This window comes from Pristiophorus japonicus, chromosome 9, assembly GCF_044704955.1.
Source record: "Pristiophorus japonicus isolate sPriJap1 chromosome 9, sPriJap1.hap1, whole genome shotgun sequence".
Classification (NCBI taxonomy): domain Eukaryota; kingdom Metazoa; phylum Chordata; class Chondrichthyes; family Pristiophoridae; genus Pristiophorus; species Pristiophorus japonicus.
This window is the reverse complement of record NC_091985.1, coordinates 210,756,253-210,900,431: the sequence shown is the minus strand read 5'-3', so window position 1 is coordinate 210,900,431 and position 144,179 is coordinate 210,756,253. Positions and strand designations below refer to the sequence as shown.

The 144,179-nt window shown below is 46.0% G+C and overlaps 3 protein-coding genes, 1 long non-coding RNA gene and 1 pseudogene across 10 annotated transcripts in view; 3 read left to right on the top strand and 2 right to left on the bottom strand.

Moving 5' to 3' along the window:
- LOC139273608 (zinc finger protein 850-like) overlaps positions 1-33,900 on the top strand; it is a 560,896-nt gene extending 526,996 nt beyond the window's left edge. For 3 of the 5 annotated variants that reach the window (XR_011595237.1, XR_011595235.1, XR_011595238.1), the window contains 2 exons: positions 11,153-11,208; positions 16,600-16,684. Coding sequence is in view for 1 of the 5 variants with exons in the window: in XM_070890567.1 (XP_070746668.1) it covers positions 16,600-17,804; positions 32,702-33,467 (1,971 nt within the window). In the remaining 4 variants the exon portion in view is untranslated. Of the gene's footprint in view, positions 1-11,152; positions 11,209-15,606; positions 15,663-16,599; positions 17,805-32,701 lie in introns of those variants that run through there. The other 2 variants (XR_011595236.1, XM_070890567.1) reach the window with 2 other exon arrangements.
- Positions 33,901-38,946: 5,046 nt separating this feature from the next.
- Positions 38,947-110,879, bottom strand: LOC139274107 (zinc finger protein 271-like; annotated as a pseudogene).
- On the top strand, positions 65,663-65,974 carry LOC139273601 (histone H4). The gene has a single exon (XM_070890560.1). The coding sequence runs from the start codon at positions 65,663-65,665 to the stop codon at positions 65,972-65,974; it is 312 nt and encodes a 103-aa protein (XP_070746661.1).
- A 10,987-nt stretch (positions 110,880-121,866) lies between the features above and the next one.
- On the bottom strand, positions 121,867-130,370 carry LOC139273611 (uncharacterized). 3 transcript variants are annotated; one of them, XR_011595248.1, is made up of 3 exons: positions 130,282-130,370; positions 129,368-129,533; positions 121,867-122,746 (listed from the first exon to the last, which is right to left on the bottom strand). It is a non-coding gene; the product is annotated as an uncharacterized lncRNA (long non-coding RNA). The 3 variants fall into 3 exon arrangements; XR_011595249.1 differs by lacking the exon at positions 130,282-130,370 and adding an exon at positions 129,687-129,842 and having other exon boundaries at positions 121,867-123,040; XR_011595247.1 differs by lacking the exon at positions 130,282-130,370 and adding an exon at positions 129,687-129,831.
- A 326-nt stretch (positions 130,371-130,696) lies between these two features.
- LOC139273588 (zinc finger protein 239-like) overlaps positions 130,697-144,179 on the top strand; it is a 17,650-nt gene continuing 4,167 nt past the window's right edge. The window contains exon 1 of the mRNA XM_070890542.1: positions 130,697-130,875. The gene's annotated coding sequence lies outside the window, so the exon portion shown is untranslated. The remainder of the gene's footprint in view (positions 130,876-144,179) is intronic.

Below are 144,179 nucleotides of genomic sequence, written 5' to 3'. Positions count from 1 at the left end.
CTGAGAGCCCACATGGGCTTGATGGGCCGAATGGTCTTTTGTGTTGTAACCATTCTATGATTCTAAGTTCTTTCTCTGCTGGTCACTGGGATCCTGAAGCCCAGGAGATGTTGGGACAGATGACCAAAAGATTGGGCAAGGAAACATAAGAAATAGGGGCAGGAAGGCCATTCGGTCCCTCGAGCCTGCTCTGCCATTCAATGAGATCATGGCTGATCTTCTACTTCAACTCCAATTTCACATCCAATCCCCATATCCCTTGATTCCCTTATTATCTGAAAATCTATCCATCTCTGTCTTGAATATACTCAAAGATTGAGCCTCCACAGCCCTCTGGGGTAGAGAATTCCAAAGAATCACCACCCTCTGAGTAAAGAAATTTTGCCTCTTCTCAGTCCTAAATGGCCAACCCCTTATTCTGAGACTGTGACCCCTGGTTCTAGATGCCACAGCCAGGGGGAACATGCTCTCTGCATCTACCCTGTCAAGCCCTATGAGAATTTTACACGTTTCAAGGAGATCACCTCTCATTTTCTAAACTCTTGAGTGTGTAGGACAATCCACCCCCATCCCAGGAATCCATCTGGTGAACCTTTGTTGCACTTCCTCTATGGCAAGTATATCCTTCCTTAGGTAAGGAAACCAAAACATAGAAAATAGGTGCAGGAGTAGGCCATTTGAGCCTGCACCGCCATTCAATGAGTTCATGGCTGAACATGCAGCTTCAGTACCCCATTCCTGCTTTCTCGCCATACCCCTTGATCCCCCTAGTAGTAAGGACTTCATCTAACTCCTTTTTGAATATATTTAGTGAATTGGCCTCAACAACTTTCTGTGGTAGAGAATTCCACAGGTTCACCACTCTCTGGGTGAAGAGGTTTCTCCTCATCTCGGTCCTAAATGGCTTATCCCTTATCCTTGGACTGTGACCCCTGGTTCTGGACTTCCCCAACATTGGGAACATTCTTCCTGCATCTAACCTGTCTAAACCCGTCAGAATTTTAAACGTTTCTATGAGATCCCCTCTCATTCTTCTGAACTCCAGTGAATACAAGCCCAGTTTATCCAGTCTTTCTTGATATGTCAGTCCTGCCATCCCGGGAATCAGTCTGGTGAACCTTCGCTGCACTCCCTCAATAGCAAGAATGTCCTTCCTCAAGTTAGGAGATCAAAACTGTACACAATACTCCAGGTGTGGCCTCACCAAGGCCCTGTACAACTGTAGTAACAAGCTCGGGATCTTTTACATCCACCTGAGAGAGCAGACACGACCTCTCAGTTTAACGTCTCATCTAAAAGACGACACCTCTAACAGAATGGCATTCCCTCAGCACTGCGCTGGAGTGTCAGCCTAGATTTTGTAAAGCTCCCTCTACACTGTTCCATCAAACACTCCCAGGGTAGATACAGCACAGGTTAGATTCAGAGTAAAGTTCCATCAAACATGTAGAAAGTGAGTTTGAAGGACAGAGGAAACAAGCAGGAAAAAGGGTAAAAAAAACAAATTTAAAAGCTCTTTGTCTAAATTCACGTAGCATTCGTAACAAAATAGATGAGTTGACGGCACAAATAGATACAAATGGGTATGATCTGATCGCCATTACAGAGACGTGGTTGCAAGGTGACCAGGACTGGGAACACAATATTCAGGGGTATTTGACAATTCGGAAGGACAGACAGAAAGGAAAAGGAGGTGGAGTAGCATTGTTAATAAAGGATGGGATCAGTGCGTTCGTGAGAAACGATATTGGCTCAGAGTATCAAGAGGTTGAATTAGTTTGGGTAGTGATAAGGAATAATAAAGGGAAAAAGTTGCTGGTGGGCGTAGTCTGTAGGCCCCCTAATAGTAGCTACATGATTGGATGGAGCATAAATCAAGAAATAATGGAGACTTGTAAAAAAGGAATGACAATAATCATGGGTGATTTTAACCTTCACATGTTTTGGTCTCTGTAACTAAGGAAGGAAATACTTGCATTGGAGGCTGTTCAGAGAAGGTTCACTAGGTTGATTCTGGAGATGAGGGAGTTGACTCATGAGAATAGGTTGAGTAGGTTGGGCCTATACACGTTGGAGTTCAGAAGAATGAGAGGTGATCTTATTGAAACTTATAAGATAATGAGGGAACTCGACAAGGTGGATGCCGAGAGATTATTTCCACTCATGGGGGGGGAAACTAAAACTCGGGGACATAGTCTGAAAATAAGGGGCCGCTCATTTAAAACTGAGATGAGGAGAAATTTCTTCTCTGAGGGTTGTAAATCTGTGGAATTCTCTGCCCCAGAGACTAACCTCTGCTGTACATGCCCTGGAAGTGTTTGATGGGACAGTGTAGAGGGAGCTTAAATCTGTATCTATCCCAGGCTGCATCTGCCCCCGGGAGTCTTGGAAGCGACAATGTAGAGGGAGCTTAAATCTGTATCTAATCTGTACTGTACCTGCACTGGGAGTGTTTGATGGGACAGTGTACGGCGAAACAAAGAGATCAAACAGTTTCCTCTACAATGTGTCTTGCTTTCTCTCCCTGTCTCGCTCCCTCTCCCAGTGTATCTCCATCTGTCTCTTTTCTTTGATTTTGATCTCACTGTCTCCCTCATTCTCCCTCTCTCTCTCTGTCTCCCTCTCTCTCTGTCTCGCTTACTTCAACTGTATCGCTCCCAGTCTCTGCCCCACTCTCTGCCAGTCATTTGAACATAAAAGCATAAGACCCCCTGGGGTAGAGCATTCCAAAGAGCCACAATCCTTTGAGTGAAGAAATTTCTCCTCATCTCAGTCCTAAATGGCTGACCCCTTATTCTGAGACTGAGTCCTAGTTCTAGACTCCCCAGACAGTCTGTCCACAATACTCCAGGTGTGGTCTCACCAGGGCCCTATATAATTGCAGTAGGACATCTTTATTCTTGTACTCAAATCCTCTTGTAGTAAAGGCCAATATACCATTTGCTTTCCTAATTGCTTGCTGTACCTGCATGTTAACTTTGTGATTCTTGTACAAGGACACCCAGGTCCCTCTGAACACCAACATTTCCCAATCTCTCTCCATTTAAAAAATACTCTGCTTTTCTATTTTGCTGACCAAAGTGGGTAACTTCACATTTCTCCACATTACATTCCATCTGCCATGTTCTTGGCCACTACTTTAACCTGTCTGTGTCCCTTTGCAGCCTCTTTGCATTAACCTCACACATTACTTTCCCACCGAGCTTTGTATCATCAGTCAACTTGGATACAGCACACTCGGCCCCCTCATCTAAGTTATTGATACAGATTGTGAATAGCTGAGGCCCAAGCATCCATCCTTGCGGTACCCCACTGGTTACAGCCTGACAACCTGAAAATGACCGTCAATCCGTGTAATATATTGCCCCCAATCCTATGGGTCCCAACTTAGTGTCTCGCTGTGTCCCCGCCCCCACCCTCTCTGTCTGTCTCTCTGTCTGTCTGCCTCTCTCGGTCAGTCACTCTCTCTCTCTCCCAGTGTATCTCCATCTGTCTCTTTTCCTCTATTTTGATCTCACTGTCTCCCTTGGTCGAGCTCCCCCTCTCCCTCGCTGTCTCTCACACTATCTCTCTCCTACATCTATCTCTCTGTCTCTCTCGTCTCCCGCTGTCTCTCTCCTTCTGTCTCCCTACATCTATCTCTCTGTCTGTCTCTAGTCTCCCACTGTCGCTCTCTCTCTCTCTCTGTCACTCACTCCATCTGTCTTGCTGTCTCTGTCTCTATGTCTGTCTCCCTCTGTCTTTCCCTCTGTCCATATCTCTCTCCCTCTCTAGCATAACTAAAACCACCTCCGTAACATCGCCCGGCTTTTGGTGTTTCGGACAGGGGGGTAATACCCCTTTGGAATTTTGTATTCCTTACTGTTACTTTTAATTAGCTCACGCTTTTCGAAGTTTACTACTCAGCCATTCTTGCCCTTGTCCATTGGCTTGTCCTTTAGATTTTTGGTGTTATGGACAGAGGGGTAATGTCCCCTTGGAGTTTTGTATTCCTTACTGTCCCCTGTAAATTGGTTTAGCTGTTTTTTTAGAAATTATGCTACTCGATCTTTCTTGTTCTTAGTCTTATCACTTCCTTTATTTGGGTTATCTCTTGTTCCTTATGTTCTGGTGTTCTATGTTATAATCCCTGTGCCTCTGTGTCGTTCTGGACCCTGGGGCATGTTGTTCCTTTGGAATTGTTTGTGTGTCGGTGGGGGGGAGGGCGGTTTATTCTTGGATTTTTTAGGGATTGGTGTTTTGTCTCTCATTTCTAAGTTAAGATTTTTTATTTTATTATTCCTACCTTGCTGTGCATATGTGTTTCGTTCTAGACACTGATGCAATTTAGTATCTTTAGGTTTTAGGTCTGTGTTGGGTTTGGTCTTGGGCTCTGACGGCTTAGGTTTTGTGGTGTTTGGGTCTTGACTAATCCTTGTGGGGTTATGTTTTAGATTAGGGTTGGTTGGCTGTTTGGTTCTGGGTTAGGGTTTGGTATTGGGGCTCCGATTTGGTTAATATGTTTCCGGGTAGGGATCTGTTTTAGAAACATAGAAACATAGAAAAATAGGTGCAGGAGTAGGCCATTCGGCCCTTCGAGCCTGCACCGACATTCAATAAGATTATGGCTGATCATTCCTTCAGTACCCCTTTCCTGCTTTCTCCCTATACCCCTTGATCCCCTGAACCGTAAGAGCCATATCTAACTCCCTCTTGAATATATCCAGTGAACTGGCATCAACAACTCTCTGCGGCAGGGAATTCCACAGGTTAACAACTCTCTGAGTGAAGAAGTTTCTCCTCATCTCAGTCCTAAATGGCCTACCCCTTATCCTAAGACTATGTCCCCTGGTTCTGGACTTCCCCAACATCGGGAACATTCTTCCTGCATCTAACCTGTCCAGTCCTGTCAGAATCTTATATGTTTCTATGAGATCCCCTCTCATCATTCTAAACTCCAGTGAATAAAGGCCCAGTTGATCCAGTCTCTCCTCATCCCTGGAATCAGTCTGGTGAACCTTCGCTGCACTCCCTCAGTAGCAAAAACGTCCTTCCTCAGACTAGGAGACAAAAACTGAACACAATATTCCAGGTGAGGCCTCACTAAGGCCCTGTACAACTGCAGCAAGACCTTCTTGCTTCTATATTCAAATCCCCTAGCTATGAAGGCCAACATACCATTTGCCTTCTTTACCGCCTGCTGTACCTGCGTGCCCACTTCCAGTGACTGATGAACCATGACACCCAGGTCTCGTTGCACCTCCCCTTTTTCTAGTCTGCCGCCATTCAGATAATATGCTGCCTTTGTGTTTTTGCCCCCAAAATGGATAATTACACATTTATCCACATTATACTGCATCTGTCATGCATTTGCCCACTCACCTAACCTGTCCAAGTCACCCTGCAGCCTCTTAGTGTCCTTCTCACAGCTTACACCGCCACCCAGTTTAGTGTCATCTGCAAACTTGGAGATATTACACTCTATTCCTTCATCCAAATCGTTAATGTATATTGTAAAGAGCTGGGGTCCCAGCTCTCCACTAGTCACTGCCTGCCATTCTGAAAAAGATCCGTTTATCCCGACTCTCTGCTTCCTGTCTGCCAACCAGTTCCTTATCCATGTCAGTATATTACCCCCAATACCATGTGCTTTGATTTTGCACAACAATCTCTTGTGCGGGACCTTGTCAAAAGCCTTCTGAAAATTCCAAATACACCACATCCACTGGTTCTCCCTTGTCCACTCTGCTAGTTATATCCTCAAAAAATTCCAGAAGATTCGTCAAGCATGATTTCCCTTTCATAAATCCATGCTGACTTGATCCGATCCTGTCCTTAATGATCGATTCCAACATTTTCCCCACTACTGATGTCAGGCTAACTGGTCTATAATTACCCGTTTTCTCTCTCCATCCTTTTTTAAAAAGTGGTGTTACATTAGCTACCCTCCAGTCCATGGGAACTGATCCAGAGTCAATAGACTGTTGGAAAATGATCACCAATGCATCCACTATTTCTAGGGCCACTTCCTTGAGCACCCTGGGATGCAGACTATCAGGCCCCGGGGATTTATCGGCCTTCAATCCCATCAATTTCCCTAACACAATTTCCCGCCTAATAAGGATATCCTTCAGTTCCTCCTTCTCATTAGACCCACTGACCCCTACTACCTTCGGAAGGTTATTTGTATCTTCCTTAGTGAAGACAGAACCGAAGTATTGGTTTAATTGTTCTGCCATTTCTTTGTTCCCCATTATAATTTCACCTGAATCCGACTGGAAGGGACCTACATTTGTCTTTACTAATCTTTTTCTCTTCACATATTTATCGAAGCTTTTGCAATCAGTTTTTATGTTCCCTGCAAGCTTCCTCTCGTACTCTATTTTCCCCCTCTTAATTAAACCCTTAGTCCTCCTCTATTGAATTCTAAATTTCTCCCAATCCTCAGGTTTGTTACTTTTTCTAGCCAATTTATATGTCTCTTCCTTGGCTTTAACACCACCCTTAATTTCCTTTGTTAGCCATGGTTGAGCCACCTTCCCAGTTTTATTTTTACTCCAGACAGGGTTGTACATTTGCTGACGTTTATCCATGTAATCTTTAAATGTTTGCCATTGCTTATTCACCGTCAACCCTTTAAGTATCGTTTGCCAGTCTATTCTAGCCACGTCACACCTCATACCGTTGAAGTTACATTTCCTTAAGTTCAGGACCCTAGTTTCCGAATTAACTTTGTCACTCTCCATCTTAATAAGGAATTCCACCATATTATGGTCACTTTTTCCCAAGGGGCCTCGCACAACAAGATTGCTAATTAGTCCCTTCTCATTACACAATACCCAGTCTAGGATGGCCAGCTCCCTGGTTGGTCCTCGACATATTGGTCTAGAAAACCATCCCTAATACACTCCAGGAAATCCTCCTCCACCTCATTGCTACCAGTTAGGTTAGCCCAATCAATGTGTAGATTAAAGTCGCCCATGATTACTGCTGTACCTTTATTGCACACCTCCCTTATTTCTTGTTTGATGCTGTCCCCAACCTCACTACTACTATTTGGTGGTCTGTACACAACTCCCACTAGCGTTTTCTGCCCTTTGGAATTCCGCAGCTCCACCCATACCGTTTCCACATCATCCAGGCTAATGTCCTTCCTTACAATTGCATTGATTTCATCTTTAACCAGCAACGCCATCCCGCCTCCTTTTCCTTTCTGTCTATCCTTCCTCAATGCTGAATACCCTTGGATGTTGAGTTCCCAGCCTTGGTCCACCTGCCTCGGGCCATGTCTCCATGATGCCAATCACATCGTATCCGTTAACTGCTATCTGTGCAGTTAATTCATCCACCTTATTCCGAAACTCCTCGCATTGAGGCACAGAGCCTTCAGGCTTGTTTTTTTAACACACTTTGCCCCTTTAGAATTTTGCTGTAATGTAGCCCTTTTTGTTTTTTGCCTTGGGTTTCTCTGCCCTCCACTTTTACTTTTCTCCTTTCTATATTTTGCTTCTGCCTCCTTTTTATTTCCCTCTGTCTCCCTGCATAGGTTCCCATCCCCCTGCCATATTAGTTTAACTCCTCCCCAACAGCACTACCAAACACTCCCCCTAGGATATTGGTTCCGGTCCTGCCCAGGTGCAGATCGTCCGGTTTGTACTGGTCTCACCACCCCCAGAGGTGGGACCAGTACAAAGTTCAGTTCAGGGTTGGGTTTTAGGGCTTGGTTTTCATTCATCGGTTGTTTGGGTTGTGCTTAAGTTTTTAGGGGTGGGTGTTACCGTGTTTTGGGCAGTGGCGGAGGTGGGGGGGGTGTTGTTACCATGTTTTCGGCAGTGAGGGGTGGGGTTACCGTGTTTTGGGCAGTGGGGGTGTAAATGTGGATTCTTTTCCCTCAATCTGGTACAGCGAAATCACTGAGTCAAATACCGATTCTGCTTTAAACAAAGCGAGCATTTATTTCAAAAGCAAATCCCGATCGGGGACTTTATCAGACAGAAGGAATGCAACTCTGATAGATCGCACTCACTTCCTACGGACAAAGTGATGTTACATTGTAAAGGCACGACGGTTATACATTTTCGGAAAAAGATAACAAGATACAATATGAGTGACATCCTAGTTCAGCCTATCCTCTTTGATCCCTCTTTCCCTTTGTCCACTCATAAGCCGATCTAAGAATGGTCTGATTTTACACAGGCCCATTATTCTCTTACTGTTAATGTTTCAGGTTAGCAATGTGAGTTAGTACGACCTTGAGGTTTGTTTTGCAAGCTGTGGGTTTTGTTTCAAAATGTGTTAGTGTTGTAACATTTTGCAGTCTCGAGTCTGAGATGTCATGGCTATTCCTCCATGAATTCTTTGTTAGCTTACACTGTCCCTATACAATTCCCACGTTCTCAACTTAAATGTCTCTATACATTTTTAAATATTCACAGGGGGGTGGTGTTACCATGTTTTGAGAGTGGAGGGGGGATGTTACCGTGTTTTGGGCAGTGGTGGGGGAGCGTTGGTGGCTGGGGTTAATTGTTGTGATTGGTGGGATGGTGTCTTGGGTCAATCGGTGGTTTGTGTGTTTGGGCCTAGTGCTGATGATCAGCCTCGGCTGGATTTCTGTGTGGCTCGGGAGGGAGGCGGGTTGGAGCAGAGGTCCTGTTGTTCCCGGGGAAGGGATCAGTCTCTGGGTTTTTTAGGGGGTTGATTTTAAGTCGTTGTTACGTTCTTTGTGGAGATTTAGTTTTGTACTTTGGTGGACTGATTTTTATTTTTGGATTTTTAATTTAATTATTTAATAATAAAAAAAATTACATTGTTGTAACTATTTTTAGGTGAGGGTTCTTTTTATGAATGATTGGGCTGTAGGGTGGGGAAGGGGATTATGGGCCTTAAATTGTGAATGGTTTTGGTGGGTTGATCAGGATCCGTGCCGTGTTGACTGACCACGTGGGGAGGTGGGGGGGGGGGGGGGGGGGGAATTTAGGAAGCATTTTTTTTCTTGTTTTTCAATTTATTTTCGTATGTGTACACTACGGTTCGACGGCAATAATTATCGGTTGGTGGTGGGTGAGGTCAGGGGGACAACAAGGGGGAACAGAGAAATCACGGTACCACAGCAGACAATTATCTTATTTAGTTCTAGTTAGTAGTACAATTAGAGCTGGTACAGGAAAGATTTTTTTAGAAGCAGAGAAAAATGAGAGAGGTTTTTTTAAAGACAGCACCGTGGATCTGAAATCTGGATAGAGTGAGAGAGAAATCCACCAGGGAGGGGGGAGAAAAAGGTCAGGGGGATTTTTTGGGGGAGGATTTATAAAACTCACTTCACGATCCGTCGTCTAGGTGGCTGATTGTAGTCTATAGACCTAACGTTTCACATTTACTGGGGCTTCATCTGAGGCCAGGAAAAGCAAACGGGTGCGGGGGTGGGGGGGGTTAGTGTGGTGGGGGTTCAAGAGTCACGCGAGTTTTCGATCGAAAAACGTACAGTGAGAGGTTATGGAGAATTTAGAGCTCCTTACCTTCCACTAGGTCAGTCAAAACGAGAAGGGCTGTGAGGAGGGAAAAGAACTATTTAAACCTTTGTTTCTCTCAATGATCAGGTATCAATTGTTTGCTTTGTCTGGTCTTCTGGTTCTTCTTTCTCCTTCTGATGTGTTCTCTCTGTGTGGTCTGTTGTCCTACCTGTTTGTTAGGTGAAAATGTAGAGTCCGCCTTCTCTTTGTTAGTATGTAGTATGTGATGCCTCACCTAGTTGAATGTCCATGGTTTGGAGTGGGGATTTTTTGTTAGGCGGGGTCTAATGTTTTAATTTCTTAGTGGTTTGTTTGTTTCCTTTCTGCCGTATATCTCATTTTCCCTTACTTTTCATAAATATTTGTTTTTTTGATTTAAATAATTTTTAAAAATGTATAAAAAAAATTTTTGTTATTGTTTAGGGGTTGGTTCTGTTTATTTTTATTACTGTCTTAGTTTTGCTATCTGTTTTTATATTTCGAGCTAGTTTACTTTCATAGTCTATCTTCCCTTTCTTAATAATTTTTTTAGTCATTCTTTGCTGGTTTTTAAAAGCTTCCCAATCTTCTGTCCTCCCATTAGTTTTGGCCACGTTGCATGCCCTTGTTTTTAATTGGATACCATCCTTTATTTCTTTAGTTAGCCACGGATGGCTATTTTTCCTTTTAACCCTTTCCTCCTCACTGGAATATATTTTTCTTGAGAGTTATGAAATAGCTCCTTAAATGTACACCACTGTTCATCAACCGTCCGACACTTTAATCTATTTTCCCAGTCCACTTTAGGCAACTCTGCCCTCATACCTTTGTAGTCTCCTTTATTTAAGCTTCCTACGCTGGTTTGAGATCCAACTTTCTCACCCTCCATCTGAATTTGAAATTCAACCATGCTATGGTCACTCATTCCAAGGGGATCCTTTACTAGGAGATTGTTTATTAATCCTGTCTCATTACACAGGACTAGATCTAAGATAGCCTGCCCCCTGGTTGGTTCTGTTACATACTGCTCAAGGAACCTGTCCCTTATGCACTCTATGAACTCTTCCTTAAGGCTACCCTGACCAATTTGATTTGTCCAATCAATACGGAGGTTATAATCACCCATGGTTATTGCTGTTCCCTTTTTACAAGCACACACTATTGGTTTATACTCCGACCAACAGAGTTGCTACTGTTAGGGGGCCTATAGACTACGGCCACCAGTGACTTTTTTCCCCTTATTATTCCTTATCTCCACCCAAACTGTTTCAACATCCTGATCATTTGAGCCAATGTTGTCTCTCACTATTGCAGTGATTCCATCCTTTATCAACACAGCTATTTTGTTTCCCTGGAGTTCCTATTATGAATTTCAGAAACTTCGGTGCCAAGTGGACCAGGTGTTTAAAGGTCATTCATTTCCCTCTTTCCATGTTGCTGTTAGTTAAAGGTACAGAGATTGATTTCCCCCTCATTATGCATCTTTAGTAGTTAAACAAAAATCCTTCCTATTCGTAGTGAGTCACTCTGCACTGGGAGAGATGGCTGGTGACTTCAGCCTTTAAAATACTCCTCTTGTTCAAATCCCTGTGTAAAGAATGTAAAGCCCTTACTCTACAGCATGAAACCATACGAGGCACATTCTGGGACAAGGTCACTCTGTGATCTGCTCTCTTTATTTACAGGACTCCAAAGACGATGACCCTGTGTAGGACCTCCCTTTTTATACCTGTGTGATCAGGTAAGGAGTGTCTCTCACAAGTTCACCCCATGTGGTCAAGATGTGCATCTAGGTTTAATGTATACAGTAATACAGTGGTGTTACATTGTGGTTACATACATGACATCACCTCCGCCCCCCCCCCCCCCCCCCCCAAAGTCATATCGGGATCATAGGTCTAGTCTTTCAGGTGGTCTACGCTCCCTCGTGGAGCGCTGCAGTTGGGGCTCTGGTTGTTGGACACTCACGTGAGTGTCTGTCACCTGTGGTGATTCTGGCCTGTCCGGGCTGACCGCAGGGACTGTGCATTCTTCTGATTGCTCTTGTTGCTCGTTCACTGGCGGTGTTGTGAAATCCATCTCATGGTCTTCAGGTTCCTCCGTGTCGGTGCTGAACATTTTTTTTTACTTGGTCCAGATGCTTACGGCATATCTGACCATTGTTGAGTTTTACCACGATGACCATATTCCTCTCTTTGTCAATTACAGTGCCCTCAAGCCATTTGGGCCCCATGGCGTGATTGAGGACGAATACAGGATCATTTATTTCTATACACCTCCCCCCTCGAATTACAGTCATGGTACTCATTTTGAGACTTGCGCTTGCCCTCAACTATGTCGGTCAGGACTGGGTGAATGAGGGACAGCCGAGTTTTGTGTCCGTTTCATTAGTAGCTCTGCGGACGGGACCCCCGTGAGCGAGTGCGGACGGGATCTATAGGCCAGCAGGAGGCGCGACAGTCGGCATTGTAGGGAGGGTCCTTGAATCCTGAGCAACCCTTGCTTAATGATTTGGACCGCACGTTCCGCCTAGCCATTGGAGGCCGGCTTGAACGGCGCAGTCCTGACGTGGTTGATGCCATTGCCCGACATAAACTCTCGGAATTCGTAGCTTGTGAAACATGGTCCGTTATCACTAACCAGGATGTCTGGCAAGCCATGGGTTGCAAAGATCGCATATAGGCTTTCCACAGTGGTGGATGACATGCATGAATTCAGAATGATGCACTCGAACCATTTCAAATACGCATCTACCACAATAAGGAACATCTTACCCATGAATGGGCCCGCATAGTCAACATGAATGCTTGACCATGGCCTGGTGGGCCAAGGCCACGGGCTGGGCGGGGCCTCCCTGGGGGCATTGCCCGGCTGGGCACACGTGTGCCTGCGAACACAATGTTCCAGGCCACCAAACGTGTGACCGGCAATAGCCTTCATCAGCACAATGCCTGGGTGCTCGCTGTGGAGTTCCCTGATGAATGCCTCCCTGCCCTTCTGGGGCATAACTACCCGGCTGCCCCATAGTCGGCTTGGATGGAGAGCTCATCCATCCGTCTGTGGAACGGTCTGACCTCCTCAGGGCATGCTCCGTGTGCGGGCGCCCAATCCCCAGTCAGGACACATTTCTTAATCAGGGATAGGAGGGGATCTCTGTTCGTCCAGATTTTGATCTGGCAGGCTGTGATGGGGGAGCCTGCGCTGTCAAAGGCATCGACAGCCATGACCATCTCGGCACTTTGCTCCGCTGTTCCCTCAGTGGTGGCCAGTGGAAGCCTGCTGAGCGCGTCAGTGCAATTTTCAGTGCTGGGCCAGTGCCGGATGGAGTAGTCATAGGCAGCCAGCGTGAGAGCCCATCGCTGTATGCGAGCTGATGTGTTGGCATTGGTGGCCTTGCTGTCTGACAATAGGGATGTTAATGGCTTGTGGTCCGTCTCTAATTCAAACTTCCTACCAAAGAGGTACTGATGCATTTTTTTTACACCATAGATACACGCAAGCGCTTCCTTCTCGACCATCCCATATCCCCGTTCTGCTTGAGAGAGTGACCTGGAGGCATAAGCCACAGGTTGTAGTTGACCCTCAGCATTGCCCTGCTGCAACACGCACCCAACCCCATAGGACGATGCATCACATGTCAGAACCAATTTTTTTACAGGGGTCGTACAGGGTCAACAACTTGTTTGAACAAAGTAGGTTTCGCGCCTGATCAAAAGCCCGTTCCTGACAGTCCCCCCAAAACCAATCGCAACCTTTATGCAGGAGCACGTGTAGCGGCTCCAACAACATGCTCAAGTTCGACAGAAAGTTCCCGAAATAGTTCGAGTCCCAGGAATGAACGCAACTCCGATGTGTTGCAGGGCCTGGGTGCTCGTCGAATCGCCTCTGTTTTGGATTCGGTGGGCCGAATCCCATCTGCAGCAACCCTCGTGCCCAGAAACTCAACCTCAGGAGCTAAGAACAGACATTTAGACTTCTTGAGTCGCAGGCCTACCCGGTCCAGTCGGCATAGCACCTCCTCCAGGTTGTGGAGATGTTCCTCGGTGTCTCGATCCGTGATGAGGATGTCGTCCTGGAATACGATCATTCCAGGAATGGATTTAAGCAGGCTTTCCATGAATCATTGAAAAATTGCGGCCGTTGATCTAATGCCAAACGGGCACCTGTTATAAACGAACAGTCCCTTGTGCGTGGTGATGGTGGTCAGTAGTTTAGATTCGTCGGCCAGTTCCTTGGTCATATAGGCTGAAGTGAGGTCAAACTTGGTGAACAGCTTGCAGCCTGCCAGCGTGGCGAAGAGGTCCTCTGCTGTCGGGAGCGGGTATTGATCTTGTAGGGACACCAGATTGATGGTGGCCTTGTAGTCTCCACAGATCCTGACAGAGCCATCCTCTTTTAGGACGGGCATGAAGGGGCTCGTCCAGTCGCTGAATTCAACAGGCGAGATGATGCCCTCTCTCAACAACCGGTCCAATTCGCTCTCGATCTTTTCCCGCATCACATATGGCACCGCTCTGGCTTTGTGGTGCACTGGCCTGGCGTCTGGGGTGATGTGTATCACTACCTTAGTGCCTTTGAAAGTCCCGACGCCCGGTTGGAATAGTGAATCGAATTGTTGTAGGACTTGTGAGCACGAACTTCGCTCCACAGACGACATTGCGTGAACATCCCCCCATTTCCAGTTCATCTCGGCTAACCAGCTCCTCCCCAACAGTGCTGGACCATTGCCCGGGACAATCCAGAGTGGCAGCCGATTCACTATCCCATTGGGTGTGACAGCCAACATTGCACTGCCTAGTACCGGAATGATTTCTTTGGTGTAAGTCCGTAATTGTGTCTATATGTGCTAATTTGGGTCTGTTGGCTTTAAGTGGCCATAGCTTCTCAAATTGCTGAACGCCCATGAGTGACAGGCTGGCCCCAGTGTCCAGCTCCATGCGTACAGGGATGCCGTTTAATAAAACGCTCATCATCATTGATGGCGTTCTGGTGTATGAGCTGTGAATATTCGCCACATGGACCCGCTAAGCTTCGGCATCCATCGATTCGCCCCAAAAGTCATCCTGCCTCAAAGAACCCTCTCCTGGTCCATCCGCCTCATATATTAGTCTGGTTGCAGGCTTCCTGCACATTTGAGCTAAATGGCCACTGAGATTACAGTTCCTGCAGACAAACTGTTGAAATCTGCAAGATCTAGCTGAGTGTTTTCCCCCACACCTCCAGCATGAGTTAAAGTTTCTATTGTTGGGAACAAAGGGACTATGGCCAGGCATTCCTCGCTGACTGTCCCTTTGACTGCTCTTAAGTACCCTATTAGTGGGTGTCAATGGCCCCGTCCCGAGCCACATTGTCCACTGTGATGGCGTGAATGTCCGTTCAGCCTGCCATTGTCTGTTACAGTCCTACTCTGGGGTCTATTGCTGCCTGGGGAATGTTGGACTGCCCCTGCCTGTCTGAGTCACATTGATGATGTTGACTCCCTGATCCATCACCGCGTTAGAGGCAGAGTTGCGCGCGTATATTATTTTCGTGTCTTCCTCCCCCGCCATGAAAGTTTGAGCCATCAACGCCGCCGCTTCTAAGGTCAAATCCTTGGTCTCAATTAATTTGTGGAAATTCCCGCATGACCGATGCCCTCGATAAAGAAATCCCTTAGCAAATCCCCGTGCAGGCGTCTGTGAACTTAGAGGCTGGCCAAACGCCAGAGGTCCGCTACGAAGTCCGGTATGCTCTGTCCTTCATGACGTCAGTGGGTGTAGAATCTGTGTCAGGCTATATGTATGCTACTCGCCGGTTTGAGGTGCTCCCCGATCAATTCAGTAAGTTCTTCAAAGGTTTTGTCCGCCGGCTTTTCGGGTGCTAGTAAGTCCTTCATGAGCATGAAAGTCTTTGGTCCGCAGCCGATCAAAAGATGAGCCCTTCGCTTGTCAGCCGCTGCATCATCTAGCCATTCTTTCGTAATGAAGCTTTGCTGAAGCCTCTCGACAGAATCGTCCCAGTCTTCCCCAGCACAGTACCGTTCCTCTGTGCTACCGGTGGCCATTCTCGTGAAGTCCCGTTTCTTGTCGCCAGCATGAAACCACACGAGGCACATTCTGGGGACAAGGTCACTCTTGTGACCTGCTCTCTTTATTTGCAGGACTCCAAAGATGATGACCCTGTGTGGGACCTCTCTTTTTACACCTGTGTGATCAGGTAAGGAGTGTCTCCCACAAGTTCACCCCTTGTCAAGGTGTGCATCTAGGTTGAGTGTATACAGTAATACAGTGGTGTTACATTGTGGTTACATACATGACACCCTCCAAGGCCTTGCCCCTCCCTATCTCTGTAATCTCCTCCAGCCCGCCAACCCTCTTAATAAGGAGAAATAATTTTCAGTGTCAGAAGGGTCGGTAACCAGAGTGGAGTTGAGGTAGAAGATCAGCCATGATATTACTGAATGGTGGAGCAGGCTCGAGGGGCCAATGGGCCTAATCCTGCTCCAATTTCTTGTGTTCTTAAAGGGTAATGGAAATGCAGAACTCGATGTTTCCCATATAACTGAGGCTGGGGGCCAATTGATCAGGCTCAAGGGGCCGAATGGCCTATTCCTGTTTCTATGTTCCTACTTACAGTGACGACTTTTGTAAACAGCTTTTACAGGGGTTTAGAAGGAGAGGATACGCCGAGGGGATTAAACCTGGGCCCCTCCTGTTAATGTGACTCAGTCACACTGGTCGGTGCCTTTACCCACTGAGCCATTGGGAGGAGGCTCCAGTGACCCTGCTGGAAAATGCACCTGTGAGGCCTCAGGTGAGGACAGGGGAATAGCTTGTCGACACTCACTGTCGAGGTTCACACGTGGACATTGGGCACATGGGTCACATATTGGAGAGAAACTGGTGAGTGTAGAACTGAACCCAGCCAGAGTCAGCACCTTCAGGGGAGGAGAACCAGTGAGTGTAGAACTGAACCCAGCCAGAATCAGACATTAGTGAACCAGTTGGGTTTTTACGACAATTCGGTCGCTTTCATGGTCACTTTGTTCTAGTGCCAGCCCCACAAATTAGCAGGCTCATTAAGTTCAAATTACTAATCTGCCTCTGTTTTCTCTCTCACACTCCCTTTTTCCTGTTTTAAATTAATTTTACAGGGTATTAGAAGGGGAGGATTTGCAGACGGGAAACTCAAATCGCAGACCGCATCAAGATCTGACAGCGTCACTCGATTCATCGGGACCCGAATATCATCGGCCTCTCAATATGACAGTGGGGAGAAAGTGTACACGTGTTCTGTGTGTGGACAAGGCTTCAGCCAAATCTCTGGCCTATTGAGACACAAGCGCAGTCACACCGGGGAGAGGCCGTTCACCTGCTCCGAGTGTGGGAAGGGATTCGCTCGTTCATCCCACCTTCTGATACACCAGCGAGTTCACACTGACGAGAGACTTTTTAAGTGCCCGGACTGTGGGAAGAGCTATAAACATTCCGGGGAACTGACGTACCATCAACGTGTTCACACCGGGGAGAGCCCATTCAGGTGCTCTCACTGCGGGACTGGGTTCAGTCGATCATCTAAACTCGCTATACACCAGCGCACTCACACTGGGGAGAGGCCGTTCACCTGCTCTGTGTGTGGGAAAGGATTCAGTCGGTCAGGTAGCCTGCTGAGACACCAGCGAGTTCACACTGGGGAGAGGCCGTTCACCTGCTCTGAGTGTGGGAAGGGATTCACTGATTCATGCAACCTGCTGAGACACCAACGAGTTCACACTGGGGAGAGACCGTTCACCTGCTCGGAGTGTGGGAAGGGATTCACTCGGTCATCTGACCTGCTGAAACACCGAGTGCACACCATGGAGAGGCCCTTCACCTGCTCTGATTGTGGGATGGGATTCACTCAGTCATCCAACCTTCTGAGACACCAGCGTATTCACACTGACGAGAGACCTTTTAAATGCCCGGACTGCAGGAAGTGCTATAAAAATTCAGCGGAACTGAGCTGCCATCAACGTGTTCACACTGGGGAGAGACCGTTCAGGTGCTCCGTGTGTGGGAAGGGATTCATTCGGTCATCCGACCTTCTGAGACATCAGCGAGTTCACACTGCAGAGAGGCTGTTCACCTGCTCCGAGTGTGGGAAGGGATTCGTTCAGTCATCCGACCTTCTGAGACACCAGCGCACTCACACTGGGGAGAGACTGTTCACCTGCTCAGAGTGTGGGAAGGGATTCACTCGGTCATCCTTCCTCACTGAACACCAGCGCATTCACACTGGGGAGAGGCCGTTCACCTGCTCAGAGTGTGGGAAGGGATTCACTCAGTCTTCGATCCTGCTGAAACACCAGCGAGTTCACAAGTGACTGCAGAGGTGGGATTCTGCTGTTCTTGCTACTGTTAATCACATCCCGGACTGAACCATGTTAATTCTGACAGTTGGTTTATTTTTCTGCTGATGACTCCTATAACTGGGCTGGAGTTTAATATTCTGGATGAATGGGAAATAAATCAGCTTTGCTTTTCACACATTGCTGTGGATTTTTGTCTTTCCCACCTGAGTGTTTAGCATCACCTGGCGAACTCAGAGAGGACAATCTGGGGGGAGGATTGTACGGTGGGAACAGAACTTCAGCCTGGACACAGTCCTTCAGGGCCACACTGAGGGGGCCAAACGGCACTTTGGTCTTTCTCGTCTATCATCACCGACAACAAAGTCGCCATGCGGGTTAATCTTGAGCTGTGTCAGAAATGTATCCCAGCCGCTCTCTTCCATGGTTTGGCAATGCTAAATAGTATATACTTCAATGCAAGGAAGATGATACAAAAGTTGACTGTGTGGTTGATAGTGAAAAAGAAAGCTATAGACTGCAGGAAGATATCAATGGACTGGTCAGGTGGACAGAACAGTGGCAAATGGAACTCAATCCGGAAAAGTGTGAGGTAATGCATTTGTGGAGGGCTAACAAGGCAAGGGAATACACAATAAATCGTAGGACAATGAGGTGTAAAAGAACAAAGGGACCTTAGAGGGCATGTCCACAGATTTCTGAAGGTCGCAGGAAGTAGATAAGGTGGTTAAGAAGGCATGCAGAATACTTGCCTTTATTAGCCGCGGCACAGAATACAAGAGTAGGGAGGTTATGCTTGAACTGTATAAAACACTTACTTGGGTCACAGCGAGAGTACTGTGTGCAGTTCTGGTCACCACATTATAAGAAAGATGTCATTGCACTAGAGAGGGTACAGAGGAGATTTAGGAGGATGTTACCTGGACTGGAGAATTTAGCTATGAGGAAAGATGGGATAGGCTGGGGTTTTTTTATGGAATAGAGGAGGCTGAGGGGAGACCTAATTGAGGTGTATAAAATTATGAGGGGCCTAGATAGAGTGGATAGGAAGGACCTATTTCCCTCAGCAGAGGGTCAACAACCAGGGGGGCGTAGATTATAAAGTGGTAGGAGGTTTAGAGGGGAGATCTCTTCACCCAGAGGTGGTAGGTGTCTGGAGACCACTGCCTGAAAGGGTGGTAGAGGCAGAAACCCTTGTAGCATTTAAAACGAACTTGGATGTGCATTTGAAGTGTCGTGATCTACAAGGCCACGGACCAAGAGCTGAAAAGTGGGATTTGGCTGGATAGTTCTTTGTCGGCCAGCACGGACACGATGGGCTGAATGGCCTCTCAGTGCTGTAAACTTCTGTGATTCTATGATCCTGTACTTAGTGATGAAGTTTGTAAATTATGAGAAATATAGAAGATTAAGGGGTGATGTAATTGAGGTGTTTAAGATGATTAAAGGAGTTGATGGGGTGGATGGAGAGAAACTATTTCCTCTGGTGAGGGAGTCCACAACAAGGGGACACAACCTTAAAATCAGAGCTCGGCCATTCAGGACTAATGTCAGGAAGCACTTCCTCACACAAATGCTGATTGGCTGTTCCTCTTGTCTGGAGAGTCTAGAACTAGGGGTCATAGTCTCAGGATAACGGACGGCCATTTAGGACTGAGATGTGGAGAAATGTCTTCACTCAAAGGGTTGTGAATCTTTGGAATTCTCTGCCCCAAAGAGCTGTGGATGCTCAGTCATTGAGTGTATTCAGGGCCGAGATCGATAGATGTTTGGACACTGAAGGAATCCAGGGATACGGGGAAAGTGGAGTTGAAGTACAAGATCAACCTTGATCTTATTGAATGGCGCGGCAGGCGAGAGGGGCCGTACGATCTACTCTTGCTCCTATTTCTTATGCTCTTACAGCGTAGTGGAAATCCGGAACTCTGTTCCCCATAAAATTGAGGCTGGAGCTAATTGAAAATTCCAAAACTGAGATTGATAAATTATTCTTCGGCAAGGGTATTAAGGGCGATGGAACCAAGGCAGGTAGATGGAGTTAAAATACTGATCAGCCACGATCTAACTGAATGGCACAACAGGCTCAAGGGGCTGAATGGCCTTTTTCTGTTCCTCTGTTCCTACACAGTGATGACTTTTGTAAACAGCTGTTACAGGGGATTAGAAGGGGAGGATATGCAGACAGGATTAAACCTGGGCCCCTCCTGTTCCTATGATTCAGTCACACTGGGTGTTACCTTTACCCATTGGGAGGAGGCTCCAGTGACCCTGCTGGAAAATGCACATGTGAGGCTTCAGGTGAGGACATAGAAACATAGAAACTAGGTGCAGGAGTAGGCCATTCGGTCTTTCGAACATTCAATAAGATCATAGCTGATCATTCACCTCAGTACCCCTTTCCTGCTTTCTCTCCATACCCTTGATCACTTTAGCCGTAAGGGCCATATCTAACTCCCTCTTGAATATATCCAATGAACTGGCATTAACAATTCTCTGCGGTAGGGAATTCCACAGATTAACAACTCTCTGAGTGAAGAAGTTTCTCTTCATCTCAGTCCTAAATGGCTTACCCTTATCCTTAGACTGTGTCTCCTGGTTCTGGACTTTCCCAACATCGGGAACATTCTTCCTGCATCTAACCTGTCCAGTCCCGTCAGAATTTTAGATGTTTCTATGAGATCCCCTCTCATCCTTCTAAACTCCAGTGAATACAGGCCCAGTCAATCCAGTCTCTCCTCATATGTCAGTCCTGCCATCCTCGGAATCAGCCAGGTGAACATAGAAACATAGAAAATAGGTGCAGGAGTAGGCCATTCGGCCCTTCTAGCCTGCACCGCCATTCAATGAGTTCATGGCTGAACATGCAACTTCAGTACCCCATTCCTGCTTTCTCACCATACCCCTTGATTCCCCTAGTAGTAAGGACTTCATCTAACTCCTTTTTGAATATATTTAGTGAATTGGCCTCAACAATAGAACCTTCGCAGCACTCAATAGCAAAAATGTCCTTCCTCAGATTAGGAGACCAAAACTGAACACAATATTCCAGGTGAGGCCTCACCTGTACAACGGCAGTAAGACCTCCCTGCTCCTATACTCAAATCTCCTAGCTGTGAAGGTCAAAATACCATTTGCCGCCTTCACTGCCCTGCTGTACCTGCATGCCTACTTTCAATGACTGATGTATGTACCATGACACCCAGGTCTCGTTGCACCTCCCCTTTTCCTAATCTGCCGCCATTCAGATAATATTCTGCCTTCGTGATTTTGCCCCCAAAGTGGATAACCTCACATTTATCCACATTATACTGCATCTGCCATGCATTTCCCCACTCACCTAACCTGTCCAAGTCAACCTGCAGCCTCTTAGTATCCTCCTCACAGCTCATACTGCCACCCAGCTTAGTGTCATCTGCAAACTTGGAGATATTACACTCAATTCCTTCATATAAATCATTAATGTATATTGTAAGTAGCTGGGGTCCCAGCACCGAGCTCTGCGGCATTCCTCTAGTCACTGCCTGCCATTCTGAAAAGGACCCATTCATCCCGACTCTCTGCTTCCTGTCTGCCAACAAGTTTTCTATCCACGTCAGCACATTACCCCCAATACCATGTGCTTTAATTTTGCACACCAATCACTGTCGAGGTTCACACATGGAGATTGGGCACATGGGTCACATAGTGGAAAGAAACTGGTGAGTGTAGAACTGAACCCAGCCAGAGTCAGCACCTTCAGGGGAGTAAAGGGAGGGGAACCAGTGACTGTAGAACTGAACCCAGCCAGAATTGGTAGTGAAAACTGGGAGTGGAGGAGAAACAGTCTAGGAGATGTGCGATGTGCTTGGATTTCAGCACAGCAGGAGGGACAATGTGTGGGACAGGGATTTACAGCTTTATGGGAACAAGAAAAGAAAGAATCTTCCATGGAAAGTACATATGCCTATTCTGAATTTCTGTCCTGTACTTTCAATGATGAGTTTTGAAATCTCCTTTCACAGTGTATTAGAAGGTGAGATTTGCAGACAGGAAACTCAAATGAAATATCACGTCAAGATCTGATGTAGTTATTCGATTTCTCAGGACTTGAATATCATCAGCCTTTGAATGTGGAAGGAGAAATGTTTCTCTGTTCTGTCTGTGGGCACAGATTTCAAACATCAGTGTGACTGGAAAAGCACCGAGACACACACACCCGTGTGAGAGTGTTCCAGTGCACTGCCTGTGGAAAGAGCTTTAACCAGTTACACAGCCTGAAAAAAACATCGCACCATTCACAGCAGGGAAAAACCATACATGTGTTCTGTGTGTGGACGAGGCTTCAACTGATCATTCTACCGGTTTCCAGCTTTGCTGCTCGCTGGCTTGTGGTTTTAATTTTCTCTGCCGCTTCTCTGGACTCTGGGGAGGTACCAGCGGATTGGAAAGCAGCTAATGTAACGCCTCTGTTTAAAAAAAAAGGGGGCAGACAAAAGGCAGGTAACTATAGGCCGGTTAGTTTAACATCTGTAGTGGGGAAAATGCTTGAAACTATCATGAAGGAAGAAATAGCAGGACATCTAGATAGGAATAGTGCAATCAAGCAGACGCAGCATGGATTCATGAAGGGGAAATCATGTTTAACTAATTTACTAGAATTCTTTGAGGATATAACGAGCATGGTGGATAGAGGTGTACCGATGGATGTGGTGTATTTAGATTTCCAAAAGACATTCGATAAGGTGCCACACAAAAGGTTACTGCAGAAGATAGAGGTACGCGGAGTCAGAGGAAATGTATTAGCATGGATAGAGAATTGGCTGGCGAACAGAAAGCAGAGAGTCGGGATAAATGGGTCCTTTTCGGGTTGGAAATCGGTGGTTAGTGGTGTGCCACAGGGATCGGTGCTGGGACCACAACTGTTTGCAATATACATAGATGACCTGGAAGAGGGGACAGAGTGTAGTGTAACAAAATTTGTAGATGACACAAAGATTAGTGGGAAAGCGACTTGTGTAGAGGACACAGAGAGGCTGCAAAGAGATTTGGATAGGTTAAGCGAATGGGCGAAGGTTTGGCAGATGGAATACAATGTCGGAAAGTGTGAAGTCATCCACCTTGGGGAAAAAAAAAAAGGGAATATTATTTGAATGGGGAGAAATTACAATATGCTGAGGTGCAGAGGGACCTGGGGGTCCTTGTGCATGAATCCCAAAAAGTTAGTTTGCAGGTGCAGCAGGTAATCAGGAAGGTGAATAGAATGTTAGCCTTCATTGTGAGAGGAATGGAGTACAAAAGCAGGGAGGTCCTGCTGCAACTATACAGGGTATTGGTGAGGCCGCACCTGGAGTACTGCGTGCAGTTTTGGTCACCTTACTTAAGGAAGGATATACTAGCTTTGGAGGGGGTATAGAGACGATTCACTAGGCTGATTCCGGAGATGAGGGGGTTACCTTATGATGATAGATTGAGTAGACTGGGTCTTTACTCCTTGGAGTTCAGAAGGATGAGGGGTGATCTTATAGAAATGTTTAAAATAATGAAAGGGATAGACAAGATAGAGGCAGAGAGGTTGTTTCCACTGGTAGGGGAGACGAGAACTAGGGGGCACAGCCTTAAAATACGGGGGAGCCAATTTAAAACCGAGTTGAGAAGGAATTTCCCAGAGGATTGTGAATCTGGAATTCTCTGCCCAAGGAAGCAGTCGAGGCTAGCTCATTGAATGTTTTCAAGTCACAGATAGATCGATTTTTAACCAATAAGGGAATTAAGGGTTATGGGGAGAGGGCGGGTAAGTGGAGCTGAGTCCACAGCCAGATCAGCCATTATCTTATTGAATGGCGGAGCAGGCTCAAGGGTTTAGATGGCCTACTCCTGTTCCTAATTCTTATATTCTTATTGACCTACGGTGACCTCCAACTTGCATCTGTTTCGCCATCAGCTTCCTTTCCCGCCACCGACTCTGATTCCTATGGCAACAACCTCCCTCCTCGAACTCTCTGCCCCTCAAATAGCCTCTGGACTTCACTCGCCTGCTCCACCTGTCTCTGAATTTGGACAGCGGTTCGTCGATGCTCCGTGTCGGCCCCATCCTGCTGACACCGGCTTTGTCCCTCCATAGGACCTCGGACTTTGACCCTGGTTCTAGCCTCTAGCCCGTTTTAAGTAGGGCCTGTCCCAATGGAACAGCTCCGTCTTTCCCTAGTACTGGTGCCAGTATCCATGAAGCAAAACCCTTGCCTCCCACACCACTCTTTGAGTCACACTTTTAACTTTCCAATCTGCTTATCCCTGTACCAATTGCCGCGTGGCTCACGTAACAATCCAGAGATGATTCCCTTTGAGGTTCTGCTTTTTAATTTGGACCCCGACTCCTTCAGCAGAACCTCATTTCTAGTTCTACCTATGTTGTTGGTTCCTACATGGACCACGACAACTGGATCCCCCCCTTCTCACTCCAAGTTCTTCTCCAGCTGTGAGGAGATTCTTTAGCCCTGGCACCGGGCAGGCAACACAACCTTCGAAACTTCCGGTCGCGTCTGCAGAGAACAGTATCTATCTCTCTGACTATACTGTCCCCCAACACAACTACATTCCCTTTCAAAGTGTCCAGATAACTCCCCCCTCCCTGATGCCCCACAATGTCTGCACCTCAGACTCCAGCTCAACAACTCTGAGCTGAAGCTCCTCAGGATGCATGCACTTACTGCAAAGGTGTTTGTCCGGGATCACAATGCTCCCCACAAACTCCCACATGCTGCATTTGTGACACACCACCTGCACTGCCAGCCCTATATCACCATGTTCTATTTAATTAAATGTTATTACATTTGTATTTAAGTAACTTATTTTACAGTTTAGTTCTTTGACTTCTTACTTGATCTGCATTGAGTAATGGATAATGACATTAAATATCTACCTGTAACACAAAGCATTACAAACAGTGTGGGCAAAAAGCTGCAACTCCTTCCCCCTCTTCTCCCAATTCCCACTCTTTCCAAGTTCCCAAATAAACCATTCTGTTTAAGTACACTCCGTTTAAGACCGCACTGTGCAGACCACTCAAGGAGTGGTGAGGGAGTCCACAACAAGGGGAAATAACCTTCAAGTCAGAGCTAGGCCATTCAGGGGTGATGTCAGGAAGCACTTCCTCACACAAATGCTGAGAGGCTGTTTCTCTTGGCTCGAGAGTCTAGAAATAGGGGTCACAGTCTTGGGATAAGGGGTCGGCTATTTAGGACTGAGATGAGAAATGTCTTCACTCAGGGATGTGAATCTTTGGAATTCTCTAATCCAGAGGACTGTGGATGCTCAGTCATTGAGTATATTCAGGGCTGAGATCGATAGATTTTTGGGCACTAAAGGAATCAAGGGATACGGGGATAGTGAGGGAAAGTGGAGTTGAGGGAGAAGATCAGCCATGATCTTATTGAATGGCGGAGCAGGCTCGAGGGACCGCATGGCCCACTCCTCCGATTTCTTATCCTCATATGTTCTTCAAGGGTAGTGGAAATCCAGAACTCTGTTCCCAATAAAACTGAGGATGGGGGATAATTGAAAATTACAAAACTGAGGTTGATAGATTCTTCTTCGGCAAAGGTATTAAGGGCGATGGAACCAAGGCAGGTAGACGGAGTTAAAATACTGATCAGCCATGATTTAATTGAATGGCGGAACAGGCTCAAGGGGCCGAATGGTCTTTTCCTGTTCCTATGTTCCTGATGATATTTGTAAACAGCTTTTACAGGGGATTAGAAGGAGAGGATATGCAGACAGGATTAAACCTGGGTCCCTCCCGTTCCTATGATTCAGTCACACTGGGCGTTACCTTTACCCACTGAGCCATTGGGAGGAGGGTCCAGTGACCCTGCTGGAAAATACACGTGTGAGGACAGTGGAATAGCCTGTTGACACTCGCTGTCGAGGTTCATACAGGGAAATTGGGCACATGGGTCATGTATTGGTGAGTGCAGAATGGAACCCAGCCAGAGTCAGCACCTTTTAGGGGTGGAGAGGGAGAGGAACCAGTGAGTGTAGTACTGAACCCAGCCAGAGTCAGCACCATCAGGGGTGGAGAGGAAGAGAAGGGTAAAATAGTAGCAATTTGTGCAATATGCCTTGTTCTCTCCCTGGATCTTAAACTACTGAACTCACTCTTCCTCTAAAACTTCAGCTTGGTGTCCCTCAGTCCCTACTCCTTGATTTACCACACCTTCTCTCTCTTTCCCCCTGGATGTGTTCCACACTCTGGACCTTGGGCCTTCCCCAGGGATTCTCAGTATGAAGAGGGGGAATGTGTGTTGAGACAGGATGTCCCAGCTCTCCACCTTTAAAGGGACACGGAGAGGACCAGCTGGGCTGAATGGCCTGCTTTATGACATCACTGCAGTGCCTCGCAACCAACCTCACTGAGCCCTGCTCATTGTGGACTGGCAGTGTTTGATGGGACAGTGTAGAAGGAGCTTTACTCTGTATCTAACCCGTGCTGTACCTGCTCTGGGAGTGGCTGATGGGACAGTGTAGAGGGAGCTTTACTCTGTATCTAACCCGTGCTGTACCTGCCCTGGGAGTGGCTGATGGGACAGTGTAGAGGGAGCTTTACTCTGTATCTAACCCATGCTGTAGCTGACTGCAGAGTGCTTCAGGCAGACAATATGATCTCAGAATACCCCATTCCCCAGCACTGACATCCATCACCTCGATGAGAACATCATTTAACCCAAAGATAAGAGAAACCCATCACCTGGACACAGATGCAGAGGGACAGTGAGTGTCCCGAACATTGTTGTGCAGTGTGCTCGATAGTTCCTCCCTGGGTCTGAGCCTTTTGGTGATGATTTGAATTTGATGTCCTCGAGTTACTGACTCACCGACTGGTGGAAATAGTTTTTCCTCATTTACCTGATCACATTCTGACCACCTCCCTCAGATCTCCAATTCTCCTTTGTTTTAATGAAAAGAGCCCCAGTTTCTCCAATCTCCCCTGATAACTAAAGGCTCTTGTCCCTGGTATCGTCTCAGTGAATCTCTCTGCACCCTCTCCATGGCCTCGACATCCTTCCTGGTGTAAGATCCCCAAAACCTAACACAATATTCGAACTGCAGTCGAACCAATGATTAGTACAGGTTTACATGACCTCTGCCCTTTTGTACTCCACACCCCTATTTATAAAACTTAGGATCACATGTGCTTTTTAACCACTTCATCAACTTGTCCTCCCACTTTTAAAGGTTTGCGTATCTGAAGCCCTTCTAGGTTTTAGAGATATTAACATAACATGGCTAAAATACATCTCATGGGATTAAGGGTAATATATTAGCATGGATTGAGGATTGGTTAATGGACAGAAAACAGAGTAGGAATGAACGGGACTTTTTCATAGAATCAAAAAAATGTACAGTATGGAAGGAGGCCATTTCGGCCCATCGTGTCTGCACCTGCCGACCAAGACCTTTGCTTAAAAAGGGAGAAAGGGATAGACCGAGTTATTACAGGCCAGTACGCTAACCTCAGTGGTGGGAAAAGTATTGCAAAAAATCCTGACGGAAAGAATAAATCTTCATTTGGAAAGACATGGATTAATCAAGGACAGTCAGCATGGATTTGTTAAGGGAAGGTCATGCCTGACTAACTTGATTGAATTTTTCAAGGAGGTAACCAGGAGGGTCGATAAGATCAGTGCGTATATTGTAGTGCAAATTAATCTTAGCAAATCTTTTGATAAGGTCCCACATGGCAGATTGGTTATGAAAGTAAAAGCCCATGGGATCCAAGGTAAAGGGGCAAGTTGGATCCAAAATTGGCTCAGAGGAAGGAAGCAAAGGGTAATGGTTGATGGGTGTTTTGTGACTGGAAGTCTGTATCCAGTGGGGTTCTGCAGGGCTCAGTGCAGGGTCCCTTGCTTTTTATGGTATGTATCAATGACTTGCACCTAAATGTTGGGGGTATGATTAAGAAGTTTGCAGATGACACTAAAATAGGCTGTGTAGTTATAATGAAGAAAGCTGAAGAACAGTGACAAATGGAATTCAATCCGGAGAAGTGTGAGGTAATGCATTTGGGGAGGTCTAATAAGACAAAGGAATACACATTAACTGGTACGGCATTGAAAGGTGTAGAGGCACAAATGGACCTTTGAGTGTAGGTTCACAGATCCCTGAAGGTAGCAGGCCAGGTAGATAAGGTGATTAAGAAGGCATGTGGAATACTTGCCTTTATTAGTCGAGGCATGGAATATAAGAGCCAAGGACATTATGCTTGAACTGCATAAAACACTGGTTAGGCCGCAGCTGGAGTACTGTGTGCAGTTCTGGTCACCATATTACAGGAAAGATGTGATTGCACTGGAAAGGGTGTAGAGGAGATTTACAAGAATGTTGCCTGGTCTGTAGAACTTTGGCTATGAGGAAAGATTGGATAGTCTAGGTCTGTTTTCTTTAGAACAGAGGAGGCTGAGGGGAGACCTGATTGAAGTGTATAAGATTATGAGGGGCCTGGATAGAGTAGATAGGAAAGACCTGTTTCCCTTGGCAGAGGGGTCAACAACCAGAGGGTCTAGATTTAAAGTAATTGGATGGAGGTATAGAGGAGACATGAGGGGAAATGTATTTATCCAAAGGGTGGTGGGAGTCTGGAACTCACTGCCTGAAAAGGTGGTAGAGGCACAAACCCTCACCACATTTAAAAATACTTGGATGTGCACTTGAAGTGCTGTAACCTGCAGGGCTACGGACCTAGAGCTGGAAGATGGGATTAGGCTGGATAGCTCTTGGTCGGCCGGTATGGACACGATGGGCCGAAATGGCCTCCCTCCGTGCTGTAAATTTCTATGGATTCTATGACATAAACTGGCTGATATAATGTGTATAGCGTGAAAGAGAAGTTTAGTCTGAGTTAGAAACTCGACAATCGATTCGGTGCAGACAGGTTGCCATGGCAACACTGATAAGACATTCCATTCACTGAATCCACTGTTGGAATCTGTAATCAGATCAGGGGAATGAACAGGGTTTGTCTGTCAGTAACCACAATGCAAGCTGAAACCAGAGTGAGTGTCACAATAGATTAGATTTATAATGTGTGATGTTTATCCCTATAATTGTGAAACTATAAGAAATAACAACTATCAGCTGGCAGGGTAGTTTAGAGATAATGAGAAAATTACTGAAGAAAAGTAACTGCTGGGAACCAGGGAAAGTGTCCTTGTAAATCACAGATTAGAGAAGTTCCAGCTGTCTTTTCCCAGCTTCCTGCCCAAACCCAGCAGAGAAGACACAGAAGAGTCAGGTGCCAGAGGTGGATCACTGCAGTGTATAAAAGTGAGGGGAGACTGATGTAAGGGGACAGTCAGGACTGGAGACACCGGAGATCAAGCTCAGGGCGCCCGATGTTCCATCCAGCGGGCTGACCTTGTGTCAGTTACTGTGGGCACGCGGGACTTGCATGTTTACTCTGATTGATGGGTCAATATAAGTTACGGTGGAGGACAGAGAATCTGCTCATCTTACATTTATTTGCTAAGGTAATAGTTTCTGACACTGGACTTGCTAATTAACAGGACAAGGCATTAGCTAGAATCTAACACCTCTTTCCTATTCTGCTTCTCTACTGCTTTTACATTTTTACCATTTAATGTACTTTTCTTAAAATTTCCTTGTCCCAAAATGTATCACCTCACATTTCTCTCTGTTACATTTCAGCTGACATCTACCTGCCCCATTTACTAACCTGTGTATTCACACTGAAACTATGTACAGTCCTTTCAGTTGGCCATGGGCCCTTTTTTGGTCTCCTCTGGAGATTTTGATCGTGTGCCCCATATACCCAAGCCCAAATCATTTCTCTATATTGAGCAGAGCAATGGTCCCAACACTGACCATGGGGACACCACTGTTTACATTTCTCGGATCTGAAGAGCATCCATTAACCACTATTCTCTGTTTTCTGTCCTATACCCAACTTCCTCTCCACGCTGCCCCACTCCCTTTAATAACATGAGCCTTAATTTGATCAACAAGCCTCCTGTCCGGCACCTTATCAAACACCTTTTGACAATCCATCTACACAACATCCACTGCATTTCCTTTCTCACTGCACTGTGTTATTTCCTCAAATAATCCCTGCTGTCTGTCCTGAACTAATCCATTTCACTACCAAACATTGCAATGTTTGCCCCACCCAACAGGGTTTCTTCTGTTGAAAACCACAACAGAAAGATCCACAAAGCGGCGACTCGTCAGGGAGCGTCTGCAAATGAAGCAGAAACATGGAGTGGTCAGGGGGTGCCTGTAAATGAAGGAGAAATGGTGACAGGCCAGGGAGGGTCTGTAAATGAAGGAGAATTGGTGATTGGTCAGGGAGGGTCTGTAAATGAAGGAGAATTAGTGATTGGTCAGGGAGTGTCTGTCAGTGAGGGAGAAATGGCGAATGGTCAGAGAGGGTCTGTAAATGAAAGAGAATTGGTGATTGGTCAGGGAGCGTCGTAAATGAAGGAGAATTGGTGACAGACCAGGGAGGGTCTGTAAATGAAGGAGAAATAGAGACTGGTTTCCCTCTCTCTCTTGTCCCCTGTCATATGCAATATATGTGGAGGATTTTTATGAAAACTGATCAAAAAAGAATTTTACAGAAAATAACTGATTTCACATCTTATGTAATATAGTTATAAATTGGGATGGTTCAAAGGAACTTCTTTGTCCATATTTGTAAAACAACAAAGAGTGGGCGGGAGAGAAAATCATTGACTCATTGATTTTGTTCTCACTCTGCACACAGGGGCTTTCTCAGCATCTCTTCTGAAGGTGCTGGTAATTGCTGGGGAGACGGTTTACAGCCCATAGAATTGTAACAGGTGGGCCCAGATTTAGATCACCCTGTTCTCTGAACTGCTCAAGTCCCACTCCAGAGACTTGAGCACAAAAGTCCAGGCTGGCACTCCAGTGCAGCACTGAGGGAGCACTGCACTGTCAGATGTCGTCTCTTGTGATGTGACGTTAAACCGAGAACCCGGCTGCAACTCGAGTGGATTTAAAAGATCCCATGGAACTATATCGAAGAAGAGCAGGGGAGTTACCTCGGCGTCCTGGCCAATATATATCCCTCAATCAACATCACGAAAATACGTTATCTGTTCATTGCTGTTTGTGGGAGCTTTCTGTGCACAAATTAACTGCCACATTTCCTACATTAAAATAGGAAATACAACACCTGCCCTTTCACCTCCTCCCTTCCCACCATCCAGGGCCACAGACACTCCTTCCAGGTGAAACAACGATTTATTGTACTACTTTGAATTTAGTATACTGTATTCGCTGCTCACGATGCAGTGTCCTCTACATTGGAGAGACCAAATGCAGATTGGATGATCGCATCGCGGAACACCTTCGTTCAGTCGCAAGTGTGACTCTGAGTTTCTGATCGCTTGTTATTGAAATTCTCCGGACCTCTCTCTCCTCGGCCTCCTCCACTGTTCTAATAACGCTCGAGGCACAGAATTTCACCTTCTGGACTCGACATTGAGTTCCACAATTTCACCATAACCACCGCTCCCATTGTTTAGTACAGCAGCTGTTGGTAATGATCTCCATTTACACCTCCTCCAGACCCATCTTTTGTTTCTTGTCCCATCACCATCTCCTTTTGCCTTGCTGCATCATCCCTTTTGTCATTTAATCACTCCTGTCTTTCCTCCCCTCTTTCCCTGCCTCTGCACTTACTTAAAACTTATATTCAAGACTGAGATAGATAGATTTTTGGAGTCTAGGGGAATCAAGAGATAGGGAGATGGGGCGGGAAAGTGGAATTGAGGTTGATGATCAGCCATGATCTTATTGAATGGCGGAGCAGGCTCGAGGAGCCGGAGGGCCGACCCCTGCTCCTATTTTCCAGTTCTGATGAAAGGAAAGTGACCTGATACGCTAACTCTATTTCTATCTCTACAGATGTTGCCTGAGTATTTCCATTATTTTCTTTTATATTTCAGGTGACCAGTGAGTGTAGAACTGAAACCTGCCAGAGTCAGCACCTTCAGGGGAGGAGAGGGAGGGGAACCAGTGAGTGTAGAACTGAACCCAGCCAGAATCAGCACCTTCAGGGGAGGAGAGGGAGAGGAACCAGTGAGTGTAGAACTGAACCCAGCCAGAATCAGCACCTTCAGGGGAGGAGAACCAGTGAGTGTAGAACTGAACCCAGCCAGAGTCAGCACCTTCAGGGGAGGGGAACCAGTGAGTGTAGAACTGAACCCAGCCAGAGTCAGCGCCTTCAGGGAAGGAGAGGGAGGGGAACCAGTGAGTGTAGAACTGCACCCAGCCAGAGTTGGTGGTGAAAACTGGGAGCGGAGGACAAACTGTCTTGAGACGTGCGATGTGTTTGGCTTTCAGCACAGGGAGGAGGAAGAGAGTCGGATGGGGATTTACAGCTTTGGGGGAACAAGAGAGGAAAGAATGTTCCATAGAATCTAGAATTGTCTGTTCTATACTTAGTGATGAGTTCTGTAATCTCCTTTTACAGGATATTAGAAGGGGAGATTTTCAGACTGGAAACAGAAACCAAACATCACGTCAAGATCTGACAGTTACTTGATTCCTCAGGCCTTTGAATGTGGCAGGAGAATTATTTGCTTGTTCTGTCTTTCAGAAAATATTTCACAAATCGGCATGACTGGAAAAGCACTGAGACACACACATCCGCGTGAGTGTTCCAGTGCACTGACTGGAAGGAGCTTTAACCAGTTACACAACCTGAAAAAACATTGCACCATTCACAGCATGGAGAAACCATTACACGTGTTGTGTGTGTGGACGAGGCTTCAACTGATCATCCAAACATGGAGAGTCACAAGGACACCTGCACCATGGAGAAACCGTGGAAATGTGGGGACTGTGGAAAGGGATTCAGTTACCCGTCTGAGCTGGAAACTCATCGATGCAGTCATACCGGGGAGAGGCCATTCACCTGCCCCATGTGTGGGAAGGGATTCACTCGGTCATCCCATCTGCTGAGGCACCAGCGAGTTCACACTGGGGAGAGGCCGTTCATCTGCTCTGACTGTGGGAAGCATTTCACTCAGTCATCCAACCTGCTGACACACCAGCAAGTTCACACTGGGGAGAGGCCGTTCATCTGCTCTGACTGTGGGAAGCATTTCACTCAGTCATCCAACCTTCTGACACACCAACAAGTTCACACTGGGGCGAGCCCATTCACTTGCTCCATGTGTGGGAAGGGATTCACTCAGTCATCCAACCTGCTGACACACCAGCAAGTTCACACTGGGGAGAGACCGTTGATCTGCTCTGAGTGTGGGAAGGGATCCACTAGTTCATTTAACCTTCTAACACACCAGCAAGTTCACACCAGGGAGAGCCTATTCACCTGTTTGGAGTGTGGGAAGCGATTCACTCAGTCATCCAGACTTCTTACTCACCAGCAAATTCACACTGGGGAGAGGCCGTTCACCTGCTCTGACTGTGGGAAGCATTTCACTCAGTCATCCAACCTTCTGACACACCAACAAGTTCACACTGGGGCGAGCCCATTCACTTGCTCCATGTGTGGAAAGGGATTCCCTTCATCATCAACCCTGCTGACACACCAGCGTGTTCACACTGGGGAGAGGCCATTCACCTGCTCTGAGTGTGGGAAGGGATTCACTCATTCATCCATCCTGCTGACACACCAGCATGTTCACAAGTGACTGCAGGGGTGGGAGTCTACTGTTATTGCTGATAAGCACATCCCGGCTGAACCATGTTCATTCTGACAGTTGGGGTTTGTTTCTGCTGATGTTAATGACCCCTGTAACTGGGCTGTTGTTTAATATTTTGATATTTCAAATAAAACAGTGTGTCGATATTTAATGTCTCCAAGATAAGAGGAGACTAATTGATGTCCTGTTTCTGACTGCTCTATTTTGGGCCTTTTTTCAATTCTAACTCTACATTATTTCAGTTCTCAAACCTGTTCGTTACTCTCAGGGACAAGTCCCAGCTCCCCCTACCTTCCAGAGTGCCTCTCCTTGCCTTGGTATCCAGGGACGGTCTCGGTAACATGCCCGGGATCACTAAACACAAAACACAGTTTGTTAATCATGTTCAGCTACTGGACTTAGCGTGTGCCTCACAGCATCTCTCTCACCTTCGCTGTGTGAATAGAGCAGCATGCCTGCAAACCTCGTCTTGAATTTAAATCCACTCAGCAAATGTATTTAACAAAATATGAACAAGTAAATACATCACGGCCCAATAATCCAACTCCTTATTGACAGCAGGAAGTCTGTTGTCTAACTCCTCGAGTGAACAAAATAAAGAGCCCAAATGTAAGAGCCCCTCGAATCCTTTAATACCTTTCAAATCGTGACCAGTTCCTTATTGTAGAATTCTCTGTCCCTGTGGGAGTCAATATCGGTCAAAAACTGCTGATTGAAAACTTATAAAAAATGTTCTCTTTTTCAGCGTTTCAAGCTGACCTGTTCCTTCTCTGAGAATCTCCAAGGAGACTCTTTGATTTGAACACATCTCTCTTTTATATCCACCATTAGAGTTACGGGGAATTCGAATACATGACCACTCAAATTTAAAAGAGCCCATCAGTCATATACAGACTGAACCAAACACACAGCTCGGTGTCAGTATGAACTATTCCTCTCACCAGCCTGTAAATGAAACCTGTAATACTGAGGCTAAAATTCCCCCTCCGTGTGCTGGGGGTGCAGGCAGTGCTGGGCAGAAGGAGCAGCAAACTGGCTTCAGAGTTGACTTTTTCCTTTCCCGGGGTTTTGCGATGAGCATATGCTGGGGCCCATTGAGCTTTCACTGCTCCTGACAGGGTAGATGAGAGAGGATGTTTCCCCTCATGGGGGAACCGAGGGGCCATAGTTTCAGAATAAGGGGTTGCCCATTTAAAACAGAAATTAGGAGGAATTTCTTCTCTGAGGGTGGTGAATCTTTGGAATTCTCTACCCCAGAGAGCTGTGTAGGATGGGTCTTTGAACATATTTAAGTGATGATACAGATTTTTGAAGGAGAACGGAGTCAAGGGCTTTGGGGAGCGGGCAGGGAAGTGGAGTTGAGGCCAGGATCCCATCAGCCATGATCTTATTGAATGGCGGAGCAGGCTCAAGGGGCCAAATGGCCTACTCCTGCTCCTATTTCTTATGTTCTCTGGAATATTTCCAAGCATGTTCTCACTGCCCCTGGAATTCTAACGCATTGACCCCCTGGGTGTGAGGCCAGCACTCTGTGCCATTAAACACTGGAGTGAAGCCGAGTCCTGCAGCCACACAGTCACTAGGAGCAGTTGCTAACTGTCTTGAGTGACCTTGGGGCGATTAGTCCCACTTTTGGGCTGGTTGTGGTTTCTTCCCGCTTCCCGTTCCCTTGGATTGCATTTTTATTTGTTCCCTCTGGTTTGGTTTCACTTTCATTGCTGGACACACCACTCAAAGCACTTTGTCCGATCTGCCCCTGGGAATGAGCAGACTCCTCCCTCATTTCCCACACTGCACCGTCTCGCCTCCTCTTTCCCCCTTAGTTGTGTTACACACTCTGGGCCCTGGCCCTTCCCCGGGGATTCTCAGTATGAACAGGGGGGATGTGTGTTGAGACAGGATGTCCCAGCTCTCCACCTTTAAAGGGACAAGGAGAGGACCCGCTGGGCTGAATGGCCCTGCTTTATGACATCACTGCAGTGCATAGCAACCAACCTCCCTGAGCCGGAGCCGCAGGTTGTTGTTCGGGGCCTGAGGCCCACAGCGGGTGTGTGTGAAGCGGATAATGCGGAATGTTGTCTCTTGGACGGGCGGGGCCTGGGCACGCACTCAGTGTGTGTGAAGTCCGCGGCTGGCCCCCCGGGGTTTATTAACCCGTTCCCTCCCTCCGCCCATCTCTCACCTGCTGCCTCAGACACAGCCGCCCCACCGCGCATGCTCAGCTAACATTGCCCGGGTGATTGACAGCAGCTCCGGACCAATAGAAAGAGCGGGGGCGGGGCTGGAGGATCGAGCGGGCAGTTGGTCCTCCAACCAATCGGAGTGTGCGAGAGGCGGGGCTGAGCCTGGTTGTGGGCGGGGCCGAGCCCGGGGTGTTGCTGCCAATGACCAGACTGACGGACCTGGGCGGCGCCACAAGATGTTCCCCCGGGATCGCAGCAGCTTCTCACTCCCCGGCCGCGGGCCCTCAATAAGTTGCTAACCGGCCCAATGATTCAGGCCTGAACAGCAGAGGCTGCGGGATCCTTGTCCCATCCGTCAATCACACCATCCTACTGAAGGAAAGTTCCAGAACAAACCGCCTCAAACTGCCCGCCCAGCACCACGTGTGCTCGGCCTGACTGACGGGAGCTCGGACCAATAGGAAGAGCCCCGGCAGAGATGGGCGGAGCGAGCTGGCGGCGGGTCCTCCAACCAATGGCGGCGCAGCAAAGGGGCGGGGCCTGGTGCCCAGCTCAGGTGTGCGGGGGCCGATTGTGACGCGCTGTCCCCAGGTGAGAGCAGCTGAGTGAGCCCAGAGCTGGGACTGGAATCTGGGAGAGGGGCCACAGTGAGCACAGAGCTGGGACTGGAATCTGGGAGAGGGGCCACAGTGAGCACAGAGCTGGGGGTGGAATCTGGGAGAGGGGCCACAGTGAGCACAGAGCTGGGGCTCGAATCTGGGAGAGGAGAGCTGGGACTGGAATCTGGGAGAGGGGCCACAGGCAGCACAGAGCTGGGGCTGGAATCTGGGAGAGGGGCCACAGGCAGCACAGAGCTGGGGCTGGAATCTGGGAGAGGGGCCACAGTGAGCAGAGAGCTGGGACTGGAATTTGGGAGAGGGGCCACAGTGAGCACAGAGCTGGAGCTGGTATCTGGGAGAGGGGCCACAGTGAGCACAGAGCTGGGGCTGGAATCTGGGAGAGGGGCCACAGTGAGCACAGAGCTGGGGCTGGTATCTGGGAGAGGGGCCACAGTGAGCACAGAGCTGGGGCTGGAATCTGGGAGAGGGGGCCACAGTGAGCACAGAGCTGGGATTGGAATCTAGGAGAGGCCACAGTGAGCACAGAGCTGGGGCTGGTATCTGGGAGAGGGGCCACAGCGAACACAGAGCTGGGGCTGGAATCTGGGAGAGGAGCCACAGTGAGCGGCCTTTCAAAGGGCCAGAGGGACATCAGCATCACCTGATAAGTTATTCAAATACACATTTCCTGCAGTATCAGAGACAGCCTCTGTCACTTTGCAAAAACTGTTTAATAATGGCCCGGAATTTGTGGTCAGCAGTGAAGCAAATACTTTCACCCCCGGCCCCAAAGTAAGCTTCCCACAAAGATGTGGCAATCTCTGTGTCGAGATGTTCGTGTTTTCCGACGTGTTATTCAAATCAACAGAGTGCAGTGGGAATCCCCGAGCGCGAGTTGCTGTGATGTCAACAAGCTGCCGAAACAGCCAATCAAAACACAGAATTCTCAACACGAACAAAGAAGTGGATAAGCTCTATAAATGTTTACTTCTTAGAAAAATGTTACAACAAAACAAAGATTGGGGCTCCCATATGGGGAAACAGCGAACCTGAAATAAAGATGAACAAACTTTAAAAAAAGGCTTCTTAAATTTAATGTTTATTATAATGGATAAATTTAACACTGCACAATTTTATTCTTAAAACTGACTGATTTGACATTATCGCACTCACCAGGTGTCATGTCAGTTGATTCAACAAACTCACAAAGACACTTCAGTTGGGTGTAAAACTTTATTTGTCCAAAGTCCATCCGAATTTAACCAAGCATCACAGTCTTAGCTAGACATCAATCCTACGACACCTGCTCTACCACAAGCCGTCAGTGATTACACCCTCATGACCCGGGTAGAACCTCGGCTGAGTCAAGGAGCTGGGCTCCGTTCTCCCAATATGATGGGTAACTAATTACATAGAATATACGGCACAGAAACAGGCCCTTCAGCCCAACCAATCCATGCCGGCATTTATGCTCCACTCGAACCTCCTCCCATCCTTCGATATCTGACACTATCAGCATAATCCTCTATTCCCTTCTCCCTCATGGTCTTGTCTAGCCTCCCCTGAAATGCATCTATATTATTTGCTTAAACCACTCCCTGTGGTAGCGAGTTCCACATTTTCACCATTCTTTGGGTAATGAAGTTACTTCTAAATTCTCTATTGGATTTCTTGGTGGCTATCTTATATTGATGGCCTCTAGTTATGCCCTTTGCCACAAGTGGGAACATTCTCTCTGTATCTACTCTATCAAAACCTTTCATAATTTAAAAATACCTCTATTCGGTCACCCCCCCCTCAGCTATCACCTTTCAAGAAAAAAGAAACTCAGCCTGTTCATCCTTTACTGATAAATATAACCTCACATTTCTGGTATCATCCTTGTAAATCTTTGTTGCACCCTCTCTATGCCTCTATAAACCTTTTTATAATATGCTGACCAGAATTATACACAAGCATGCTCCAACGAAGGTTCGATACAAGTTTAGCATTACTTCTCTACTTTTCAATTCTATCCCTCTATAAATAAACCCTCGTGCTTGGTTTGCTTTTTTATGGCCTTATCAACCTGCGTCGCTACTTTTAGTGATTTGTGTACTTGTATTTTTTAAGTTCCCTTTGCTTTGCAACCCCATTTAGATACATATTTTCCATGCAATATGTGACCTCCTTATTTTTCTTAACAAAATCTTACACTTATCTGTATTGAAATCATTTACCAATTATATGTCCATTCTGCAAGTTTATTAAAGTCTTCTTGTAACGTGTTGCGTGTTGCTGTCATCCTCAGTATTGACTATTCCCTACACCCACCCCCCCAATTTTGTGGCATCCGCAAATTTATTCCCCTTAACCACCCACCCACTTATATAATTGTTCCTGTTTATAACTCGGGTCTATGTATAACTCGGGTCAGTGAACATGAGAACACGGCAGTAGAACCACAGCTGCTTCAGAGACCCCTCTCTTATTTCCACTGTCTCAAAGCTGCAGACTGTTCACTCCTTTCTTTCTCCAGTGCCTTCTATCACCTCTCTGTCTCTGTCTTCACCTGATCTTCCTCTTCTGGCCGCTTTGCTCAGAAACATGTTTTTCCGAGGCTTTTGTGTCAGCAAAGCACTTGTGGGGCCACGAGACTGGCTGCATGTTCGACCTCAGGCTAACTTTGCTTACCCATGATGCTAGTGTTAGCCACTTTCTCATTGTTTAGCACGAAATTCCGGCATAAAAGGAGCATTTATCTTCCAACAGACGTATATACAGAATATTAAACTCCAGTCTAATTATTCTGGGTTATTATCAGCATCAACAAACCCCCTAAAATACCATAATTAACATGGGTCAGGCCTGAGTGTGATTAATTGCAGAATCAGACCACTGCAGTGAAGTGTGAACTCGCTGGTGTCTCAGCAGGTCAGATGGACTGGTGAATCACTTTTCACTCAGGGCGCAGGGGAACGGCCTCTCCCCGGTGTGAAGCCACTCATGTTTCAGAAGGCCGGATGATTGTGTACACGTCTTACCTCAATGAGAGGATTTGAACGGGCTCTCGTCAACGGTCTTTGGAGCTCCTGAAGCTCTTCTCACTGTCGGAACATTTAAACGGTGCCTCCTCGCTGTGAACTCACCAGGGTCGCTGACCTCCCAAACCTCTTCCCGCAGTGAGAGCAGCTGAACGGCCTCTCCCCGGTTGATGCATCTTTAGTTCCTCAGTGCTTTTAAAGCTCCTCTTGCATTCGGGGCATTTATAGGGTCTCTCGTCAGTGTGAACTCGCTGGTGCACATGCAGGTAGGATAAATGAGTGAATGCCCTCCCACACACGGAGCAGGAGAACGGTCTCTCCCCGGTGTGAATCTGCTGGTGTGTCAGCAGATTGAATGACTGAGTAATCGCTTCCCACATACTGAGCAGGTGAACGGCCTCTCCCCAGTGTGAATTCGCTGGTGTACCAGCAGGGTGGATGAACAAGTGAATCGCTTCCCACACACGGAGCAGGTGAACGGCCTCTCCCCAGTGTGAACTCGCTGGTGTACCAGCAGGGCGGATGAACACGTGAATCGCTTCCCACACACGGAGCAGGTGAACGGCCTCGCCCCAGTGTGAACTCGCTGGTGTACCAGCAGGGCGGATGAACACGTGAATCGCTTCCCACACACTGAGCAGATGAACGGCCTCTCTGCAGTGTGAACTCGCAGGGTGTACCAGCAGGGCGGATGAATGAGTGAATCGTTTCCCACACACTGAGCAGATGAATGGCCAGTGTGACAGCGCTGGTGCTGTATCGGGTTGCTGGACCATTTAAAGCTCTGCTCACAGTCAGAGCATTGAAAAGGTCTCTCCTCGCTGTGAACCAACTCGTGTGACAACAGATTGTAAGACTGTGTAAACCTCTTCTCACAGTGAGAGCAGGCGAACGGTCTCTCCCCGGTGTCTCAGCAGTTTCCACGAGTGGTTAAATCCCTTCACACACACGGAGCAGATGAATGGCCATTTTCTGGTGTAACTGTGTTGATGAGTTTTTAGCTGAGACACAGAGTTTACTCTCGTCCCACAGTCCCCACATTGATGGGGTCTCTCCACAGTACGGCTGCACTTGTGTCTCCCCATGCTGGATGGTCGGCTGAAGGAGTGTCCACAAAGGGATCACGCGTAAGGTTTGTCCGTTCTCAGATTGCTGCTTTCCACTTCCAGATGCCGACAATATTCAGGCCCTGACTCTGTCAGATCTTGACGTGATCTTTGCTTCAATCTTCCCTTCTGCACGTCCTCTCCATGTAATGCCCTGACATTACTAATGACTGTAAGTGCAGGAGAGAATTTCAGAATACACAATTTTCAATCTTATATTTTCTTTATGTTTTGCCCAAAATTGCTCTCCCTCCTCTCTGCACTGAAATCAAGATGTATCACAATCCCACTGTCCCTTTAACAACAACAACTTGTATTTATATAGTGCCTTCAATGTAGTAAATTGTCCCAAGGCATTTTACAGGAGTATTGCAACACAAACAATTTGACACTGAGCCACACAAGGAGAAATTAGGATATTTGATGTAGGTTTTAAGAAGCATCTTAAAGCAGGAAAGAGAGGTAGAGAAGCAGAAGTTTAGGGAGGGAGTTCCAGAGCTTAGGGCCCAGGCAGCTGAAGGCACGGCCACCAATGGTTGAGTGATTATAATCAGGGATGCTCAAAAGGGCAGAATTAGAGGAGCAGAGACATCTCAGGAGGTTGTGGGGCTGGAGGAGATTACAAAGATAGGGAGGGGCGAGGCCATGGAGAGATTTGAAAATGAGGAGAATTTTGAAATCAAGGTGTTGTTTAACCGGGAGCCAATGTCGGTCAGCGAGCACAGGGGAGATAGGTGAATGGGACTTGGTGCGAGTTCGGACATGGGCAGCCGAGTTTTGGATGACCACAAGTTTACGTTGGGTAGAAAGTGGGAGGCCAGCCAAGAGTGAATTGGAATAGTCAAGTCCTGAGGTCCAAAAGCATGCATGTAGGTTTCAACAGCGGATGAGCTGAAGAAGGCGGAGACGGGCGATGTTACAGAGATGGAAATAGGCAGTCCTAGTTAGACTGCGGATATGTGGTCGGAAGCTCATTTCGGGGATAAGTATGGCACCAAGGTTGCGAACAGTGTGGTTCAGCCTCAGACAGATGCCAGGGAGAGGGATGGAGTCAGTGGCTAGGGAACGGAGTTTGTGACGGGGACCGAAAACAATGGCTTTGGTCTTCCCAATATTTAATTGGAGAAAATTTGTGCTCATCCAGGACAAACAATCTGCCAATTTAGAGGCCATGGAGGGATTGAGAGAAGTGGTAGTGAGGTAGAGCTGGATGTCATCAGTGTACATATGGAAACTGTTGCTTTGGTTTTGGATAATATCACCAAGGGGCAGTATATAAATGAAAATTAGGGGGCCAAGGATAGATCCTTGGGGGACACCATAGGTAACGATGCGGGAGCAGGAATTACATAGGATTACATCGGATATACGACACAGAAGCAGGTCATTTGGCCCCACTAGACCCGGCAGCGTTAATGCTCCACTCGAGAATCCTCCCATCTTTCCTCATCTAAATCTATCTGCATAACCCTCGATTCCCTTCTCCCTCATATGCTTGTCTCGTCTCTCCTTAAATGTATCTATACTATTCACTTCAACCACTCCCTGTGGTAGTGAGTTCCACATTCTCACCACTCTTTGGGTAAAGAAGTTTCTTCTGAATTCCCTATTGGATTTCTTGTTGACTATCTTATATTGATAGCCTCTAGTTATGCTCTTCCCCAGTAGTAGAAACATTCTCTCTCTATCCACTCTATCAAAACCTTTCATAATTTAAAAGACCTCTATTAGGTCACTCCTTGGCCTTTTTCAATAGAAAAGAGACCCAGCCTGTTCATCCTTTCCTGATATGTATACCCTCACATTTCTTGTATCATCCTTGTAAATCTTTTCTGCACCCTCTCCAATGCCTCTATATCCTTTTTATATGGTGACCAGAACTGTATACAGTATTCTAAGTGTGGTCTGACCAAGGTTCAAAACAGGTTCAGCATAACTTCCCTACATTTCAACTCTATACCTCTAGAAATAAACCCGAGTGCTCAGTTTGCCTTTTTATGGCCTTGCTAACCTGTGTCGTAACTTTTAGTGATTGGTGTATTTGTACTCTGAGATCTCTTTGTTCCTCTACCTCACCCAGACTCGCTCCCTTCCAGTAATAAGTGACCTCCCTATTCTTCCCACCAAAATGTAATACCTCACAGTTATCTGTGTTGAACTACATTTACCAATTATATTCCCATTCTGCAAGTTTATTAATGTCCTCCTCTAATTTGTTGCAGGCATTCCCAGTATTGACTATTGCTCCCAATTTGGTGTCATCCGCAAATTTAGAAATTGTGTTTTTGATTCCAAAGTCTAAATTGTTAATGTAAATTGCGAACATGTGGTCCCAGCACTGATCCTTGTGTAACACCACTGCCCACCTTCTCCCACTGTGGATAGCTACCCTTTACCCCTACTCTCTGCTTTCTGTCTTGAAGCCAGCGAGCTATCCATTCTGCTACTTGTCACCTGACTCTGAAGAGAAGCCATTGCAGGTGATTCTCTGGCTACAATTAGATAAGAATGGAACCAGGCGAGTGCACACCCACCCAGCAGGATGATGGTGGAGAGGCATTGGAGGAGGATGCAGTGGTCAACCGTATCAAAGGCTGCAGACAAGTCAAGAAGGATGAGAAGGGATAGTTTACCTTAGTCACAGTCACAAACAATGTCCGTTGTGACTTTGATGAGAGCTGTTTCAGTACTATGGCAGGGTTGGAAACCTAATTTGATGGATTCAAACATGGAGTTGCGGGAAAGATGGGAATGGTTTGGGAGGTGACAACATGTTGACGATCTTTGGAGAGGAATGGAAGGTTGGAGATGGGGTGGTAGTTTGCAAGAATGGAGGAGTCAAGGGTTGTTTTTTTGTGGAGCGGGGTGATGACAGATGTGAGGGAAAAGGGGACTGTACGTGAGGGGAGAGAACCATTAACAATGGCAGCGGACATGGGAGCCAGAAAAGGAAGTTGGGTAGTCAGCATATTGGTGGGAATAGGGTCGAGGCAGCAGGAAGTGGGTCTCATGGACAAGATGAGCGTGGAGAAGTCATGAGGGGAAATTGGAGAGAAACTAGAAAAAGATATGAGTTTAGGGCTAGGGTAGGAGGGAAGTTCAGAGGAAGTTTGGCCCAGTGGGCTAGGGGGAGGAAGGGAAGTGGCAGAGGCGGCTGAACGGATGGTCTCAATCTTTGAGACAAAGAAGGCCATGAGCTCCTCTCACATTGTCGGAGGAGAGGGTGGAGACTGAGGAGAGTGGTTTAAGAAGATGGTTAGCCATGGACAATAGAAGCCGGAGTTTATTTTTACATTCCAGAATGACTCTGGAATAGTGTTCCTGGAATTAAACACAAGACAGAGACAGAGACAGGGTCAATGAGTGCAGTACATTTGATGTAGTCTATGTAGATTTCAGCAAGGCTTTTGATAAGGTCCCACATGGCTGACTGGTCATGGAAGTAAAAGCTCGTCAGATCCAGGGCAAAGTGTCAAGTTGGATCCAAAATTGGCTCAGAGGCAGGAAGCATAGGGTAATGATTGATGGGTGTTTTTGTGATTGGAAGGCTGTTTCCAGTGGGGTTCCGCAAAGCTCAGTACTGGAACCTTGCTTTTTGTGGTATATATCAATGATTTAGAATTGAATGTAGGGGGTATGATTAAGAAGTTTGCAGATGATACAAAAAATTGGCTGTGTGGTTGATAATGAAAAAGAGCGTTGTAGACTGCAGGAAGGTATCAATGGACTGGTCAGGTGGGCAGAATAGTGGCAAATGGAATTCAATCCAGAGAAGTGTGAGGTGATGCATTTGGGGAAGGCTAACAAGGCAAGGAAATACATAATAAATGGTAGGACACTGAGAAGCGTAGAGGGACTTTGGAGGGCATGTCCACAAATCCCTGAAGGTAGCAGGACAGATAGATAAGGCATACAGGGTACTTGCTTTTATTAGCCAAGGTAGCATACAAGAGCCAGGGAGGTTACACTTGAACTGTATAAAATACTAGTTAGGCCACAGCTAGAGTACTGTGTGCAGTTCTGGTCACCACATTACAGGAACGATGTGATTGCACTAGATAGGGTACAGAGGAGATTTCTGAGGATGTTGCCTGGACTGCAGAATTTTAGCTACGAGGAAAGATTGGATAGGCTGGGGTTGTTTTCTTTGGACCAGAGGAGGCTGAGGGGAGACCTTATTGAGGTGTATAAAATTATGATGGGCCTAGATAGAGTGGATAGGAAGGACCTATTTCCCTTAGCAGAGGGGTCAACAACCAGGGGGCATAGATTTAAAGTAATCGGTAGGAGGTTTAGAGGAGTTTTGAGGGGAAGTGTTTTCACCCAGAGGATGGTGGGGGTCTGGAACTCACTGCCTGAAAGGGTGGTAGAGGCAGAAACCCTCTCCACTTCTAAATAGTACTTGGATGTGCACTTGAAGTGCAGTAATATGGACCAAGAGCTGGAAAGTGGGATTAGGCTGGATAACTGCTTGTCGGCCGGCACGGACATGATGGGCTGAATGGCCTCCTTCCGTGCCGTAAATTTCTATACAATGATCATGAGGAAGTTTAAAAAAAACAGTCCCTGACCAGAGATTGCTGGATGCTGACACTCGTTGCTCACAAAGATAGCATGTCCCATTCCTCAGGCTGTAGGAATTCACAGAACAATGGCAATGTATCTTGGAGCAGAGACGGTTAAGTGGAGATGTGATAGAGGTGCTTTTTTTTTTTAAGAGCAAACAAGGAGAAAATATTGTCAGTGGAAGGATGGCTGGTAATGAGAAGACACAGATTTTAGATAATTGGCAAAAGAATCCAGAGGGGGAATGAAGAGACAGTTTTTACGCACTGAGTTTTTATGTTTTGGAATGCACTGCCTGAATGGTTGGCAGAAGCAGATTCAATATTAACTTTCAAAAGGAAATTGGATATATAGTTGAAAGCAGAAATTTGCGGGGCTGTGGGGAAAGAGCAGGGGAGCGGGACTAATTGCGTAGCTCTTTCAGAGAGCTGGCATTAGCATGATGGGCCGAAAGGCATCCTACTGTGCTCTGATTCTGTAACATCAGCTCCTCTCTGCACACTAGCACGGAGAGAACATGGAAGAATCTTTAAATCCAGCCCACTTATTGGGGACTCTTAACATTAACAAGCCCCAGTTGCCTGAATGTGTTCAGTCCTGGATGTGTTTAAAAGCACTGGAAATAATGCAATTGAACCACTGCAGTCATGATGTGGAAATTCTGGTGTGTCAGCAGGTGAGATACCCCAGTGAATCCCTTTCCACACACTGAGGTTGACTTGAATGATCCAGGGTCCAAGGGTTTTGGACATCAGGTAATCAAGCTTACAAGAACATAGATTGTGATAATTCCCTCAGTCTGCAGAATAGAAGTACAGTGGCTTCACAGGCGATCTTCTGGAGTCTGTTCCAACTGACAATGACTTAAATTCAGGGAATGGGATTGTTTGGACCTATCCATTGACCGTCTCCTGAACTCCTGTTAATTCCGGGAGTTTTGTCCATCTGTGACCAGACTATAACCACAAGCCCGTCTGGTTATCGCACCTATACGGTCCCTGAGGTTATTATTAGATTCACACCCAGACACTGGGCCTTTACTTGTCTAGCACTTCATCCCATAACATGGGGCTCAGTAATGTTTCATTCCTCAGAAAATCATCATCATAAGCAGTCCCTCGGGGTCGATGATGACTTGCTTCCAGACCAAAGATGAGCACCCAGGTGACCAATGAACTCATTTTAAACGGTTTAAACATTTTAAAATGCCTGTGCCTGAATTATTTTAATGTGAGCTGGCCGTTGCACACCAGCCACCACACGGACTGGACGGAGCAAGGTCTTGGTCCAGTGGTAAGGGGATCCAAGACAACTGGAGACCAGGCTCTGCCACATGTGCCAATACATACACACAATCTCAAACATACTCCTACTGTCCTCCTTCCTCCCTCCTTCCACAGGGCCCCTCTCTATCTCTATATCCCTGGATCCTTCCACAGGGCCCCTCTCTATCTCTATATCCCTGGATCCTCCCACAGGGCCCCTCTCTATCTCTATATCCCTGGATCCTTCCACAGGGCCCCTCTCTATCTCTATATCCCTGGATCCTTCCACAGGACCCATCTCTATCTCTATATCCCTGGATACCATTAACTAACAATATTATCGATCTCAGTCTTGAAAGCTCCAATTATCCCAGCATTCACAGCCTTTTGGGGAGATAATTCCAGTTTTTTTTACAGCCTTTTATATGAAAAAGTGTTTCCTGATTTCCCTCCTAAATGGCCTAGCTCTAATTTTAAGATTATTTCCCTTCATGATAAAATAGTTTCTCCATATCTAACCTATCGAATCCTTTGAACATTTAAACACGCTAATCTGTAGCTCAATGTTTTTATTTACTTGATATTGGCACTAATGTGGATCAGAACTGTGCCCCCTATATTCTAGGAAAAAGCAAGGTTTCTGGGAGATATGACTATGTTGAACTGAGGACTGTACACAGCTGGGTTATATCATTGTGTTGTAATCAATGCTCCTATCACAGTGTCCTGACCTAACTCTCATTACTTTCCACAACTTCAAACCATTAGCTTCCTCTTACAACCAGGCTTTAAAAAACCCAAGCTCGGTGGCACCAATTACTTCCTGATTTATTTTGCTTTCTAATGTTTTTAACCATCCTTTGTTCCTGTGTATCTCAAACCATTAATTTCTCAACAAGAAAAAATGAGCTTGTTAGCTGTAGTTAAAGCTTTGATACTTAACTCACTCCAACTGTTTTTTTTTTAAACTTTGTTTTAAAATGAGAGGACCTGCTCATACTTTTTTTTTTTTTTAAAGTGAAAATTAGTGGCGATAATTAACCTCTGCGTTTGTAATCATGGGTCAGATATTTGAAGTGTTTTACGTCTCTTGTTTTCTCATCCCTATAAATAGTTTCAGAACTTGTTAACGTGAAGTATTACCATGAAGGAACACAGTGCTAAGTTGTTTATACTGTTGGTTGCTAATCCAAAGCTGCAATTATCTTGCAGCTCCGATAACTTCATTTATTTAATATCATCAGAACAAGTAAAGCACAACGACATACTGCTCAGCTTAACAGAAGCTCAACATATTTCTGGTGCCATAAATATAAGATAGTCACTAATAAATCCAGGAGAAACTTCTTTACTCAGAGAGTGGTTAGAATGTGGAACTCACTACCACAAAGAGTCGTTGAGGTGAATAGCACAGATGCATTTAAGGGGAAGCCAGATAAACACAAGGGACAAAGCTATACAAAGTTATTTTCATCGGGTTAATTAAAGTAGGGTCAAAAGAGGTTCGAATGGAGCATAAACACCAGTATAGACTGGTTGGGCCGAATGGCCTGTTTCTGTGCTGTATATTCTATGTAATAGCATGAAAAGTCAAATAAAGGGAATTATCAGCACAACAGTTTGAAAGATTATCAGCAGTACAAGAATTTATAAAACATTCATCCGTTCCATGTTCATGTGGGCCCAGCTTTCTGCAGGGCCCTGTGTTACAGAACAGTGTGAACTCGCTGGTGTGTCAGCAGAGTCAAGGACCGAGGGAATTCTTTCCCACACACAGAGCAGGTGAACAGTCTCTTTCCCGCTCTCTCCAGCTGGTGTCTCTTCAGCTCCTGGGACCGTTTAAACTTGTTTCCCAATGCCCGAACGTTTCACTGGCCTGTTCCCAGTGTGAACTCACTGGTGTGTCCGCAGGTGGGTCAGCCGAGTGAATCACTTCCCACACAGAGCAGATGAACGGCCTCTCCCCAGTGTGAACTCGCTGGTCTGTCAGCAGAGTCGAGGACTGAGTGAAGCTCTTCCCACACACAGAGCAGGTGAACGGCCTCTCCTCAGTGTGAACTCGCTGGTGTGTCAGCAGAGTCGAGGATCGAGTAAATCCCTTCCCACACACGGAGCAGTGAAATAGTCTGTCCCCACTGTGATCACGCTTGTGTGCCATCAGATTCCCGAAGCTTTTAAAGCTCTTCCCACAGTCAGAACATTTAAAAGGTCTCTCATCGGTGTGAACAAGCTGGTGTCCTTTCAGATTCCCGGAGCTTTTAAAGCTCTCCCCACAAACAGAACATGTGAACGGCCCCTCATCAGTGTGAACTCGCTGGTGTCCCTTCAGATCCCCAGAGCTTTTAAAGCTCTTCCCACAGTCAGAACATGTAAATGGTCTCTTATCAGTATGAGTTCGCCGGTGTGTCATCAGGTGGGATGTCCGAGTGAATCTCTTCTCACACACGAAGCAGGTGAACGGCCTTTCCCCAGTGTGAGCACGCTGGTGTGTCAGCAGGGTGGAGGAGAGACTGAATCTCTTCTCACACACGGAGCAGGTGAACGGCCTTTCCCCAGTGTGAGCACGCTGGTGTGTCAGCAGGGTGGAGGAGAGACTGAATCTCTTCTCACACACGGAGCAGGTGAACGGCCTCTCCCCAGTGTGAGCACGCTGGTGTGTCAGCAGGGTGGAGGAGAGACTGAATCTCTTCTCACACACGGAGCAGGTGAACGGCCTCTCCCCAGTGTGAGCACGCTGGTGTGTCAGCAGGTTCCCGAAGCTTTTAAAGCTCTTCACACAGTCAGAACATTTAAATGGTCTCTCGTCAGTGTGAACATTCTGGTGTGTCAGCAGGCTGGATGACTGTTTGAATCCCTTCCCACACATGGAGCAGGTGAACGGTCTCTGTCCAGCTCCCTCCAGCTGGAATTGCTTCAGCTCCTGAGACCTTTTAAAGCTTTTCCCACAGTCAGAATGTTTCACCAGCATGTCCCCCCCCATGAACTCACTGGTGCCTCAGCAGGTGGGATGACTGAATGAACTCCTTCCCGCACACGGAGCAGGTGAACAGAATCTCTCCTATTCTCTCCAGCTGATGTCCCTTCAGATCCTGGGAACTTTTAAATCTCGTTCCAAAGTCAGACCATTTAATTGGTTTCTCATCACTGTGCATAAACTGGTGTCTCAGGAGGGTGGAAGAATAAGTGAATCGCTTCAAAAACACGAAGCAGGTCAACCGACCCTCATCAGAGTGGACATGCTGGTGTCTCAGCAGCACGGATGGTGCAATTAATCCCTTCCTACTAATGGAGCGGGTGAACGGTCCCTCCCTACTGCAAATTCACTGGTGTTAATCGCAGCGGTGATCGAGTGAATCCCGTCCCTCACACAGGCAGGTGAATAGGCTCCCCCAGTGTCTCGGCGCTGGTGTCTCTTTGGGTACTTGTAGATTTTGAAGGTCTTCCCACACTCAGATTGAAAAGGTCTGTCATGAGTGTGAACTCGCTAATATGCCAGATGATTCGAGGACCGATTGAATTAGGTCCTGATGAATCGTGTGACTCTGTCAGATCTTGACGTGATGTTTGTTTTGAGTTTACAGTCGGTAAATGCTCCTCTTCTAAAACCCTGTAAAAGGAGTGCAGATAAAATTCAATATAGAGAAGTCTGAGGTGGTCCATTTTGGTGGGAAGAATGAGAGACAATACATTCCAAATGGTACAATGTTAACAGAATGGAAGAAGAGAGAGCACCTGCGGAAGCCTGTGCAAAATTCTTGGGAGGTGGCAGGACAGGTTAACAAAGCCAGGAATTGATGCTAAATCTATATAAAACACTACTGCATCTCGCTCTCCAACCAGTATTCCGTTCTGAGTACTGGTGAGTGCGAGGAATATAGCCAGGGCCAAATCCATGTCACCACGAGTGGCTCAGCTGTACAGTGGGGGAGGGAGGAAGGAGGAAGATAGGAAAAGCAATAGTGGTAGGGACTTCGATAGTCAGGGGAGCAGACAGGTGTTTCTGCGGCCACAGATGTGACTCCAGGATGATATGTTGCCTCCCTGGTGTTAGGGTTAAGTATGTCACTGAATGGTTGCAGAACATTGTGAGGAGGGAGGGTGAACAGCCAGAGGTCGTGGTCCAAGTTGGTACCAACGACAGAGGTAGAAACTGGATGAGATCCTGCAGGCATTATAGGGAGTTAGGAAAGAGATTAAAAAGCAGGACCTCAAAAGTAGTAATCTCCAGATTACTCCCGGTGCCATGCGCGAGCGAGTATTGAAATAGTAGGATAGAGCCGATGAATGCATGGCTGGAGAGATGCTTCAGATTCCTGGGGCATTAGGACCGTTTATGTGGGAGGTGGGACCTGTACAGGCCGGACGGATTGCACCTCAACAGAGCCGGCACCAATATCCCTGCGGGGAGGTTTGGTAGTGCTATTGGGGAGGGTTTAAACTAAGTTGGCAGGAGGATGGACACCAGAATGTAAAATTATAAAGGAAAAACAAAGGGCACAAAGGATTGGGAGAGACGGATAGCACCAAAGCAAGAAATAGTAAGGTATTAGGTGGGGTCAGACTAAGAGAGAACACAGAATGGTCTAAGATGGGTTTATGGTGTATGTATGTAAACACATGAAGCATAGTAAACAAGGCTGGTGAGCTGCAGGGAATATGATGTCATGGCAATAACAGAGACCTGGCTCAAAAAGGGCAGGATTGGGTATTAAATATTCCTGGATATAGGAGTTCAGGAAAGATAGGGAAGGACAGATAGGAGGTGATGTGGCAGTATTGGTTAAGGAGAATGTTACAATGCTGGAGAGAGAGGATGTCCTGGAGGGGTCAAGGACAGAATCTATATGGCTATGGTTAAGAAATAATAGAGGTTACACAATAGATGTATTGTAAAGGCCACCAACTAGAGGGAAAAATATGGGACATGATGTACACCAGCACGGACACGATGGGACAGATAGCCCCATTCTGTGTCGTCATTTTTCTATGATTCTAAGGTTTATAAAAACAGAAGAAATAGGAGCAGGAATAGGCCATAGGGCCCCTCGAACCTGCTCCGCCATTTAATACAAACATGGCTGATCTGATCAAGGACTCGGGTCCACTTCCCTGCCCGTTCTCCATAACCCCTTAACATTTAAGAAACTGTCTATTTCTGTCTTAAATTTATTCAATGCCCCAGCTTCCACAGCTCTCTGAGGCAGAGAATTCCACAGATCCACAACCCTCTGAGAAGAAATTTCTCCTCATCTCAGGTTTAAATGGGCAGCCCCTTATTCTAAGATTATTCCCTCTAGTTCTAGTCTCCCCTATCAGTGGAAACATCCTCTCTGCATCCACCTTGTCAAGCTCCCTCATAATTTTATATGTTTCGATAAGATCACCTCTCATTCTTCTGAACTCCAATGAGTAGAGGCCCAACCTACTCAACCTTTCCTCATAAGTCAACCCCCTCTTCTCCAGAATCAACCTTGTGAACCTTCTCTGAACTGCCTCCAAAGCAAGTATATCCTTTTGTAAATATGGAAGCCAAAACTGCACGCAGTATTCTAGGTGTGGCCTCACCAATACTCTGTACAACTGTAGCAAGGCTTCCCTGCTTTTATACTCCATCCCCTTTGCAATAAAGGCCAAGATTCCATTGGCTTTCCTGATCACTTGCTGTACCTACATATTAACCTTTTGTGTTTCATGCACAAGTGCCCCCAGGTCCCGCTGTTGCAGCACTTTGCAATCTTTCTCCATTTAAATCATAACTTGCTCTTTGATTTTTCCTGCCAAAGTGCATGATCTCACACTTTCCAACATTATGGGGGAGCAAATTTGCAGAGAGATGCAAGAACTACAGCGGCACTCAGATTCCCCACACCAGGTGTGTAGGACGATTCTATAGTAAGTTATCAGCATCCAGACACAACCCAAACCCAGCACTGGTCCATGAATGGGAACACCCGATTGGCACAGTCCTCCCATGGGACTACCTGTAAAACTCTGAATCGCGTCCTGGAATATAACCACAGGTACCTGGGCTGTATAACAATTGTTCTCAGTCCATTGAAACCGAGTTGAGGGCCTGTGTCATTAACAGAATGTCACAGTGACCAGATGCTGATGTATCTGAGCAAGCGACAATGTATCTCTCGATCACCAGCCACAGGATTCTGGAGAATTCAACACATCGAAACAAAATAACCCATTTTTGAAATGTCTCCTTTCACACTCCTCCCCCGCTGCCTGCAATAGATACACTTTGCGACACTCCTCAGTCAGGCTGTGTTTCCACTGTTCACTGTCCAAGAACAGACACTGTGAGATTGGAACTGAATCAGGAACATTCACTACTAATTTGGGGGAAGAAAGCAGCACTGATTTGAAAGAGCGAGGTGATTTACTTTCTCTGTTACCTTACACTGTACACTCAGCCCAAGAATGGCCTCCCCCTTCCACCACTCACTCCATGTTCCACAACTAGTTCCTGCTCCACTCTGCCCCTTACAAACAGCCCCCGACTGCCGCTGAACTTACCCCGACACAAAGCCCATCTGTGGACACAGTCCCAATGCGATGAGCTGCTGGAAGGAGGCTTCTGTTTGCTCCCTTACTCGGGCCCGGGATATCTGCACTCCCTGATGTGTTCAACGATCATTAGCCGAGCACAGAGGAAACGGCAGCCGCTGACAGAGCTGAAGGAGGGGAGCTCGCCTGGGCCCTTCCCGTTGGTTTAAACACTGTGTGGGGAGGGGAGGAGCAGCATGTATTTAGCGCATGCTCAGACCATCTTTTTGTCACAAATTAAATTAGGAAAAATGGGATTGTTTCACAAGTTGCTTTTATCACTCATAGGGCCCAAATTTCCACATGATTTGCACCTGATTTTTAGGAGCAACTGGTGGAGAACGGACTATCTTAGAAATCGCAATTCTCCACATTTTTTTTTCTGCAGTTCTAGTCAGGTAGAACAGTTCTACTTTGGAACAGAATTTTTTTCTTCAAAAGGGGGCATGTCCGGCCACTGACGCCTGATTTCAAAGTTTCCACAGTGAAAACGTACGCCAAACTAAGTTAGAATGGAGCAAGTGAAGATTTTTGTAGAACTGAAAAAATCTGTTCTACACATTAAAAAAACAGGCGCAGGTTACAAATTAGGCGTCCAGAACGAGGTGTGGGGGGTGGGGGGGGAAGGGAAGTCATTAAATTCTACAATAAATCCTTATTTATACTTCTACAAATATTATACAAATAAATCCAACCTGAATAAACATTTATAAGCAAAGAAAAGATTAAATAAACCATCTTCCTACCTGTGTGAAGGCACGGAGAATGCTGCAGTCAGCCTGAGGCGCCCGTTCTTCCCGCGGGAGGGGGGGGGGGGGGGGGGGAGAGGAGGCGCCCGTTCTTTCCCACGGGGGGGCGGGGGGAGGAGGCGCCCGTTCTTCCCGCAGGGGGCGAGGAGGCGCCCGTTCTTCCCGTGGGGGGGGGAGGAGGCGGCGCCCGTTCTTCCCGCGGGTGGGGGGGAGGCAGTGAGAAGGCTGCAAGTGCTGATTTGCTGATGGCAATGTGCGTTTATTAAAAAAATGTTCAAAATTAAACAGCGACAAAGAACTACAAAAATGGCCGAGTGCCAATGTTTTTTTCACACTGCGCGTGCGCGAACGCTCCAACACACAGCGTTGCCGGCAGGGAAAAAACTAATTGAAATAGTACCCGCCCCCTCCCACTTACAAAATCGGCGCGAGTGTAGGCTCCGCCCCCCTGGGCACCGCGCCAGGCAGACAAAGAGCTGCAGAACGCTCCAGAATCGCGATTTTTTTTTTAGGCACCGTTTTAGGCGCGAAAAATGGGCGCCCAGCTCGGAGGGGCCCCCGTTTTTTATCGTGTGGAAACTTGGGCCCATTAAATGGACCACATTGAGAGCATGTTAGTTATCATCCGAATTACTGAATAAACAATTGTGTGAGCCTGACACTGGAGTAAGAGTGACTAACCTGTTCTATTCGTTCCGTCAGTCTCTGGTGTGTGAGTGTTTCCCTGTCAGTTTCTAATAGGCGGATGTGGGTTTTACTTGCATATTATTGTTCAGATACGTGGATGTGGGTTTCATACTGTACCGGTCAGTTTCTGTGATGTGAATGTGGGTTTTATTCTGTACCTGTCAGTTTCTGGTATGTGAGTGTGGGTTTTATTCTGAACCTGTCATTTTCTAGTATCTGAGTGGGATTTATTCTGTATCTGCCAGTTTCTGGTATGTGTGCGTTGGTTTTATTCTGTATCTGTCAGCTTCTGGTATGTGAGAGTGTGTTTTATCCTATATCTGTGATTTTTTTTCTCTCATTATATTGGATGAATGCGATTCAGAAATATTTTGAGTAGAGACGAGCTATTAGTACATAATATAAACCATATGTGTCTGTGGTACAGTGAGTGAGTGTGGGATTCACTCTGTATCTGTCATAAATGCAAGTGTTTGTTGTTGCTGTAGAAATGAAGCTTTTCAGTTACTTACGGTGGCTAACATTTACGCAGAAGAAAATGTCAGAAGCAGCCTCGTGGATAACCATCAGGAAAGTGCTGTTACTGGTGAGATCACGATGTGCTCGATACAAACTTGGCTAATAACTCTAGAGGTGATGGAAAAGAAAGCAACATTTGAGCGAGATGAGAAAACATAATCAGCACAAGGAGCCCAATCAGAGAGCTGGTGGGCAAGAAGCAGTGAGCTCCTGTTTACTGCCCGATGCTATTTCCAAAACAATGGGGAAGAACAGTCCCTGGATCTGTGAACTTGAGGAGGCCTTTCAGCACATGGAACCTGGAGGCAAATCATACCTTCGAGCCTGTTACATAAGGAACAGGAGGAGGCCATTCAGTCCCTTCGAGCCTGTTACATAAGGAACAAGAGGAGGCCATTCAGTCCCTCGAGCCTGTTACATAAGTAACAGGAGGTGGGCATTCAGCACCTCAGCCTTGCTAATAAAGGAATTGGTGGAGGCGATGCATCGACTGGATACTGTTACACAGGAATAGGGAGGCCATCTATCCTCTGGAGCCTTTCACATCGGAACAGGGGTAGGCCATTCAGACCCTCAAGCATGTTATGTAGGAACTGGAGGAGGCCATTCAGCCCACCGACAATGTTATAGGAACTGGAAGAGGCCAATAAGCCAGTCGCACATGTTATATTGGAACTGGAAGAGGCCACTCATCCCATCTAACTTATTACACAGGAACAGGAGGTGGCTGTTCAGCACCGAATGTTGTTAGACAGGAACAGGATGAGGCCATTCTTCCCCTTGAGCCTGTTACATTGGATCAGGAGGATGCCATTCAGCCCTTCCATTCTGTGATGTGGGAAGAAGAGTCCATTCAGCCTCTCTAACATTAGAAACACAAGAAAACCACTCAGCCTTTGATTCTGTGACATGGGAACAGCAGGACGTTTTTCATCCCCTCGAGCTTCTTACATTAGGAACAGGAGAAGACCACTCAGTCCCTCGGGTCTGTTACATAGGAATAGGAGTAGGCCAATTCCACCCCTCGGAACTGTTAACCAGGAACAGGAGGTGACCATTCATCCCCTCAAGCCTGTTACAGAGGAATTGGAGGAGGCCATTCAGCCCCTCCTGCATGTTATATAGGAGCAGGAGGAGGCCATTCAGCTCTTCGAGCTTATTATATTAGGAACTGGAGAAAGCCATTCAGCTCCTCAAGCCTATTACATTAGGAACTGGAGAGGGTCATTCAGCTCCTCGAGCCTATTACATTAGGAACTGGAGCGGGTCATTCAGTTGCTCGAGCCTATTACATTAGGAACTGGAGAGGGCCATTCAGCTCCTCGAGCCTATTACATTAGGAACTGGAGAGGGCCATTCAGCTCCTTGAGCCTATTACATTAGGAACTGGAGAGGGCCATTCAGCTCCTCGAGCCGATTATATTAGGAACTGGAGAGGGCTATTCAGCAACTGGATTTAAAAAGCAATAGGATGATGCAATTCTGCCCCTTGGGTCTGTTACATTAGGAATAGGACAAAGGCAATCATCCCCATGGGATTGTTTCATGGGAACAGGAGGAGGCCATTCAGCCCCTCAAGCTTGTTACATAGGAACTGGAGGAGGCTATTCAGCCCCTGGAACCTGTTACATCAGAACTAAAGGAGGCCATTCATCCCATTCTAGCCTGATACATAGGTACAGGAGGAGGTCATTCTGCCCCTAGAGGTGGTACATATGAACAGGAGGAGGCCAATAAGCCCCTCGTGTTTATAACATTAGGAACACGAGAAGGCCACTCAGTATCTCCAGTCTGTTAAATTAGGAACAGGAGACGGTTATCAGCCCCCTCGGGCCTGTTACACAGGAATAGGAGGCGGCCATTCAGCACCACAAACATGTTTAATTCGGATAACCTGTCTGTGTACCCGCACACTGTGATCGGTACCGAACCTACTGTGTGTGAGAAGGAGCTGGTTGCACTGTTCCTTATGTCTCAGGTGGAGGAAACTTCACATTTGTTCCGGTTCCTTCAATTCCTTGCCTGTAGGAGGATAAGGTACCTCTGATCATTCAAGAACAGGAGAGGTAGAAAAGACTAAAGTGATGAATGTAATCGTTCAATTAATATTCATTATGAACATTCACAAAGGGAAGCCAGCGATACAAACAGTGTCAGTGTCTGACTCCACTGCAGTACTGCAGTACTGAGCTTCTGCACACCAAGCGTGTTGGGCAGATTTACAGCAATTTACTGACATCCAGACACAACCCAACCCCTGCTTCAGGAATGGGACTACCCGATGGAGCACGGACTTTTACACAGCTCAGATTGCTACTCCCTTCTCCCAGGGCACTAACCGTTCAACCAGAAACAAAGAGCCGCTGTTTAAAACGTGTCCTTCACATTTCTCACCCGGTGCCTGCAATAGATGCTCCTTGTATAAATCATCAGTGTCCGGCTCTGCTTCCACCGCTCGTTGTCCAATGACAACAAACATGGTGAGACTGGAACTAAAGCAGGAACGTTCACTACTGGTTTACAGGGAGAAAGCAGCAATGACTGTAAACAGCAGATCCTTCCCATTCTGTCTCCCTTACCCGGGACACACGCTGTCCACACACAGCCCGAGAATGGCCTCTCCCTTCCCCCACTCACTCCACGCACTGAGACCAGTTCTTGCTCCACTCCGCCTATTACACACATCCCCCGACTCCCCCTGAACTTCCCCCGGACTCAGTGCCGATCTCTGAGCCCATCTGCGGACACGCTCCCAAAGCGATGTGCTGCTGTAAGGAGGCTGCTGCTCGCTGCCTTACCCCGAGACCGCGGTGTGTCCATTCCTGGCTGTTTAAACCATCTTCTTCCGTTCACTGACTAAATGGCGCGCACAGGCTGGGCTGGGGGAGGGGAAGGCGCATGCGCTCTTCTGCTCACTGGAAATCGACTCAAGGTTCGGGGCTTAATCGCGCATGCGCAGCTCTGCAATAATTCAGCCTTCAAAAAGCAAAGTGCACTTTTCTCGATTTACTTTTATCAGAATCTGAGCTAAGGAACTGGGCCTGGGGGGCAAGGACAGAGAATGTTTAAAGCTGGGGGCCTTGCCCCTTTGAGATGCTCAATTTGTGATCATTCCGTGCAGGGTTTTTTTCTCTTCGTGAGCCTGTCCTCACAAAGCTATCCTGCAGAAACATCGGAGGGACGGCAGAGTAGGAGTGTTTGCTGGAACTGTGCAGGAGTTAATATCTGACAGAAACTGTCCCAGTTTAATTTAATCAGAGTGAAACATTCGGTCACTGAGAGTAATACCGAACGGCCCTGAGCTGCAAGATTACAGAGAGTACAACAGGCAAGCGAGGGTTAAATGTGGGACCTTGTTTCTCTCACTCTCTGACACTGTCCCGCAGTGTGGGACTAATAATGTGTCTGTCTGTGGTACAATATCAGTGAGAGAGGGGACTGCATCTTCTGTCCCTCCAATGGGATCTTTCAGGATAAAACCGGACCTCACAGGTCAGTCTAGAACTGATACTGTGCACGTTTCTGTGTCTCACCGTCCTGCCTCGCACTCCCCTGTCTCTCTCTCTCAGCCCACTCTTTCTCTCTCTGTCGCTTTCCCCTTTCTCTTGTACTGTCTGTGAAGGCGGGATTCTGTTATTTCGCGTGATGTGGAAACACTTATGAGTACAACACAATAGGAGCAGGGAGGTCTTACTGCAGTTGCACAGGGCCTTGGTGAGGTCACACCTTGAATGTTGTGTACAGTTTTGGTCTTCTAATCTGAGGAAGGATATTCTTGTTATTGAGAGAGTGCAGCAAAGGTTCACCAGACTGATTCCCGGATGGCAGGACTGACATATGAAGAAAGACTGGATAGAATAGACTTATATTCTCTGGAATTTAGAAGAATGAGAGGGAATCTCATAGAAACATATAAAATTATGACGGGATTGGACAGGTTAGATGCAGGAAGAATGTTCCCGATGTTGCGGATGTCCAGAACCAGAGGTCACAGTCTAAGGATAAGGGGTAAGCCATTTAGGACCGAGATGGGGAGAAACTTCTTCACTCAGAGAATTGTTAACCTGTGGAATTTTCTACCACAGAAAGTTGTTGAGGCCAGTTCGTTAGATATATTCAAAAGGGAGTTAGATATGGCCCTGATGGCGTCGGCGAGAGGTGCGTGGAGAGACAGTCGGGACTTCGGTGAGAGGCCTATAAAAGGCACAGCAGGGAGTCCAGGGCCCAGAGTCGGTGAGAGGGATGTGGAGAGGCGTCGGGAGTTCATTGGTGAGGCCTATAAAAGGCACAGCAGGGAGTCCGGGGCCCAGCGTCGGCGAGAGGTGCATGGAGAGGCGTCGGGAGTTCGTTGATGAGGCCTATAAAAGGCACAGCAGGGAGTCCAGGGCCCAGCGTCGGCGAGAGGTGCATGGAGAGGCAGTCGGGACTTCGGTGAGAGGCCTATAAAAGGCACAGCAGGGAGTCCGGGGCCCAAAGTCCGCGAGAGGTGCGTGGAGAGGCGTGCCGGTGCAGCTATAGGGAGAAGGCAAAAAAGAAGTAGAAAGAAACAGAAAGGTGACATCACAGCCAAGGGGGTAAGTGATTGGCTGGTGATTGGGAGTAGTTTTTCGTTTTTCTTTTTTCTCTTCAAAAACAGTGAGTAAACTTTACCATTGTTGTTGCCTATCTAAGGGTTAAGTCATGGCAGGACAGCTCGGTCACATGTTATGCTCCTCCTGTACCATGTGGGAACTCAGGGACGACTCCAGTGTCCCTGACGACTACGTGTGCGGGAAGTGTATCCGCCTCCAGCTCCTGACGGACCGCGTTGTGGAGTTGGAGCTAAGGGTGGATTCACTCTGGAGCATCCACGATGCTGAGAATGACGTGAGTAGCACGTGTAGCGAGTTGGTCTTACCGCGGGTGAAGGGTCCACAGTCATATAGGGAATGGAAGACCAGCAGGAAGAGCAGTGCAAGGAAGGTAGTGCAGGGGTCCCCTGTGGTCATCTCCCTGCAAAACAGATACACTGCTTTGAGTACTGTTGAGAGGGATGACTCATCAGGGGAGGGCAGCAGCAGCCAAGTTCATGGCACTGTGGCTGGCTCTGTTGCACAGGAGGACAGGAAAAAGAGTGGGAGAGCGATAGTGATAGGGGATTCAATTGTAAGGGGAATAGATAGACGTTTCTGCGGCCGCAACCGAGACTCCAGGATGGTATGTTGCCTCCCTGGTGCAAGGGTCAAGGATGTCTCGGAGCGGATGCAGGACATTCTAAAAAGGGAGGGAGAACAGCCAGTCGTCGTGGTGCACATTAGTACCAATGACATAGGTAAAAAAAAGGGATGAGGTCCTACAAAACGAATTTAAGGAGCTAGGAGCTAAATTAAAAAGTAGGACCTCAAAAGTAGTAATCTCGGGATTGCTACCAGTGCCACGTGCTAGTCAGAGTAGGAATCGCAGGCTAGCGCAGATGAATACGTGGCTTGAGAAGATTAATGCAATAGTTAGGAAGGACATTAGCTTGGATGATGTGGAATCTATATGGGTAGAGCTGCAGAACACCAAAGGGCAAAAAACGTTAGTGGGAGTTGTGTACAGACCTCCAAACAGTTGTAGTGATGTTGGGGAGGGCATCAAACAGGAAATTAGGGGTGCATGCAATAAGGGTGCAGCAGTTATAATGGGTGACTTTAATATGCACATAGATTGGGCTAACCAAATTGGAAGCAATACGGTGGAGGAGGATTTCCTGGAGTGCATAAGGGATGGTTTTCTAGACCAATATGTCGAGGAACCAACTAGGGGGGAGGCCATCTTAGACTGGGTGTTGTGTAATGAGAGAGGATTAATTAGCAATCTCGTTGTGCGAGGCCCCTTGGGGAAGAGTGACCATAATATGGTGGAATTCTGCATTAGGATGGAGAATGAAACAGTTAATTCAGAGACCATGGTCCAGAACTTAAAGAAGGGTAACTTTGAAGGTATGAGGTGTGAATTGGCTAGGATAGATTGGCGAATGATACTTAAGGGGTTGCCTGTGGATGGGCAATGGCAGACATTTAGAGACCGCATGGATGAACTACAACAATTGTACATTCCTGTCTGGCGTAAAAATAAAAAAGGGAAGGTGGCTCAACCGTGGCTATCAAGGGAAATCAGGAATAGTATTAAAGCCAAGGAAGTGGCATACAAATTGGCCAGAAATAGCAGCAAACCCGGAGACTGGGAGAAATTTAGAACTCAGCAGAGGAGGATAAAGGGTTTGATTAGGGCAGGGAAAATGGAGTATGAGAAGAAGCTTGCAGGGAACATTAAGATGGATTGCAAAAGTTTCTATAGATATGTAAAGAGAAAAAGGTTAGTAAAGACAAACGTAGGTCCCCTGCAGTCAGAATCAGGGGAAGTCATAACGGGGAACAAAGAAATGGCAGACCAATTGAACAAGTACTTTGGTTCAGTATTCTCTAAGGAGGACACTAACAACCTTCCAGATATAAAAGGGGTCAGAGGGTCTAGTAAGGAGGAGGAACTGAGGGAAATCCTTATTAGTCGGGAAATTGTGTTGGGGAAATTGATGGGATTGAAGGCCGATAAATCCCCAGGGCCTGATGGACTGCATCCCAGAGTACTTAAGGAGGTGGCCTTGGAAATAGCGGATGCATTGACAGTCATTTTCCAACATTCCATTGATTCCGGATCAGTTTCTATCGAGTGGAGGGTAGCCAATGTAACCCCACTTTTTAAAAAAAGAGGGAGAGAGAAAACAGGGAATTATAGACCGGTCAGCCTTACATCGGTAGTGGGTAAAATGATGGAATCAATTATTAAGGATGTCATAGCAGCGCATCTGGAAAGAGGTGACATGATAGGTCCAAGTCAGCATGGATTTGTGAAAGGGAAATCATGCTTGACAAATCTTCTGGAATTTTTTGAGGATGTTTCCAGTAGAGTGGACAAGGGAGAACCAGTTGATGTGGTATATTTCGACTTTCATAAGGCTTTCGACAAGGTCTCACACAAGAGATTAATGTGCAAAGTTAAAGCATATGGGATTGGGGGTAGTGTGCTGACATGGATTGAGAACTGGTTGATAGACAGGAAGCAAAGAGTAGGAGTAAATGGGTACTTTTCAGAATGGCAGGCGGTGACTAGTGGGGTTCTGTGCTGGGGCCCCAGCTATTTACATTGTACATTAATGATTTGGACGAGGGGATTAAATGTAGTATCTCCAAATTTGCGGATGACACTAAGTTGGGTGGCAGTGTGAGCTGTGAGGAGGATGCTATGAGGCTGCAGAGCGACTTGGATAGGTTAGGTGAGTGGGCAAATGCATGGCAGATGAAGTATAATGTGGATAAATGTGAGGTTATCCACTTTGGTGGTAAAAACAGAGAGACATTATCTGAATGGTGACAGATTAGGAAAAGGAGAGGTGCAATGAGACCTGGGTGTCATGGTACACCAGTCATTGAAGGTTGGCATGCAGGAACAGCAGGCGGTTAAGAAAGCAAATGGCATGTTGGCCTTCATAGCGAGGGGATTTGAGTACAGGGACAGGGAGGTGTTGCTACAGTTGTACAGGGCCTTGGTGAGGCCACACCTGGAGTATTGTGTACAGTTTTGGTCTCCTAACCTGAGGAAGGACATTTTTGCTATTGAGGGAGTGCAGCGAAGGTTCACCAGACTGATTCCCGGGATGGCGGGACTGACCTATCAAGAAAGACTGGATCAACTGGGCTTGTATTCACTGGAGTTCAGAAGAATGAGAGGGGACCTCATAGAAACGTTTAAAATTCTGATGGGTTTAGACAGGTTAGATGCAGGAAGAAGGTTCCCAACGTTGGGGAAGTCCAGAACTAGGGGTCACAGTCTAAGGATAAGTTGTAAGTCATTTAGGACCGAGATGAGGAGAAACTTCTTCACCCAGAGAGTGGTGAACCTGTGGAATTCTCTACCACAGAAAGTTGTTGAGGCCAATTCACTAAATATATTCAAAAAGGAGTTAGATGTAGTCCTTACTACTAGGGGGATCAAGGGGTATGGCGAGAAAGCAGGAATGGGGTACTGAAGTTGCATGTTCAGCCATGAACTCATTGAATGGCGGTGCAGGCTAGAAGGGCCGAATGGCCTACTCCTGCACCTATTTTCTATGTTTCTATGAAAGGGATCAAGGGGTATGGAGAGAAAGCAGGAATGGGGTACTGAAGTTGCATGATCAGCTATGATCATATTGAATGGTGGTGCAGGCTTGAAGGGCCGAATGGCCTACTCCTGCACCTATTTTCTATGTTTCTATGATACTGTTTCTGTTTCTCTCTCTGTTGCTACACATGACGGTGTGGCACTGTTACTGAGCGTAATATGGAGACACTGATACCAAGTGTAAGACTAATAATGTGTCTGTTTCCCTCTCTTTCGGTGGTGCTGTACATGAATGTGTGATACTATTATTGAGCGTAATATGGAGACACAGTTAGGGAGTTTAAGACTGATACTGTGTCTGTCTCTCTGTCGCTCCCTCTGATAGCCATCTCTGGGTGGTGAGCATGGTATGGATAGTTCACCAGTTACTGTGATATGTCCCTCATTTTCGGAGGATAGAGAGAGACAAAGAGAGGGTGGAGGGGCGGTGAACTCATAATTTCTATTTTCACGTTAATCAAACATATTTCTGCGTACAAACAATGTAACAACTTAACAGCATATATGGGTTAAGCCGGCCACAGCTGTGATTGGCTCCTGCCCCTGAATCTGGGGAACAGACACTGAGGAGCGCCGACCTCAGAGTGTTTAACACTGACTGAGCTGGGAAACTTCAACTAACCCCGAGAATCGGCAGCACAGGCCGAGCGGAGAGGTAACCCTGTGCTGGGAGCTGTAAATCTGGGATAGTTTGTGCTGTGAATGTACAGATGTGAACATTGTGTGAGCGAGAGTGTGTTAAAGGGGCGGGCCGGTGAGACTAACGTCACTGTGTTTGTGTGTCCGTCTCATCGCCGGATTCCAGAGTCCCTCTTGTGTAAAATTCAAAGATTTCCCTGTCACAGGATCGCCCTGCTGCCCTGCTCAGGTCTAAAGTGGGAATTAAACGTTAAGTTTGATGTGATTTCAAATTTCAATCGAAAAACGAAGAAAATGTCCGCAATCGGGTGAGAGAGCGCGATCAGTGCAGCAATGAAACGGGTTTAAATCCAAATTGCTGCCTTCAATTCGGAGGAAGCTTTCTCGACAACAAACATCCCGGTCTTCGGGACAGAAAGAGGCCAGTCTGGGAATCTGGAGGGCCCGGGTTGAATTGGAATCGGACAGTTAATGAGGAGAGAGAAACACAGAGAGGCTGGAGGGGCGGGGAGCTGACAGCAGGATGTCTCCGCCCCGTCCGCTCGCTGCCTTTAAGTTGCTCTGTGCCGCCGCCTCCCGTTTCATTTCTGACCGAGCTCTGACTGTCAGAGAGATTTTCCACAGAGTCGCGGACATGACTGACACTGCAGCCGCCGAAACGGCCCCTCCTGCCGTCGCCGCTCAAACCAAGGCTCCCAGCAAGAAGAAGAAGGCAGCTCCCCGCTCCAAGCCAGCCGGTCCCACGTTGGGCGAACAGATCCTCAAGGTTGTGGCCGATGGCGGCGATCGCAAGGGGATGTCCCTGTCCGCGATAAAGAAGGCTCTGGCGGCCAAAGGCGTGAATGTGGACAAGCGCGGGTCCCAGATCAGGTTCAGTATCAAGAGGAATGTGACAAATGGCTTCCTGGTGCAGACCAAGGGCACGGGCGCCTCGGGCTCCTTCAGAGTCGCTAAGAAGGAAAACCAGGGGAAAGTGGGAAGGAACGTGAAGAAACCAGCAGCCAAGAAATCTCCAGGCAAAAAACCAGTAGCCAAGAAATCTCCGACCAAGAAACCAGCAGCCAAGAAATCTCCGGCCAAGAAACCAGCAGCCAAGAAATCTCCGGCCAAGAAAACGAACACCAAGAAGGCGCCAACAGTAAAAAAGACAGCGAAAGCTGCGGCTGGGAAGAAGGCGGCAGCGGCGAAGCCCAAGAGCCCCAAGAAGGCCTCGGGCGCAAAGGTGAAGGTGGCCAAAAAGGTGGAAAAACCGAGGGCCAAGGCCAAATCAGCAAAACCCAAGAAAGCAGCGCTCAAAAAGTAAATAAAAAGTGCAACTTGTAAGCATCTGAACCCAAAGGCTCTTCTTAGAGCCACCCACGCCTCTCAGAAAAGAGTTGATCCCCGAATCAAATGATCCCTGTCCCGGGGCCGGGCTCAGATTTCAGACAGAAATCATTGAACATGAAGCCAGGATCCCTGGTGACTCGCTGACATTGGCTGCTCTCACCCCTCCCCCAGTGTCTGCAATAAAACACATTGAGAATGGGATGTCCGGCCCGGGCCTCACTGTAACTGGGGATGTGTTCAGCTCCAGTCTCAGTTCCTGCTCATTGTCATTTTCAGGGGGAAGAGTCTGTGAGACGGTGATACTGGCGGAGATACCCCGCCTCACAACTCAAACCCCAAACACCACATTCTCCAAATCAGCTGGAATAAGGTGTTTGTAAACTGTTGAACCCGTCTGTGAGAGAAAATGTGGGGAGATGGAACAAGGTCTGAGATTGACAGGGAAAGGGCTGTATATAGGCGGGAATATTCGCGATTGTTAATTGTAACGGGACCTTATTTAAAAGCTTCTGGTTCCTGGAAGCTTTGAATATAAATTCCGAGTCTGTTTCGGTTCTATTGTCGGAAAACGGTTTGAAATTGGCGGCTGCAGAAAGCTGGAGGCGGAGCTGGAAGATCAGAGGCCGCTCACTGCTCTGTCTGTCAATCTTGACTGTCTCCTCCCCTTCCCGCCTCTCTCACACTGCGCTTTCTCAGTCAGGTCGGCTCCGGCTCGATAAAAAGGAGCCGGCAGCAGTTCACTTCTCATTCAGCAGCTGTTTGAGTGAAGAGTCGTTATCATGTCTGGTCGAGGGAAAGGAGGCAAAGGATTGGGTAAAGGCGGAGCCAAGCGGCACCGTAAAGTGCTCCGTGATAACATCCAGGGCATCACCAAACCAGCCATTCGCCGCCTGGCTCGCCGTGGCGGTGTCAAGCGGATCTCGGGCCTGATCTACGAGGAGACCCGCGGGGTGCTGAAAGTTTTCCTGGAGAATGTGATCAGGGATGCAGTCACCTACACTGAGCACGCCAAACGCAAGACGGTCACTGCCATGGATGTGGTGTACGCTCTGAAAAGGCAGGGCCGCACTCTCTATGGATTCGGCGGCTGAATAACTCGACCCTTTTCCCCCAATCACAACACAAAGGCTCTTCTAAGAGCCACCCACCGGTTCACAGAGAGAGCAGCGACCTGGGGATCGGAGTGCGGACAGTTGGGTTGGGAAATGGTTTCGGCTGTTTAATTAATGGAAAGAAAGGTTTGGATTTATATAGCGCCTTTCACGACCACCGAACGTCTCAAGACATAGAAACAGAAAATATGTGCAGGAGTAGAATAGGCCATTCGGCCCTTCGAGCCTGCACCGCCATTCAACAAGATCACAGCTGATTACCCACTCCAGCACCTCCACTCCCCCACCCCCGCCCCCCCTCAGCCGCAAGGACCACATCCAACTCCCTCCCGAACACATCCAATGAACAAGACCAATGAAGTACTTTCGCTGTAGGAATATGGGAATTATTAAATATTTTACAACTGTTGTAAATATGAGAGATCAAAAACTCCGGCAGACAGTCACAACTACCGAGCAGGATACACAGTCCCAGACATTACAGTCTCCCCTCACAGATAATTCCTGTCATGTGCGGTTTCTGTGTGAGAATCGGTTAAATGGGACGGCACTGGCGGGATTGATGCGGGACTTTATGTTTACAGGAAGCAGTGACCGGGGATTTATTCCCGCCCGGTACAGACGGATCACGGAATGGAACAGAATTCAAACCGGAATGTGACAGAATGGGATTGGTGACTTATAATGGGGCACAATCGCCGTTATAAAGAGCGGGATTCTTAAATTGCTGGCGGGAAATTAGATTTTATTTAATCTCTGTTGGTTGATATTCTGAAATTGGCGGGCTTTTTGAAATTGACCAACTGTCAGTTTCAGTTCAGCCAATCAGGATCCAGTAATCCCCACCTTTCATTTTCACTCGGTGCTTGGTTCAAACTTGATTGGCGGTCAGGCTGCAGCCAATCACAGCCCCGGGGCCGACCCTCACACACTTTAAAAGGAGGCACAAGAGGAGGCTCTGCATTACCAGTCCCTGTGTCCCAGATTGTGTTGAGATCCGTTCAGAAAATGGCCAGGACCAAGCAGACAGCGCGCAAATCCACCGGAGGGAAAGCTCCTCGCAAACAGTTGGCGACCAAAGCGGCCCGGAAGAGTGCTCCGGCCACGGGCGGAGTGAAGAAGCCTCATCGCTACCGACCCGGCACCGTGGCTCTGAGGGAGATCCGCCGCTACCAGAAATCCACCGAGCTGCTGATTCGCAAACTACCCTTCCAGCGCCTGGTGCGGGAGATCGCTCAGGACTTCAAGACCGACCTGCGCTTCCAGAGCTCGGCCGTCATGGCCCTGCAGGAGGCCAGCGAGGCTTACTTGGTGGGGCTCTTTGAGGACACCAACCTGTGCGCCATCCACGCCAAGCGAGTCACCATCATGCCCAAAGACATCCAGTTGGCCCGCCGCATCCGCGGGGAGCGCGCCTAGACTCCCCCTGCCTCGGCTCGAAGCTTCAGCACCAAGTGAAACAACGGCTCTTTTCAGAGCCACCAAATCAGCAAAGGAAAGAGCTGCGATCTCCTGTAACCAGAGCTTCGTGTTGTTCATTAACCCATTGTAGGGACGGGCAGAGGGTGTGGGACTGATTACTGATCGTGTGTTCATATACCAGCTCGGTTCACATGGGAGTTATTGACGATTAACTGATGAGCCCTTTAATATTTTCGGAAACTGACATCGGCTTTACGTCGCTCTGACCCCAAGTTCCCCGGGGCAGAGCACAGATTTCCCCATTCGGTGTTGCCGGAGAATGGGGGCAGGCAGATCTGGGAAGCACTGCAATGGACCCGGGTTCTGTATGTGTTGTGCAGTGCGGTCTAAACTGACCGGCTTAGCAGAGAAATACAAAGCCCGGGAACGGCCGGAGCTCCCGAGAACGAAACCAGCATTCAAACTATCTCAAACCAGATCAGAATTAAACTAGGCCCTTTTATTACTACATTAATTCATCATCGCCGACTCTCTCGTTTTCAGACAGATTAAAGAATATTTAAAGAACCGGTGGCGGTATTTATACAATTGTTGAGTGACAACTGTAGTTCAATTATTCGCTGTTAACGGGAAGAGTGTATCTGTGAGCAGAGAACCGTACTGCAGAGACCGTGAACTGAAAACTCCCGCATACGGATAAAGGGTAAGCCATTTAGGACTGAGATGAGGAGAGAGTTGTTAACCTGTGGAATTCCCTACCGCAGAAAGTTGTTGATGCCAGTTCGTTAGATATATTCAAGAGGGAGTTAGATGTGGCCCTTATGGCTAAAGGGATATTGAAAGAAAGCAGAAAAGGGGTACTGAGGGAATAATCAGCCATGATCTTGAATGGTGGTGCAGGCTCGAATGGCCGCCTCCTGCACCTATTTTCTATGTTTACAGGTCTAAAACAGGCCAATCTATCGGTACATGAACTAAAGGTCTCTGACTCCATTAAGACAGTAACCAGCCCTTTCACAGATACTGTGGGTGGCTCTGAAAAGAGCCTTTGGGTTATTAGATTAAATCTTGTCCGCTTTACTTGGTCTTGGACGAAGTGGTGGTTTTCTTGGGCAGCAGCACAGCCTGGATATTCGGCAGCACCCCGCCCTGAGCGATGGTCACCTTTCCCAGCAGCTTGTTGAGTTCCTCGTCGTTGCGGATGGCCAGCTGCAGGTGTCTGGGGATGATGCGGGTCTTCTTGTTGTCGCGGGCCGCGTTGCCGGCCAGCTCCAGGATTTCAGCGGTCAGATACTCGAGCACAGCAGCCATGTAGACCGGGGCTCCGGCACCCACACGCTGAGCGTAGTTCCCCTTTCGCAGGAGCCTGTGAACACGGCCCACAGGGAACTGCAGTCCGGCCCGGGAGGAACGAGACTTGGCCTTGGCGCGAGCTTTACCGCCGGTTTTTCCTCTTCCAGACATTTCCACGATCCACAAGTTCAGAAAAAAGAATGAGAAACTCCTCCCATATCTGCCCTTCTTATAGCTTCTGGAGGGATGCAGGGAGCGAACTTGTGATTGGTCGCTCTGAGGTGGATTTCATTGGTCTTTTCCGCTGACCAATCACCGTCTGTTTAGCCCGCCAATGAAAAGAGGGCGAAAATTACTGTTCGACTTCCAACGAATCTTCAATTTCAAAAACCCCGCCAATAATTTTTACATTGCGGATTATGTTAATAAATTCACCATTAGCCAAAGATTTCCAAACACTTTTTATTTCCTTTTGCCGTATTCCATATTACCTTCCAAATTCCAGGATGTTACAATCAGGTTTAAATTCGGGTTCAGTTTCATACGTTCTGTAACGGGACATATTCCCGCTCAATCTTTGTACAATTTGGGAATCACAGATCATGGATCGATCCTCCGCACAGGCGGGATTGAGACCAGAACTGGGAGTTCTTCTGTGAAAAGAGAAGAGGGACACAGGATTCAAACTCCCTGTTCTGGTCTCTGTAAGAACTCCCAGTCTGGGCCGTTGCACTCGGAATCTCGGATTAATAAGCGGGTTGACCCGAACTAGAATTTTTTTTATATTGTAAAGGGCTTGAGAGAGAATGAGGTGACTAAAGTCTGAATTTCACCTCCTAAAACAAGATCATAATTCATTGGCAGGCGGCCAGGGACAGTGTGTGCACTTTACTGGGAGGGAAATTCATCAGAGAAGCTAAGGTTGAACCGGACAGTAAGACCGTTTATCTGAGAATTCAAATCTAAATCTACAGCTGGAACTTTAAATGTTGTCAAACACTTGCTCAGGAAATAACTACAGTAAATTGAGTTTAAAGGGTGATGTGTTTGTGCAGCTCTTTCAGAGACGTTGTGGGTGGCTCTTAAAAGAGCCGTTGTGTTTCTGGTTTGTTGTATCAGGACAGAGTGGAGTTTTACTTGGAGCTGGTGTACTTGGTCACCGCCTTTGTCCCTTCCGACACGGCGTGCTTGGCCAGCTCCCCGGGCAGCAGCAGGCGCACGGCGGTCTGGATCTCCCGGGAGCTGATGGTGGATCGCTTGTTGTAATGGGCCAGGCGGGAAGCCTCACCCGCGATGCGCTCAAAAATATCGTTCACAAAAGAGTTCATGATGCCCATGGCCTTGGAGGAGATGCCGGTGTCGGGGTGAACCTGCTTCATCACTTTGTAGATGTAGATGGAGTAACTCTCCTTCCTCGACTTCCTGCGCTTCTTACCGCCCTTCGGTGGTGTTTTCTTGATCACTTTCTTGGCGCCTTTCTTGGCAGTAACTGATTTCTTCTCTTCAGGCATCGTCTTGTTCAATCCGACCCAGACATGACGTAAACTTAGCTCGGAGCTCTCATTATATAGGCAGCCCCACACTCCGCCTACAGCCCTATGCTAATGAGGGATGGGTGAAGGCAACGATTGTGATTGGTTCACTCGCTGCGTTGTCAATTTCTATTGTTCTGTAATTCTCTGATTGGTCTCTTTAAACATCCAATCAGATTTACTGCTCGCCACAATCTCAAATTCTTGAATTAGGTCATCAGTTACATCCCCTCCCGAGCCATATTCTGTTCTTTATCGATCTAGATGTCTACATGTTCGACAGACATTGACCGGTTTGTAACCGAGATTGCCTGAGGGTCACTTCTGGTCAGGACTTGGGAGTCCTTCTATGAGGCAAAAGGCCCTCACTGTCCTTCCGCTCTCCTCCCACCGTTTAATTCAACACCTTTCTTATCTGTCACTGCTGTAACTACATTAGTTGTTTCAGTGTTACCTTCACCTGGAATATGCCGTACCTTCTGTGCCGTAAAGGGCCTATTTCCCTTAGCACAGGAGGCATAAATGTAAAGTAATTGGTAGAGGATTTAGAGGGGAAATATCTTCACGCAGGCTGCGGTCTGAAACTCACTGCCTGAAAGGGTGGTAGAGGCAGAAACCCTCACCACATTTAAAACTACTTGGACGTGCACTTGAAGTGCCGTAACCTGCAGGGTTACGGACCGAGAGCTGGAAAGTGGGATTCGGCTGGATAGCCTTTTGTTGGCCGGCACGGACACGATGGGCCGAAGTGGCCTCATTCCGTGTTGTAAGCTTCTATGATAAATGTCTATAATTCTGAAACTAAAAGGATATTCCGTCCATCGTGCATATGCTGATTTAAAACATATAGACCTTGGCGAAAAATATATATCTATACCGAACAAAATGTAAATGAACTGTATCTCCCTCCCTCCCCTCCTCTCCCCCCGTGAGGCGGTGGGTGGCACTTAGACGAGCCTTTGCTTTCTGCTTGGGGGAGAGGGTCGCGTTGAATCCATAGAAAGTGCGGCCCTGCCGTTTCAGAGTGTACAGCACATCCATGACAGTGACTGTCTTGTGCTTGGCTGCTTAGTGTCGGCCTAAACTGACCGGCTTAGGAGAGAAATACACAGCCCGGAACGACCGGAGATCCCGGGAACAGAACCAGCATTCAAACTCTCAAACCAGACCAGAATTAAACTAGGCCCTTTTAATAACCGCCGACTTTCTTCATACAGCTTTCATTGATAGATTAAATAATATTTAGGGAACCGGTTGCGGTATTTATACAATTTTTGAGTCTCTGACAACTGTAGATTAATTATTAGTTGCTAACTAGAACAGTTTGTGAGCAGAAAACCATAATGCAGATACCAGGAACTGAAAACTCCCGCATACAGGTCTGAAATAGACCAATTTATTGGTACCTGAAAACAAGGTCTCCATTAATACAGTAAGCAGCCCTTTCACATATATTGTGAGTGGCTCTGAAAAGAGCCTTTGGGTTATAAGTTTAAATCTTGTCCGCTTTACTTGGTCTTGGACGAAGTGGTGGTTTTCTTGGGCAGCAACACAGCCTGGATATTAGGCAGCACCCCGCCCTGAGCGATGGTCACCTTTCCCAGCAGCTTATTGAGCTCCTCGTCGTTGCGGATGGCCAGCTGCAGGTGTCTGGGGATGATGCGGGTCTTTTTGTTGTCGCGGGCCGCATTGCCGGCCAGCTCCAGGATTTCAGCGGTCAGATACTCGAACACAGCAGCCATGTAGACCGGGGCTCCGGCACCCACACGCTGAGCGTAGTTCCCCTTTCGCAGGAGCCTGTGAACACGGCCCACAGGGAACTGCAGTCCGGCCCGGGAGGAGCGAGACTTGGCCTTGGCCCGAGCTTTACCGCTGGTTTTTCCTCTTCCAGACATTTTCACAATCCACAGGTTCAGACAAGGAATGAGAAACTCCTCCCACATCTGCCCTTCTTATACCTTCTGGAGGGATGCAGGGAGCGAACTTGTGATTGGTCACTCTATCATGGATTTCATTGGCTGTTTCCGATGACCAATCACAGTCTGTCTAGTCCACCAATGAAAGGAGGGCGGAAATTACTGGTTCTCAACAGCCAGAACCGAACGATTTTTTAAATTCAAAAATCCCGCCAATAATTGTTAAAATTGCGGATTATGTTAGCAACTTCACCATTAGCCAAATACTTTAAAACACTTTGTTTCCTTTTGTCTTATTCCATGTTCCCCTTGCAAATTCCAGCCTGTTACAATCAGGATTAAATTCGGCTTCAGTTTCAAACTGTCTGCAACGGGCGGGACTCAGTCCCCACTGATTCTGTAACGGGACACATTCCAGCTCCATCTTTGTAAAAGTGAACTTCTTTTCACAGGAGCTGCTGTGGGAGTGAGACCAGAACTGAGAGTCCTTCTGTAAAAATTGAAAAGGGACAGAGTGTTCAAACTGCCCCTGTTCTAGTCTCGAAGAACTCCCATTCTGGGTTGTTAACACTGCGGGGAGTCTCGGGTTAATAAACGGACTGAGCGCAACGGAATAAAAAAAACATGTAAAAAGGGCTTGAGTGAGAATGCGACTGAAATCGGAGTTTCCCCACCCCCCAAAATAAATTCGTGGCAGGCGCTGTGAATGAACGAGTGTGAGAACAAAGGGAAAGCGACCAGGGCCCGTGTTTGTAGTTTACTCACTGCAGCAAATTCCAGAGACACCAAGGTCACGCCGGTCAGTGAAGCTTTTTATGAGAATTCAAAACTAAATCTGCAGCTGGAACTACAAAGGTTCTCACACACACTTGTTCGGGAAATAATTACAGTAAATTCAGTCTAAAGGGTGATGTGTTTGTGCAGGTCTTTCAATGATGTTGTGGGTGGCTCTTAAAAGAGCCGTTGTGTTTGTGGGTTTGTTGTCAGGACAGCGTGGAGTTTTACTTGGAGCTGGTGTACTTGGTCACCGCCTTTGTCCCTTCCGACACGGCGTGCTTGGCCAGCTCTCCGGGCAGCAGCAGGCGCACGGCGGTCTGGATCTCCCGGGAGCTGATGGTGCGGCGCTTGTTGTAATGGGCCAGGCGGGAAGCCTCACCCGCGATGCGCTCGAAAATATCGTTCACAAACGAGTTCATGATGCCCATTGCCTTGGAGGAGATGCCGGTGTCGGGGTGAACCTGCTTCATCACTTTGTAGATGTAGATGGAGTAACTTTCCTTCCTCGATTTTCTGCGCTTCTTGCCGCCCTTCGGTGGTGTTTTCTTGATGACTTTCTTGGCACCCTTTTTCGAAGCTGGTTTCTTTTCCTCAGGCATCGTCTTGTTCAGTCAGTTACAGATATGAAGGAAAGTCTGCTCCGGGCTCGTATTATATAGGCAGCCCCACACTCCGCCCACATCCCTATGCTAATAAGGGATGGGTAAAGGTAACGATTGTGATTGGTTCATTAGCTGCGTTGTCAATTTCCATTGTTCTGTATCTCTCTGATTCGATGTTTAAAGGGACCAATCAGATTTATTGCTCGCCACAATCTCAAATTCTTGAATTGAGTCATCAATGACATCCCCTCCCGATTTATACTCCGTTCTTTATGTTTCTGTTCTGCTCTCAGGCAAAAATGGTTAATGACGGCCAAACTTATAAGGAAGGTTAATTCACGTTTTTTCCTATATATACATTCAATAATCTGAACAGCAAACTCGCTGCTGTGTATGTCGATCTAGATTTCTACATGTTCGAGACATTGACCGGTTTATAACTGAGATTGCCTGAGGGTCACTTCTGATCAGGACTTGGGAGTCCTTCTATGAGGGCAAGGGACCCTCACTGTCCTTCCGCCCTGATGCTGCCTTCATCCCATCGTTTAATTCAACACCTTTCTTATCTGTCACTGCTGTAACATGGATGTAACAGCATGGATTTATGAAGGGGAGTCATGTTTGACAAATTTGCTGGAATTCTTTGAGGATGTCATGAACAGGGTGGATAATGGGGAAGCCGTGGATGTGGTATATTTGGACTTCCAGAACGCATTTGACAAAGTGCCACATAAAAGGTTACTGACTGCACAAGATAAAAGTTCACGGGGTTGGGGTTAATATATTAGCATGGATAGCAGATTGGCAAACAAACAGAAACGAGAGAGTGGGGATAAATGGTTCATTCCCGGGTTGGCAATCAGTAACCAATGGGATGCCACAGGGATCAGTGCTAGGACCCCAACTATTTATGATCTATATTAACGACTTGGAAGAAGGGACCGAGTGTAATGCAGCCAAGTTTGCTGACGATACAAAGATGGGAGGAAAAGCAATGGGTGAGGAGGACACTAAAATTCTGCAAAAGGATATAGACAGGCTAAGTGAGTGAGCAAGGATTTGGCAGATGGAGTATAATATTGGAAAGTGTGAGGTCATGCACTTTGGCAGAAAAAAATCAAAGAGCAAGTTATTATTTCAATGGTGAAAGATTGCAAAGTGCTGCAATGCAGCGGGACCTGGGGGTACTTGTGCATGAAACACAAAAGGTTAGTATGCAGCTACAGCAAGTGATCAGGAAGGCCAATGGAATCTGGCCTTTATTGCAAAGGGGATGGAGTATAAAAGCAGGGAAGTCTTGCTACAGTTGTACAGGGTATTGGTGAGGCCACACCTGGAATACTGCATGCAGTTTTGGTTTCCATATTTACAAAAGGATATACTTGCTTTGGAGGCAGTTCAGAGAAGTTTCACAAGGTTGATTCCGGAATGAGGGAGTTGACTTGAGGAAAGGTTGAGTAGGTTGGGCCTTTACTCATTGGAATTCAGAAGAATGAGAGGTGATCTTATCGAAACTAAGATTATGAGGGGGCTTAACAAGGTGGATGCAGAGAGGATGTTTCCACTGCTAGGGGAAACTAGAACTAGAGGGCTTAATCTTAGAATAAGAGGCCGCCCATTTAAAACTGAGATGAGGAGAAATTTCTTCTCTGAGGATTGTGAATCTGTGTAATTCGCTGCCTCAGAGAGCTGGGACATTGAATAAATTTAAGACAGAAACAGACAGTTTCTTAATGATAAGGGAATAAGGGAATATGGGGCAGGGAAGTAGACCCGAGTCCATGATCGTATTAAATGGCGGAGCAGGCTCGAGGGGCCGTATGGCCTACATTTGCTCCTATTTCTTATGTTTTTATGTTCTTATGTTCTAACTACATTAGTTTTTTCAGTATTACCTTCATCTGGAATGCCCCGTAAATGTCTATGATTTGAAGACTAAAAGGACATTCTGTCCATCGTGTATATGCTGATTTAAAACACCTAACACCACAATATAGATCTTGGCAAAAAACATATCTATACAGAACAAAGTGTAAAGCAACTATCTCGCCCCCGTTCCCCAGGTCACTGCTCTCTCTGTGAGGAGGTGGGTGGCTCTGAGAAGAGCCTTTGTGTTGTGTTTGGGGGAAAGGGTCACGTTATTCAGCCGCCGAATCCATAGAGAGTGCGGCTCTGCTGTTTCAGAGCGTACACCAGATCCATGGCAGTGACCGTCTTGCGCTTGGCGTGTTCAGTGTAGATGACCGCATCCCTGATCACATTCTCCAGGAAAATCTTCAGCACCCCGCGGGCCTCCTCGTAGATCAGGCCCGAGATCCGCTTGACACGGCCACGGCGAGCCAGGCGGCGGATGGCTGGTTTGGTGATGCCCTGGATGTTAATACGGAGCACTTTATGGTGCCGTTTGGCTCTGCCTTTACCCAGTCCTTTGCCTCCTTTACCTCCTCCAGTCATGATGATTCTTTACTGAAATCGCCGCTGAATGTTAATCTCTCGCCTTACCCATTGTCTGTTGAGACCACCAATGAAACGAGGGTGGAAATTCCTGTCCTCAACAGTCACACCTCGAAAGATTTTTAATTTCAAAAATACCGCCAATAATTTTTTAAAGTGCGGATTATGTTAATAAATGCACCATTAGCCAAAGGTTTACAAACAGGTTTTACTTCCTTTTATTTTATTCCATATTTCCCTTACTAATTCCAGGCTGTTACAATCAAAATTAAATTTGCGTTCACTGTCAATCTGTCTGTAACGGACGGCAATCAATCCCCACTGATTCTGTAACAGGACACATTCCAGCTCAAACTGTGTAAAAGTTGGGAATCACAAATCATGGATTGATCTTCCGCACAGGCGGGAGTGAGACCAGAACTGGGAGCCCTTCTGTGAAAAGGGAAGAGGGATAGAGTGTTCACACTGCTTCCCATTCTGGTCTCTGTACAAACTCCCATTCTGGGTTTTTACACTGCAGGGAGTCCCGGGTTAATAAACGGATTGACCGTAACAGGAATTGAAAAATAAACTTATAAAGGGCTTGCGAGAGAATGAGGTGCAGGACATTCTAAAAAGGGAGGGAGAACAGCCAGTTGTCGTGGTGCACATTGGTACCAACGACATAGGCAAAAAAAAGGGATGAGGTCCTACGAAATGAATTTAAGGAGCTAGGAGCTAAATTAAAAAGTAGGACCTCAAAAGTAGTAATCTCGGGATTGCTACCAGTGCCACGTGCTAGTCAGAGTAGGAATCGCAGGATAGCTCAGATGAATACGTGGCTTGAGCAATGGTGCAGCAGGGAGGGATTCAAATTCCTGGGGGATTGGAACCGGTTCTGGGGGAGGTGGGACCAGTACAATCCGGACGGTTTGCACCTGGGCAGAATCGGAACCAATGTCCTCGGGGGAGTGTTTGCTAGTGCTGTTGGGGAGGAGTTAAACTAATATGGCAGGGGGATGGGAACCAATGCAGGGAGATAGAGGGAAACATAAAGGAGGCAAAAGCAAAAGACAGAAAGGAGATGAGGAAAAGTGGAGGGCAGAGAAACCCAAGGCTAAGAACAAAAAGGACCATTGTACAGCAAAATTCTAAAAGGACAGAGGGTGTTAAAAAAACAAGCCTAAAGGCTTTGTGTCTTAATGCAAGGAGTATCCGCAATAAGGTGGATGAATTAATTGTGCAAATAGATGTTAACAAATATGATGTGATTGGGATTACAGAGACGTGGCTCCAGGATGATCAGGGCTGGGAACTCAACATCCAGGGGTATTCAACATTCAGGAAGGATAGAATAAAAGGAAAAGGAGGTGGGGTAGCATTGCTGGTTAAGGAGGAGATTAAGGCAATAGTTAGGAAGGACATTAGCTTGGATGATATGGAATCTATATGGGTAGAGCTACAGAACACCAAAGGGCAAAAAACGTTAGTGGGAGTTGTGTATAGACCTCCAAACAGTAGTTAGGGGTGCATGCAATAAAGGTGCAGCAGTTATAATGGGTGACTTTAATATGCACATAGATTGGGCTAACCAAACTGGAAGCAATACGGTGGAGGAGGATTTCCTGGAGTGCATAAGGGATGGTTTTTTAGAACAATATGTCGAGGAACCAACTAGGGGGAGGCCATCTTAGACTGGGTGTTATGTAATGAGAGAGGATTAATTAGCAATCTCTTTGTGCGAGGCCCCTTGGGGAAGAGTGACCATAATATGGTGGAATTCTGCATTAGGATGGAGAATGAAACAGTTAATTCAGAGACCATGGTCCAGAACTTAAAGAAGGCTAACTTTGAAGGTATGAGGCGTGAATTGGCTGGGATGGATTGGCGAATTATACTTAAGGGGTTGACTGTGGATGGGCAATGGCAGACATTTAGAGACCGCATGGATGAACTACAACAATTGTACATTCCTGTCTGGCATAAAAATAAAAAAGGGAAGGTGGCTCAACCGTGGCTATCAAGGGAAATCAGAGATAGTATTAAAGCCAAGGAAGTGGCATACAAATTGGCCAGAAATAGCAGCGAACCTGGGGACTGGGAGAAATTTAGAACTCAGCAGAGGAGGACAAAGGGTTTGATGAGGGCAGGGAAAATAGAGTACGAGAGGAAGCTTGCAGGGAACATTGAAACGGACTGCAAAAGCTTCTATAGATATGTAAAGAGAAAAAGGTTAGTAAAGACAAACGTAGGTCCCCTGCAGTCAGAATCAGGGGAAGTCATCACGGGAAACAAAGAAATGGCAGACCAATTGAACAAGTACTTTGGTTCGGTATTCACGAAGGAGGACACAAACAACCTTCCGGTTATAAAAGGGGTCGGGGGGTCGAGTAAGGAGGAGGAACTGAGGGAAATCCTTATTAGCCGGGAAATGTGTTGAGGAAATTGATGGGATTGAAGGCCGATAAATCCCCAGGGCCTGATGGACTGCATCCCAGAGTACTTAAGGAGGTGGCCTTGGAAATAGTGGATGCATTGACAGTCATTTTCCAACATTCCATTGACTCTGGATCAGTTCCTATAGAGTGGAGAGTAGCCAATGTAACCCCACTTTTTAAAAAAGGAGGGAGAGAGAAAACAGGGAATTATAGACCGGTCAGCCTGACATCGGTAGTGGGTAAAATGATGGAATCAATTATTAAGGATGTCATAGCAGTGCATTTGGAAAGAGGTGACATGATAGGTCCAAGTCAGCATGGATTTGTGAAAGGGAAATCATGCTTGACAAATCTTCTGGAATTTTTTGAGGATGTTTCCAGTAGAGTGGTCAAGGGAGAACCAGTTGATGTGGTATATTTGGACTTTCAGAAGGCTTTCGACAAGGTCCCACACAAGAGATTGATGTGCAAAGTTAAAGCACATGGGATTGGGGGTAGTGTGCTGACATGGACTGAGAACTGGTTGTCAGACAGGAAGCAAAGAGTAGGAGTAAATGGGTACTTTTCAGAATGGCAGGCAGTGACTAGTGGGGTACCGCAAGGTTCTGTGCTGGGGCCCCAGCTGTTTACACTGTACATTAATGATTTAGATGAGGGGATTGAATGTAGTATCTCCAAATTTGCGGATGACACTAAGTTGGGTGGCAGTGTGAGCTGCGAGGAGGATGCTGTGAGGCTGCAGAGCGACTTGGATAGGTTAGGTGAGTGGGCAAATACATGGCAGATGAAGTATAATGTGGATAAATGTGAGGTTATCCACTTTGGTGGTAAAAACAGAGATACAGACTATTATCTGAATGGTGACAGATTAGGAAAAGGGGAGGTGCAAAGAGACCTGGGTGTCATGGTACATCAGTCATTGAAGGTTGGCATGCAGGTGCAGCAGACGGTTAAGAAAGCAAATGGCATGTTGGCCTTCATAGCAAGGGGATTTGAGTACAGGGGCAGGGAGGTGTTGCTACAGTTGTACAGGGCCTTGGTGAGGCCACACCTGGAGTATTGTGTACAGTTTTGGTCTCCTAACCCGAGGAAGGACATTCTTGCTATTGAGGGAGTGCAGCGAAGGTTCACCAGACTGATTCCCGGGATGGCGGGACTGACCTATCAAGAAAGACTGGATCAACTGGGCTTGTATTCACTGGAGTTCAGAAGAATGAGAGGGGACCTCATAGAAACATTTAAAATTCTGACGGGGTTAGACAGGTTAGATGCAGGAAGAATGTTCCCAATGTTGGGGAAGTCCAGAACCAGAGGTCACAGTCTAAGGATAAGGGGTAAGCCATTTAGGACCGAGATGCGGAGGAACTTCTTCACCCAGAGAGTGGTGAACCTGTGGAATTCTCTACCACAGAAAGTTGTTGAGGCCAATTCACTAAATATATTCAAAAAGGAGTTAGATGAGGTCCTTACTATTAGGGGGATCAAGGGGTATGGTGAGAAAGCAGGAATGTGGTACTGAAGTTGAATGTTCAGCCATGAACTCATTGAATGGCGGTGCAGGCTATGTTTCTATGAAATCTGAGCCTCATTCCCTAAACAAGCTCTTAATTCCTCGGCAGGCGCTGTAAATGGGAACGAGCGACAAGGAATCGTGTTTGTAGCATGAATGGCGGGAAATTCAACAGCGGCCCCAACGTCGAACCAGACAGTGAAGCTGCTTATGAGAATTCAAAACTAATTCCACAGCTGGAACTGCAAAGGTTCCCAAACACACTTGTTCAGGAAATAATTACAGTAAATTGAGTCTAAAGGGTGATGCGCTTTCGGTCTTTCAGAGAGGTTGTGGTTGGCTCTTAAAAGAGCCATTGTGTTTGGGGTGTTCCCTCAGGACAGTGTGGAGTTTTACTTGGAGCTGGTGTACTTGGTCACCGCCTTTGTCCCTTCCGACACGGCGTGCTTGGCCAGCTCCCCGGGCAGCAGCAGGCGCACGGCGGTCTGGATCTCACCGGAACTGATGGTGTCAGATTATGGTATGAGAGTGTGTATTTTATTCTGTACTTGTCTATCTCTGGTATATGAATGTGGCGTTTAGTCTGTACCTGTCAGTTACTGGTATATGATTGTTGGGGTTACTCTCTACCTCTCAGTTTCGGTTATGTGATTGTGGGTTTTAATCTGTACCTGTCACTCTCTAGTATTTGAGTGTGGTGTTTATTCTGTATCCATTTGTCTCTGGTATGTTAGTGTGGGTTAATCTGCACCTGTCAGCTTGCTATGTGAGTGTGGGTTTATTCTGTACCTCTCGGCTCTGGTATATGACTGTGGGGTTAATCTGTACCTGTCAGTTTCTGGTATGTGAGTGTGGTCTTTAATCTGTACCTGTCAGTCTCTGGTATGTGACTGTGTATTTTTTCTGTAACTGTCAGTTTATATGTGAGTGTGTATTTTATTCTATACATTTCAATCTCTGGTATGCGAATGTGGGGTTTAACCTGTACCTGTCAGTTTCTGGTATGTGAGTGTGGGTTTAATCTGTACGTATCAGTTTCTGGTATATGAGTGTGTGGTTAATCTGTACCTATCAATTTCTGGTCTATTATTGTGGGCTTTAATCTGTACCTATTAGTTTCTGGTATGTGAGTGTGGGTGATATTCTATACCTGTCTGTTTCTGGTATGAGAGAGTGGTTTTAAGATGTACCTTTCAGTCTTTGATATGTGAAAGTGGGGATTAATCTGTACCTGTCAGTTTCTGGTATTTGAGTGTTGGTTTTATCCCATAGCTGTCAGTTTCTGGTCTATGTGTGGGGTTTAATCTGTAACCATCAGTTTCTGGTAAAAAGTGTGTGGTTTAATCTGTATCTGTCAGTTTCTGATCTATGAGTGTGGGTTTAATCTATACCCATCAGTTTCTGGTGTGCAAGTGTGGGTTTTATTCTGTATATTTCAGTATCTGGTATATGAATGTGATATGTTTCAATAGTGAAACTGCATTTGATCCTACCGCTCTGTGTGGCTGTAAGATTCACAATGAAACTCAGCCACTTCGGATCACTGTTGGACTGACAGCTTCTGCTGCCTGTGATAACAGGATTGAGGTCAGTTCTGTGTCTCTGCGCTCTGTGAGTGATAATGTACTTACTGTATGCGAGAAGGAGCTGCCTGCACTTTGTCTTGTGTTCTGGGTGGAAGAAATATCATATTTATACTGGCTCAATGAAGTATTTTGCTTTGAGAATAATAATACCAGAAAAATATTAGTTATGATATGGACAACTGATGGGGAAAATATAAAATAAAGTTGTAATGAATGTATATGTTTATAATAAAGTAAAGTATCTGGAGAGAGGAAACCGTGATACAAACAGTGTTCTTGTCTGACCTCACTGCAGTACAGCAGCACTCAGATTTTCCACACCAGGTGTGTAGGACTGTTCTATAGAAAGTTATCAGCATCTAGACACAACTCAAACCCAGCACTGGTCCATGAATGGGATCACCCGATTAATACAATCGAGGTTTATATCCTCCACTCCCATAGGACTACCTGTAAAATTCTGAATCGCTTTCTGGATTATAACCACAGGTACCTGGGCTGTACAACAATTGTTCTCAGTCTATTGGAACCGAGTTAAGTGCCTGTGCAGTCAACAGAATGTCACAGAGCCTGGATCATGATGTATCTGAGGGAGCGACAATGTATCTCTCGATCACCTTCAACACGGATCTGGAGAACTCAATGCACCGAAACAAAATTACCAAATTTGAAATGTCTACTTTCTGTCCTGGTGCCTGCAATAGATACACTTTGTGACACTCCTCACATCCTCACTGTCAGGCTGTGTTTCCACTGTTCAATGTCCAAGAAGGGCAGACACGGTGAGATTGGGACTGAATCAGGAACATTCACGACTGGTTTGGTGACAGAAACCAGCAATGATTTGAAAGAGTGTGGTGATTAACTTTCTCTGTTACCTTACACTGTACACACACAGCCCGGGATATCTCCGCTCCCTTCCCCCACTCACTCCATGTTCCCAAACTACTTCCTGCTCCATTCTGCCTCTTACAAACAGCCCCCGATTCCCCGACACAAAGCCCATTTGCGGAAACAGTCTCAATGCGATGAGCTGCTGTAAAGAGTCTGCTGTTTGCTCCCTTACTCTGGCCCGGGATATCTCCGCTCCCTGATGTGTTCAACGATCATCAGCCCAGCACAGAGGAAATGGCAGCCACTGGCAGAGCTGGGGAAGGGGAGCTCGCATGTGTCCTTCCTGTCAGTTTAAATACTGGGCGGGAGACAAGTCGGGGGGGGGGGGCGGTGTTGGGGGGGAGCAGGCAAGTATTTCAATGCTGGAGCGTGAAGCTTGGAGGTGAATCTGGAAGCTCAGAGGCCGCTGTCTCTGCTCAATCTGTCACCCTGTATTGTTCAGACTATGGGATGTGAGTGTGTGTTTTACACTGTATAGTTCAGACTATGGGCTGTGAGTGTGTGTTTTACACTGTATAGTTCAGACTATGGGATGTGAGTGTGTGTTTTACACTGTATAGTTCAGACTATGGGATATGAGTGTGTGTTTTACACTGTTTCGTTCAGACTATGGGATGTGAGTGTGTGTTTTACACTGTATAGTTCAGACTATGGGATGTGAGTGTGTGTTTTACACTGTATTATTCAGACTATGGGATGAGAGTGTGGGTTTTACACTATATAGTTCAGACGATGGGATGTGAGTGTGTGTTTTACACTGTATAGTTCAGACTATGGGATGTGAGTGTGTGTTTTACACTGTATAGTTCAGACTATGGGATTTGAGTGTGTGTTTTACACTGTATTGTTCAGACTATGGGATGTGAGTGTGTGTTTTACACTGTATTGTTCAGACTATGGGATGGGAGTGTGGGTTTTACACTATATAGTTCAGACTATGGGATGTGAGTGTGTGTTTTACACTGTATAGTTCAGACTATGGGATGTGAGTGTGTGTTTTACACTGTTTCGTTCAGACTATGGGATGTGAGTGTGTGTTTTACACTGTATAGTTCAGACTATGGGATTTGAGTGTGTGTTTTACACTGTATTGTTCAGACTATGGGATGTGAGTGTGTGTTTTACACTGTATCGTTCAGACTATGGGATGTGAGTGTGGGTTTTACACTGTATAGTTTAGACTATGGGATGTGAGTGTGTGTTTTACACTGTATTATTCAGACTATGGGATGAGAGTGTGGGTTTTACACTATATAGTTCAGATGATGGGATGTGAGTGTGTGTTTTACACTGTATAGTTCAGACTATGGGATGTGAGTGTGTGTTTTACACTGTATAGTTCAGACTATGGGATTTGAGTGTGTGTTTTACACTGTATTGTTCAGACTATGGGATGTGAGTGTGTGTTTTACACTGTATTGTTCAGACTATGGGATGGGAGTGTGGGTTTTACACTATATAGTTCAGACTATGGGATGTGAGTGTGTGTTTTACACTGTATAGTTCAGACTATGGGATGTGAGTGTGTGTTTTACACTGTTTTGTTCAGACTATGGGATGTGAGTGTTTGTTTTACACTGTATAGTTCAGACTATGGGATTTGAGTGTGTGTTTTACACTGTATTGTTCAGACTATGGGATGTGAGTGTGTGTTTTACACTGTATCGTTCAGACTATGGGATGTGAGTGTGGGTTTTACACTGTATAGTTCAGACTATGGGATGTGAGTGTGTGTTTTACACTGTATAGTTCAGACTATGGGATGTGAGTGTGGGTTTTACACTGTATAGTTCAGACTATGGGATGTGAGTGTTTGTTTTACACTGTATAGTTCAGACTATGGGATGTGAGTGTGTGTTTTACACTGTATAGTTCAGACTATGGGATGTGAGTGTGTGTTTTACACTGTATAGTTCAGACTATGGGATGTGAGTGAGTGTTTTACACTGTAATGTTCAGACTATGGGATGTGAGTGTGTGTTTTACACTGTATAGTTCAGACTATGGGATGTGAATGTGTGTTTTACACTGTATAGTTCAGACTATGGGATGTGAGTGTGTGTTTTACACTGTATAGTTCAGACTATGGGATGTGAGTGTGTGTTTTACACTGTATAGTTCAGACTATGGGATGTGAGTGTGGGTTTTACACTGTATAGTTCAGACTATGGGATGTGAGTGTGGGTTTTACACTGTATAGTTCAGACTATGGGATGTGAGTGTGTGTTAAATTTTATATGAATCAAAAAGCAGAATATTTAAAAGAGGAGAGACTTGTAAATGTCGTTATTCAGGGGGATTTGAGTGTCATTGTGCACGAATCACATATCGTTAACTTGCAGCTACTGCAAGCAATTAGGAAGGTAAAGGATATGTTGGCCTTTATTACAAGGCGTTTGGAGTATAAGAGTAAAGAAATGTGGCTGCAATTATGTAGGGCTTTGGTGAGACCACACCTGGATTACTGGGCACAGTTTTGGTCTCATTGCCTAATGAAGGATATTAGAGGGGGTGCAACATTGAATCCTGGGATAGGGAGATTGAGTGAAGTGCACCTATACACTCTGGAGTTTAGAAGAATGAGAGCTGAGCTCATTGAAATCTAAAAAAAAATCTTAGAAGTCTTGGCAGGGTAGATGCTGTGAGGATGTTTCCCTTTGCTGGATAGTCTAGATCTAGGGGTCATAGTCTCAGGATAAGGGATCGGACACTTAGGACTGAGATGAGGAGCAATGTGTTCACTCAGAGGGATGTGAATCTTTGGAATTCTATACACATAGGTCTGAGACACTCAGTCATTGAGTATATTCAAGACAGAGAACAAAGGGAATCAAGGGAAATGGGTATCAGGCAGGAGTTCAGGGTGAAGTTCAGCCATGAATGTAATGAATTGCGGAGCAGGCTCGAGCGGCCTTACCGCCTGCTATTTCTTATTCTCTTATAGCTGTCAGTATCTGGTACATGAGTGTTGTTCTTTCTTCAGTTTTTGGTGGGCAAAAGTGGGTTTTATTATACACCATGTCAGCTTCTGGAATGTGACTGCGAGTTCCACTCTGTTTTTGCCTGTCTCCGGGATGTGAGTGTGGATTTTACTCCGTACCTGTCGGTCTCTGGTATGTCAATGTGGGTATTACCCTGTACCTGTCAGTTTCTCATATGTGATTGGGAATTTATTCTGTACTTGTCAGTTTCTGTTATGTGAGTTTTATTCTGTACCTGTTATTTTCTGAATTTGTAACATGGGTTTTCCTCTGTACCTGCCAGTTTCTGGGATGTGAGTGTAATTTTTTGTCTGTACCTGTCTGTTTCCGGTATCGGAATGTAGGTAAAACTATGTAGTTCTCAGTCTCTGGGATGTGAGTGTGCGTTTTACTCTGTATCAGTCACGTCTTTGGTATGTGAGTGGGTTTTATTCTATAGCTGTCTTTCTCTGCTATGCGAGTGTGATTTTACACTTTATCATTCAGACTCTGGTATGTGAGTGGGGTTTTATTCTGTACCTGTCATTTTCTCATTTGATAACGTGGGCTTCAATCAGTACCTGGCAGTTTCTGATATGCGAGAGTGGATTTTAGCCTGTATCTGTCAGTTTATGATATCTGAGAGTGGGTATCTCTCATTGTCTTTTATGTAAGTGTAAGTTTTACTCTGTATAGCTTAGTCTCGGATATGGGAGTGCAGAATTTACTCTATAGCTGTGTGTGTGTGATGCAAGTGTGGATTTTACTCTGTATCTGTTAGTCTCTGATGTGAGAGTGAGAGTTTTACTCTGTATCTATTAGTCTCTGATGTGAGAGTGTGAGTTTTACTCTGTATCTGTTAGTCTCTGATGTGAGTGTGTGAGTTTTACTCTGTATCTGTCAGTTTTTGGTATGCAAGTGTGGTTTTCCTCTATCATTCAGGCTCTGGGATGAAAGTGAGAGTTTTACTCTGTATGTTAATATCTGTGATGTGAGTCTGGGTTGTACTCTGCAACTTTCATTTTCTCAAATTTGAGTTGGGTTTTATTTTGTACCTGTCAGTTTCTAGTATATGAATAGGGGTTTTAATCTGTACCTGTCAGTTTCTGCTGTGATAGTGCTGCTTTTGTGCTGTATCTGTCAGTTTCTGATGTGTGAGTCTGTTTTAATCTATACCTGTTAGGCTGTGGGATGTGAGCATGTGTTTGACTCTGCATCGATCAGTATCTTTTATGTGGCTGTTGATTTTGCTCTGTAGCTGTCACTCTCTGGGATGTGAATGTGGGTTTGACTCTGTAGGTGTCATTTTCTCATGTGTGAGTGTGTTATAGACTGTATGTGTCATTCTCTGTGGTGTGAGTGTGGGCTTTACTCTGTATCTGTCAGTCTTTGGAATGTGAGTATGTTTTAATCTTTATCTGTCAATTTCTGGTATTTGTCTGTTGTTGTTACTCTCCAATTGTTAGTTTCCAGGATGTGATTGTGTATTTTAATCAGTACCTGCCAGTTTCTTGTACCGGAGTGTGGATATTAGTCATATCTTCCAGTCTCTGGTATGTGAGTGTGTGTTTTACTTTATAACTGTCTGACTCTGGGATGCAAGTGTATTTTATTCTGTATCTGCTGGTTTACAGAATGTATTAACAAAAACTGAGAGGTACAGAATAAAAGTTATGTGAATATCCATTTTACTCTGCACCAGTCACTTTCCGATATGTGAGTGTGGATTTTAACCTATATCTGCCAGTCAGTCAGTGTGTTACCATATGTGATTGTGATTCAATCACAATCCGTCATTCACTGTGCCCGAGAGTATGTATCATTCTGTCTCTCTCGGTCCCTGGTACTGTTTGTAGATTGGGATCCATTCTGTGTCTCTCAGTCCCTGGCACTGTGTGTAGGTGTGGGGTTCATTCTGTCTCTCTGTCCCTGGTACTGTTTGTAGATTGGGATCCATTCTGTGTCTCTCAGTCCCTGGCACTGTGTGTAGGTGTGGGGTCCATTCTGTGTCTCTCAGTCCCTGGCACTGTTTGTAGGTGTGGGGTCCATTCTGTGTCTCTCAGTCCCTGACACTGTTTGTAGGTGTGGGGTCCATTCTGTGTCTCTCAATCCCTGGCACAGTTTGTGGGTGTGGGATCCATTCTGTGTCTCTCAGTCCCCGGCACTGTTTGTGGGTGTGGGGTTCACTATGTCTCTGTTAGAATGGTGATGTGTGTGAGTGCGAGAGTTATTATGTAATTGACAGTCTCTTGTTGTCAGCTATTCTTGCTGTGTGACTGTTGGATTCTGTTCCTTCTTTAGGCCTATGCTAGTTTGAGATTATCCGTGATTGTCTCAGGAGGAGGTTTGGTTCAGTCCATTACCTCCGTTTCTCTGCTCTTGTATGTTAGTTGCTGGGTTTGAGAGTCAGTGTACTGACACCAGTGTGGATTGACACCGTGTCAGTCAGTCCTTGTGTGTGAGCAAGGGAGTGAAAATGGATCTGCCTCTCAGAGCGATATGTTTGGACTTTGAAACAACATCTTATTGTACTGTTCCAAGTGACTGTGGGATTCATAATGTAACTCTGGGATTCGGATCACTGTGGGACTGACAGCTTCTGCTACCTGTGACAATATGATTCTGTGTCTCTGCGCGCTGTGAGTGATAATGTACTTACTGTGTGTGAGAAGGAGCTGCCTGCACTGTTCCTTGTGTTCCAGGTGGCAGAAAGATCACATTTATTCTGGGGGTGAAGTATTTTGCTCTGAGAATAATAATATGAGTAAAATATTAGGTACAAGTCATGGACAGGTGCCCATAGACTATAACAATAAAGTTATAATTAATGTGTTTCTTTATAATAAAGTAAAGTATCTGGAGAGAGGAATGCGCGATACAAACAGTGACATTGTCTGACCTCACTGCAGTACAGCGGCACTCAGATTCTCTCATCATCATCATCATCATAGGCGGTCCCTCGAACCAGGATGACTTGCTTCCACGTGAGCTGACAGATGTTTCAATGAAGGACCTGATATTCCAATCCTGACTCCAATTGAAAGGGTGGAAGATGCCTGTGCGTGGATTTTTTTAACGTGTGGTGACCGTTGCACATCAGCCACCACACAGGCTTGACAGAGCTAGGACTTTATCCAGTGGCAAGGGTAGACCAGGACTGGAGACCTGCTCGGCTGCACAGACCTAGTGCGCACAGACCCAGTGTGGGCTGGCCTGTGCTGCCCCTGGGCCATCGGCTCTTCTGGGCCCTGTACCTCATTCGCCGCATCTCCGTCACAATCTCTCGTCGCTCCTCCGCCACAAACATTCGCCGCACCTCCGCCATGATTTCCCACCGCACATCCATTACAAACATTCGCCGAACCTCCGCCACGATCACCCACCGAATCTCAGCCACGATCCCTCAATGCCCCTCCACCTCAATCACTCACCACACCTCCGCCACGACCATGAGCAGAGGAGCGGGACGGTCGTGGCGGAGGTGTGGTGAGTGATCAGGTTCCCCACACCAGCTGTATCAGACGGTTCTATAGTAAGTTATCAGCATCCAGACACAACCCAAACCCAGCACTGGTCCATGAATGGGAACACCCGATTGGCAGAGTCCAGGTTTATATCTCCCACTCACATGGGACAATCTGTAAAGTTCTGAATCGCTTCCTGGATTATAAGCACAGGTATCTGGGCTGTACAACAATTGTTTTCAGTCTAATGAAACAGAGTTGAGAGCCTGTACAGTTAACAGAATGTCCCAGATGTATCTGAGGGAGCGACAATGTATCTCTCGATCACCAGCAACACGGTTCTAGAGAATTCAACACACCGAAACAAAATAACCGATTATTGAAATGTCTCCTGTCACACTCCTCTCCTGGTGCCTGCAATAGATGCACTTCGTGACACTTCTCAGTCAGGCTGTGTTTCGACTGTTCAATGTCCAAGAACAACAGACACTGTGAGATTGGAATTGAATCAGGAACATTCACTACTGATTTGGGGAAAGAAAGCAGCACTGATTTGAAAGAGCGAGGTGATTTACTTTCTCTGTTACCTTACACCGTACACACACAGCCCGAGAATGGCTTCTCCCTTCCCCCACTCACTCCATGTTCCAGAACTAATTCCTGCTCCACTCCACCTCTTACAGACAGCCCCGACTGCCGCTGAACTTACCCCGACTCAAAGCCCATCTGTGGACACAGTGCTAATGTGATGAGCTGCTGTAAGGAGGCTGCTGTTTGCTCCCTTACTCGGGCCCGGGATATCTCCGCTCCCTGATGTGTTCAATGATCATCAGCCCAGCACAGAGGAAACGGCAGCCGCTGACAGAGCTGGGGGAGGGGAGCTCACATGGGCCCTTCCCGTCGGTTTAAACACTGGGCGGTGAGAGCGGGGAGCAGCATGCATTTAGTGCATGCTCAGACCATCTTTTTGTCACTATTTAAATCAGCAAAAATGGGATTGTTTCACAAGTTGCTTTTATCACTAATTAAATGGGCCACATTGAGAGAATTTTAATTATAATCCGAATTACCAACAAAATGATTCGGTGAGCCGGACACTGGAGTGGAATTTCCTAGAGAGTTTTACTCTTTCCGTCAGTCTCTGGTGTGTGAGTGTGTCCCTGTCATTTCTGATAGGGGACTATGGGTTTTACTTGCTGCATATTATTGTTCTGATGGGTTTTATTCTGTACCTGTCAGTCTCTGCTATGGGAATGTGGGTTTTATTCTGTACCTGTCAGTCTCTGCTATGTGAGTGTGTGTTTTATTCTGTATCTCTTAGTTTCTGCTATGTGAGTGTGGGTTTAATTCTGTTCCTATCAGTTTATGCTATGGGAATGTCGGTTTCATTCTGGACTCGTCAGTCTCTGATATGCAAAAATGGGTTTTACTCTACCTGTCAGCTTCTAGTATGCGAGTGTGGGTTTTTATCCTCAGTTTATGGTGGGAGAATGTGGGTTTTATTCTGTAGCTGCCAGTCTATGTTGTGAAAGTGTGCATTTTACTCTGTACCTGTCAGTTTCTAGTATGTGAGTGTAGGTTTTATTTGTACCTGTCAATCTCTGGAATGTGAGTTTGGGTTTATTCTATTTTAACCTGGCTATGAAACCTGCTCCCTCGCGGCATAGGTGTCCTCTGGAAATAAACTCAGCAGATCAGTACGAATCGCTTGCCGATTATTCAAAAGTTTCAGATAAATGCAGAAAATGACCAAACTGCTTCAAAAACAGACACAAGCTGTCAAAAATAATGGAAAACAAGGCCCAGTAGATTTAGAGAGAGAGCTCGGGCTGGTGGGAATCCATCACTGGATCGTTCACACAAGCCGAGTGGATTAATTTGGTGATAGTACGAATTCACTGGTAGGTATTTGATGAGTAAGGTAAATAATCACCAGATTGGAATTTATCTTTTTCTTGTAACATCACAGAAAAGTGGATCGCAAGCAGGGTGGAGGAATTTGGTGATAGTAGGAATTCATTGCAAATTATTGACCTGGTTAGGAAATTGACTGAGCTGCAGGAGACAGAGGGTAGCGATAAAGGTTGGTTCTCAAGTTGACAGGATGTGGTGTCCCACAGGGATCTGTGTTGGGGATTCAACTATCCCTAGTATTTATTAATGACTTAGTTGATGGCATAGAAAGTCATATATCTAAATTTGCCGCTGAACACAAAAGAAAGATGGCATTGCAGGCAGTGTAGTTGAAAGCATCAAATTACAAAGGGATAGCGATAGATTAAGTTCATGAGCAAAGCTGCGTCAAATCGATTTCAATGTAGACAAATGTGAGGTCATCCACTTTGGACCTAAAAAGGATACAAGAGGGTACTTTCTAAATGGTAAAAAGCTAAAAACAGTGGCAGTCCACAGAGACTTGGGAGTCCAGGTACAGAGATCATTAAAATGTCATGAACAAGTACAGAAAATAATCAGAAAGGCTGATGGAATGCTGGTTTTTACATCTAGAGCACTAGAATACTAGGGGGTAGAGGTTATGCTGCAGCTATACAAAGCCCTGGTTAGCCAACACCTGGAGCACTGTGAGCAGTTCTGCGCATCATGCCTTAGGAAGGTTATATTGGCCTTGGAGCGAGTGCAGCGTAGATTTACCACAATGATACTCGGACTCCAAGATTTAAGGTATGAGGAAAAATTACACAAATTAGGGCTGTATCCCCTAGAATTTAGGTTAAGGGCTGATCTGATCGAAGTTTAAGATATTAAGCGGAACAGATGGGGTAGATCGAGAGAAACTATTTCCGCTGGTTGGGGATTCTAGGACTCGGGGCATAGTCTAAAAATTAGAGCCAGAACTTTTAGCAGTGAAATGAGGAAACACATTTATACATAATGGGTGGTAGAAGTTTGGAACTTGCTTCCTCAAACACCAATTGATGCTAGGTCAGTTATTAATTTTAAATCGGAGATTGATAGCTGTTTGTTAACTAAAGGTATTAAAGGATCTGGTCAAAGGTGGGTATATGGAGTAAGGTCGCAGATCAGCCAGGATCTCATTGAATGGGGGAACAGGCTCGAGGGGCTCAATGGCCTACTCCTATTCCTATGGAGCAGTTGCCAGGACTGGTGAAATAATCCAAATAAAGATTCATTTGCCGAGACTCTGCAGCAGTTGTTTTCTGCTGTTAAATACCAGAATCAAATTGATCAGAATGCACCAATTGAAACAGAAAATTCAGCACTTTCTGGGGAGGTGAATGGCCGAGACACATTGATACTGAACTGTATTTAGTGAGCAACAGAACAAGGAGGAAGAGACAATCTCACACAGACACATACCCACAGAAGCACATACACAAGCACGTACACATTCATATATCAAAATATATACATAAACACATACACAGCCACAAAGATTGACACACATACACTTCTCTAATTGGCGAGTAGCTCGGAGCTGTGGATGAGCAGAGATTTTTCGGGGCAGGGGTATAAAAGAATACGGAGGTAAAGCAGGTGGAAGGAGTTAAGAGACAGATCAGCCCTGATCTCACTGAATGGGGGAACAGGCTCGAGGAGCTGAATGGCCTGTTCCTGTTCCGATGTTCCTTCCTCCACTTTATCTCCAGTGTCACTATCAAGCACTCCCAGGGCACATACAATACTGAGCACCCTCGACATTACCTTGTCATTACTACTGTCACTCTGTCCCCAGCCCTACTCCAGACCATTTCTGTTCCTGAATTTATAAACTAGGAAAATGTAGAAACGATAAATCCTCGGGACTGGATGAATTGCATCCGCGCAAACTAAACTATGCAAAGGAAGAGCCCATCGAGAGAATTGTGTTCAGTTCTGGACCTCACGAATGATGTATTAGCTTTAGCGGGGGTGCAGCACAGATTCAGCAGATTGCTACCGGGGCTAAAAAGGATTAAATTATGAGGACAGGTGGCATAGACAAGTCTTTTACTTCCTTGAAGATAGAAAATTAAGGATGATATCATTGACATGTTTAAGATGATAGAGAGATACTATTTCATCTGGTGGGAGAGTCCAGAACAAGGGGAATAAACTTAAAAGTTAAAGCTAGGCCGTTCAGGAGTGAGGCCAGAATGCACTTCTTCACACAAAGGTCAGTCGCAATCTGGAAATCTCTCCCCCAAAAAGCTGGAGCTCAACTGAAACATTCAAGACTCAGACTAACTGATTTTTGTTAGGTTGGGTTCTGTGTCTGTATATTGACACACAAAGACAAACACACACACACACAGACATGCTGAAACACACACATGGGTTAAGGGTGTAGGTGGACTGAAAGGGATTAAGCAGACTTTTAAAGGCACTTGTTCGTCAGTCCGTCTGCCGATTTTGGGCCTGGTTTGGTACAAATCTGACCTCTCACCAAGGACTCTGTTTGAACTCACCACATTCATTTTACACAAGTCCTTCAGATTGGTAGGGGTGAAAGGTCAGTATTTTGACCCTCTGTGACACCCAGCCCATTGCTGAAGATTGTTTCGAGTGCTGTACCATGTCTTTTCAGAATTCACTATAGAATTACATAGTATTCACTTCAGAGAAACAGGCCATTCTGCCCAACATGTCCATGATGGTGTTTATGCTCCACACGAGCATTCTCTCACCTTAGTTCACCTCACCCTATCATATCCTCGATTCCTTTCTCTCTCATGTACGTATCTAGCTTCCCCTTAAAGGCGCTCAGCTATTCACCTTAACTCCACATGCTAGCAAGCTCTACATTCTAACCACTCTCTGGGTAAAGAGGTTTCTCCTGAATTCCTTATTGGATTTATTAGTGACTATCTTATATTTAGTTCCTAGTTTTGGACTCCTCACAAGTGGTAACATCTTCTCTACATCTACCCTAACAAACAGCTTCTTAATTATAAAGATCTCTATGAGCCTTCTCTTTTCTAGAGAAAGAGCCCCAGCATGTTCAGCCATTCTGGATACTTATAACCTCTCACTTCTGGTGTCATCCTTGGAAATCTTTTTTGCAACAGCCACAGTGCCTGTATAACTTTTTCATAATATGGAGACCAAAACTGAACACAGTATTCCAAGTGTCATCCAACCAAGGTTCTATATACATTTAACAAAACTTCTCTGCTTTGCAATTCTCTTACCCTAGAAATGAAACCCAGTGCTTTATTTACATTTCCATTGCCTTGTTAACCTGCTTTTAATGATTTGTGCATCTGTTCCCCTAGATCACTGGTGGGCAAAATACAGCCCATGGGCCATATCTGGCCCGCCAAGACATTCTATCCGTCCCGCTGGATGGGACAGAAATAGAACGCAAGCCAGATCTCGAGCTGCACATTCGTCTATCCACTTTCACTTCTCATGAGTCATAGACAGACCTGAACTGCAGCCAAGGAAAAAACATAGTAATACTTCATTTAAATTAATAATTCACCAAAGCGATTCTCTCTGGCCTGATCTTAAAAGGATCCGTTGAGTAATTCTCGGCGCCAATGGCAGACATCAGTACCCAGAATGCACTGTGTACTAGAATATGCCCTATCCAATTTAGAGTGGAGTCATGGCTGCTCATCTCCACAAATCTTTTACCGAAGAAAGTGACTGGCACTGCATCTCTCTTCTCCCGGTACAATGGCAGGGGAGTTCTCATCTGGCACCAATTGGGACGGCATTAGTAATCTTTGCAGAGGGACATAATGATGACTGAGGTGGGAAAATGATGCTGACACAGGCTCTAAAGGGGGTACAGTTCTATTTCACAGCACTGATTTACAGAGACCAGAAGATACCACAACATTTTCAACTTTTATCTTTGATTCGGTCCAAGTCAGCATGGATTTATGAAAGGGAAATCATGCTTGACAAATCTTCTAGAATTGTTTGAGGATGTAACTAGTAGAGTGGACAAGAGGGAGCCAGTGGATGTAGTGTATTTAGACTTTCAAAAGGCTTTTGACAAGGTCCCACTCAAGAGATTAGTGTGCAAAATTAAAGCACATGGTATTGGGGGTAATGTACTGACGTGGTTGGTAGACAGGAAGCAAAGAGTAGGAATAAATTGGTCCTTTTCAGGATGGCAGGCAGTGACTAGTGGGGTACCGCAAGGTTCAGTGCTGGGACTCCAGCTATTTACAATATACATTAATGATTTAGACAAAGGAATTAAATGTAACATCTCCAAGTTTGCAGATGACACTAAGCTGGGTGGCAGTGTGAGCTATGAGGAGGATGCTAAGAGGCTGCAGGGTGACTTGGACAGGTTAGGTTGTGAATGTGCATGAAGAAGTTGTGAATGTGTCAGTTGAAGAGGATCATGGGAAGATAGCTAAAAGAAAATGTCAAGCTGCGATATTTACAATGTCGACACAAAAAGGGGTTACTCAGTGTTGTGGTCAAACACGAGTTACGCGAAAAAGCAAAGTCAGGCATGAGTCAGACGAGAGACTGCTATAACCAGCCGTAAAATAGGGAAATGCAATGTAAAACGAAACTGTAAACACATCCCTGGAGCCCACCCTATTTGGAGAGTTGTTAGCCTGCAATTGGGTATGCTATGGGGGAAGCCGACCAATGATTGTATAAACTGAGTGTCACTCAAATATGTTCTGCTGTAACAATGTATAAATATTGAGCTTTTGTACTGTTACGAGACTTGTCAAGAGAGAGGTGAACAGGCTCAAATCGAGGGTGTTCCCTTTATCTTAACAGGTCCCGGCCGGAGAATCTCTAATAAAGGTCTTATGTTGCGAAGACTAAAAGTGTTCGTGTGTCAGTGAATTCGCTGAAACAGATTGAAGAGAAAAGAATCCGTATCAACAAGGTGAGAGGGCAAATGCATGGCAGATGCGATATAATGTAGATAAATGTTTGGTGGTAAAAACAGGAAGGCAGATTATCTGAATTATGACAGGTTAGTAAAAGGGGAGGTGCAACGAGACCTGGGTTTCATGGTACATCAGTCACTGAAAGTTGGCATACACATACAGCAGGCGGTGAAGGCGGCAAATGGCATGTTGGCCTTCATAGCGAGAGGATTTGTGTATAGGAGCAGGGAGGTCTTACTATAGTTGTTCAGGGCCTTGGTGAGGCCACACCTTGAATATTGTATACAGTTTTGTTCTCCTAATCTGAGGAAAGACATTCTTGCTATTGAGGGAGTGCAGCGAAGGTTCAACAGACTGATTCCTGGGCTGACAGGACTGACATATGAAGAAAGACTGGATCGACTAGGCTTATATTCAATGAAATTTAGAAGAATGATAGGGGATCTCATAGAAACATATAACATTCTGACGGGATTGGACAGGTTAGATGCAGGAAGAATGTTCCCGATGTTAGGGAAGTCCAGAACCAGGGGTCATAGTCTAAGGATAAGGGGTAAGCCATTTAGGACCGAGATGAGAAGAAACTTCTTCACTCTAAGAGTTGTGAGCATGTGGAATTCTCTACCACAGAAAGTTGTTGAGGCCAGCTCGTTAGATATATTCAAAAGGGAGTGAGATGTGGCCCTTATGGCTAAAGGGATCAAGGGGTATGGAGAGAAAGCAGGAATGGGGCACTGAAGTGCATGATCAACCATGATCATATTGAATGGTGGTGCAGGCTCAAAGGGCCGAACAGCCTACTCCTGCACCTATTTTCTATGTTTCTATGTTTCATTTATAAGCAGTACCGGATACAAGTTATGTATGTAAGATAGCATCTGACTACTACATGAAATTATGTTTATGCAATGTTTTAATTTTTTTGCGCACGGTCCCTTTAAATTTGCTGCACAGCTGGGCACGATGCAGCTGCACATGCGCAGTGTCTCTTCCAGTGGCAGGAGCTGGGGATTGGTCTGTGCGGGACCCAGCGATTGGTGGAATATTGGTGGGCGGCACTCAACAGCTCACCAAAACTTTGTTAAGTGGCCCTCCAGCCCAAATAATTGCCCACCCTGCCCTAGATCTCTTTGTTCCTCAACACCATTTAGATACGTTTTTCCTGAAAATGGAGTACTTGCATTTATATTGCACCTTTCACCACCACCACACATTTCAAAACAAAGCTTTAAAGCAAATGAAGTACTTATGGAGCGTAGTCATTGTTGTAATGTGGGAAACGCAGCACCAATTTGCACACAGCAAGCTCCCACAAACAGCAATGTGGTGAGAACAGAAGAAATAGGAGCAGGAGTAGGCCATTCGGCCCATTGAGCCTGCTCCGCCATTCAATAAGATCATGGCTGTTCTGATCATGGACTCAGCTCCAATTCCCTGCCCGCTCCCTGTAACCCTGTATTCCCTTATCACTCAAAAATCTGTCTATCTCCACCTTAAAGATATTCAAAGACCCAGCCTCCACAGCTCTCTGGGGCAGAGAATGCCACAGATTTACAACCCTCAGAGAAGAAGTTCCTCCTCATCTCAGTTTTAAATGGGCCCCTTATTCTGAGACGATGCCCCCTAGTTTTAGTTCCCCTTTGAGTGGAAATATCCTTTGTGCATCCACCTTGTCGAGCCCCCTCATTATCTTGTATGTTTCGATATGATCACCTCTCATTCTTCTGAACTCCAATGTGTATAGGCCCAATCTACTCAACCCATCTTCATAAGTGAACCTAATGAACCTTCTCTGAACAGCCTCTAATGCAAGTATATCGTACCTTAAATACAGAGACCAAAACTGTACGCAGTACTCCAGGTGTGGCCTCACCAATACCCTGTACAGTTGTAGCAGAACTTCTCTGCTTTTATACTCTATCCCCCTTGCAATAAAGGCCAACATTCCATTTGCCTTCCTGATTATGTGCTGTACCCCATACTAACTTTTTGTGTTTCATGCACAAGGATGCCCAGGTCCCTCGGTACTGTAGCACTTTGCAATTTTGCTCCATTTAAATAATAATTTGCTTTTTAATTCTTTCTGCGAAAGTGGACAACCTCACACTTTCCCACATTATACTCCATCTGCTAAATGTTTGCCCACTCACTTAGTCTATCTATATCCCCTGCAGATTTTGTGTGTCCTCCTCACAACTTGCTTTCCCACCCATCTTTGTATCATCAGCAAACTTGGCTACATTACACTCGGTCCCTTCATCCAAGTCATTAATATAGATTGTAAATAGTTGAGGAGCTAGCACCCTGCGACACCCCACCATTCACTGTTGGCCAACCGGAAAATGACCCATTTATCCCGACTCTCTGTTTTCTGTTAGTTAGCCAATCCTCTACCCATGCAAATATATTGCCCCCTATCCCGTGAACTTTTATCTTGTGCAGTAACCTTTTATGTGGCACCTTATCGAATGCCTTCTGGAAATCCAATTAAACCACATCCACTGGTTCCCCCTTATCCACCCTGCTCGTTACATCCTCAAAGAGCTCCAGCAAATTTGTCAAACATGATTTCCCTTTCATAAAACCATGCTGACTCTGCTTGATTGAATTGTGCTTTTCCAAATGTCCTGCTACTGCTTCCTTAATAATGGACTCTAGCATTTTCCCAACGACAGATGTTAGGCTAACTGGTCTATAGTTTCCTGCTTTTTGTCTGCCTCCTTTTTCTTTTAAATAGGGGCATTACATTTGCGGTTTTCCAATCCACTGGGACCGCCCCAGAATCCAGGGAATTTAGGTAGATTACAACCAATACATCCACTATCTCTGCAGCCACCTCTTTTAAGACCCAAAGATGTAAGCCATCAGGTCCTGGGGACTTGTCTGCCTTTAGTCCCATTATTTTACCGAGTACTATTTCATTAGTGATAGTGTTATTTTACCGAGTACTATTTCATTAGTGATAGTGTTAAGTTCCTCCCTCCATACAGTCCTTTGATTATCCAATATTGGGATGTTTTTAATGCCTTCTACCGTGAAGACCGATGCAAAATATTTGTTCAGCGTCTCTGTGATTTCCCTGTTCTTCATTATTAATTCCCCATCTCATCCTCCAGGGGATAACGACCAGACAATCTGTTTTTGTAATGTTGAAGGATAAATACTGGCCAGGAGACCGGGAATAACTGCTCTGCGCTTCCTCGAAATAGTGTCATGGGACCTTTCACATGCACCTGAGGGAGCAGGCGGGGCTGTGGTTTAACGTCGCTTCTGAAAGACGGCACCTGATAGTGCAGCACTCCCTCAGCACTGCACTAGATTGTCAGCCGAGATTTTTGTGCTCAAATCCCTGGTGTGGGAATTGTACCCACAATCTTATAACTCAGAGGTGAGAGTGCTACTCACTGAGCCACAGCTGAGTACCTGGCCTCCTTATTCCACTTACCAAAATGCACCATGTCACAGCTATTTATATTGGAAGTAGAATCATAAAAGTTGACAGCACAGGAGGCCGCCATTTTGGCACATTATGCCGGCCAACAAGAGGCTATCCAGCTGTAACTCTGCAGGTTACGACACTTCAAGTGCACATCCAAGTATTTTTTTGATGTGGGTGAGGGTTTCTGCCTCTACCACCCTTTCAGGCAGTGAGTTCCAGAATCCCACAACCCTCTGCGTGAATAAATTTCCCCTCAAATCCCTTCTAAATTTTCTACCAATTATTTTAATTTATGCCCACTGGTTGTTGAACCCTCTGCTAAGGGAAATAGGTCCTTTCTATCCTCTATATCTAGGCCCCCATAATTTTATACACCTCAATGAGGTCTCCTCTCAGCCTCCCCTGTTCCAAGGAAAACAAATCCAGCCTATCCAATCTGTCCTCATAGCCAAGATTCTCCACTCCCGGCAACAGCCTCATAAATCTCCTCTGTACCCTCTCCAGTGCAATCATGTCCTGCCTGTAATGTGGTGACCAGAACTGCACGCAGTACTCAGCTTTTTTTAAAAAAAAAAACAGTTCAAGCATAACCCCCTGCTCTTGTATTCTGTGCCTCGGCTAATAAAGGCAAGCATTCCGTATGCATTCTTAACCACCTTATCTACCTGTACTGCTACTTTCAGGGATCTGTGGACATGCACTCCAAGGTCCCTTTGTTCCTCTACACTTCTCAGTGTCCTACCATTTAATGTGTATTCCCTTTCCTTGTTAGCCCTCCCCATATGCATTACCTCACACTTCTCTGGATTAAATTCCATTTGCCACTGTTTTGACCAGTTGATTAATATTTTTTTGCAGTCCTCAGCTTTCTTCATTATCAACCACACAGCCGATTTTAGTATCATCTGCAAAATTCCTAATCATACCCCCTATATTCAAGTCTATATTCAAGTATATCACAAAAAGCAAGGGACCTAGTACTGAGCCCTGCGGAACCCCACTGGAAACATCCTTCCAGTCAAAAAACATCCATCAACCATTACCCTTTGCGTTCTGCCTCTGAGCCAATTTTGGATCCAACTTGCCACTTTGCCCTGGATCTCATGGGCTTTTACTTTTGTGACCAAACTGCCATGTGGGACTTTATCAAAAGCTTTGTAAAATCCATATACACTACATCATACGCTTGGCCCTCATCCACCCTCCTGGTTACCTCCTCGAAAAATTCAATCAAATTAGTTAGACACGACCTTTCCTTAACAAATCCGTGCTGACTGTCCTTAATTAAGCCGTGTCTTTCTAAGTGAAGATTTATCCTGTCCTTCAGGAATTTTTCCAATAATTTTCCCACCACTGAGGTTAGGCTGACTGGTTTGTAATTACTCGGTCTATCCCTTTCTCCCTTCTTAAACAAAAGTACCACATTAGTAGTCCTCCAGCACCATATCTAAAGCCAGAGAGGATTGGAAAATGGTGGTTGAGCAGTTATAATGAGGGATGTTCAAGAGGTCAGAATTTGAGGAGCAAGACATCTTGTGGGGTTGTGAGGCTGAAAAAGATTAGAGAGATAGGGAGGAGCGAGACCATGGAATGATTTGTAAACAAGGATGAGAATTTTGAAATCGAGGCTTTGTTTAACTGGGAGCCAATGTAGGTCAGAAAGCACAGGAGTGATGGGTGATCTTGACTTGATGCGGTGGGTTAGTACATGGGGGGCTGAGATTTGGATGACCTCAAGTTTATGTAGTGAGGAATGTGGGAGACCGGCCAGGAGTGAGTTGGAGTAGTCAAGTCTAGAGGTAACAAAGGCATGGATGAGGGTTTCAGCAGCACAAGAGCTGAGGCAGGAGCGGAGGTGGGTAATGTTATGGAGGTGGAAAAAGGTGGTTTTAGTTATGCCATGGATATGTGGCTGGAAACTCATTTCAGGGTCAAATATGACACCTAGATTGTGAACAGTTTTGTTCACCCTCAGATTGATGCTAAGGAGAGGGATGGAGTCAGTGGTTAGGGAACGCAGTTTGTGGCGGGGACCAAAGATAATGGCTTCGGTCTTCCCAATAGTTAATTGGAGAAAATTTCTGCTCATCCAGTACTGGATGTCGGACAAGCAATCTGACAATTTAGATACCAAGCATGGATCAAGACAAGTGGTGGAGAGGTAGAGCTGGGTATCGTCAGCGTATATGTAGAAACTGACTCGGTGTTTTCAGATGATATCTCCAAGGGGCAGCATATAGATGAGAAATAAGAGGGAAACAAGGACAGATCTTTGGGGGACACCAGAGGTAACAATGTAGAAGTGGGAAGAGAAGCCATTGCACAATATTTTCTGGCTACGATTAGATAGGCAAGAATGGAACCAGGCGAGTGCAGTCCCACCTAGCTGGACATTGATGGAAAGGCGTTGGAGGAGGATGGAGTAGTCAACTGTGTCAGAGGTGCAGCAGAGGTTAGAACCTAAAGCAAGTTTTCCACTAGATTAACAGTGACTCCAATTCACTTATGTTATAAGAACACAAAAAATAGGAGCAGGCCATTCGGCCCCTCGAGCCTGATCCACCATTCAATAATATCATAGCTGATCTTCTACCTCAACTCCACTTTCCTCATATCCCTTCACCCCTTAATATTCAAAAATGTATCAAGCTGCCTTGAATATACTCAAACACTGAGCATCCATAGCTCTTTGGGGGAGAGACTTCCAAAGATTCACCATCCTCTGAGTGAAGAAATTTATCTTCATCTCAGTCCTAAATGGCCGACACTTATTCTGAGATTGTGACTCCTGGTTCCAGACTCCCAGCCAGAGGAAATATCCTTCCTGCATCTACCCTGTCAAGCCCTTTAAGAATTGTGTATGTTTCAATTAGATCACCTCTCATTATTCTAAACTACAGAGAATATAGGCCTAATCTACTCAATCTCTCTTCATAGGACAATCCCCCATCCCAGGAATCAGTCTGGTGAACCTCCATTCCTCAATGGCAAGTATATCCTTTCTTAGGCAAGGAGATCAAAACTGTACACAATACTTCAAATGTGGTCTCACCAGGGCAGTATGTAATTGCATAAGACATCTTTCCTCTTATACTCAAATCCTTTTATAATGAAGGTCAACATGCCATTTGCTTCCTGTACCTGCATGTTAACTTTCAGTGATTCATATACATGGACACCCAGGACCCTCTGAACAACAGCATTTTCCAATCTTTCAGCATTTACAAACTACTCTGCTTTTCTATTTTCCTACCAAAGTGGATAACTTCACATTAAATTCCATTTTCCATCTTCTTGCCCACTCACTTAGCCCATCTATAGCCCTTTGAAGTTTCTTTGCATTTTGCATCATCCTCACAATTACATTCCCACCTAGCTTTGTATCATCAGCAAACTTGGATATCATCCAAATCATTGATATAGATTGTTAATAGCTGGGGCCCAAGCCCTGATCCCTACGGTACCACTCCACTAGTTACAGCCTGCCAACCCGAAAATTACCCGTTTATTCCAACTCTGTTTTCTGTCCATTAACCAATCCTCAATCCATGCTCGTGTCCACAGTAAATGACACAAGGTCAGCCCGCTGGATGGAACCTCGGGCACCCGGAGCATGATCTCCGGTGTCTCCAGTCCCGACTGCCCCCTTACATCAGTCTCCCCTCACTTTTATACCCTGCAGTGATCCATCTCTGGCACCTGACTCTTCTTTGTCTTCTCTGCTGGGTTTTGGCAGGAAGCTGGGAAAAGACAGCTGGAACTTCTCTAATCTGTGATTTACAAGGACACTTTCCCTGGTTCCCAGCAGTTACTTTTCTTCAGCAATTTTCTGATTATCCCCAAACTCCCCTGCCTGCTGTTAGTTATTTCTTATAGTTTCATAATTATAGGTATAAACATCACACATTATAATCTAACCTATTCTATTACTCACTTTGGTTTAAGCTTATATTGTCCTGTACTATTTTATGATTTTATAACCAATCCTCAATCCATGTGAGTATATTACCCCCAATCTTATGAGCTCTAATTTTGTTTAATTATCTCTTGTCGAATGCCTTCTGAAAATCCAAATACACCACATCCACTGGTTCCCCCCTTATCTGTTCTGCTAGTTACCACCTCAAAAAACGCTAACAGATTTGTCAAACATGATTTCAGTTTTATAAATCCGTATTGACTCTGCCCAACCCTGTTATTATTTTTAAATAGTGCCCTGTTACCACATCGTTATAATAGAATCTAGCATTTTCCTTACTACTGATGTCAGGCTAACTGATCTGTGGTTCTTTGTTTTCTCTCTCCCTCCTTTCTTAAATAGTGGGGTTATATTTGGTACCTTCCAATCCGCACGAAGGGAGAGAGAGCGAATGAGTGAGATGAAGATTGGCACGGAAGGGAGAGAGAGCTGGACAGAGTGAGATCAAACAGACAGCAAAGTAAGTGAGACAGAGTGAGACTTAAATTCAAAAGGGGAAGTGGGAGAGACAGAATGAGGCAGAGAAAGAAAGGAAAGGAAGAGAAGATATTGGCCGGGATGGCAAGGGAGAAGAGAATGGGGCAGAGAGAAAAGAGAGGGGCGAAAGAGGCGGAGAGAGGTAGACTGAGAGCATAGCAGAAAGAGGAACAGAGAAGCAGAGAAGAGAAAGGTGGAAAGAGTGAGAGACAGTGAGACAGAGAGAAATGAGAGAGGTAGAGATCTTATTGAATGGCGGAGCAGGCTCAAGGGGCAAAATGGCCTACTCCTGCTCCTATTTCTTATGTTCTTAATAGAGCAAATGTGAATTAGAGAGAGAGACAACAAGGTGGGGGGAGAGAGAGAAATTGAGAAAGAAACAGGTGGAGATATGAGAGTGCTTCTTCGGCAGCCCCTCCCAAACCCGCGACCTCTACCATCTAGAAGGACAAGGGCAGCAAGCACATGGGAACACCACCACCAGCACGTTCCCCTCCAAGTCACACACCATCCTGATATGTAAGAATATCACCGTTCCTTCGTCGCTGGGTCAAAATCCTGGCACTCCCTCCCTCATCATCATCATAGGCAGTCCCTCGAATCGAGGATGACTTGCTTCCACGTCAAAAAGTTCACAGGTGTTTCAATGAAGGACCTAAAATACCAGGTCCCGTACTACATGTTGAAGGGTGGAAGATGCCTGTGCGTAGATTTCTTTTAGCGTGTGGAGACCGTTGCACACCAGCCACCACACGGGCTTGACAGAGCTAGGTCTTGGTCCAGTGGCAAGGATTAACCAAAACGACTGGAGACCAGCTCTGCTGCACGGACCTAATGCGCACATATATCGCAGTGTGGACGGCCCGTGCTGCCCCTGGGCTCGCGCCTCTTCTGGTCCCCAAACTCACGCCTCTCCTGGGCCCCGGTCATATCCCTCTACAATCTCTCACCGCTCCTTCGCCCTGACCTCGCCGCTCCATCACACGGACTGCAGCGATTCAAGAAGGTGGCTCACAACCATCTTCTCAAGGGCAATTAGAGATGGATAATAAATGCTGGCCTTGCCAGCGAAGCCCACATCCCATGAACAAATTTTTTTTTTTTTAAAGTCACCTTCTCTTTTCAAGAGGAAGAGACCCAGCCTGTTCATCCTTTCCTAATAGGCATAACCTCGCATTTCTGGTATCATAATTGTAAATCTAATTTCCAATCTCGCCAATTCCTCTATATCCTTTTTATAATATGGAGGTCACAATTGTACACAGTACTCCAAATATGGTCTAACCAAGGTTCGATACAAGTTCAGCATACCTTAGCTACTTTTCAATTCAATCCCCCTGGAAATAAACCCGAGTGCTTGGTTTACTCTTTTTAACGGCCTTATTAACCTACGTCGCTACTTTTGGTGATTTTTGCATTTGTATTCCGAGATCACTTTGCTCTTCTGCCCCATTTAGATTCTGGTTTTCCAACTAATATGTGACCTCCTTATTTCTGTTACCAAAATGCAATACCTCACATTTATCAGTGTTGAAATTCATTATATGCCAATTCTGCAAGTTTAATAATGTAATAAGACATGTAGTACAGCACGGATTAGATACAGAGTAAAGCTCCCTCCACACTGACCCTTCAAACACTCCCAGGGCATAGACAACACGGGTTAGTGACAAAGTAATGCTCCCTCTGCACTGTCCCATCAAACATTTCCAGGTCATATATAGCACGGGCAAGGTACAGAGTTAAGTTCCCTCGACACATAGAGAGTAAAGCTCCATCTATACTCCCCATCAAACACTCCCAGGCCAACTACAGCTTGATTTAGATACAGAGTAAATGTCCTTCTACACCCTCCCAGGGCAGTTTCCAGTGGGCTTCCGCAGGGCTCAGTACTTGGTTTCCTGCTTTTTGTCATATATATATAAAATCAATGATTTGGACTTGAATGTAGGAGGTATGATTAAGAAGTTTGCAGATGATACAAAAATTGGCCCTGTGCTTGATAATGAAGAAGCGGTAGACTGCAGGAAGGTATCAATGGACTGGTCAGGTGGGCAGAACAGTGTCAAATGGAACTCAATCCGGAGAAGTGAGGTAATGCATTTGGGGAGGGCTATCAAGGAAATCGAATACACAATAAATGGTAGGACACTGAGAAGTGTAGAGGGACAAAGGGACCTTGGAGTGCATGTCCACAGATTCTAGAAGGTAGCAGGACAGGTAGATAAGGTGGTTAAGAAGGCATACGGGATACTTGCCTTTATTAGCCGAGGCATAGAATAGAAGATTAGGGAGGTTATGCTTGAACTGTATAAAAAACTACTTAGGCCACAGTTAGAGTACTGCGTGCAGTTCTGGTCACCACAGTACAGGAAAGATGTGACTGCCCCAGAGAGGATAGAGGAAATTTACGAGGATGTTGCCTGGACTGGAGAATTTTAGCTATGAGGAAAGATTGGATAGGCTGGGGTTGTTTTCTTTGGAACAGAGGAGGCTTAGGCAACCTAATTGAGGTGTATAAAATTATGAGGGGCCTAGATAGAGCAGATAGGAAGGACCTATTTCCCTCAGCAGATGGTTGAATAACCAGGGGGCATAGATTTAAAGTAAGTGGTAGGAGGTTTAGTGGGGATTTGAGGAGAAATATTTTCACCAAGGTTGGTGGGGGTCTGAAACTCACTGCCTGAAAGAGTGGTAGAGGCAGAAACCCTCATAGCATTTAAAAAGTACTTGGATATGCACTTGAAGTGCCGTAACCTCCAAGGCTACGATCCAAGAGATGGAAAGTGGGATCAGGCTGGAAAGCTCTTTGTCAGCAAGCACGGACATGATGGGCTGAATGGCCTCCTTCTGTGCTGTAAATTTCTATGATTCTCTGATCGCAAGGCTAGGAGAGACGCTCTTGAAGGTATGGGGAGCTCGGACTTGTCCGTGGGAGTAACAGACAGCAAGAGAACTCAAATAATCCCGAGCAATGCGGTGTTAGTCGTGGCTCAGTGGTAGTCTCTGAGTCAGTAGGTTGTGGGTTCAAGTCCACTCCCAGAGCATGGAGCATAAAATCAAAGCCGACATTCCAATGCAGTGCAGAGGGAGCGCTGCACTGTCAGGGGTGCCGTCTTTCACATGAGGCCCCATAAGAGCATAAGAAATAGGAGCAGGAGTAGGCCATTTGGCCCCTCGAATCTGCTCCATCATTTAATGATCATGGCTGATCTGATCTGATCTTGCCTTCAACTCCACTTCCCTGCCCACTCCTCATAACCCTCGACTCCCTTATCGTTCAAAAATCTGTCTATCTCCACCTTAAACATATTTAATGACCCAGCTTCTACAGCTCTCTGAGGTAGCGAATTCCAAAGATTCAGAAGAAATTGCTCCTGATTTCCCTTTTAAATGAGCGACCCCTTATTCTGAAACTATGCCCCCTAGTGTTAGATTCCTCCACAGGGGGAAACATCCTCTCTGCGTCTATCCTGTCAAGCCCTCTCAGAATCTTATATGTTTCAATAAGATCACCTCTCATTCTTCTAAACTCCAATGAATATAGGCCCTACCTGCTCAATCTTTCTTCATGACAACCCTTTCATCTCAGGAATCAACCTCGTGAACCTCCTCTGAAGTATATCCCTCCTTAAATAAGAAGATCAAAACTGTACGCAGTACTCCAGGTGTGGTCTCACCAACAGTGTCGTTGTAGCAGGACTTCCCTACTTTTATACTGCATCTCCCTTGCAATAAAGGCCAACATTCCATTTGCCTTCTTAATTACGCTGTACCTGCATGCTAACTTTTTGTGTATCATGTACAAGGACCCCTCTGTATTGCAGCATTTTCTAATCTCTCCCCATTTAAATAATAATTTGCTTTTTTATTTTTCCTCACATTTTCCCACATTATACTCCATCTGCCAAACTTTTGCCCACTCACTGAGCTGATCTATGTCCCTTTGTAGATTATTTGCGTCTTCCTCACAACTTGCTTTCCCACTTATCTTTGTATCATCAGCATGTTTAGCTACATTCAATCGGTCCCTTCATCCAAGTCATTAATTATAGATTGTAAATAGTTGAGGCCCCAGCACTGATCACTGTGGCACCCCACTTGTTACAGTTTGCCAGCCTGAAAATGACCCATTTATCCCTACTCTCTGTTTTCTGTTTGTTAGCCAATCCTCTATCCATGCTAATATATTACCCCCAATCCCGTGAGATTTTATCTTGTGCAGTAATCTTTTACGTGACACCTTATCGAATGCCTTCTGAAAATCCAAATACACGACATCTACTGGTTCCCCTTTATCCACCCTGTTCGTTACATCCTCAAAGAACTCCAGCAAATTTGTCAAACATGATTTCCCTTTCATAAAACCATGCTGACTCTGCTTGACTGCATTATGATTTTCTAAATAATGGACTCCAGCATTTTCCCAATGACATGTTAGTCTAACTGGTCTACAGTTTCCCGCTTTCTGTCTCCCTCCATTCTTAAATAGGGGAATTACATTTGCTATTTTCCAATCTGCTGGGACCTCTCCAGAATCCAGGGATTTTTGGTAGATTACAACCAATGTGGCCACCATCTCTGCAGCCATTTCTTTTAAGACCCGAGGATTCAGGCTATTAGGACCAGGGGACTTGTCCACCTTTAGTCCCATTAGTTTGCCTCGTACCTTTTTTCCCTAGCAATAGTGATTGTTTTAAGTTCTCCCCTCCCAATAGCCCCTTGATTATCAATTATTGAGATGCTTTCAGTGTCTTTTACAGTGAAGACCGATACAAAATATTTATTTAAATTCTCTGCCATTTCCTTGTTTCCCATTATTAATTCCCCAGTCTCATCTTCTAAGGGACCAACTTAGCTACTCTCTTCCTTTTTATATATCTGTAGAAGCTCTTACTGTCTGTTTTTATATTTCTTGCTAGTTTACTCTCAATCTATTCACTTTTTTTTTCGTTGTCCTTTGCTATTTTCTAAAAAGTTCCCAATCTTCTGGCCTTTCATTAATCTTCGCAACATTGTATGCCTTTGTTTTCAATTTGATACCACCCTTTACTTCTTAGTTAGCCATGGATGGTTCATCCTTCTTAGAGTCTTTCTTTCTCATTGGAATATATCTTTGCTGAGTTATGAAATAGCTCCTTAAATGTCTGCCACTCCTTATCTACTGTCTTACCCTTCCTTTGTAATTGCCTTTATTTTTCAGGGCTCTATTTTGAGACCCAAGTTTCTCACCCTCAAACCGAATTTGGAATTCTACCATACTATGATCACTCTTCCCAAGAGGATCCTTTACTATGAGATCATGAATTAATCCCAGTCGCATTACACATTACCAATTCTAAAATAGTCTGCTCCCTGGTTGGTTCCACAGCGCATTGTTCTAAGAAAACATCCCGAATACACTCTATGAACTCTTCCTCAAGGCTACCTAATCTTTATATTGATATATCCTATCAATATAAAGATTTAAATCGTCTATGCTTATTGCAGTATCTTTCTTATAAGCCTCCATTATTTCTTGATTTATATGCTGTCCTGATAGGCTACTCCCACCAGTGACTTCTTTCCCTTATTATTTCTTATCTCCACCCAAACTGATTCTACATCTTGATCTTCTGAGAATCAGAACCATCTGACCTCTCAAGTGGGCATAAAAGATTCCATGACGTTATTTCGAAGAAATCTCTCTGGTGTCCTGGCTAACATTTATCCCTCAACCAACATCACTAAAACAGAGGCCATGAAAGGCACTTTATAAATACAAAGGAGAAAAGGAACAGTCGGTAACAGGACATCAATTAGTCTCCTCGTGGAGAAACCAAGGAATCGACTCACTGTCTGTTGGAAACAAAGCTGATTTATTTGATCGTTGTTTGACAGAGGGTGCAGAAAAGATTTACAAGAATGATTCCAGGGATGAGGGACTTCAGTTACATGGATAGACTGGTGAAGCTGGGGTTGTTCTTCTTAGATCAGAGAAGGTTGAGAGGAGATTTGATAGAGGTGCTCGAAAATCATGAGGGGTCTAGACAGAGTAGAGAGAAAATATTCCCATTGGCGGAAGGGTCGAGAACCAGAGGACACAGATTCAAGGTGATTGGCAAAAGAACCAAAGGCGACATGAGAAAAAACTTTGTTTTAAGCAGCGAGTGATTAGGATCTGGAATGCACTGCCTGAAAGGGTGGTGGAGGCAGATTCAATCGTGGCTTTCAAAAAGGGCATTGGATAAGTACCAGAAATAAAACATTTGCAGGGCCACAGCGAAAGGGCGGGGAGTGGGACTTGCAGAGAGCCAGCACGGACTCGACGGTCCGAAAGGCCTCCTTCTGTGCTGTAACTATTCTATGATTCTATGATATCCAGAAAATTAAACTCCAGCCCAGTTAGAGGGATTAATTACACCAACAGCAACAAACTCCAACTGTCCAAGTGAACAGGGTTCAGTCCTGGATGTGATTAACGGCAACAATAAAAGCAGAATCCAACCCCTGCAGTCACTTGTGAACTCGCTGGTGTAACTGAAGGTTGGATAAACGAGTGAAGCCCTTCCCACACTCGGAGCAGATGAATGGCCTCTCCCCAGTGTGAGTGCGTTGGTGTGTCAGCAGGTTGGATAAACGAGTGAAGCCCTTCCCACACTCGGAGCAGATGAACGGTCTCTCCCCAGTGTGAGTGCGTTGGTGTTTCATCAGATCATTTCTGCTTTTATAGCTCCTTTCACAGTCAGAACATTTAAACGGTCTCTTACTGGTGTGAACAAGTTGGTGTTCAGTGAAGTGGGATGAACGAGTGAATGCCTTCCCACACACAGAACAGGTAAAAGGTCTCTCCCCGGTATGAATACGCTGGTGAGCATGAAGCTCGAATGAATTAGTGAATCCCTTTCCACACACAGAGCAGATGAACGGCCTCTCTCCTGTGTGAGCTTGCTGGTGACTCAGATGATGAGATGATTTAGCAAACCGTTTCCCACATACGAGACAGACGGACAGTCTCTCCCCAGTGTGAACTCGCTTGTGTTTAATGAGGTGTGAAGATGCAGTGAATTCCTTCCCACATACGGGACAGGTAAACGGCCTCTCCCCAGTGTGAACACGCTGGTGTCTCACCAGGCTGGATGAACAAGTGAATCCTTTCTCACACACGGAGCAGGTGAACGGCCTCTCACCAGTGTGAACTCGCTGGTGTTCAGTGAGGTTGGATGTACGAGTGAATCCCTTCCCACACCCGGGGCAGGTGAATGGCCTCTCCCCGGTGTGACTGCGTCGATGAATTTCCAGCGCAGAGGGGCAATTGAATCCCTTCCCACAGTCCCCACATTCCCACGGTTTCTCCATGGTGCGGGTGTCCTTGTGCCTCTCCAGTTTGGACGATCAGTTGAAGCCTCGTCCACACACAGAACACGTGAACGGTTTCTCCCCGCTGTGAATGGTGTGATGTTTTTTCAGGCTGTGTAACTGGTTAAAGCTCTTTCCACAGTCAGTGCACTGGAACACTCTCACTCGGGTGTGTGTCTCGGTGCTTTTCCAGTCACACTGATGTTTGAAATATTTTCCCACAGACAGAACAGACAAACATTTCTCCTTTCACATTCAAAGGCTGATGATATTCAAGTGAATCGAGTGACTCTGTCAGATCTTGATATGAATAGTTCTAGTTTCCCGTCTGTAAATCCTCCTTTTCTAATATCCTGTAAAAGGTGTTTACAAAAGTCAGCACTGGAAGTGCAGGATAGAAATTGAGGACAGACAATCCTACTTTTTCTGGAACATTCTTTCCTCTCTTGTTCTCCAAAGCTGTAAATTCCCGTCCCACACACTCTCCCTCCACCCTGTGCTGAAATCCAAACTCATCGCACCACCTCCATCATTTCTTTCTTCCGTCTGCAGTTTTCTCACTCCCTCTTCTCTGGTTGGGTTCAGTTCTACATCCTGACTGTGCAGACTGAGAATAAATGAGGAAATGATTGTCTCTCCAGATCACTGGGACCCTAAAGCCCCGCCCGCCCTCTGCTCCTGTACCAAGATGGCCGCTCAGGCACGCTGATCGTGTCTAAGAATTCGGCTAGTTACCCCGAGCGGTCGGGTCCATCACCGCGGGTCAAACATGTGTCCTGCCGGTTCATATTAGGTGCCTGAGGCCTACACCAGGTGTTTATGAAGCTGCCCATCCCACCCAGGGGTCCAATTCCTCCGCTGAGCCCACAAGCTCCTACTGACTCGCGGAACGTCTCTTCCGCCTCAGACCACCTCCACCACTGGCACTGCGCCTGCTCAGAGCACACACCGGTCCCGTGTCTGGGCTCCTGGTGTCATTGGTAGAGCGCTTTACCCCTGCGCGGGGGATTCTGGTTACAGAAGTAAACGTCTCAACATTTGGTAGTGAAATGGATTGATTCAGGACAGACAGCAGGGATTATTGCAGGAAATAACACAGTGCAGTGAGAAAGGAAATGCAGTGGATGTTGTGCAGATGGATTGTCAAAAGGTGTTTGATAAGGTGCCGGACAGGAGGCTTGTTGATCAAATTAAGGCTCATGGTATTAAAGGGAGTGGGGCAGTGTGGAGAGGAAGTTGGGTAAAGGGCAGAAAACAGAGAGTAGTGGTTAATGGATGTTCTTCAGACTGGAGGGATGTAAACAGTGGTGTCCCCCAGGGTCAGTGTGGGGACCATTGCTCTTAATATAGAGACAGGATCTGGGCTAGGGAATAAGCACATAAGAATTAGAAGCAGGAGTAGGCCCTTTGGCCCCTCGAGCCTGCTCCACCATTCAATAAGATCATATTGATTCATCAATTGATCCACCGCTACGAAAAACAATAATAAGAATAAAACCGGACGTACCACCCGGCATCGACCTCCGCACCGGCTACGGACCCGACAACGGCCCACCCAGCCCAGTCTTTCTCATCAACATCTGGGGTCTTGTTCCAAAATTGGAAGAGATGTCCCAGACTAGTCAAGCAACAGCCTGACATAGTCATACTCACAGAATCATACCTTTCAGCCAATGTCCGAGACTCCTCCATCACCATCCCTGGGTATGTCCTGTCCCACCGGTGGTGGTACAGTAGTATACAGTCGGGAGGGTGTGACCCTGGGAGTCCTCAACACCGACTCCGGACCCCATGAAGTCTCGAAGCTTCAGGTCAAGCATGGATAAGGAAACCTCCTGCTGATGACTACCTACTGCCCTCCCTCAGCTGATGAATCAGTGCTCCTCCATGTTGAACATCACTCAGAAGAAGCACTGAGAGTAGCAAGGTGCACCGAATGTACTCTGGGTGGGGGACTTCAATGTCCATCAAGACTGGCTCGGTAGCACCACTACTGACCGAGCTGGCCGAGTGCTGAAGGACATAGCTACGAGACTGGGCCTGCAGCAGGTGCTGAGAGAACCAATATGAGGGGAAAACCCTACTTGCGCCCATCCCTTCGGAAAGGGCACGAGAGTGGGAGCAGCGGCAAGCCTACAAAGGGCGTGAGTCAGCCGAGCAGACAGCCGAAACAGCACCAAGTGACCTGGGAGGATAAGAAGTAAAAAGATTCAAAGTGTGACATCACAGAAAAGCAGGCAAGTGATTGGTTGGTCAGTTTTTCTCTCTTTTCTTGGACATTGGTTTAAATTAAGAGCTGGGATTAAAAATCTAAACTTTCAAAATGTAAAAACGTAATTAATTGAATACATTCGAGATGGCAGGGCAGGCGATGTGTTACTGCTGCTGCATGTGGGAGCTGTTTGACCCCATTGAGGTCCAACGTGACCACATCTGCAGTAAGTGTTGGCTGCTCGAGGAACTTCGGCTCCACGTTGATGAGCTGGAGTCCGAGCTGCAGACACTGCGACACATCAGGGAGGGGGAGAGTTACCTGGACTCTGTGTTCCAGGAGGCATCACACCCCTTAGATTCATCAATTCAACTTTGGCCCATGGTCAGGGACAGGAGGGTGTGACAACGAGCGAGGCAGCTGTGGGGACCCAGGAGGTAGTGATGGAGGAGCCTCAGTCCTTGCAATTGTCCAACAGGTACGAGATTTTTGCTCCCTGTTTGGATGAGGGCAGGGACTGCAGGGAGGATGAGCAAACTGACCACAGCACCGTGGTACAGGAGGACATTCAAGTGGGGGGAGTAAAAAGAAATGTTGCAGTGTTAGGAACAGTATAGTTTCAGAGATAGATACTGTTCTCTGCAGCCGAGTGCGTGAGTCCTGAAGGCTGTGATGCCTGCGAAGTGCCAAGGTTAAGGACATCTCCTCTGGGCTGGAGAGGGATTGGAGTGGGAGGGGGAAGATCCAGTTGTCGTGGTCCACGTAGGTACCAATGACATAGGCAGAACAAGAAAGGAGTTCTGCTGAGGATTTTGAGCAGCTAGGGTCTAAATTAAAAAGCAGAATCACAAAGGCAATAATCTCTGGATTACGACCCGAGCCACAAGCAAATATATTTTGGTGAGAAGGAAAGACTTTAAGCGATGAGGGAACTATCCGCGGTTAATGAAGGAAGTAAAGGATGGGATCAAATTGAAAACAATGGCATACAAAGTGGCCAAGGTTAGTGGGAGGCCAGAGCATTGGCAAATGTTTTTAAAAACAGCAAATGATGACTTAAGAAATAATAAAGAAAGGGAAGATAGATTATGAGAGTAAACTAGCAAGCAATATAAAAAGAGCTTCTACAGGTATGTAAAAAGGATAGGGTAGCTAAAGTAAATGTTGGTCCTTAGAGGATGAGACTGGGGAATTAATAATGGGGAACACAGAAATGGCAGAGACTTTGAACAAATATTTTGTATCAGTCTTCACGGTAGAAGACACTAAAATCACCCCAATAATAGATAATCAAGGGGCTATAGCGAGGGGGAAACTTAAAGCAATCACTAAAGAAAAAGTGCTCAGTAAAATAATGGGACGAAAGGTGGAAAAGTCCCTTGGACCTGATGGCTTGCAACCTCAGGTCTTAATACACAGTAAAGCTCCCTCTACACTGTCCTATCAAATACTCCCAGGGCCGGCACAGCACAGGTTAGATGCAAAGTAAAAATCCCTCTACACTGTCCTATCAAATACTCCCAGGGCTGGCACAGCACAGGTTAGATGCAAAGTAAAAATCCCTCTACACCGGCCAACAAACATTCCAAGAGCAGGTAAAGCATGGGTTAGGCAGAGGGTAAAGCTTCCTCTATACTTCCCTATCAAACAATGGCAGGGCAGGTACAGCACGGGTTAGATGCAGAACAAATCTCCCTCTAAACTGCCTCATCAAACATTCCTAGGGCAGGTACAGTGCGGATTAGATATAGCGGAAAGCTCCCACTACACTGTCCCATCAAACACTCACAAGGCAGGTACAGCAATAGGTTAGGCAGAGAGTCAAGCTCCCTCGACACTGTCCCATCAAACACTCCCAGGGCAGGTACAGCACAGATTAGATACATAGCAAATCTCTCTCTCCACTGTCCCATCAAAACCTCAAAGGATGGATACAGAACATAAGAAATAGGAGCAGGAGTAGGCCATTTGGCCCCTCGAGCCTGCTCCGCCATTCAATAAGCTCATGGCTGATCTGATCCTGGCCTCAACTCCACTTCCCCTCCCGCTCTCCATAACCCTTGACTCTCTTATCATTCAAAAATGTCTCTATCCCCGCCTTAAGTACATTCAATGACCCAGCCTTCACAGCTCTCTGAGGTAGAGAATTCCAAAAATTCATGACACTCAGATAAGAAATTCCTCCTCATTTCAGTTTTAAACAGGTGACCTCTTATTCTGAAACTATGCCCCCTAGTTCTACATTCCCCCAAGAGGGGAAACATCCTCTCTGCATCTACAATGTCAAGCCCCCTTAAAATGTTATACATTTCAATTAGATCACCTCTAAGTCTTCTAAACTCCAATGTGTATAGGCCCAACCTGCTTTACCTTCCTTCATATGACAATCCCTTCATCTCAGTAATCAACCCCTCGTGAACCTCTCTGAACTGCCTCCAGTGCAGGTATACCCCTCCTTAAATATGGAGACCAAAACTGCACGCAGTTCTCCAGGTGTGGTCTTACCAACGACCTGTACAGTTGTAGAAGGACTTTCTTACTTTTATACTCCATCCCCCTTGCATTAAAGGACAGCATTCCATTTGCGTTCCTAATTACTTGCTGTACCTGCATGCTAACTTTTTGTGTTTAATGTACAAGGACCCCCAGATCCCTCTGTACCACCGCATTTTGTAATCTCTCCCCATTTAAATAATAATTTGCTTTTTTATTTTTCCTACCAAAGTGGATAACCTCACATTTTCCCACATTATACTCCATCTGCCAATTTTTTGCCCACTCATTTAGCCCATCTATATCCCTTTGTAGATTCTTTGTGTCCTTCTCACAACTTCCTAGGTTAGCACAGGTTCAGTACACGGCAAATCTCTGTCTACATTAGCCCATCAAACACGCCCAGGACAGGTACAGCATGGATTAGATACATTGTAAAGTTGCCTCTACACTGTCACATCAAATACTCTCAGGGCGGCTACAGCACGGGTTAGGTACCGATTAAAGCTCCCTCTACACTGTCCCATCAAACAATGCCAGGCAGGTAAAGCCTGTGTTAGATACAGAATAAACCTCTATCTACACTGTCCCATCAAACACTCGCAGGGCATGTATAGCATGGGTCAGATACAGAGTATAGTTCCCTCTACACTGTCCCATCAAACACTCCCAGAGCAGGTACAGCACAGGTCAGAAACAGAGTAAGGCTTCGTCTACACTGTCCCACCAAAAATTTGCAGGGCAGGTACAGCACGGATTAAATAGAATAAACCTCCCTCTATATTGTCCCGTCAGACACTCCCAAGGGCAGGTACAGTACTGGTTGGATACAGAGTAAATCTCCCTCTACAATGTCCCATCAAACACTCACAGGGCAGATAAAGCACGGGTTAGATACAGAGTAAACCTCATTCTACACTGTCCCAACAAACACTCCCAGGATAGGTACAGCACGGATTATATACAGCCTAAAGCTCCCTCTACACTGTCCCATCAAACACAACTAGGGCAGGTAGAGTACGAGTTAGACACAGAGGAAAGCTCCCCCTACACCAACCCATCAAAGCTCACAGGGTAGGTAGAGCATGGGTTAGATACAGAGCAAAGCTCCCTCTGCAGTGTCCCATCAATCACTTACAAGGCAGGTACAGCACGGGTTATGCAGAGAGTAAAGTTCTCTTTACACTGTCCCATCAGACACTACCAGGGCAGGTACAGCACTGATTAGATACAGCATAAAGCTCTTTGTACATTGTCCAATTAAACTCTTCCCAGGGCAGGTACAGCATGGGTTAGATACAGAGTAAGTCTCCCTCTACACTATCCCATCAAATACTCCAAGGGCAGGTATGGAACATAAGAAATAGGAGCAGAGTAGGCCATTTGGCCCCTCGAGCCTGCTCCGCCATTCAATAAGATCATGGCTGATCAAATCCAGGCCTTAACTCCACTTCCCCGCCCACTCCCCATAATCCTTATCTTTCAAAAATCTGTCTATCCCCATGTTAAATACATTCAATGACCCAGCCCCCACAGCTCTCTAAGGTAACGAATTCCAAAGATTCACAACCCTCAGAGAAGAAATCCCTCCTCATTTCCCTTTTAAATGACCGACCCCTTATTCTGAAACTATGCCCCCTAGTGTTAGATTCCCCCACGTGGGGAAACATCCTCTCTGTATCTACCCTATCAAGCCCCCTCACAATCTTATACGTTTCAATAAGATCACCTCTGCGTTTTCTAAACTCCAATGAGTACAGTCCCAACCTGCTCAACCTTTCTCATAATGACAACCCCTTCATCTCAGCAATCAACCTCGTGAACCTTCTCTGAACTGCCTCCAGTGCAAGTATATCCTTCCTGAAATAAGGAGACCAAAACTGTACGCAGTACTCCAGTTATGGTCTTACCAACGCCATGTACAGTTGCAGCAGGACTTCCCTACTTTTATACTCCATCCCCCTTGCAATAAAGACCAACATTCCATTTGCCTTCCTAATTAATTGCAGTAACTGCATGCTAAATGTTTGTGTTTCATGTACAAGGACCCCCATTGTACCACCGCATTTTGTAATCTCTCACAATTTAAATAATAATTTGCTTTTTCATTACTCCTACTAACATGGATACCCTCACATTTTCCCACATTATACTCCATCTGCCAAAGCTTTGCCCACTCACTTAGCCTATCTATATTCATTTGTAGATTCTTTGCGTCCTCCTCACAACTTGCTAGGTTAGCACAGGTTAGATACACAGTAAACCTCTCTCTACATTATCCCATCAAACACTCCCAGTGCAGGTACAGCATGGGTTAGGTGCAGAGTAAAGCTCTCTCTTCACTGTCCCAAAAACACTCCCAGAGCAGGTACAGTAATGGTTAGATATACAGCAAAGCTCCCTCTACACTGTCTATTCAAACACTCGCAGGGCAGGTACAGCACAGGTTAGATACAGAGTAAAGCTCCCTCTACACTGTCCCATCAAACACTCACAGGACTGGTATAGCACAGATTGGATACAGCGTAAAGTTCCTTCTACACTGTCCCATCAAAAACTTCCAAGGCGGGTACAGTACACATTAGATACAGCATAAAGCCCAATTTATACTGTCCCGTCAAACACTCCCAAGGCAGTTACAGTACAGGTTAGATACAGAGTAAACCTCCATCTACACTGTCCTATCAGACACTCCCAGGGCAGGTACAGCTTGGGTTAAATACAGAGTAAAACTCCCTCTATATTATCCCATCAAACAATGCCAGGACAGGCACAGCAGATTAGATACAGAGTTTCCCATGTGGTGGCTGGCGTGCAACGGCCACCATACGTTAAAAAAAGCCACACACAGGCATCTTCCACCCTTCAGGATGTAGTTCAGGACCTGGAATATTAGGTCCTTCATTGAAAAACCTGTGAACTCATCCTTTTTTGTCATGGAAGCAAGCCATCCTCGTTTGCAGATGACACTAAGCTGGGTGGCAGTGTGAGCTGTGAGGAGGACGCTATGAGGCTGCAGGGTGACTTGGACAGGTTAGGTGAGTGGGCAAATGCATGGCAGATTGCAGTATAATGTAGACAAATGTGAGGTTATCCACTTTGGTGGCAAAAACAGGAAGGCAGAATATTATCTGAATGGTAACAGATTAGGAAAAGGGAAGGTGCAACGAGACCTGGGTGTCATGGTACATCAGTCATTGAAAGGTGGCATACAAGCACAGCAGGCGGTGAAAAAGGTAAATGGCATGTTGGCCTTCATAGCGAGAGGATTTGAGTATAGAAGCAGGGAGGCCTTATTGCAGTTGTACAGGGCCTTGGTGAGGCAACACCTTGAATATTGTGTACAGTTTTGGTATCCTAATCTGAGGAAAGACATTCTTGCTCTTGAGGGAGTGCAGTGAAGGTTCACCAGACTGATTCCCGGGATGGCAGGACTGACATATGAAGAAAGACGGGATCGACTAGGCTTATATTCACTGGAATTTAGAAGAATGAGAGGGGATCTCACAGAAAAATATAACATTCTAATAGGATTGGACAGATTAGATGCAAGAAGAATGTTCCCGATGTTGGAGAAGTCCAGAACCAGGGGTCACAGTCGAAGGATAAGCCATTTAGGACCGAGATGAGGAGGAACTTCTTCACTCAGTGAATTGTGAACCTGTGGAATTCTCCACCACAAAAAGTTGTTGAAGCCAGTTCGTTAGATATATTCAAAAGGGAGTTAGATGTGACCCTTATGGCTACAGAGATCAAGGGGCATGGAGAGAAAGCAGGAATGGGGTACTGAAGTTGCATGATCAGCCATGATCATATTGAATGGTGGTGCAGGCTCGAAGGGCCGAATGGCCTACTCCTGCACCTATTTTCTATGTTTCAAGGGCCTGCCAATGATTATGATGAGATACAGAGTAAACCTCTCTCTACACTGTCCCATCAGATACAACTCGGGCAGGTAGAATACAGGTTAGATTCAGAGAAAAGCTTCCCCTACAGCGACCCATCAAAGCTCACAGGGCAGGCAAAGCACGGGTTAGATAGAGCAAAGCTCCCTCTATACTGTCCCAACAAACAATCACAGGACAGGTACAACACGGGTTCAGTAAAGAGCGAAGCTCCCTTTATACTGTCCCATCAAGCACTCCCAGGGCAGTGACAGCACGAATTAGATACACAGTAATCTGTGTCAGAGGAAACTGCATCCCAGTGAGAGTCAGTGCCAGAGGAAACTGTATCCCAGTGAGAGTCAGTGCCAGAGGAAACTGTACCCCAGTGAGAGTCAGTGCCAGAGGAAACTGTATCCCATTGAGAGTCAGTGCCAGAGGAAACTGTATTCCAGTGAGAATCAGTGCCAGAGGAAACTGTACCCCAGTGAGAGTCAGTGCCAGAGGAAACTGTACTCCAGTGAGAGTCAGTGCCAGAGGAAACTGTACCCCAGTGAGTTAGTGCCAGAGGAAACTGTACCCCAGTAAGAGTCAGTGCCAGAGGAAACTGTACCCCAGTGAGAGTCAGTGCCAGAGGAAACTGTACCCCAGTGAGAGTCAGTGCCAGAGGAATCATGAAGCAGAGCCTGGTGTCCAGTCGTCTTGGATCCCCTTGCCATTGGACCAAGACCTTGCTTTGCCAAGACCGTGTGGTAGCTAATGTGCAAGGGCCACCTCACGTTAAAATAATTTACGCTGTTAGCAATACAAAACAATCCTCTTCCTCTGCAGTTATCAATCTATTGCAATTTCCCATGCCTGTAGTTTCGTTATATTACAATTTAAAATATCTTCAGTTATCAGCAACAAATTGCATTTATATCACATCTTAAACATAGTAAAATGTCCCAAGGCACTTCACAGGACTGTTAGCAAACAGAATTTGACACCCAGTCACGTAACGAAATATTAGCACAGGATTAAAAGCTTGTTCAAAAGGATAGGTATTAAGGAGTATTTTGAAGCTGGAGAAGTTTAAGGAGGGAATTCCAGAGCTTATGGTCTCAGCAGCTGAAGGTATGGCCACCAATATTGGAGGGATGAAAATTGGGGCTGCTCAAGAGGCCAGAGTTGGAGGAATGCAAAGATCTCTGAGGGTTGTAGGGCTGGAGGAGGTTACAGCAATCGGGAGGGGCAAGATCCTGGACGGATTTCAAAACAAGGATGAGCATTTTGAAATCGATGGAGCAGGAGCCAATGTAGTTCAGTGAGCACAGGGGTGATGGGTGAATGGAAATTGGTACAAGTTGGGATGAGGGGGCTGAGGACAGATTGATTCGAATAGGCCTATATTCTCTGGAGTTTCGAAGAATGGAAGGTGATATCATTGAAACATAGAATTGACACAGGCTGGATAGTCTAGAGCTAGGGGTCCTAGTATTAGGATAAGAGATTGGCCATTTAAGACTGAGATGAGATATTTCTTCACTTAAGAGTTGTGAATCTTTGAAATTCTCTATCAAATAGAGATCTTATAGCCTACACCTGCTGCTATTTGTGTTCTTGAGTAAGGATTGTTTTTGATAAGCTTAAGCTTGCGAGGTGTGAGGCCGATCAGGAGAGCAATGGAATAGTCCAATGTAGTGGTAACAGAGACATGGATGAGGGTTTGAGCAGATGAGCTGAGGAAGGGGCAGAGACCGGCGATGTTATGGAGCTGGAAGTAAACGTACTTGGTGATTGAGGGAATATGGGTTCGGAAGCTCATCTCAGGGTCAAGTACGATGCCAATCAATAAATTGCAACTCTCCATATCTGTGTTTGTTTATTCGAATACTACATATCTCGAGTGATCAATGCTTCAAGAGTAGTACTTATCAATATATTTTCTGTTAATTCCAAATATTCATGATTGAATAATTGATTCTGTCGATATTAAGCCGTGCTGGTATTTCAGATTGGTTTGTGCATCGTGATCAATGAATTGACTATGATGCTTCCGGTTCAATCTTTCCATTGGCTTTCTCACCAGATGGGAAATATTTGAACATTGAGATCTGATGGTGTCGGTGTGAGTTCAGCCCCACCGAATGTACAGAGACAGGTCCATTTGCTGGGCTCTGCCTCAAACTGGAGTCACCTCTTAGATCAAAGCCCTTTACTCTAAAACACACACAAGATTCACTGTGACTGTGTTTAGAGACAGAAAGTGATCTCACTTCACATCCCATTGCACGGCCTCATGCTGGATAATTGTGCTCGGTGATCAGACTCTCCCAGTCTCATTTCCTGTAAATGTAGATTCTTTTCTCTCAATCTGGTTCAGAAAAATTACTGAGTCAAATACCTCTTGTGCTTTGAACAAAGCAGTCTTTATTTTACCGGCCGGCAAGACTTATCAGACAGAGGATATACATTCTCGATCGAGCGTACACACTCCCTACGGATAAGTGACGTTACATTGTCAAGGCACGATGGTTATACATTTTCGGCAAAAGATAACAAGATAGGGCTAGAGTGACATCCCAGCTCAGCCCATCTCTTTTGATCCCTCCTTCCCTTTGTCCACTCATAAGCCGACCCAAGCATGGTCCGATTTTAAACAAAGACCTTCTGTCAATGTTTCAGGTTAATAACATGATTTAATAAGACCTTGAGGTTTTTCTGCAAGCTGTGGGTTTTGTTTCAATATGTGTTAGTGTTGTAACATTTCGCAGTCTCGAATCTGAGATGTCATGGCTATTCCTCCATGAATTGTTTGTTAGCTTATACTGTCCCTATACAATTCCCACGTTCTCAACTTCAATGTCTCTATACATTTTTAAACATTCACATTCCCCCCTTTTATCATTCCATGATAACACTTAGGATCATTCTAGGAGTAAAATGTATAGGGAATGTGAACACACCCAACATCCAGAAAAGTTCCCATTTTGCGCATAAACATAAGACATGTAGCTCTCGTCTCTGTCTCCCCTCCCATGCGCCGAAACTGTCATATATCAACACTATTATACAGACTGTGGCATACAGACAGTTTCATCTTATGGCTCAGGATTCAGATAAATAGTCCAATTATTTTGCTGATTAAAAGAGTTCAGTTTTCCCGTCTCTCTTCTCAGGTCACCGTCGGTGTAGCTGGCTGTCTATCACTACGGGTAAAAGTTCAAACTGGTCCACGTTCCAATTAGGATGCCAACGGCCTTGTTCAGCTATGGAGAAGAGGAAGTCTGGAACAGAAACAGGAATTAGAATAACCAGCAAAATAGAACAGGAATTAGAATAACCAGCAAAATAGGTTCGTTAGGGGGTGGTGAGCTTGTAGTGGTGCAGGTGAACCCAGGCACTTTTCCCCTCAACCTTGGCTGCAGTGGGGGTAGTGAGTAACACCTGAAAAGGCCTCTCCCATTGTGGCTCTAATCCCTTCCGAATCCATACTTCCCTGGTGCCATGAGGGACAATTCGGGTAAAACTGGGAGGTCGAGGTGAGCATCTTGAACCTGGTTGTGAACTAGTCGCAGAGCCTGAGTCAGAGAAAGAACATAGGTGGTCATCAGTCGAGCTGAGATACCTTATCTAGGAACAATTTCCCTCATTAACACCTTAACAACAGTTTGAGCCTTATTGTCCAGGGTAGGGTAGGCTTCAATTCATCTGCTAAACACATCTACTATTGCTAACACATATTTGTAACACTGAACTTTTTGCAACTCAATGTAGTCCAACTGAAATGTCTCAAAGGGACCTTCGGGTAGGGGCGTTTTACCCCAATCACAGGGGACTCCCTTCCCTGGATTATGTTGCTGGCAAACCAGGCAACGACTACTGATGTTCTGGGTGAGCGCCTGGAGTCTAGGGTGCCACCAAGTAGCCAAAAGTGTGTCACTCGTGGTCCTTGCTCCACAATGAGTAGCAAAATGCATACATTCAATAACCCATAGAGCCAACTTGTCAGACATGCAAGTCTGTTCCGCGGGAGTGGTCCAGAGTTTCGAAACATTGTCATAAGTACATGCATAATATTTCCACAACAGTTTATCTTTTTCAGGAGCGTCCTCCTGTGCTTTTATAACATCTTGGATGGTTGGCATTGGTTTTTTCCGAGGCTAACTTATCCTTCGCAGGATTTTTAGTCTGACTCATAATTTTGGGCACTACCATCTGTTGGTCACGAGAGGCCTGTTTGGCCTCTTGGTCAGCACAACGATTCCCTATATCAACCAGAGAATTTCCGGTAGTGTGGGCGGTACATTTGACAATGGCAGTGCGTTTGGGGAACATGAGGGCTTGCAACAAATCAGATACTAGCTGTTTATGAGATATCTCATTCCCCTGTGAGGTTAGGAATCCCCTATTTTTCTATAATTGTCCGAAATCATGGGCCACCCCAAAGGCATACCTAGAGTCGGTATAGGCAGTTTCAAAAGCGGCAGATTCCAAGACCTGATTCTCCTGGTTTACTATGGCGTATCCTGAGATTCGTGTACCTTCTGGATTAATTCCGTCAACATACATAATACAGTCTGGATCTTCAATTGGTACATCAACAAAATCTTCCCTGACTGATGTGGCCTCTTAAATTAAAGATAAACAATCATGACTGGGTTCTTCCTCATCTTGGGGTGGCTCAGTAAGAAAACAGGCCGGATTAATTGCAGTACAGTGCCGAAAGGTCAGCTTAGGATTGTTTAGTAAGTAGATCTCATATCTGCTTTGCCTGGCCATGGTAAGGTGTTGAGTCTGCAGTTGGCCCAGGAGGGCAGCTACGGAGTGAGATGTGTTAAGACAACGATAGCACAGTCTTTCAGAATTGTACAATACAGTTGAAAGGGCCGGTCATAGAGGGGCCGGCCCAAAGCCGGAGCTTGCAGCAAGGCTGTCTTTAGTTCCTTAAAGGCTTGGACGTCTACGGTTTCTATTTCAAAGCTGCCTTACTTATTTGTATACGGGGTGAGGTGCTTAGTCATCAGGGCAACATTAGGGATCCAGGATCTGCAGTATTTGATCATCTGCAAACACTGTTGCATTTGTTTAGCCGTGCTAGGGACTGGAAACTGGCAAATTGGTTCGACTCGGCTAGCCTCCAAAGTTCGGTGGATACTCGGTATTGCCTGTGATAACCCACTTGGGAGGGGTCCTCTGTCCACACATGAGGATCCACATAGTCAGGTATGTCAGAGCCAGTATGATGCTGCAGAGTCGTTAAGACCTTCTCGGGGTCCCCGTGGAATTTGCACATCCCGGCTGGTAGGGTCAGCCTCGTCTATAGCCTGGCGCACCATAACTCCCAAATCTTTAGCGTGTTGGGGAGGTAAGACTTCACGAGTAATATGTGGTGCCACCGTTGGGGGCTGTCCATTTCCACAAAATCTGCCTTCCCTTCCGGTCCAGTCACTCTAGCCCTTAATAGAATTTCCTTCACTTCCCCTTCGTGATCCTGATAAAAGTTCTGCAGGTCCTGATTCTTTCCATTGGGATCGTATGCTAGGGTCACGTGATAGGGTGACTGCGGCAGGTCCAGAGACCACCACTGAGGGGTTCTAGTGGTATAATACTGCCGCTTAAGGGTTCCCTGTTTTACAATAATCCCATCATCTCCACACCCCAAATGCAACTGGAATTTGCAGAGGAGGTCTCTAGCCATCAAGTTACAGTCCAGATTGGTTGTGATAACAACTCGATGTTCCACCGATTCTTCCTGGTAACCCATTTTAACCGGTTCTGACACTGGGAATGTCGAGATTTGTCCCAGGAATCCTGAAAGTTCCTGTGTTTCAGTAGAGGCAGGGTGTTTAAGCTTTGATTGTACAGAAGACATGAAGGCTCCCGTATCTATCAAAAAGGGTTGCCACTCATTCAGAATTTTTAACAATATCATTGGTTTGTCGTCCGGGGAGGATCCCTGCACAATCAAGCTGCGTAGTCAATCGGGGGACAATTGACCAAAGGGGTTGTTCTGGGAGAAGTTAGTGTAAGATCCTCCTCGCCCCCCTCCTCTTCCTCCTCTTCCTTTTCCATGCTGACGGTAGGGGCAATTTTTATTCCAATGTCCTTCCTGCCCACAATTAAAACAGTCAATTCCTCTTACCCAGTCCCGGCCTCTTCCCATACCATGCCGGGGACAATAGGGAGGTTTATTAGCAGGGCTCGGGCCGTTTGGTTGTTTAGTATAACCGTATCCTTGCTTATCCATCCAATCCTGTATGCAACACTGCGGTTCTATTGATCCTTCCTCCCGAGATGGCTCTTCCTTTCTAGTCACATATTCAGTCTTGACCCGGGTTGGGGGCGCACCTCCCCCCTCCTTTTCTTTTCCTGCCAATAATATCTAACTGCCCTTTCCATTTGTCTATAGTGGGTGGTCTGCAGCTTGTTGTGCATCAGGGTTTGGCATTGGTCTGACAGGGAATTGGTGTTGGGACTTTGGGATCTTGGAAATCATTCCTAGGTCGGAGGATGTTTCGGAGCTGTCTGACTGCTTGACAGTTCTGCGTCTCGATCGGCGGGGGTGTTTGCTATGTCTTTCACAACTTGGACTGGTAGAGTGACTAGAAGATTTACGGGACTGTCTGTGAGTGAGATATAGTTCTTCCCTTTCGAGTGTGAGATCTGGTCCTTTCGGCTATATTGCTTGTGAACTGGGGATCCGAATCGCTATCAGAGGATGAGGAGTCAGTTTGGGTTTGTTGCTTTGGTGGTATGGGGTTATTTTTAACTCCTCTCGCCGGAGTGTAAGGTGGAGGGTATTGGGAAGAGGACTGGAGCAAGGGGCCAGGGGGTGCGGGAGGCGCCGTTGGGCGCTGAGTCAGTGACCACTCATCAATTTCATCATCAGCCTCGGTTAACACAAAGCCAGCCATTTTACTACGTAGTCGGTCAATACCTTTCTCAGAGGTCCCAGAGGATCACTTAGTAATTTCTCGTGTGCACATTCTTTTTTAAGACGTCTACAGTTTTAACATGTGTTCCCTCTGTCAATGAAAGTCCTAATTTAATAGCATTTATTTGCCAACTTGACAGAAGTGATGCATCTTTAAAATTTTTTTTTACAATCCCTGTGCTTTTTTTTTTACTACCTCTACGCTTCTAGTGCCACCTAGAGACCACTGGTCATCTCCTAATAATTTGTTCAGGGCTCCTGATAATTTTCTAAAGTCTTCAGCTCTTTCAGGGAATTCCTCACATAACTTTTGTAGCAGACTACCCACATCCGTTGTTTTATCCAGCTGATCACCCATTTTCACGCTGTCCCTCGTATTACCGTGTCGTTACGCGTTCACGTAGTCGTGCGATTTAAACAAACTTAAAACAAACAGACTTTACCAAAACTAACGCAAAGCCATGTCGCCCCGCGGCTCGCGTCGTCACGCGATTCAAACTTGAAGTAAACAGACTTAACAAACTTACTAAACTAACACAAAGCCGTGTCGCCCCACAGCTCGCGTTGCCGCGCGATTCCAACTTGAAACAGACTTAACAAACTTACTAAACTAACACAAAGCCGCGTCGCCCCACGGCTCGCGTCGCCGCGCGATTCCAACTTGAAACAGACTTAATAAACTTACTAAACTAACACAAAGCCGCGTCGCCCCGCAATTCCAACTTGAAACAGACTTAACAAACTTACTAAACTAACACAAAGCCGCGTCGCCGCGCGATTCCAACTGAAAGTAAACGGACTTAACAAACTTACTAAACTAACAAAGCCGCGTTGCCCCGTGGCTCGCGTCGCCGCGCGATTCCAACTTAAAGTAAACAGACTTAACAAACTTACAATAAATGGACTTAGAAAATCAGCACTGACTTGATATTTCGTGGTTCGCGTTGCTGCGCGTTCGCGTCGGCCCACGTCTCGCGTCACCACGCGTTAACGCCGCTGCGCGTCTGCGTCAGCCCTCCACTCGGACGCACGCTCGCGCCGCTGCACGTCTCGCGTCACCACGCGTTAGCGCCGCTGCGCGTCTGCGTCACCACGCGTTAGCGTCAGCCCTCCACTCGGCCGCACGCTCGCGCCGCTGCACGTCTCGCGTCGCTGCGCGTCGGCCCTACCTTCCGAGTTGCTGCGTGATTAAATTCAATCAGTGCCTAGACGGCCAAGTGATATACAAGGTCGACGTCATACCTGAATTGAACACCTATCCTCTATTTAATTCCCTGTGAGCCTAATTTTCTAAATTTGATTTCTTATGAGCCTTATTTAATTTCTTTTAATCTCCAAATTTCCCTATCCTTTCGCGTCACTGCGCAGTTTAAATCCAATCAGTCAATGAAAGCCCTAATTTAATGGAATTTTTCTGCCAACTGGACAGGAGTGATTTATTTTCTTTTAGACTGCAGTGGAATTTTTCTCATAATTTAAAATCTCAGAACATTTTTTTTTTAGCACCTATTTAGTACTTTACTTTTTTTTCTTTTCCATAACTAGAGAGAAGTCTGGCACGTAGGCTGTGAACTGCTTTTCGTTATCTCAATTGTTCCAGCCTCAAGGTCGTGTTATTTAATATAATATATATTTTTTAATCCTTTTGAATCCATCTCAGTTGTTTTGCTGTGCCTTCTCTGAATGTTTTCTTTCGACAAGTAAGTGAGCATGTTAAATCCTTTTTTTTTAAACCACCGGGACCATGTAATTTTTTCTTTTTTTTTAACAAAGCTATCCTTTGTGCATTTCCTGGCTCCGTAACTTATCATCCGAATATACGTAATGCAATAAGGTTCACACTCTTAAACTTCCCACATACAGGACAACACTACGAAGGGTTAACAAAACTTTCATTCTGTTTGAGATAAAACAAACCGCAACTCCCCGGCTTTTTTTTTTTACACAGTAAAAATCACAGAAGCATTTCTCATTTAAACAGACGTTCACAAGAGTCTCTTTTCTTTCCTATTAATTTTTGGATCCATGATTGATCATCTATCCCTATCTAGCTCTAACTATAACCTATCTTTCCAAATTGCCGCTTGGTTTGCGTCATCGCGCAATTTCCCTATCTCTATCCCTATTCTAAGTTTGAAAGGTATTCACCAGATTGTCCTGGATCTCGTTCAGACACTACCTGAGAACCAGCGAGTGGCTAAACTTTCCTCAGACTTTTGAAACCGGGGGAAACTGGAGCAGTATTGAAATCATACTCACTCCAGTGGCCACTTTCCCCTCGTCTCGTCCAAGGCTAGTCTGGCTCTTAATTCGCAAGTTTTCGGCAGTCATCCGTTGAGATCCCACTTCTGACACCAAATGTAAATGTAGATTCTTTTCTCTCAATCTGGTTCAGTAAAATTACTGAGTCGAATACCTCTTGTGCTTTGAACAAAGCAGTCTTTATTTTACCGGCCGGCAAGACTTATCAGACAGAGGATATACATTCTCGATCGAGCGTACACACTCCCTACGGATAAGTGACGTTACATTGTCAAGGCACGATGGTTATACATTTTCGGCAAAAGATAACAAGATAGGGCTAGAGTGACATCCCAGCTCAGCCCATCTCTTTTGATCCCTCCTTCCCTTTGTCCACTCATAAGCCGACCCAAGCATGGTCCGATTTTAAACAAAGACCTTCTGTCAATGTTTCAGGGGTTAATAACATGATTTAATAAGACCTTGAGGTTTTTCTGCAAGCTGTGGGTTTTGTTTCAATATGTGTTAGTGTTGTAACATTTCGCAGTCTCGAGTGTGAGATGTCATGGCTATTCCTCCATGAATTGTTTGTTAGCTTATACTGTCCCTATACAATTCCCACGTTCTCAACTTCAATGTCTCTATACATTTTTAAACATTCACAACCTTATAACCTGTGTGTACTGTCTACAGGACCGGTGTGTATCTGAGTAAATGGCATTTCTCTTACCTTTCTCCCCAGTCGATCTATTGAAGCACTTTCAATCGGAAGGGGCTCCCTGGTTGGTGATCTCACAATCCTGTGCTGGTTCACCTGCTGTTGTTCCTCAGTCCACAATCCCTGTTTCCTTCCAGCTGTGGAACTTTCTCAATCACTCCGCCATTCACCGGGAGATCTAATTATGGCAGGGCAGAAAATTAGAAGAATATTAATGTTGTGAAGTGGAATGTAAAGTGTTTTTCCAATGTTTCAGAAAAGTATATGTCCAGTATTTCTGTTTGATTTTATCCTATTCCTCAAGATTCCTGTCCCGCCCATCTGGACTTACAGAAAATCACCAGAATTTTCCCCGGGTTACACACTGTCTGATCTCACTGGGCCCCCGGGTTATACGCTGTCTGATCTCACTGGGCCCCCAGGTTACACACTGTCTGATCTCACTGGGCCCCCGGGTTACACACTGTCTGATCTCACTGGGCCCCCGGGTTACACACTGTCTGATCTCACTGGGCCCCCGGGTTACACACTGTCTGATCTCACTGGCCCCCCGGGTTACACACTGTCTGATCTCACTGGGCCCCCGGGTTACACAGTGTCTGATCTCACTGGCCCCCCGGGTTACACACTGTCTGATCTCACTGGGCCCCCGGGTTACACACTGTCTGATCTCACTGGGCCCCCGGGTTACACACTGTCTGATCTCACTGGGCCACCGGGTTACACACTGTCTGATCTCACTGGGCCCCCGGGTTACACACTGTCTGATCTCACTGGGCCCACGCCCCGGGTTACACTGTCTGAGCTCACTGGAAGTTTCAGTCTATCTCCCGCATGTCCCCAAACCCTGAGCTCCGGGGCTGTGTGTTCAGTTCGGTGTTTTCCCTCATAGATTCACCGCACGCTCCCCAGCCCCAGCCGCCCACCATCAGTCCGGTTCCCTTCTGCCCCCGGTTCCTCCCTACATTGTCCAACTGCTGGTTCCAGCAAACTGCGCGGCATCCGGAGATTGGGGGTGGGGAGGACTGCACCGAGCATGCGCACTGCGGCGACAGGGCGACTTCCTGCATAAATTAATGACCTTCAGCGAATTCCCGGCCGTCTATTGGCTGCACGAAACGGATTGCCAACCACTCTCACTAATAGGAGCCGGCAGCACCGCAGAGCCCCGCCCACTGTGATGAAGGAGCGCTGGGCAGCTCGTGGGTCACGTGGCTCCTGATTTCAAAAATTCCGGCCGTTCAACCGTTACCAGGAAACGTCATAGCCCCGCCCACATCGCCTGTGACGTCACAAATTGCGTCGGTGCTGAGGGGCGGGACTGCTCGCAGTGCGCCTGTGCCGGATTCGCAGCTCAGTCAATCCCTCACTCCGACAGTATTATTAATAATTTTTCTTTATAGAGCGTCTTAAACATCCCAAGGCGCTTCACAGCAGTGTTACAGGACACAACACATACATTTGTCACCGAGCCACAGAAGCAGAAATTGCGGCAGATGACCAAAAGCTGGGTCAAAGAGGTAGGTTTTAAGGAGGGTCTGAAAGTAGGAAAGAGGCGGAGAGGTTTAGGGAGGGAGTTCCAGAGCTCGGGGCCCAGGCAGCTGAAGGGCCGGACACCGATGGTGGAGCGATTATAATCAGGGATGGTCAGAAGGGCAGAATTTGAGGAGTGCAGACATCTTGTGGGCTGCAACAGATTCCAGAGATCGGGAGGGGCGAGGCCCTGGAGTGATTTGTAAAAAGTGATTTGTGATTATTAACAGCAACAACTTTTAACAGTGAGTCTTGTTTATTTTGTTTATTTGTACATGGGACGTGTTGGTAACGGAAGAATGACCATAATATGATAAAATGTTACATTAAGTTTGAAAGTGATTTCGTTAAATCCAAAACTGGGATCTTAAATTTAAGCAAATAATCTTTTTAGGTATGAGTGGCGAGTTGGTTAAGGTAGATTGGGAAACTACATTAAAAGGCATGAAGGTAGATAAGCAATGGTGCGCATTAAAGAATTAATACATAATTTACAACAAACATTCATTTCTTTGAGGCACACAAACCCCACAGGAAAGGTGGTCAATCGTGGCTAACGAGAGAAGTTAAAGATAGTTTTAGATCAAAGGAACAGGGTTATAATGTTGCCAAAAGAGCAGTAAGCCTGGGGATTGGGAGCATTTTAGAATTCAGCAAAGGAGGACCAAGAAACTGATAAAGGGAAAATAGAATATAAGAGTAAACTAGCGACAGACATAAAAACAGACTGTAAAAGCTTCTATACGTATGTTTAAAAGGAAAAGATTAACAAAAGTAAATGTGGGTCCCCTACAGGCTGAGGCAGAAGAAATTATATTGGGGAATAAAGAAATGGCAGAGAAATTAAACACATTCTTTGGGGCGTAAATTGTGGTTGGAGGCTTCCTTCGGGTGAACGCCCCCGACAGGAATTTTTTTAACAAAATTACCTGGTGGTCCTGGAGGAACATAGGATTGTGGTCGGAGTCCTAGTTTCGCAGTGCAGCGTACAGGAACATTTCTTCCAGGTATGTATTCGTATCCTGGGATCATGTGGGCCTGGACCATCAATGAACATCTAGTATTCGCATTGATAATAATTGGAGCTCCGGTTGTACGAGCTCCCATTGCTATCAACAACAACAACTTTTATTTATATAGTGCTTTTAATGTAGTAAAATGTCCCAAGGTGCTTCACAATTGTGATATAAGACAAAAATTAATTTGGCACTGAGCCACATAACAACAAATTACAGCAGATGACTAAAAGCTTGGTCAAAGAGGGAGGTTTTATGGAGAGTCTTAAAGGAGATAAGCAATGTCCAGAGATGGAGAGGTTTAGGGAGGGAGTTCCAGAACTTAGGGCCCAGGCAGCTGAAGGCATGTCCGCCGATGGTTGAACAGTTCTAATCAGGAATGCTCAAGAGGGCAGATTTTGAGGAATGGTGTTGTGAGGCTGAAAGAGATTAGAGATAGGGAAGGATGAGGCCATGGAGGGATTTTTAAACAAGGATGAGAATTTTGAAATCGAGACATTGCTTAACCAATGTCGGTCATGAGCAAAGAGGTGATGAGTGATCGGAGACTTGATACAAATTAAAACACGGGCAGTCGAGTTGTGGATTACCTCAAGATTACGTAGGGTAGAATGTGGGAGACCATTCAGGAGTGCGTTGGAGTAGTCCAGTCTAGAGGTAACGAAGGCATGGATGAGGGTTTCAGCAGCAGATGAGCTGAGACCGGGGCAGATGCAGGCAATATTAGAGGTGGAAATAGATGGATTTAAATATGCTGCAGATATGTTGCCAGAAGCTAATTTCAAGGTCAAATATGATGCCTAGGATGCGAACAGTCTGGTTTAGCCTCAGGCAGATGCTAGGGAGAAGGATGGTGTCGGTGGCTGGGGAACGCAGTTTATGGTGTGGACCATAGACAATGGCTTCGGTCTTCACAATATTTAATTGAAGAACATTTCTGCTCATCCAGTACTGGATGTTGGACAAGCAGTCTGACAATTTAGAGACCATGGAGGGGTCGAGAGAAGTGGTGGAGAGGTAGAGCTGGGTGTCATCAGCGTACACGTGGAACCTGACTCTGTTTTCGGATGACATCACCAAGGGGCAGCATATAGATGAGAAATAGGAGGGACCAAGGATAGATCCTTGGGGGACACCAGAGGTACTGATGTGGGGGCGGGAAGAGAAGCCATTGCAGGAGATTTTCTGGTTATGATTAGATAGATAGGAATAGAACCAGTCGAGTGCAGTCACACCCAGCTGGACGATGTTGGAGGAGGATGGAGTGGTCAACTGTGTCAAAGGCTGCAGACAGGATGAGGAGGGATAATTTACCTTTGTCACAGTCACAAAGACTGTCATTTGTGACTTTGATTAGAGCAGTTTCAGTACTGTGGCAAGGGCGGAAATCAGATTGAAGGGATTCAAACGAGGAGTTCTGGGAAAGATGGGCATGAATTTGGGAGGAGACAACACATTCAACGACTTTGAAGAAAGGGAGTTAGAGATGGGGCGGTAGCTAACCAGCACAGTGGAGTCAGGTTGTTTTTGAAGAGAGGGGTGATGACTGCAGATTTGAAGGAGAGGTGGACAGTTCTTTGGCAGTCCCTCGGAGTCGAGGATGACTTGCTTCCACATTAATGAGTTCTCGGGTGACTGATAGTCCAATGCGGGACCTACAGTCTCTGTCACAGGTGGGACAGATGGTGGTTGAATGGACGTTGGCTAAAGGGACGGGTGGGTGGATTGCTTGGGTTGCCGTGCGCTCCTTCTGCTGTTTGCGCTTGTCTTCTGTGTGCGCTGGGAGAAGAGACTCTGTGTTCGGCGCCTTCCCGGATGCTTCTCCTCCACTTTGAGCGGTCTTCGGCTAGGGATTCCCAGTTGTCAGTGGGGATGTTGCACTTTTTCAAGGAAGTTTTGAGGGTGCCCTTGCAGTGTTTCCTCTGCCCACCTGGGGCTCGCTTGCCGTGTCGAAGCTCTGAGTAGAGCGCTTGTTTCGGAGTCCAGTATCGGCCATGCGGACAATGTGGCTCATCCATCGGAGCTGATTGAGTGTGGTCAATGCCTCGATGCTGGGGATGTTGGCCTGAGTGAGAACACTGACGTTAGTGCGTCTTTCCTGCCAATGGATTTGCAGGATCTTGCGCAGGCAACGTTGGTATTTCTCCAGTGCCTTGAGGTGCTGCTGTCTGTCTCTAAAGCATATAGGAAGATGGCTTTCACTACTGCTCTGTCGACCATGAAGGGGACAGTACCTGAGGAGAGAGAACCGTTAACAATGTCAGATAACATGGGAGCTAGAAAAGGAAGTTGTGTGGGCAGCAGTTTATTGGGAATGGGGTCAAGGGAGCAGGAAGTGGGTCTCATGGACAAGATGAGCGTGGAGAGGTCAAGAGGGGAGATCAGAGAGAAACTAGAGAAAGATGCGAGTTTAGAACTAAGGCAGGAACTTTGCCCCCGTGGGCTCGGGGAAGGAAGGGAACAACTGGAAGAGGCAGACGATCGGATGGTCTCAATCTTTGAGGCAAATAGGTCCATGAGCTCCTCACAATTGTTGGAGGTGAGTGTGGTGGAGACAGGAGAGAGGGGTTTAAGGAGACGGTTAGCAGCAGAGAATAGTAGCCGGGGATTAGCGCTGCATTTCAGAATGATCCTAAAACAGTGAGCAGTTTTTACAGACAAGAGTAGGACCCGATAATGCTTTGTGGTCGAGCCAGATCTGGAGGTGAATGACTAAACCACTTGTCCACCACATCCGTTCAGGTCTGTGCCCCTTGGACTTGAGGGAGTGAAGATAAGGACTGTACCGGGGGGAACGGCCGGGGTGAGAGAGAGTAATAATAGGGACTAGGGCATCAAAGATGGTAGTGAGGTGTGGGTGAGCAGATTGATGGCTGCAGAAATGTCATGGTGAAAGGAGGGCCAAACGCTGGACAGTTTGGAGTTGATAAGTGCAGCTATAAGAGAGTTTGGAGAGAGTTTTTTTCCAGGGGAGGATGCAGAAGGAAGTAGATTTGGGTGGGGGAAGGGGGATGTGGGTGGAGAGCGATACAAGGTAAAGGTCAGAGATGGCCTTATCTGTAATTGACACAGTAGGAATATCGAGGCCACGAGAAATGGCAAGGTCAAGGGGGAGGCCGTGAGTATGGGTTGAGGAGTTCACATGGAGGGAGAGATTAAGGGAGGACAGGAGGGTAGTGAACTCAGAGGAGAGAGAGCTTGATGAATTGAGATGGATGTTGAAATCACCGAGGATGAGAAGTCACTCGGTGCAGAGGCTGAGGGAGGAGAGCAGTGAGGATATATCCGCGATAACATTTTAATCATACTTGGGATGGTGGTGGAGAACAAGAATTTTAAATAAGGTGAGATGTTCAAAGGAGGAGAAAGTGCCGGAGGAGTAGGGGGACAGACCAAGGTATGATTTGATGATGAACCACACCACCACCACGGTGGTCTGGGCGGGGCAAGTGATGGAAGGTATAGCCGGGAGGGGCGGCTTCCTTTAAAGGTAATGTGCCATCATCCCTCAGCCAACTTTCCGTCAGGGCCATGATGTCTATCACCCACAATAAGCTCATGGATGGCAAGGGCCTTGTCCGCAAGTGAACGGACATTCTGCAAGGAGATGCAGAGAGGATCGATGATGGCTGACCCACTGCCAGCATCCACAGGGTCAGGGATTGGAGGGATGAGTTGGATGGGAGGAGATTGGCAAGGTTAGCCCCTACCCCCCCCCCCCCCCCCCCCAGGCAAGCTGGGGCAAGGTCGGTGAGAGGAGGATGGGACAGTTGGGGTTGTTGCTCGTGAGGAGACAGCGACGAGTGCCTCGGTGGGCCCTTCGGCAGATGCCAAGAGGAGCACAGGGGGAAGCTGCAGGCTTGTCTCAAAGGGAGTCGAGCCTGGGACGGTGGCAGGAGAAGGAAGTGGAAATAGAAGGGAATGGCTCGGGTCCAAAGCGGCAGCCAAAATGGCAGCAATTAGTCACTGGGGGAAAAAACTCAGTTTACACAGTGAATAGGGAATACTACAATAGGGATTCTACAATAGTACAATCAGTATAATCAAGATCAATTATATTGAAACAAAATTGATTAATATATAGATTAATTATAAGTAAACTTAAAATCAGAATTTGAATAATTGAAAAGTTAAATCAGTCTCGAGCTGTCTCATTAAATCAGTAAATCAATTCTCGGGTAGATCAAAAGACACAATGAGAAGTAATCATTCCAAAGACCATTGATCCAACTTCTGTCCTGTGATTGTATGAACTGATGCTCCCCACTCTCTGTCCTGTGATTGTATGAACTGGTGCTCCACTCTCTGTCCTGTGATTGTATGAACTGGTGCTCTCCACTCTCTGTCCTGTGATTGTATGAACTGGTGCTCTCCACTCTCTGTCCTGTGATTGTATGAACTGGTGCTCCACTCTCTGTCCTGTGATTGTATGAACTGGTGCTCTCCACTCTCTGTCCTGTGATTGTATGAACTGGTGCTCTCCACTCTCTGTCCTGTGATTGTATGAACTGATGCTCTCCACTCTCTGTCCTGTGATTGTATGAACTGATGCTCTCCACTCTCTGTCCTGTGATTGTATGAACTGATGCTCTCCACTCTCTGTCCTGTGATTGTATGAACTGGTGCTCTCCACTCTCTGTCCTGTGATTGTATGAACTGGTGCTCTCCACTCTCTGTCCTGTGATTGTATGAACTGATGCTCTCCACTCTCTGTCCTGTGATTGTATGAACTGATGCTCTCCACATTCTGTCCTGTGATTGTATGAACTGGTGCTCTCCACTCTCTGTCCTGTGATTGTATGAACTGGAGCTCTCCACTCTCTGTCCTGTGATTGTATGAACTGGAGCTCTCCACATTTTGTCCTGTGCCAGTTTCAACTTAGAGATATAATTTCTATATAGTTTCAGTTTCAAATACAGAGGTAAGCTCCCTCTACATTGTCCCATCAAACAGGTCCTTTTCTACTCAATTTATTGTTTACACCGGCACACACTCGCTCCGGTTGCAGTTTGATCCTGATCACTGCAAATCCCTTCAGCCTTCCCACTCTGCTCTCTCCAGATGTAATTAGCTACAAGACAGCATGAAACAAATAGGAACCTCGGATTTTAGTTTTGAAATGAATATTTGAGTTGCTGTCGGTGGATTATCTGTAGCAGGAGAGGTGGTTGCGGGCCGGTGGAGCAGAGGGCAGTAATGGTCCGTGATGGGGAGAATCGCCCTTCTTCTCTCTTAACAAGCCCGGATTCAACATACGAACACCTTGGATAAGTTTCAATGACTTTAATTCCAACATGTGAAGGGGGAGCATCTCACTTCTCAGCCCCTGAGAAAGGATCTCCAATGAGTTGTTCAAATTGCACCTTAATTATGCAGGGTTTAGCACATGGACAGACCTTAACAGTGACGTGATTGGTTGTACCAACGCATGATCAAATACCCATTTGTTCCCTCCTTCCAAGTGTCACTCGCCTTATATTATATTGCTCCCTTGAGCCCGAGGCCAACGAGTGGCCATCTTGTGTATGTGCAGTTTTAAGCATACCTTCAACAAGTGGTCATCTTGTGGCTCTACATGTATGTGCAGTTTTAAGCATACCTTCTGTTTAGCCAGCTCAGGGCCTACATAATAGCCAGAAAACATCTTTGATAATCAATCTTGCTCTTGCAATCCCCCTTTTTGGCCCTTGGCTATATACTCCAAGATAGGCCAATGTGCCATCCCCTCATTATTTCATCCAAAGGGGAAGTGATATTGTCAGCTTAATCCGTCCGTCTGGGTGGCCAAGCCCTTGCTTACGGATGGCTTCTTGTATCTCTTCCTTTACACACCACTTACCTGTTTTACAGATTTTTCCTTAGATAATAAAGGTTTAGTTTCTTCTAAGGCTTTTATGGGGGCCTGAGCTTATAGCTTTCCTCGCCAGTCGTTTACATCTCCAACATAATTCAACCATTAAAACCACACATTGCACAATCACCAATACATGGGATATTATTCTTATCCAGGGGTGTACCTGCACGTTTAGTCCAAAGTTCCAAAGCCTGGCATACCAGGGTTGGTTTGCCAACATTTCTTTAGTGTCCTTCTGGAGTTTGTCAATCTTCTTCATCAGGATGATGTACTTCTGCCGTTGTTCATGGATGTCCTGTTCCAACTTAGTTTGTTCTTCACTAAGTCTGGGTATATGTCGTCCTTGTGGTTCCTCGAAACCTTTATACCCTGCTTTGATAGTGTCCACCGCCGTCCCATTGACGGACTCTCCTTTCAATTCCGGATATATGATATCTCCCTGAATAACGACGACGAATTTTGGCACAAAACAGAAGTCGGTGGTCGTGATAGGGCAGTGGGTAACTCCCCCCACAGTCATGTTGACTGCCGTGGTGCTCACACACCATCCTCTCTTTTCTAGTGAGGCTGAGGTCGTTTGAGTCCAGTGTTAGCGGTGTGACACTCAACACACATCCTTCTGTTTGGCCATATCCACAGTCGTTGTTATCGAGGTCTGGGTGCTCTCAGCATAAAACAACTTGATTATTCTTATAACAATCATTAATATAGATACCTTTGGTATTGTTTCCCTTTTTAATTATGTACTGGTGCAATTTGTGATACCTCACACGGGTCTGATTCCTTATTTCTCCTACATTGTTTACTTGGTACAATGTGTTTCCCTTTGTCACGTCGTATTGTGGTATTGATAACACAAACCCTATTATATTCTGATGTCAGGTTACACACCTGTTCTAAGGGACCCAGGCATGGCTATTCCTCCGGGCCTCACAGGCTTGGGTATCATTCTTGCCCATTCAGCAAATACATCATTGATTATCCAATCCGGCACTCCTCCATTCTGGAGTTGTTCTAGGTTATGTTCTACCGCATTGAGCATTCAAGCCCCATATCCTGCACAAACTATCTCGGCTGCCATTCTTTTACTCATAGTTTGTCCAGCCTGGTTTACCAAATTTATTGTTTTTGCATGGTCCCGCAATGTATGGGCAACCTGTCGCATTTCCCATTCCACCCCATCCCCTAACTGGGCCTGCATTTTCTTATCATCTCCCCTTTCCAGCAGTCCTTTTAAGGTCTGTGTGAGGGTGATGACCTGCTCTTCTATTGTTTGAAGATCTATTGTATTAACTGTCGCAACACCCACCGCATATCCTGCTCCCACCATTTCTAATATTCCCCTCTTTCTCCTCCCGCCTTTCCCGTTTTTGTTCAGCTTTTTTATGCTGAACTTCATAACTTGGATTCGGGCCCCTCGAGGGCTCATGGGGGGTTAGGTTTTTATATAAGCTTATAGTTTTCTTACCGCAAAACAATGGAACAGTTATGTTCGTTAGATTTAATAATACCGTAATTACCCTTTGGCGTACCCTGAAATGGATTTTGTCTTTAGTTCTTTTTATTACTAACCCTCCGCTTGCCCCGTGTCATGTTTGGGCATCTTGGGGGTTCTGGGGTCGTTGTGGTTGGGGCTTTTGTGGTGGTTGGGATCTCTATCTTACACACGAACATTCCCTATAAGGAACCATTACCGCATTGTGATTCCCTGATGGGTATGGGGGTAGTCCCCTCTGCCTCCCTGGTGAGGTTACATCTTACCCACACACACTTGCATGGATTTCCTTGCATTCATGCTATTCATGCATGTCCATGATTGGTTCTGCCATGAGTGTCCTTTATCCAGGCTTGTCCATTCCACTTCAAGTCGCCCCCTTTGGCATTTTCCGCAAAAGATTGAGTTTGTAGTGGAAATATTTCCTTGATAGCTGTCTGGGCAACTTACTGCTGGGTCGTGGTATAAGATGGGGTTACCCATTATTCCTCCTACTAGGACTAAGGTCCGATAAAACACAACATGTCACCGGTCAGTTAGGGTCTCATGTTACACAATGTTCTAACTGTCCAATGTTTCCACCGTCCGGTTCCATCTATTGCCACGCACACATCGCTTACCATTATTACCTGGTGAGGGCCTGTCCATTTTGGTGAGAATCCTGGCTTTTTGGGGTTTATTTTTACCATTACCTTGCTCCCAACCTGTAGTATCTGAGCCTTTTGTTCCTTGGTGCCAGTTTCCAAGTCCTTGATCACTTGCTGATCCCTGGCATGTGCCTTCAGATCATGTAATTGTTTACATAATTCCATCACAAATCTCCTTACTGGGTCCCGGTAGGGTCCGACGCCATCACTCCCCGTCACTAGAACCTCAGGTAATCTCATTGCCCTTCTTGTCATTAGTTTGAATGGCGTGAGTCCGGTGGTCTGGTTTGGGGTCGCCCTTAATTTCATTAAAATCCGGGGCGGCATATCTACCCATCCCTTTCCTGTAATGTGGTAACCCAACTAGAGTTTTCTACAGTTCAAGTCTGACGTCTCTGCTCCTGTATTCCATACCTTGACTAATAAAGGCAAGTATTCCATATGCCGCCTTTAATCACCTTATCTACCTAGCCTGCTTGCTTCAGGGGTTTGTGGACCTATACTCCAAGGCCCCTTTGTTCCTCTACACTTTTCAGTGTCGTACCATTTAATGTTTGTTTTATAATCTGTTGCCTCTGTAGTTTTTAGCACTTTTTGTTGCTATATGCCTACACTTCATGGTTTGGATTCCCACTAAATATCTCCTTTTAGAATTGCTTCCTGCTTTTTAAAAAAAAAGTCACCGGAGCAACTAACTTCGACCCCTCATTTCTTGCATTACAAAGAGCCTCTCTCTACATTTCCACCATGTTTGTCAGTCTGTTGCAGTTATAACAGACTTCGGGTGTACCCCACTGTTTCTAATTGATGGGGACTGCTGGCAGTTGTTCCTTTTTATGTGTCCTGATGGATGCTGTCTTCATCACATCTACTATCAGTTTATTTCATCATTTTCTCCGTCAATAGCCTGGTCCATTTACTTAATTGATAATACGTGTGAGTGATTAAAATGAGGGTTTCCTCCTTTTTGTTTCTTTTCCGACTCCCACCATTTTCTTTGTTCAGCGGGTGGGTCATCTGGTTCCAATTTTGTTTAATCATTATTTCAATAAGTTTTCAATTTTTGTCTGCTAGGTAACGTGTCAGGTAACGTGTCAGGGATCCCTGGTCCCCACTCGTGTTTCTCACTTCCCATGGCTATAGGTTGTCAGCAGTACGTCCCTTACTTATTCCTCACGAGTGAGACCGTTACTTGCAAACTTATCAATTATCAATCGTAACGTTACACAGACACGCTTCTATATAACCGATCGCAATTGTTTCACCTGGGATCTTCCGCTAACTACTTGAAGTCTCGGCCAGACCTGCAGATTCGGATCTCTCAGGCAACTGACATCAGACAGATTTCTGCCCTTTGTCCTAACTGCATGGTAATTTAAACGTATTCACGCCTTTGACATGGCTTCCATCATCTGGTGTCCGCCGCCCGCTTCAGATCCTATTCGTGACGCCTATTGTATGGAGTATTTAAAATTAACACTCAACAATAGGTCTGGGTTCAAAGATTCAATATTACAGGTACCACTTTGTGATGCACATCATGGTACAATATCACCTGAGTTGAGATTACCGTTGGCCCTGGGATGTGTTTATGACGAACAATTCGCTTTTCCCACAAATCTGTTTATTCGTTGGAGAAGGAGCCTTTGGATGAGTCTTTTTTAAAACTCTACTGCTTGTACAACTGCGCTCCCGTCCTTGATATAATGGACGGTTATAGTGGTATGATTACCATGCCACTGTAAATGTACCCCTATCCTATACCCTCGTCTGTCCTTACTTCTACCATTCACGATATGTCTCTTACTACTTTGTGAGAGTGGCGGGGTTTGCGAGGTATGTCTGTGGACAGGAGGTAGTTCCAAATCTGGGACCCGAGGAGATTTTTCCAGCTCCCGTGTCCTGTCCACTTCCCTTTGGATCATACTGTACCTGATTAGGTGGAGGTATCCCATTAAGCACCCCTTCTTCCTCATTCCCCTGGAGAGGACGAATCCCACTTCTGAGATTTATTCTCAGATGTAGTCGGTTACAGTGGTGTGCCTTCCTGACCCCTCAGGAATAATCCACTAACCCCTTTAAACAACATCGCTTCTTTCCGATGGTCATCTACTTAAAACAAAATAACGCACAGAATCTCTGGTGATTCTCTTCAAATTAAGATTTCCAATATTCAAAAGGTGTCACCCACTGAGTTAAAACAGTTCACAGCTGCCTGTGAAAGAGTTAACTTCCTTTGTTTCGAAAGCTGACAAACACAGACACCATTAATCATTGTCGACTTCAGCCTGCAGCCTTTTTCAGTTTAAACTCTCCAGTTAAGAATGTTACTTTTGTAAAGTCTCTGCATTTTTATTCTCAAAATAAACATTCAGAAAAACATCTTTACACATAATAGTATTTCATCCTTTTCTCCCCAGTTACACATTGGTCAGAATTTTTTTAAAACCATACCAATCATTAATGTGAAATGCCTTATGTCCAGAACTAAAGACTCTTCACACAAGTTACATCAACCAGAATTTGATCATGGCCATAATAAAAGTCTGGTTTTTAATAGGTTAATTAACCTCAGTAACTCCAATATTAAACTTCCCAATGCCACTTTGAAAAGGGGGAGGGGCCACAGCCAAACAAAGGAACAATCGCACATGTTTCCTAAAACTTTACTGAAACATCAAAGGAAAACACGAACAGTAAGAAAGAAACATGATCTTCCCTTTTCTCCTTTTGATTCAGTCATAACTATTTATCCATTATTCCTTAAATCAATTTTCAATTTCTGATCCCTATCACATCTCCTCTAAACCTCCCTTCAGTTACTTTAAACCTATGCTCTCTGGTTGTTGACCTCTCTTCCCAAGGAAACAGGATCTTCCTATCACTCTATCTAGGCCCCACCTAATTTTATACACCTCAATAAAGTCTCCCCTCAGGCCTCCTCTATTCCAAAGAAAAGAGACCCAGCCTCTCGAATCTTTCTGCACAGCCAAAATTCTCCAGTCCAGGCAACATTCTTGTAAATCTCCTCTGCACCCTTTCCAGTGCAATCACATCTTTCCTATATTACCTGACCCTTTCGTTCCATCTCTTTATTTTGTTCCCGATAGCAGCTAATACTACCGTATGAGCCCGGTCCCCTTTATTTCTTGGCTGGCACTCCCACCATTTTGCCTGCCTCTCCGGTGAGTCGTCTCGTTGCCATCCCTTTTTCATCATTCCCTCAATTAGTTTCATGTTTTTATCTGCTAGCATTTTCCCTATAGATCCCTCGGGTCCCCAGTCATATTCGCCGGCCATTTCTAAGATTGCTAAGGGGCTACCTTTCTCTTAGTGGGCTACTCTTGTACCTCCATCGCGTCTCCTGACCAATACTTGTTCGTTAGTACCGCACCCCAGTTGTGACCGTGTTAGAGTCTACTCATACCCCAAGTCATACTTATTCCTTGGTCTTCGTCCTCCCCGTGGCTCGTTTATTTGTTCTTTCTACAGGTTTCCTCCTTTCCCGTAAAGAGTGTAACAGCTCTAACTTGTAGGTGGTATTGAAAACGTACTCACTCCAACAGCTGCCACATCATTTTCGGGCTAGCAAGACTGTATCCTGCCGAATACGCCAGTTGATGGGGAGAATCGCCCTTCTCCTCTCAACAAGCCTGGATTCAACAGACGAACACCTTGGATAAGTTTCAATTACTTTAATTCCAACATGTGAAGGGGGAGCATCTCACTTCTCAGCCCCTGAGAAAGGATCTCCAACGAGCTGTTCAAATTGCACCTTAATTATACAGGGTTTAGCACATGGACAGACCTTAACAGTGACGTGATTGATTGTACCAACGCATGATCAAATACCCATTTGTTCCCTCCTTCCAAGTGTCACTCACCTTAGATTATCTTGCACCCTTGAGCGTGAGGTCAACGAGTGATCATCTTGTGTACGTGCAGTTTTAAGCATACCTTCAATGAGTGGTCATCTTGTGGCTGTATGCGTATGTGCAGTTTTAAGCATACCTTCTGTTTAGCCAGCTCAAGGCCTACATAATAGCCAGATAACATCTTTGATAATCAATCTTGCTCTTGCAGTCCGACAGATGGACAGGGAGGCTTCATAAACAATTGGTGTACGCCGCAAACCGGGAATAATAACCTGAACTACCGGTGTTTGCAGCTTCGGGGCTTTAACGCCCTCTCTCCGGCCGTGCTGGACTCCAGTCGCCACCTCGCTCGGCTCAATCTCACTCGCACTCCCTCCCTTTAAATCTAATCTCCAAATCACCC

Excerpts from the sequence above, each read along its gene's own strand:
- LOC139273601 (XM_070890560.1), top strand. The coding sequence starts at position 65,663 with ATGTCTGGTCGAGGGAAAGGAGGCAAAGGATTGGGTAAAGGCGGAGCC.